Genomic DNA, 144,179 nt, shown 5'->3' on the forward strand with positions numbered 1-144,179 from the left:
GTATACAAAACATTGAACAACGTCTGAGCAAAATCGAAATATCCACGAGTAAACATTTAAAAAAATATCAAAGGAAAATTTTGAAGCAGCGGCAAAAATATATTCGCGATTGCTCGCTATTGCTCGATTTACTTCAACAAAAATCAATTGATGACACTAAAGATAATCCTATAGATCCATGCACGAACCATTTGAAAAAACTAGAGGACAAGTACAAAAACATCGTAGCAAAAGTACAAGCGACCGCGTTGCAGAGAATGATTCAAGATCAGCTGGCCATGGAGACCCTCGTCAAAAAGATAAGCAGAATATCTTTTGTTTGTAACAAAACTTCGCAAATGAATAACGTTCATAACAAAACGAAAAGTAAGATCGAAGACCCCAACACACATGAACCCAACGGCGTAGAAGTCAATGACCAGATGGAGCTAAAGAATAATTCAGAACTTAAAAGTTAAAGAACACTACAATCTTTCAATACACTTTTTGTTGCACATATATTATTTTTAAAGAGCATTTTATTTGTCTATTAATATACTATCAACTAAAGCGTCAGTATATTTTATTTCAGGGTTTTTACATACGTTTTCACCTAGCGAAGTTAAATGTCTAGTTTTAAAAGTTCTAAAGACGAGTCTATCTTTTCATTGGCGCTTTAAATTATTTCAAATAAGTTACCCAATCAGCACCGCTATTCAAAGGATAATCTCAAAACTAAACCAAAAACTATCAGTACGATACCAAACTTGAAGGTCAAGTTTAATCTTTATCGATCCAATGTATTTATTAGGAATTAGTTTCGCATAATAGGACGATAAATCCTGGGTTTAGACCCTTAAAAGTCACATAATCTGTGCTAATTGTACATTTACATAGAAGTGAGATTTAGTTTGTATCACGGTTTGTGTCTTATTCTTGAATTTTAAATTTTAATGTTTCTCCTTGAATATTCAGATCCAGCTCTACCTCAGCTGAATAAAATTAAATGTGTCTTTGTATTTACTATTATATTAAGTAATTTACGAGCAGTTTATGGTTTTATTCTAATATTAAAAAAACCAAAAGTGTTTGTCTCCCTGTATACCTATTACCTTTAAGGACTAAGCAGAAAAATTGAGCTAAACAGATTTTGATGGGATTTGATATAAAGATACGGTACTTTAAGTCCCGGTAACTGACACAATATGATGATCGTTTTTTCCCCTAAAAATGAGAACGACTGAACCGATTTAGCTAATTTTAGGCTTGAAATGTTCATGAATCAGAAATCAGGGAAGGTTTATATTAATAGGATGAATGTGATACGAAATTCACCAAATCATCTAGTTTAGTTGATAAAAATTGTAAATAAAGTATAGAAAGATCTTATTTAAGACAACAATAACATTATTGTCGAAGCAATATCGTGGAAACGAACACCTGAAACAATAAAATAGCAATAGCGCAATCGCTATCAATAGAAGTTTTAATTAACAGCTCGCAATCCGCGAGTATATTGAACGAACACTTACAGTTGAAGTGATACTTATGTCGTTGCCATAAAGGTTACATAAAAGGCAAAATAACTCTGTATGAACTGTAAAAATAGGATACAGTTACTTGTGTTTTAAAATCCTTTGTTAATATAATTGTCTCATTATTGTGCTTATGTCATGAACAAAACTGAACACTTTTATCAAAGATTTTTCTTGCTTCCTACTATAATATTTAAACTGAAAAGCTAACTAATTTACGCAACAATACAAATCTAGCAATTTGCTGTCCTGTTTCGATCGGCTTGATACAATACTACCATACTATTATCCGTAATATCCTACGCAATCTTCCTATAAATTAATTGCTAGTCTTTACTTGGCAGAAAATAATGAACGCCTGTTAAAAATTAATAGCAACGCTGCATTTACAGGAAATTGCTATCTACAAGTAACTAGTGTATCGAACTTAATTTATGCCGATATCCTAATAAATAGCGCATTCACAACGCCCCGTCCACTTGGCCGCAGTCCAAATTAATTAGAAGGTTGCGAACAAAAGACGGATAACGCGATATGAACTATGCTGTCTCGGCTGCGGGCCACATCGTTTATTATAAGGCTTTCACACGAATTAGCAAATTGCTGCTGATTTATTTTTATTTTATTTTTACTTTATTCGAAAGCATACAGTGTTTCATTACATTATGAAAAGTTATATTATAATGATATTTGGCAATGACCAAGAGAAGCTTCTTGGCAAACCCACCTTTGGAAAATAATGAAGTTTCCATATAAAATGTTCAGGGTGATTTCGGTTTGTTACAAATCGCAAACCTTTACTTTGATATCCTTCGATCGCGGATTCTTAGAAATCTATTGTTATTCTATTGTTATCGCAAACGAATTCGACCGCTTGGGGGTTGAAAGATTTTAGTATGAGTACGCGCAAAAGCTATGTTTATTTGTATTGTAGAATTCGGCTATTTATTTGGCTGTACTTCGTTCGTGCCAACGTTCGTTTATCGTGATTAAAACTATTTTTATATCCTTACCTGGGACTCTGAGTAAGTTGAAGTGTAAATCTCTACATCGATTAGTTTTAGATATGTAATATTTAATTTTAAATTATGTTTTTGATATTTAAGTTACCTTAATTTTTTAAGTTTGTAATACTAACCAATGGACCATAGTAGTCTGAAATAAAGATATTTGTATTTTGTTGTATTTGTAAATAGATAGATTGATACATTCACTCACTAAATACGGATCAGTAAAATTTTATTTTACAGTAAACGGAACAATTATGTTGTTTAAAAGATAAATGGAAAAGTACAGTTAAGGCTTTGAATGTGCGTTCCGGGATAAAAAATATCCTAAGTATTTTTCCGGGACACAAACTATTTACATGTTTCATCAAAATCGATTTAGTGGTTTGAACGTACACAAAAGGTAACAGACATGCAGACATACCTTCCCATTTATAATATTAATATAAATCTACCCAAAATAAAATTTGAATCTATCGTGTTGCGAAATCGCACCTTTGTGTGCAAGCCCACTACGCTTGTTATAAATTCCAAACTAATAACAGCTTTATATAGCTTTTATTTTACGACGAGCTCCAGCGATGATTGTAAACAGGGGTAAAGGGTTGACGTAAACTAATGGTACGACATCAAATTGTAATTTTAACAGTAATGTGAAAACAAAACCACTACTCTCATTTTATGTTAAATATTTCCAGGCTTATATTAATTAATTGTTTGTTAAATATCATTATAATATCATACCCAGTTACCCACATTCATGGCTTATAGAAATTAAATTGTTACTTAACTTTTATAAAGAGTTTGACAGAAACTCCACTATATGTAAAATCACTCAAACTGTTTATTGAATTAAAGATAATTTTATTTTGACTCTTACGGTTGCAGTCAAGGCCGCACTTTTATTGATTAATCATTAAAAGTGCGGACTTGACTGCAAATGTAAGAGTATTATTTCTGTTTTGATGTGCAGGAAAAAATAAAAAAATAGCTTGGAAATAGCCAGAAAGTAATTTGCTAATAGTTCGCTTCAGTCGTTTTTCTATAGACATGAAAGGCGAGCAAAAAACGAAGATAATAATAATATCAAAAGCCTGTTTTCCTGTTCCTTACTTCTACCGCTATCACAATGTACTCATCTGAGATTTTGCTCGATTTGTGTTGCAGGCGCTTTTATGAAATAATTTGTCTTCAATAACTACTAATTAATACCTATATTCTATAATTGTTACTATAGTCTATAATTGTTTTAGCGGTTGTACATTATTCCAATCTAGTAATCCAATCTAGTCCTGGATTATTACTGAAGTAATACCAATGGGCACTTCAGTGCGTTCCAGTACATTCCAGTGCATTGCAGTGCATTGCAGTGCGCCAGTGCTTACTCAAATAATGTAAACGGGCATTGGAATGCATTTGAGCGCATTCCAGTACATTTTAGTACCCGTTTACATTATTCCAGCGCTGGATTGGATCACTGTATTGGAATAAAAAGCCGGCCGTTTTGATTAAAAACGTTTTATTAGACAATTTGAAATCGGACCAGTAGTTCTTGAGATTAGCGCGCTTAAACAAACAAACTCTTCAGCTTTATAATATTACGAGCTTTTGCCCGCGACTTCGCTCGCGTTAAGGCTGCAGTCTTGCAAAATTCACTCGCTGCGAATTATTTGCACATTTTTGTATATTTTTTTCTTGATAAACTAACACTAACTAATAAAATAACACTAAATATTAATATTGCGTATAATATAAGTAATAGCTACTTTTTTTTTTTAAGTTCATATATGTGGATAATGTTAGGTAAATCAAGCGTTAAAAACAGCTCTTCGTGTCCAATGTCATTTCAAGTTGTGTTTGTGCGCTTAGTTTATGGCAATAAATAATATAATTTAAAAATCTGTTCAGCGCATAATGAGCTCAACATTCTCATCTTCGCGCGCAGATTAGTTTTTTCTAATTATGTTTCATTTTCTTAATTAAGCGACCACAGTCTGCAATGCAAATGCAATATAGATTTAATACTTTTTTGTTCATTATAAATTATTATTATTTTACCCTGGAAGTCGGTTTAATTTTTGGTTAAAAATAATGTAGTTTCATTACACTGAGATTGCATCGAAACCTAAACAAGAGACGGAAATCAACGAAACAAGCTAGTTATTTAAGCTATATAGTGTCCCAGCTTATGCTGTCACCAGCTTTTTGGGCTGCAGCTGGTATCGGGACGTAATTAGCTCAACATGCTGGATGCTGGCTGCTCTCCAAATCAGAGCTAAGCTCCATAACTCACTTTACACTGACTTAAGGCCTTCACTAGTTCGAGCCGATACGATATACAGGGTGTAACAAATCTCGCCAGCCTTATTGCCGGACCAATACGACTTGCAAACCTTCAAGAAGAAAGCGTATTCTCTCTTAAAAGGCCGGCAATGCACCTGCAACTCTTCTGTTGTTACTTTCCATCAGGTCACCCGTTTGCTTGTTTGCAAGGAGACCAATATACACCCTAAAGTAATTATCACTGAGTTCGCTGTGAAATTAGCTGCAGCGCTGAAAGAGCTTTTTTTTCAACTTTTGTATGGACAAACTTATGACGCTCGACCGCTTGCCCAAACAAAAATAGGAAATTAATAACGTCGAATACTGAAGATTATTGGTGTATTTTTATTATAATATTGTAGCTTTCAAATTATGAGTTATAAAGCTCTAAAAAGCGGTAAATTACGGCATCTCAGAATAAAGCTTGGCATTCAACTCGAAAGATTGGCTTCCCGCGGTATGGCATAAGACATTATTGTATCTAGCCTACCTAGCATACGCCAACGAGATATCTCACTCTCGAGATAATAAAATTTATATGTATAATATCTCGACATTATCTCGACCAAACTCTATAAAAATGTTTTATTTCGATGATAGATCTACGCGAGAAAAAATGTTGGTCATGCTAGGGTGAATAGAGATGAAGAGACAAACCATCAAACATCGAGAAAACATGTAGAGTGTGATACTTCGTTGGCGTATGCTAGGTAGGCTGGTTAAGTCTTGTTTACTTTTCAATTTAAGGTTACGAGAGAAAAAGAAGTGCTTTTATACTGCACACATTTGAGCACTATAAAATAATCTACTATCTGGCTTATTCCTCATGTAGCCAACCGCCGTCGCGTCGCCGAAACCTATATTATGTCATATAATATGTGCATATCTGAATTTATCTGATGCTGATGACATGTAAGTTGTAACCAACCAACGCCACATGCGTAGGTACTATCCTTAAAGTTAATATACCTAGCGGAATAGAGAAACAAAGACCTGAGCAAGCGAGATATCACTATCAGTAACACTGCGTGGTAAAAAGAGACGTGTGATACATGACAGCAGAACTCTTTTATTTTACGCCCAGTCGGCACTTTTCGGCACGTTGACAATTTAATCTCATAGAATTATGTTCAATCATGCATGTGTAAGTATATACGTACACATATTTTTAAAACACAAATGAAAACCAATTTCGGTTTCGTTTGACAGCTCGAGATTGTTGCTCTATTCCGCTAGGTATATTAACTTTATGGTACCATCAGAGAAGTTGACTCATAGGCAGATGGTGGACCTACGTAGTTTGGCCGGGTTATGTCAAACCCAGGCCCCAGCCGACAGATTGTATTAAATATTGAACAACAGGACGCCCGCAATTCCATTGCGCCAAAATTTGTTTAACCCGTCTGAAGCGTACATTCTTCCGGGACTCAAGGTATCTCCATGCCAATTTTCAGCAAAATCGGTTCAGCGGTTTAAGCGTGAAAAGGTAACAGACAGACAGACAGACATACTTTCGCATTTATAAATATTAGTATTAGTACGGCTTGACATAATTCGACCAAACGAAGTAGATCTGTCAATTGCCGATGAATCAATTTCCTCTATGGTACATATCTGTATTTATGGTACAGTTCTGTTGCTGATGGTGTATTTTTAAGTGGAAGATGGTCTGCAATTGGCCCTGGGGGACAGGGGACGGCAGTTAGGACCCTCGCCGACGGACGCCCGCGTTAGCGGACCCCACAGCTATCACGATTCACGATACTTGGATAAGACAAACATTTCTTTCAAGATTGCTTCAAGTGGGAAACTCTGAATACACTCTTAATTAAAATAAGTATCATCTTTATTAACACACTTTTCAGTGTCATTTCTGTACTATACAAACTAACAAATAACAAAAATAAAATTGTTTATTGGTGCTAGGTCAGTCAGGTAGATTCATAACGTTATTGCTATAGCAATTGGGCTAAAATATAATTTAATGTTCAGCTCTTACTGCATTGAAGAGTATTTTAGCTAGCGAGATATTTTCATACTCACCAATAACAGTGTTCCAGTAGAGCCGGGAGTTCTGCTGCCACTCCCTGAGCGATGCTGACATTGGATGTTGACGCTAGCGCATGAGGGTCCCGACGCATCATCTACCGACCTTTGAGAAGGAGTTCTGGCCGATTGGAGTCGTCTACAGGAGGTTCCGACTCCAAGGACGACTTCCGAATACGTCGCGCCCCACGTCGCAGACAATACGTGTTTAGTGTTAGTGTTAGTTTTAGGATAAATATGTATTTTTCTGAGAACTTGTGTCATGATTAGAGAGGGGGGATGGACAACATGGTTTAACCATGTAACCCGCCACGCTTGTCCAGTGCGTGTTGGCAGAGGGGGGGTTATCGCCAGAGCCTCGTCAGTTGATCAGCAGGGTATACCAGGTACAGGTGAGGTTGGCTTGGGCTCCGAAAGATGTTATTTGGGCCCTTTATACCCCGTATGGGGCAGACTCAAGAAAAGGTGGCGCGACGAGCTAGACGCTGTTGATAAATAGTGGCCAAACAGAGCAAAGGATAGAGACGTGTGGAAGGAAAAGGAGAGGCCTTTGCCCAGCAGTGGGACACAAACGGCTAATTAGAATAGAATAGAATATTATGTATGGTTAGTCTATAAGGGTATAGGTATACATATAATATGGGCCAAGATGCTTAATTTAAATAAATAAATCTTATATCTTTAAACGAGCAATTCTTGTATATACAGGGTGTAACAAAAACAAGTGATAATAATTTAGGGTGTGTATGTGTTCCCTGTAGAGAGTTCTCTGTCAAAGTAGCAGCGCTGAAAGACCAAAAATTTTTTTCACTTTTGTATGGGGAAACTCGTGACGCTCGGGCCCTTGCCCATACAAAAGTGAAAAAAAATTTTGGTCTTTCAGCGCTGCTACTTTCACAGTGAAAATGAAATTTAGTATATAGGGGGTTTCGGGGGCAATAAATCGATCTAGCTAGGAATCGTTTTAAGAAAATGACATTTTATTCGTGTTTTATCGAATACCACCGTCAAACAGCTAGTATATATTATGCAGACTGCAGTGTAGCTATTTGCGTTCATGCGTTCGCAATAATTTATATTGTAAAATAAACTTTTCGATCATCTACCACTACATAATTATTTTTTTGTATGTTTTGCCCTCTGCCATTTCTGCTATTGATAGCAGTACAACACTTTGATCCCATCGCAAAAATTCAATCCACCTAACATTAAAAACCTTCTCCATACATCACAGCTCCTGGTCATAACGTAGTTAGGCCGGGACTCGAAGCCGCAACCTTCACGCAACATTAGTGACCTGATGGTTCTGATGGACCTTTGACCTTGACGGTGTACCGCCTTATTACTATACCCATAAGGTCGATATACCGGAAATAAGCCTAGATAGTAAACTATCATTACTCCCAGTCTTGTGATACTTTCATTGTTAGGATGTGACATAATATTATAAAAATCCAGGCAAAAACTCTCTTGGTAGTGCCACTCATAGTTCATACCTTGACTCAGCGATTCCTATATTATAAGTTATACTTTACAGATACATAGATAGATAGCTGTTAATTATACTTAATAGCTATCTAAAATTAAAATATGAGACACATCACATAGGTCCCAAAGAACATAATATGCGAGTCAGAAAATTTCAAACAATTGACATGATGATGATGGCTGACAATGATGTTTGTCTTTCACTGCCATAACCGCTAAATCAATTTTCATTGCACTTGATGTGTGTTATGCAGTATGTTTGAATAATGTAACCTTTTAAAAACTTAAAAACGAGATAACGCACGCAACTCCGTTGCTCCAAAGTTAGTTTATTGCGCGGGAACCGTACATTTTCCGGGTAAAAAAGTATCCAAAGTCCTTACTCCTTTCCCGAGACTCGTATCTCAATACGAAATCAGTTCAACGGTTTATGCGTAAAAAGGTTACAGACAGACAAACGCACTTTCGCATTTATAATATATGTTATAATGGATAAGACGTATTTTGTAAGTGGTTTGGATTGTTACGTTAATTATTATTTTTTTTATGAAATAAGGGGGCAAACGAGCAAACGGGTCACCTGATGGAAAGCATCATCGCAGCATCAGAAGAGCTGCAGGTGCGTTGCCGGCCTTTTAAGAGGGAATAGGTTAATAGGTAAGGGGAGGGTAGAGATGGGAAGGGAAGGGAATAGGGGAGGGTAGGGAAGGGAATAGGGTAGGGGATTGGGCCTCCGGTAAACTCACTCACTCGGCGAAACACAGCGCAAGCGCTGTTTCACGCCGGTTTTCTGCGAGGACGTGGTATTTCTCCGGTCGAGTCGGCCGGCTAATTTTAAGATGTTGGTCCAAAATCGTGATAGAATGGAGTAGTCACGTCAGGGTAAAAAGCAAGATAATATTTAGGAATAGACAAAATCTTTCCTCCTTTTGTTTTTAAACTTGTTTTTTCCTCCGCCGGTACCGAGAACCGACGAACTTTCACAATATTGGCTTTCTCCGAGCTCAGAATACTTGGTAAATAATAATTAATACCTAAAGACTATACTCGGGTACCGTTTTAGCTAAAGATTTCAAAAGTAGGATAAGTTACGTCGAGACATAAAAATCTTCATCGACGAAAAAGTTACGCCATCTACATCTATGTCAAAATGGCCCCAAAGAACAGCAGGTTCAAATAACTTTTTGTCAGATTTCAAACGTAGGATACCGTGTGCATTCGACATAGATATCTTTACCCACGAAAGGTTACGCCATCTACGTCTACGTCAAAACCCCAAAGAAAAGTAGGTACAAATAACTTTTTTTCTGTACATGCCATGACTATTAAGGCGCTCTCGTTTCTATTACAATTTAGGTTTTTTTTAAAGTAACTTCACGAGTAGGTACCAGCAACTTACTGCAAGCTTAGTGCAGTTATAAAGTTTTAAGTTACCCCATTAGACCTGTCCTTCTTTCCCAAAACAACACAATTCACCTATGTTTTCTGTTGACGTGGGAAAGCCATGCTTCGACACGAATGGGCCGTCTCGACCGGGGAAATACCACGGGCTCACAGAAAACTGGTGTGAAACAGCGCTTGCGCTGTGTTTCGCCGAGTGAGTGAGTTTACCGGGGGCCCAATCCCCTATCCTTTTCCCTTCCCTACCCTCTCCTATTTCCTTCGCTTCTCATCCCTACCCTCCCCTATTACCCTATTCCCTCTTAAAAGGCCGGCAACGCACCTGCAGCTCTTCTGATGCTGCGAGTGTCCATGGGCGTAGGAAGTTGCTTTCCATCAGGTGACCCGTTTGCTCGTTTGCCCCCTTATTTCATTAAAAAAAAACACCGTTAACCTTGAAACCATCAAATGAACCCGTCAAAATGAACAACTTTATGCTGGGAACTAAAAAAAACCGGCCAAGTGCGAGTTGTACTCGCCCATGAAGGGTTCCGCAGCAACAATAAGGCTTATGTTTTATGAAATTAAAAGGTTTATGATTTATTTTTATGTTTCAGTTGATTTAATGAAAGTTAATTTAAGGTTTACCATTTATGACGTATAAAAAAATTACTTGCTAGATTTCGTTCAAACCAATTTTCGTTGGTAGTTTTAATAGTAATCATATATTTTTTCTCGACTTATCATGCCCCTACTTTAGAAATTAGAGGGGACCCAAATTTTACCATTTTGGAATAGTCTCTCTCGCAAACTATTCAGGTTAGAAAAAAATTATATTTGAAACTTCAATATGATTTTTGAAGATCTATTCATAGATACCCCACACGCATCGGTTACATGAATTATTTTTTTTTGTTGATTTAAGGTTTACCATTTATGACGTATAAAAAAACTACTTGCTAGATTTCGTTCAAACCAATTTTCCTTGGTAGTTTCTATAGTAATGTACATCATATAATTTTTTTAGACTTATCATACCCCTACTTTAGAAATTAGAGGGGGGGGACACATTTTACCACTTTGGAAGAGTCTCTCTGGCAAGCTATTCAGATTAGAAAAGAAATATATAAGAAACCTCTATACGATTTTTCAAGACCTATCCATAGATACCCCACACGCATAGCTTAGATGAAAAAAAAATATTTTTGTTTCAGTTGTACCCATGGGGACCCCTAAAATTTTTAATAATTTTTCCATTTTTTTATCAAAATCTTAATGCAGTTCACAGACTACATCTACTTATCAAGTTTCAATAGTATAGCTCTTATCGTTTCGGAGAAAAGTGGCTGTGACATACGGACGGACACACAGACAGACAGACAGTCAGACATGACGAATCCATAAGGGTTCCGTTTTTTGCCATTTGGCTACGGAACCCTAAAAATGCCTTCATACGGATGCCCGGATCGGAAATTTGTATGGGTATGAAGACGGATTTTTTTGAGTTCCCAGCATAATTTTTCTCATAGAAAAAGTTGTTCATTTTGACGGGCTCATTTGTTGGTTTCAAGGATAACGGTGTTTACACTAGCTAGAACATCTTGTATTTAATAGGTACTAGTTCATTTTGTAGAGTTTCTTGCATACTGTACCGCCAACAAAAACAAGTTTAAAATTCGAATACGGTTTAAATATAGAAAACAATAAAATTTGTTAAGTACAACTATAGTTTCGTTTGAAATTTGATCAACTATTTTCCTGAAAATTACGTGAGCTGAAATTAATATCTTTTGAAATGGTATATTATAATAGTTTATGGCTTTCTAAAATTTTAAACGTTAAGTAAGTATACGTATTTAGTTTTTTAATTTAACTGAACTGAAAATTATTTAAAACCGTTTTGGACTTTGCATATTTTACAGAAAATATATTTTTACAAGTAAAACTTTCCTATTATAAGGTGCGCCATCTTTATAAGTAGGATATAGGATTAATACGAATAGCGTTAAACTATATTATGTCAAAATGCCATAATGACAAATATCAAACATGAACTATCTCACTCGCCGTCTCCTCCTCTCCTCATCTCACCTCCTCGTCCCAAGTAAAAAAAAACATGAACTATACAACCCCCAAACAAGGGCAGCTTAGATAGGGACACATAGTGCCGAATTTTGCCTCGTCTATACTCGTCATCTTTGCCCATAACTCTACAATTTCTGACGTAGGTCATGAGGGGTCTTTCTGGCCCCACGTGGTTCGTTCTAGACGACCTGTTGCATTTGTTTACGTTCATGGGCCGGTGATCTAAATTCTAGAACGTTCTAATGCCCATTCAAACGGTTTCCAACCTTAACAAACACACATAGAGTACATTTTCTCCAACGCGCTCGCAAGTGTGTTATTGTTTCGACATATTGGCTGAACATTCCATAAAGTACTAAGCCTGCGATCCTGTCGAATGAATTTAAACTTTATAATCAGGGTCATAATTATGGATTTACATTGGAGAAAGTTGATAACTAATTACATCAGGCTAAACACGAAATAAGCCTCTATAAGGAAATCGTGTACGGTCAGAAACAATCTAACACTAAAATTATGGTAAAAAATACTCATATTGTGTACCATCGAAGAAATGGATTTATAGGCAGCTGTCGGACCTACGTCAATAGGTCGGATTATGACAATTCAATGTAATGGTCCGCTTATACGGACAACTACAATTGCTCAACTCCAGTCAATTCTCGTCAACTTTGACGTCACGACTACATCAAGCAATTTGCGGCAACAAGCAGCATCCAATAAATTGCTTCATTTTGCTCCACTAATTGCTCCAGATCGCTCCGTTCGTGTCGCCGAGCAATTATTGCCGTAATTAAGAGGATACACCAAGGGCGAGAGAAATTGAAAATAGGAATTTGAAAATGTATTGCTGTCTCACCAATCTCAAGTCTCCCACCGCAGAGCGCGATAGAGACAACACGACAAAAGTTCTAATAAAAGAACGAAAATCTTAGATTCGTTGTCCGCTGATTCCTTCTCCAAAACTTAACTTATTTAAGTACTTTTTTCATTAAGAATTAAAGCAAGGCTCGAGCTGTGTTCCTATGTTTTTTTTTTTTTGTATATACAAAAAAAAAAAACACCCAGGAAACAAAACTGGCTAGAATATTCTAGCCAGTTTTGTTTCCTGGGTGTTTGAACACAGAGGAAAATCTGGCCATTTTTTTGGGTCTTTGGACGTTCTTATCTTTTCTAATAATAAAATTATGAAAAAAAAGAAAACATAGCGACATGCTAATAGACGCCATAGATATTCAGGAAAAAAATCATAACTCTACCGGCATTATCCAGGGAGGAAACAGGGGACAAAGTTTGTATGGAAAACGGCGGTGTGGACTCCTCTTAATGCACGTGTAAGCGCTTATTTAGCAGCTGTGGTCTGCCGGATGGTTTTGACATAACGCGACGAAATTACGTAGATCCGCCATATTCCTATGAATCAACTTCTCTGCTAGTATAATTACTACCTATAATATAATACCAAATAATAAGTACAATAATATGAGCACAGTTTAAAAACTAAAAAGCCTTTCGAAGTAAGAATCTATATAAATGAAAATGAATCCATATTTCCCTTTGTCACGACATTACTCGTAAACGGCTAGACCGATTTTGCTAAAATTTGGTATAGAAATAGTTTGATTCCCGAAAAAGGACATAGGATACATTTTGTCCCGGAAAAATGTACGGTTCCTACACAATTTACTTTTATGATTTGCGCGTAAACTATTCAATCGATGTACGGGAACAACTTTAAACTAAAGTCCAGGTGGACGAAGTCGCGGGCTGTTAATATAATATTTTAATGTTGCAAAATTTATTTAAGGGCAGATTGTAGCCTTTGAGTATTATTAACAGGCGCTATGCAGAGCTCGTACTTGGCTGGTTTCTTAACGTATTGTAAAATGCTTACAATTTGTACATTGCAATTTTCACCTGTTATTCAAATAGGACAGCAATAGGTCGAAAACCTAAACCATTAGCTCATACTTGCATAACGACATACGGACAGAAATGACGACTGTTATATAATACAGCCTACCGCTATCCTGTTTTGCTAACGGTACCACTAACTGTACAGGACGGGGTAGCCAACCGGCGGTGCACTCACACCCCAGAGGAAGTTTATTCTGTTAGCTTATGCCTTATTACTATAACTGGCTTGATACACTTAGCTGGTACCGGGTAAATGGAAATGGTAGTTGAACCTTGTATGATTACCGTAACAGTTCAATTGTTCAGTTAAATGCTATGTTGTGACTTGTGTTTGAAAGTTAAACTGGTATGTAACCGTAATAATAAAATGTTCTTCCTCGACTTATGATTCCGTCCCTCTTTAATTCTGATCGCTGAAGGCTTTTCGAACGTGAAGTAGGAAAATAAACAAAAACAGTATTGACATCGCATCGGCTTGACCAAAATTCACACGAGGTGAACGCACCGTCACATAAATAACCCAGTTTCGGCGTGAGTCAGCTGCACGCGCCGGCGTTTTCACTTTCCCGCGCGAGTTGGCCACACCTGGCGCGCACGGACCCCGCACCTTCGAGAACGCTCGCTGAGGCTATATAAGCCCCCCGGCCCGGCCGCCCCGGCTCAGAAGTCACGACTCACACGATGCACAAACACGCGCTCCTAGCACTCGCCCTGCTCGCCTGCGCCGCCGGCGACAAGCACAGACGGACGGGGGACCAGCCCGTCGACCCCTTCGCGGTCCTCGACAAGCACATCTCGCACTCCATCGCCTACCAGTACCTCTGGCCGTGGAGCACGCTCATCCGCGCCGCTGCCGCCCTCGATCTCGAGGACAGCCTCGAGGATCCGCAGATCATCTCGGACTCGGAGAAGTACCAAATCAACCTGAAAGTGCGACGTTTCAAGCCCGAGGAGCTGAGGGTGAAGGTCAAGAACAAGTATGTGATCGTCGAGGGCAAGCAGACGTCGACGGACGAGATCCAGAAGCTGATGGCGAACCACTTCGTGCAGCGGTTCGTGCTGCCGGCCGGCACGCGCCAGGAGGAGGTCACCGCTGTGCTCAGCGAGAAGGGGATCCTGTCCATCTACGCGCCGAAACATGAGCTCCCACCGCCGCCACCCGAGAGAGATGTGCCGATCCAGGTGATCCTCCCGGAGGAGAAAACGGAGAAACCGACGGAAGCGACGAAAATTGAGGAGACGAAAGTCGAGGAAGTGAAAGTCGAGGAGACGACGAAGGCGAGGGAGCCCGAGGCGACCTCCTCGCCCGTCGAGGAGGCGACGACGCACGCGGGCAAGATCAGGAAGAAGGAGCTGAAGACGGCGACCAAGACGACGAAGGACAACGAGGTGACGAAGGGCGGCGATGGCAACGGCCTCGACTACGCCCTGATCGAATCCGACGAGTGAAGACGAGTGACAAGACTGATAGCTTTAATGTGATGTGAGCTGTGTTGTTAGTTAATTTTATATTAAATGTTATTTATTACGCGCCGAGTTTCATTTGCGAAGGTTTGTTTACATTAGGAGCTAATTAGTTTTCATTCCCGCTCGTTTTTATTAACACTCGTACTTCGTTATTTATTTTGCGAAAATGTTTTCGCGAATTTCTCACATTTAGCTAAATTAAACAACACTTGACATAATATAGTCCCTTGTGACAAACTCAAGTGCTAAAAAGATTTATCATAAAATTCATCCCCTTTAAATGTTGCAGGTAATCAAAAGCTCTTACATTCCTACTACCAGTAGGCCTACATATTTTAGTACATTTTCTTTAATTCGAAATTCAAATAGACCATGTGTAGAATATTTTATAACAGCATTTAATATTTTTTCGTACATTTTTTTAAATTAAACAACAATATTTATTTTAGGAAACTTCAAAACAAACAAGAGTTACGAGTGTTATTTACTCTATGTTAGAGTCAAAAAAACATACGTGATTTTATTTTCAATATTTCGTTTGTAACTTTATGCAATGGCTATTTAGCCCCCAAAGATCCATACTAATATTATACATGCGAAAGTGTGTCTGTCTGTCTGAATATATGTTACCTCTTGACTCTTCACGTCCATACCGCTGAATCAATTTTACTGAAGTTCGGTATGGAGACTCTTTGAGTCCCGGGAAAGGACATGCGACAGGATACTTTTTATCCCGGAAAATGTACGGTCCCCGCGGTCGCGTCATTAACAAATTGGCGCAACAAAGTTGCGGGCGTCGTTTAGTAAAATTATAAGTTTAAGGAGTCCATGTATTGGCCCACCACACATTCCCACCACTGCAACTCCAGCTGTGTCGCCATGATCAACAGTGGTAACCGACCACGAAAACCCTTTCATATGATCTCAGGGGTGCCCGAGGGACAAGCTAAATCTGTCTTGGGACCCGCAACGAAATTAATCAGAAGAAATGTAGGAGGAGTAGGAGATATCCAGTTTCCCTCCCCAAGCATTGGTTGTTGTTGGCACAGGACTCCTTGTATATCTGTTTATCTGTTACTTAGATGAGATCGATATAGTTATTCAGGGTACTGCTTCTCTAGTTTATTTATTTTAATATTAATCTTTCCCTAATTGTATTATAAATTACTTACAATATAATTTGGAAATAATATCCTACGGGACTAAGGGATGAATAATGTGCTAATTTGAGCTTAAAACTATTAATAATTTGTAAACTTAATTTCCCCTGTGACCAATTTTAAATTTAAATTTTAAATATGTATGATAATAAGTGAAATGACGATGAATATAATTTTTTATACACCATAAACGCAATTATTTTGTTAGCTAATCTATCCTTTATAATGTGATCAATTGATCATGATCTACCTTCACCGGGGCTAAAATGGTAACATTCAGCAATCTCCAGAATCCTCTAATGGCCATTCCCAATATTTGATCTATCTCTGATTTTGCCCTACTAGAGATAGAAATAGCTCACAATTGACATAAAATATATGTATCTAATGTCTAATGTGAGCTATTCCTATCTCTAGTAGGGCAAAACCAGAGATAGATTAAATATTGGGAACGGCCGTTAATCAATTCAGCAAATGAATTGTCAAAACTGTCAAACTGACAAAATATGTCATATTATAACTACGAATTACTAGACATGAATTGCAAGCAGACTTGCATTTCGCGTTTTTAAAAAAATGAATCATATTATGATTTATAATATGATTCTCCAAAGATTCATGTTAGATTTTCGGCTAATGCAAATATTATATTAATTAGCATTCAACACACTTGCAAACTGTAACAACGTACTTGCATCTGATAAATAAACGCTTGCCATCAATTAGCAGTGTGCTCGTAATCACAAACATCAGTATTTAAAGACATACGAAGGAACAAAATTATAATTAAAAATATTAAGAATTTTTAACCCTAAAAGTTATTTCTAGATGAAATTGAAAATCATCAATTTTTCGCTAGTCAAAGTAAAAGTTAATTAAAATAACTAGAAACATTTTGCCGCCGCAAAAATGCAGTCGGCCATCAGTCAACGCTACAAAAAGGATTCCATTTGCCCCAAAGTTTAATCTAATTTTAATTAAAAGTTGAAGTTTTGAAGATAAAAGTTTAACCAATAGAAAACTTGGAATTTGGTTTCGGGTTAACAAAGAAAGGGGTTTGCCAGGAGCGTATATTTAGGGTCAATTCAGGCAGCAAAGCGACGCGTCTATGCCAGAGTTGCAAAAAAACAGAAAATTTAAATAAATAAAAGTTTAATATGATCTTTTTGTTTTAATCAATGTTTTATGTTTAATTCAATGTTTTTTAAATGTTTTATGTAGACGTTTTATTCATGTTTAAAACATTGATTTATTTGTATTAACTTGGCTGTATGGGCATTACATTTACTAAACCTTTTAGCCCAACTGTCTCAAATTCTATTAAAATATAGTGAAATTTTTCAGAAACAATCATTTTGCTGCCGCAAAATACAAACATCTTGGAGGTAAAGCTTTATCGTTACCTATAATTGTCAGATGGAATTCCATGACAAACTGTATAGAAAATTACCTTGAAAATTGGCATCTACCATCAAAAATTTGTTTGGAAAATAGAGCTGCTTGAGGATATTACGTTGAAGGTAAATGCTCAGTATCTGCTAAAAAAGTTAAAAAACATAGCAATGGGGATTGTCCATTTTTTTATTTTTGCTCATTACAAAAATATTTCGAGGAATAAGGTCAGTGATCGTTTTTCTGTATATAAACGAAAAAAACACCCATTAGTTACCTATATTTTCGAACAAATATGTTTAACCTTTGTTTGGCCTTCAATCGCGCTAAATTAGCAATAAATTCGACCAACATTACGTTTCGAACTTTTGGTAAGCTTCTCGTATCAGCTTTCACATAATGAGAACTTGCATTTGACGAACCAGCCATTATAAATAAGATTGAAAGGAAATTTAAAACATACTGCAGAGGTCAATCAGCCGCCGATGATGACGTCAGAGCGAAACTTTAAAAATTTATTGAGAAAAAACTAGCCAATGAATTTCAAAATTATTCAATTAATATTCTTAAAATACCCTATTTTAACGAAAAAAAATATAAAAAGTACATGTGATTTTTTTTTTGGACAATGCCCATTTCATTAGATATTGCTCAACGTGAATGTTGTACAATTAGTGAAGTTACACAGACATGGCTGGATCTAGAGAAAAAATTTGATGATGACCAAGATCAAAACGAATACTCAGTGCGTGACATACAAAAATTTAAGCTCCGATTTGAAAAAGCCATAACGCCAACTCAAAATTTAATTGATCCACGATTCAGAGGGAAGGACTTAAATGAAGATCGACTTAATATTGCAATGAATTATATCAATTCTTTTTATACTTCATCAATGCCCTTTATCATTAAATATAGAGCACAGGTCTTCCACTTTAATAATTATTTGTTTACCAAACATGCATTGGTGGAAGTTCAACCTTTGATATGGTGGCAAGCCCTAAAAGATAATGTTTGCCCAGAAATGATGAATCTAGCACACCAAGTTCACACTGCAATAGCATCCTCAGCTGGTGTAGAAAGGATATTTTCCACATTTGGTATTGTACACTCAAAATTGAGAAACCGTCACTCCAATGAACAAATAGCCAAATTGGTTACAGTTTTTAAATCTCTCAATAAGAAAATGCCAAAACATTATGATTATTTACAATTGCAGGAAAGAGAAGAAATAATTGATAATGATAATTAGATTAAGTTGTATTAAACTATTAACTCAGATTATAAGAAAATTCTAATTAAAAATAATAATATAAAGCTTATTTTCTAAACATGAACCCGTTTTATTTGTTTAAAACATGTTTTTTTCCTAATAAGTTTTAAACATGTTTTAAACACATTGTTTAAAACATATGTTTTTTTCGTAACAACTCTGGTCTATGCATTAATTCTTTTTTACTGAATTGACAGATTTCAACTGCGTAATGCGGCCTCTATACTCGCGGCGCGAAAGCCCGCGAAGGCCGCGAACCGCGAGTGTGGAGGGTTTCGCTGCTTCGTGTTTGCGCTTCGCGGCGCGGCGTACGCATCGTGTTCACGGCGCGTAGCATCCGTGAGTCGCGACTCGCGACCGCATCTCGCGCCGCAAGTGTAGAGCCCGCATGAGACGTCTTGCAAATCTGTGAATTCAATACAAAAGAAATGCATCTACGCGTCGCGTTCCGGTCTGAAACCCTACGTAGACTCTACATGTTGAGGCAAAAAGCGTGTCACCTAGCGAAACCCACTTTCGGGTTTTTGGGACCATTCTGGCATTTAAATAAGATAAACTTAGATTTTTTTGTATGTCCATGCTCGTAACTCGTAACATTTTCATGTATGAAGGTTTTTATTTCAAAGTATAAGTCATAGCCTTCCCAGAGTATTGAATCTTCATCGTTATCAATGGCAAAGTCTGGTTCTTCTTATGAAGTCGGCCTGTTTAATAGACAGAGATTATAGGTTAGTAGTATTAGCCAAAGTCCACTAATAGTAGCTGTATTCGTAGTAGACTTTGAAGATAGAGTTTCTAGTGCCTATGGACTAATTTTTTAGCATCTAATATTAGAAAGTACCTTTTTATTTGTTCATGTTATAGTAATTGTTTTTTAATGTTTTTATTCGCAAACTGTATTGAATTTAAATTGGAAAGTTTTGAGGACGGTGAAAGTACCGGCATGCACCTGCGCTTAAGTTCAAGTCTTGAGAGATTAATAATATTGTGTTAACCTACTTTTGACACAAATCAAATGCATTGATAGACCTTACTATAGTACAGGGGTCACCAAATGGCAGACCGCGGTCCGTATCCGGACCGCCGCGCCCGGCCCGCGCCAACCCATTGTTTGCGGACCAAGCATGTTCGAACTTCGAAGATAAACTTCGTTAAAAATTAATTTCGGTCTCGACATACTGTAGCAAAAAAAATGACATTTTTCCCATTGATACAAATAAATACGTTTGTAATTTCCGTTATTACATTTATGTATGTACGTGTTAGCACGGCGACCAGCGGAAATGCGAAAGTATGGACAAACTGTGGAAATAAACCTAAGGTGCCGTTCCGATCTTTTTTCGTTCCGAAAAATTTAATTAAAATGCCACTTTATGACACACTATAGTATATGTCATAATGTAGGATCACAGACGTAAAAAAAGTATGTAGGATATTATTTGAATTTTTAGAACTATAGTCTGTCATAAAGTGGCTTTTTAATTGAATTATTCGGAACTAAAAAAGATCGAAACGACACCTTAAGTTTATCTCCACAGTTTGTGACTATAGTATGTCATAAAGTGGCATTTTAATTGAATTTTTCGGAACGAAAAAAGATCGGAACGGCACCTTAGGTTTATTTCCACAGTTTGTCCATACTTTCGCATTTCCGCTGGTCGCCGTGCTAGCATTACAGGTATAGTATAATATAATCTAGCTGACCCGGCAAATGTTGTTTTGCCGTTACATTGAGTGAACATGCGTTGGAGGCTAAACGATAGATCTAATGAGTTATCATTAAAGACGTCGTTGTTGATGACTACTTTGAAAATCTTAAACTTGTGGACAAACTTCGATATAGCGCGATTCAGAACGAGTTTGGCGACAAACACCGTCACACGAGAATTTTATACATATTACATGATAAGAAATTATTATAGTTTAGTGTCACTCTAAAAGCTCCATAGTGTCTTGTGTGTTTTTGTTTATATTGAAATTGAATCGGAATCTGACTCAGCTGTCAGCGTTACTGATGGACTGTCCCCATAACTCACGGACAGGCCTACATCAGGCCCTTAATGTTAGCTGTCCGGACTCCGGACGCTTCCGCCAGACAGATTTGCATGCCGTAAATACATGGGGAATGACAGTTGGATCAATTTACTACCGCGGACTTGAGTCATGTTGCGGTAATTTGAAAATTAGCCTCATAAAAAGTGATCCATGTGTTTTAGTTGTTATCTAAAGATACAGAGAGGATATATAATGTGTCCCGACACCAGTGTCCGATCCTTTAATGTCATGATCTATAGCATATTTTATCGACAAATTGGCTCTCAAAATTATTCTGCCTCTCACGGTTGTAAAATGGCAGCCATTTTAGTATTACCCGGGCTTTCACACTAATTTGACCAATACTTCTCATGTAAATATCCTATGAAGATAAAAAAGGTCTCATTTGATAGCTAAACTTGTGGACTACACTTATACAGGCAATATATTATAAGTTTCGTGGAATCAAACATAGAAAAACTAAAGTTCAATTAAGGAAAAAAAGTACTTACATGTATTTTTTAATTAATGGCTTTTTGTGAAAAATCTAACGAATTAAACTGGTTCTTTTTTATTTTAAAAAGATAGAGGAGGTTTTCATCTTAAATAAATTCCTTTACATTTTACTTCTATGCTCTCAGATAGTTTAGAAGTTATAACAATTTTCTTATGAAGTATTGGTCAGATTGGTATGAGAGCCAGACATTTTTTTTCAAAGTTGTAGACAAAAAAATTTTGAAAGCCAATTTGTCAGTAAAATATGCCATACATCATGACATTAAATGGTAGGACACTGGTGGCGGGACACATTGTATATTGTAACAAAACAAAGTAAAAAATATTATAGGGTGTGTTTGTGTCCCTTTTAAAGAGTTCATTGTAAAAGTAGCAGATAGACTAAGCGATAAGTTGAGAATGGCGAAATATAGTGATAAGGGTCATAAAAATACGTGCGATAGCTCATTAGATTCGGGAAGACGTCTAGAAAAATGTATCGGAAGCGTGTATTAGCACACAAAAAATTGCAAAAGTTATAAGCATTATATTATATTGTGTTTTTTGTTAAAAACTCCGAAACTATTAATATTTTAGAAATTTAAAAAAAAGATTCTTAAAGAAGAGGAAATTTCCATAAAAAATCCCAACTCCTGGAATTCTATCTCTATTATTTACAATTTTAATTTAACGCTGAAGGTAAGCCTCCGCGCGGCATATTTAGGTAGCGCGCGCAGCGTCAAAACCGAGCACGTCACACTGATTATTTTTTTAAAGGTATTAAATGTTAATTTAAAATTTTCATAAACTTATGGTGTATTCCGAACACTTCAAAGAATTTGCTCCCGTAGTTAATTTTTCAACAAATTACACAAATGTTAACCAACGAAATTTTTTCGAACTTCCGTCCTCGTTGTACTTTAAAGAAAATGTTTAAATAATTTTCGGAAAATTTTTCACTTCGTGGAGCCCTTGATATAAACATACTTAACAAGATCACGCCATAAAAGTTAAAAAAAAATTAATACTTTGTTTATAATAATTTTTTAACTTGCACAAAAAACTAGAATTCCAAGTAATATTGTCAAAAAAAAATGGTTTCATTTATTATCACGTAATTGATTTAATATCAATGAAGTACATTAACACAACAAAAAAAATACACATATATAAATAATATAAAAATTTTTTTTTGAAAAGGTGCAGTAAAAATCGTAAATTTTTTTTTTCTGCACTTTGTTGTACAACGATGTGTTTGAATTTTTTTATTAGCAAATGGTGGAAAAAAAAAATTTTTTTAGTTACTACATGTCCTTCATTGATATGAAATCAATTACGTGATAATAAATGAAACAACTTTTTTTTTGACAATATTACTTGGATTTCCAGTTTTTTGTTCAAGTTAAAAAATTATTATAAACAAAGTATTAAATTTTCTTAAACTTTTAGGGCGTGATCTTGTTAAGTATGTTTATATCAAGGGCTCAACGAAGTGAAAAATTTTACGAAAATTATTTAAACATCTTCTTTATTAGTACAATGAAGACAGAAGTTCGAAAAAATTTCGTTAGTTGACATTTGTGTAATTTGTTGAAAAATTAACTTTTAGTTAAATTTCCAACGGAAGCAAATTCTTTGAAGTGTTCGGAACACACCATAAGTTTTTGAAAATTTTAAACCTTTAAAAAAATAATCAGTGTGACGTGCTCGGTTTTGAAGCTGCGCGCGCTACCTAAAAATGCCACGCGAAGGCTTACTTTCAGCGTTAAATTAAAATTATAAATAATAGAGATAAAATTCCGGGAGTTGGGATTTTTTTATGGAAATTTCCTCTTCTCTAAGAATCTTTATTTTAAATTTCTTAAATATTAATAGTTTCGGAGTTTTTAACAAAAAACATAATACCTTTTTTTTTGCAACCTAATTTGCTAATAACTTTTGTAATTTTTTGTGTGCTAATACACGCTTCCGATACATTTTTCTAGACGTCTTCCCGAATCTAATGAGCTATCGCACGTATTTTTATGACCCTTATCTCTATATTTTGCCATTCTCAACTTATCGCTTAGACTAAGAGCTTCCCACTCCAAATTATTATTACTTATCACTTAATTTTGTTACACCCTATTAGTTACTTACCCTTTTTTTTTGGTTGATATCATGCGTAAACATCTGAAACATACGGTAGCAATTTTAGGCTTCGTTTTAATAATAAAATAAAGTTTTAAACAGAAGCCTGTAATGGTGGGGTCGTAGCGGCTTACTGAAATAAATAAACCTCTGTTTGTTGCTGCTAAATTACTTATTATACCCCGGCTACATGTTTTGCTGAATTGAAGAAAGAATTTTTCCGTAGATAGACAAAAAGAACAGAGGAAAGGTGTCGTTTGGTTACTAAAATATGTCAGTAGTTCAGTACTCGTATTTATAGCTTTTCCACAGCATAAAGGCTGAGCATGACAGGAGTTTATGTAGAGCAAAAATAAAACTCGATAACAATCTGAAACATAACAATATCATTATGGTGAATAGTAGCTATAAATAACACAGAAATACATTTAATTACATTTTTTTCATTTATTCAAAATAAATTTACATTTTAGAATACAAATTGCCAAACTGCATAACAGTTTGTTGGCGAATTTCACCGGATACATACTTACTATATATTTCTACGCTTTCGAAAGGAAGGTCAAATCTTACTGTGTGTGGTCAATGCAGATACCAAGAATTCATGAAGACGGACACTATCACAATATTATAGTTTTTCCGAAATGCACTCTCGCTCTATCCAGCAAGTCGGATTGCGTAGACGGGGCGTTACGAAGGGTAGATCCAGTGTAATTAAAAATAAAACGTAAGAAGCGTAATTAGGGAGAAGTTTTTTAATTCAATTACACAGAGGGACAATTTATATCCCACGGCTTATAAATTAATCTACAGCAGATAAATGGCGCCGGCACGACGTGACGCCACTGTAAATACAGGCCTATTGCATCCGCGTAAATAAATAATTTGACCAAGGGTTCCCAAAGTGTGGGCAGCGGCGGCCGGCGCCCAGCTTGCCTAGCATACGCCAACGAGATATCTAACTCTGTCAAAATCTTGACATTATCTCGACTAATCTCGACAAAACTCTATAAAATGTGTTATTTAAATTATAAATTTACGCGAATGTTGAAAAAAATGTTTGTGTCAATAGAGATGAAGAGACAAACCATCAAACATCGAGAAAACATTTATTGTAGAGTGAGTCGTGAGATATCTCGTTGGCGTATGCTAGGCAAGCTGGTGGGGCTACAGGCGCCGTAGCCCGTAAGTCGATCCCACGGAGCTAAGTCGATCCTCTATCATTATCAGATTCATTTTGTAGTAAAATATAATATTGTCTACTTATTTGAAATATTATGTATATAATTTTAAGTACTTAGCGAGGATAGGGCGTCGCGTCGTGACAAAATACTGAATTTATAACTGCGCCGTAGGCTCAAAAGATTGGGAACCCCTGAATTAGACAATTCCTATTCGAGAAAGGATAGAACGGGCATACATTTTGCGCCTGTAAATTTTGTTAGAGCAATATTACAAAAACGAGTGAATTGCTAGTTTGTGAAAGTTATACCCTTAATTAGGGTCTTGTGTTTCCTCTCTTAAAATGTAACCTGGCCTTGATGTACGCGATAATTTTGTAAAAATTACAAATCATCAATTAATTATAGTAGAGGTAGGTCTGCGTAAGCGTGAACATAACTCCTGATAAAGCGATACAAACGTTTATGATCGTATACTGTGGCTTTTACGATTGCTTACAATCCACGTCGATTGCGTATAGTACAGACAGACATAATAGCAATCATGATTATCTATAATGGACCAACGTAACGTTACATGTTACAACAATAATTATTAAGCCCACAAATAAAGCCACGGTAAAGAAATAATTCATTCAATAACAATTAAAAATGTGCGCACGGAAAGCGTCAAAATAAGTAATGTTTTGTAACATAAATTCTTGTTCAGGTACCTCGAACATTATGGCGAAATTTTCCAATATTTTACGCCGCGGTCGCCGGAATCAAATTGCAAAAGTTGTAACTGCGTCGTTGCTAATGTTTTAAAACAGGCGTTTTACTTCTATGCTTTCAGGTGCGTACAGACAAAAACACAAAGTAATATTCTGTATGCGTGTGTGTAGACACCTGAAAGCGAAAAAGTAAAACAGGTGGGTTATACCAAAGTTTAGTATTTAAGTAACTATTTTTAGGTATTTTCTTTTTCTCTTGCAGACTTAACTGCATCCTGACTTCCGATTCGGCATTAAGCTACATAGTATTTTGTATAATACTAGCTGACCCGGCAAACGCTGTTTGTAAAATATAAAAAGTAGATAAAACCTATTCTCAGGCCTAACGAATGTATTATCAGAGAAGTTGATTCCTAGGCAGATGGGGGACGTAACCTACGTAGTTTGGTCGCGTTACGCCAAACTCAGCCGACAGACCAAATGACGTTGGTCTGTCAACTGCCTAGGAATCAATTTCAAAATTTCATTAAAATCGGTTTCATGAGCTTTTGGAGGAGTTCGCGCACAAATACTGACAAGAGAATTTTATATTTTATTTTAGCTATAATTCTGTGGTGCTAGTTGGTCCCCCACACGGCAAACCTGTCAATGGTATTGTTACTGGGTTGATGTGCTTGGGTTTGAAGGATTTGGAGAGAAAGACCTGCTGACTCTCTTGAAAACTTTATTCACAAGCACTAGGTCTAACACAACACAAAGCACTAGATCTAAAACACTAAGTACTATCACTGTCCTAGGTCATAGCCAAGTCGTAGGTTCACTGGTTCACTCACTATTGATCACTTGTATTCACTCCGAAGTCGCCTCGAAGATCGCTCAGACTAAACTGAATTGTCGGCCCGTCTCCCTGCGATTATTTATATGGGCCGAGGCGAACCGTAGACTGTACGAAAACATTATTTTCCCGAATGTACAAGATTCGCGTAAACAAGTGTGGAATATTTCTAGAAGCCTAACGCCATCTAACATCGAATAGCGGATTCACACTGTCTGCGTTTCTTTTTAGGTTTGTAGAATATAGATGATGTATATAATGCGTCACCAAATGCGTACAGACTACAACCTCTCCCAAAGTTAGAAAACAATTTGAATCATAATGGAGTTATATTAGGGGAATAAACTGTGGGAAATAGCACCATCAATTTGACACTTCTGCGGCTCTCAGGACCCCGATTCTATTTCGATCTAGCCAGTTTCCTATAAAAAAAATAGATGCTGCAGTTGTTAAGCAATTGACTGCTGTTTAATACGATAATAATGAAGACGTTAGTGGAAGAATCGGGTAAGTAACTGTTAAAATATTGTACATTTTTTTGCATAAATTGAGGCTTTAGGACCGGAAAAAGAATTTGAAATTTAAAAAAACTACGGATTTTATGTGTAGCCCGATAAATATTCTAACCATATCGACAGTGGAAAGGCAAAAGTTACCAAGCGCCATAAAGCTATTTTTACAGGAGAGCTGTTTAAAGATTCATTTATTCTTTAAAAAATCGTAGAAAATTAGCTATTAGAGATATTTTAAAAAATCCAACGGATTTTAAAAGTATTTTAATGCTTTTATTATTTGGTTATTTAAAAAAATGTATTTCTGTATAGTTTGCATAGAAGTGGCGTTTGGTTACAATTTACCTAAATTTAGAAGCAGGTAAAAGTTACCAACCGACAAAAACGTTTTATTTTTCAATCTAGTAAAGATATCTAAATATATAATTTTTTCCAAATGGTTCGAAGCAAAAAGGGATAAGTAGAGAATTATTTTTTTAATTGGACAAGCAAAGGGGCCTAAATTTCATAATATTCCATTATTATAACAAGCAATGTTTACTATACGACAAATAAAATTCTGTTAGTGTAAGTAATTATTTACCTGCCACCAAATAAATTTGACCTAGAACTCAAAAGTTTTTACTTTTAAGACTCAGTGAGGTAATTTGCTCAGTATAGTTATGCTGCAATCGAAAATAACTGAAGTTAAACTGTTGAAGAAAAACCTATCAAGTATATAATATTTGAAATATGCCTTTGAATTAATAATTTTCAAACATACGTGGGAGAGCCATGCTTCGGCACGAATGGGCCGGCTCGACCGGAGAAATACCACGTTCTCACAGAAAACCGGCGTGAAACAGCGCATGCGCTGTGTTTCGCCGACTGAGTGAGTTTACCGGAGGCCCAATCACCTACCCTATTCCCTTCCCTACCCTCCCCTATTCCCTTCCCTTCCTTACCCTCCCCTATTACCCTATTCCCTCTTAAAAGGCCGGCAATGCACTTGCAGCTCTTCTGATGCTGCGAGTGTCCATGGGCGACGGAAGTTGCTTTCCATCAGGTGACCCGTTTGCTCGTTTGCTCCCTTATTTCATAAACAAAAAAAAAGAAAAAAGAAAAAAAATTGAAGCCGAGTTCCTCGCTAAAAACAATATTCAGAATTCAGTATTCCAATGAACCATACTGCGTACCGTACACTGTACAGGTACATACCGACTTTTAAAATGTATGAAGATTAAGTAAGTACAGATAATATAGTTTAGGCTTAGGCCAATCGTAAAAATCGGCCAAGTGTGAGTTTGACTCGTGCACAACTTGAAGGGTTTCGTACAATTATAAAGAAAAAATAGTTGTTTTTTTAAATTTTATTTTATTTTAATTTTATTATTAATTATAAAAGCAAAAACACAATTGCCATTATTGATATATCTAGCAAAAAAAAGCCAAAAAATCAGGTTTGTTGTATGGGAGCCCCCCTTGAAAATTATGTTTTTTTAGAATTTGTTGTTACAGTGGCAACTGAAATACACTATATTCTGCGAAAATTACAGATAGACATCTGTAGCCGTTCTTGAGATACAGCCTGGAGACAGACAGACAGACATCGAGTCCTATTAATAGGGTCCCGTTTTTACCATTTGGGTACGGAACTCTAAAAAGGCCCTTAAGTATATAAAATAAGAATTTTGTACACTTTTTAGTTTATTCATAAGAATATTAATTATGTTTTTGCTGAGGAAGTCAGTTCCAATTTTTTGTTTGAAAATAATGTGTTTTTCTCAATAAGGAACCCTTATATTTTCGGTCTGTCCGTCTGTCTGTCTGTCGATCTGTCTGTCTATCCATCTGTCTGTCCGCGGTTTTTCTCAGAGACTATAAACAAGGCCTACAAAGCTGTAATTCGGCAGAAATGTACATCTTAATCAAGCCGACAAAATGGTACATAAAATCTTTAATTTTTTTTGTGGTACCTCCGAATTCCAATACACATTTTTCACAGCAGGGGTGAATTATTTTTTCCGCGACCACCCCACCGTGTGGAGTGGTCGTTGGATAGGTTTTTTAAGAATATCATGAGTAGTCAAAGACCATTTTCCGATTTAGGGATCCATATTTTGTGAAATATTAAGTTTTAAAGTGGAACAAATCGTTAAAGTCTAGTATCCCCCCCTTCTACCAGCTAAACGGTTGATTCTGTAAATGTGAAAAAATTCACGGTGGTAAGAATTTAAAAGGAAAACTATCACGGCTAAGAAGATATTTATAAGTTATTGATTAAACTACGGTCGGTAGGGAAGGGAAGGGAAGGGAAGGGAATAGGGGAGGGTAGGGAAGGGAATAGGGTAGGGGATTGGGCCTCCGGTAAACTCACTCACTCGGCGAAACACAGCGCAAGCGCTGTTTCACGCCGGTTTTCTGTGAGAACGTGGTATTTCTCCGGTTGAGCCAGCCCATTCGTGCCGAAGCATGGCTCTCCCACGTATAAGTCGTTTAACGATAATGAAGTCATTTAAATGCATTATCAATAACCAGAGGAAACCCGCAACGTGGAAAATAAAATCTCGTCGAAACCGTGCATTTTACGGGAATAATAAAAAGTAGCCTACGTCCTTCCCGGTCTACTCTACATCTGCGCCAAATCCCACGATAACTGTACATTTTTACACAAAAACTGTACGCTTTCATGCAATAAAACGTAGCCAGTATATTGCCCTGTGGTCAACTCTATACCCAGGACGTCCAGTAGCAGCCTGAAGTTGAAGAAGATGAAGTCCGAGTCAGACTCACGCTTGGCCGATATTTACGAGTCGAGGTCCTGTGAAATCGATGGACTTAATCACTGCTACAAGTTCCAACTATTCCATCTGACATTAAACTTGTACAAAATGTTATGATGCTATAATAATGTAGTGAATAGTGATGGCCTGTGATGTTGTCGATATAAAAATTATTCAAGTAATTTAAATGCTCTTTTTAATTATAATACTATTTTAAGTACAGGCCGCTGTGACTTTAATTTGGTACTTATTTAGATTTAATAAAAATTGCCATCTAGTTGAATTAGTCAACCTAAATTGTGCCTTAGCTTGTTGCGAGTTTTATAGAAATGGTAGCAAAACCTAGCACCGCAAGAAATATAATAATAGTTTACTTTATAATGACTTAAACATAAATATGTTATATGCATACACAAATTACTGTATACTAGAATCAATAATAATAACTTTTTTTTTAACATGAAGCGGCCTAAGCATCTATTAACCGGACATTAGACAGCGGATATTTGACCGCGATAATCGACATGTCACCGGCCTACCGTACCATAACTCATCTCGTAAAAGGAAACCGCTCATTACTTGTAGATTTAACGATGATTGTCTGGGCGGCGGGCGAGGGGGGAAGGCAGGGGGGAGTGAAGGGTAGCGAGGGGGGGAGGGGGGTAGCGAGGAGGCGCGGGGGGACCAATCTCCCGATATTGCCCGCGATATTGCGAAAAATCCCGCGACGCGACGTGCTAATTGACATCACTATAACGTGGGCGTTATGGAATGATTTTTCTATCGGAATTTTGCTTCTACAACGTTGAAGTCTAAGGGTTAATTCAGACCCCAATGCGACGCGTAGGTGCATTTCTTAACTCTGTTAGTCTTGCGCATCTGTCAAATCCATACAAATTTAGAAATGCATCTTCGCGTCGCGTTACGGTCTGATTTGCCCCTTAAATGAAAATAAAGAAGCTAACTAGCAGCTGAATGCTGATGGAAGTAATAACATACGATACGTCATATTAATATTAACATTCTGAAAGTATTTTCTTAAAATCTACTCAGAAATAAAACATTTTTTATTTTTTTATTTTATTTTATCTCAGTATTAAATGACAAATGCGTTATGCAAAGACGAATTGATTTACATATTATGTGGATCTCACTTAAAATGTTTTGATACATAATATAATATTTTAAAACTGAACCATAATATAAACTTTAGCTCACTTTCAAGTTATTCTTTGAACCTATACTAAATATAATATTATAGGTAATTTTAAACCATAAGGTTGTTGTTATCTCAATAAAAAAAGATATACAGCCAAATATTACAAACATATATAATATCTCCGTCTTTTCGGAATTGGTTAATGATGTACATAATATGACACAACGTCCAGAAAAATAAGTATCATCAATTTTGTTTCCCGGTCGTTGAACACAGAGACACGATAGATAAGTTTGTGTCCAATGTCTTGTGTCCAGGCTATAAAAGAAAGAAAAGCTCTTAACAGGCTAATATCTATTATTTCTTCTGCCTATTACATTATTTCTTTCAGATAGAAGAAAACCTTTTAGCATCATAATTATTCATTATTAGATGTTGGATGGAACTATGCGCTACATTTCATGAATCGTTATTATTTTGTTTTTCTTTTAATTTCTTGTGGACATCTAGTCATTGTCCTGCTGTGGAACAGCACTCACAGCGTATCTAAGGCTCATGAAATTTTATTCCAAGAATATCTATCCTTTATTCCTTTCCCGGGACAAAAATGATTCAGAAAATATTATACAAATGGTTCAGTTGATCAAACTTAATGTTTGATGACGAGACAGTTTTCACATTTATATCAAAAGTTTCATAGTCCCACAGCTTGTTTCAAAGTACACTATTGTGAAAATATAGTCGAAAGTGTTTATTATTACACCGTATTTGTGAGTATTTATGAAAATCGACTCGCTAACTGCAGTACACACAAACGTAATACGCGTAAGGACTGAAAACGTCTCCAGTAATTTCTAACTTTCACGTTACGAAATATTTGTCGACTAATTATCGAGTACTGAGGAGTTGTGAGGCGCATCCCTAGCTGTCATTGTCATGTCGCACGCTGGAGTGCGCGGATTAAAAAATATAACTTTAATAAAAAATAAGATTATCCGCTTTAATCTTTAAATAACCACCACAAAACGATATTTGATGAGATTTTTTTTAAATATATTCTTACTGACTTGTAAAAGGAGGTTGTATATTTGATTGAATTCAACTTTCAAGATTAAAGATGAAGCTCCGAGTATTGATAGTTGTGATGTTTGTGTGCTCGTGCGCCTGCGCCGAGGAGGCTGTGGAGGCGAGAGGCAAAGGGAAATATGCGCTGTTGAGTGAGTTATCTTCTGTTTTGTTTATTATTAAAAAAATCGAAAAAACTTCGACGGCTACTTTTGGCCAAGCTAAGCAGCCACCTCTAGCTGTAAGTTGTAACATATGTAACCCCTCTCGTGTTGCGTTATTAACTTTGAAACTTAAAAATATACTATCCTGCGTTTATAATTTTTTAAATCGTCATCTTGGCTTTTAAACGGGGATTTTATTGTTGAAGAGGAAATATACACTCAATAAAATTTAGATTCAATGATAACTTTTAGCGTTTGCTTTAAGTGTTCCAAAATAATATAGAAGCTAACTTGTCCAACAACTGGTTCACTGTACACCACGGAGCCAAAACAACTGTACACTGTACCAGTTTGTTAAACTTTAGTTTGGTACAATACTAAATTGTGAGAAACGCTAGAATTACCAACTTCGACTAGTACTTCTGAAGTGGACTAGGAATTATTGTGTGAATTATTTTAACGTGGGACCACTGTGCCGAACAGTCAGGCCCGAGTCTGGAGTACTAACCTTTAATTTACACGGTCAATCTGGCATCAGTTCAGTCCATTAGTCTGATGCTGACGCCAGAATGATGACGGGAAAGTACATAATAAAATGATCAGTCCGTCAATCAAACGAATACACGATCATTCTCCCGTCAGTCTGGACTGTGAATCAGACTGATGGACTAAACTGATGCCATGATGTAGGTTCACCAAAACTGAGAGATTGTTCGTTATTGGTAGGGTTGCCATCCGTCCGGATTTCCCCGGATTTGTCCTAGTTTGAAGGGCGTCCGGGGTGCGTCCGGCCGGTTTTTTGAAAAGCGTCCGGGTGAAATCTAGACACTTTTAATGAGAGAAATTTAAGTTTTAAGTCATGCAGCAATAAACGAAAGATAAAAACTCGCTAAGCATACACACGGTTTCTAGCACGGACTTGAGCTAGTCAGATTTTTACAAATTCTTGTTGGAAAAGCAAAAATTGGCAAGACATTATCGTAAATACTGGGCCAAATGTCCGGGAATTTTGTCGTGCCTGACCGGCGCGGCGCAGGGAATTTGGGTGATGGCAACCCTAGTTATTGGTAAACATTTTAAAGTAATTTTTCCCGCTAAAAATAAGCATTATGATGACTATTTTAACCGGCTTCTAAAAAGAGGCGTGGATTTAATGTTCGTCTCATAGTTTTTAGCCAAACGTTAAAGATGAGCAACGTCAGGCCGAAAATATCAAACAAAAGATAAATAGCCAGATGGGGGACCTACATTTTTAGTCAGGACTTTAGTCTTTAAGGTTATACGAAATCAATGTTAGTCGTGTAACGTGTTGTCTGTCTGTTAGTCGTGTAATTCAGATAACCCAAACAAATTATAAAGGTCTCCGTCCATGAAAATAGTAGTAGTACTAGATAACGCCCAAAATTAAAAATATTAGTATGATCCATCGTAGATCGTAAGTCTCGCTTTGTTCAAAATTAATTTCGAAGCATAAAATACCTCGTAGACTTGCGGAAAACTTTCAAGTCTCGCTCAAATAGTTAATTTTAAACTGTCGCTACAAGCAAATTACATTTTGACAAGTTTCTTAACATGAGAGGCTAAATTTAAAAATGATTGATGGTCTTCATAGTGGGAGAGCAATGCTTTGGCACGAATGGACCGGCTCGACCTGAGAAATACCACGGGCTCACAGAAAACCGGCGTGAAACAGTGCTTGCGCTGTGTTTCGCCGAGTGATTAAGTTCACCGGAGGCCCAATCCCCTACCCTATTCCCTTCCCTACCCTCCCCTATTACCCTATTCCCTCTTAAAAGGCCGGCAACGCACCTGCAGCTCTTCTGATGCTGCGCGTGTCCATGGGCGACGGAAGTTGCTTTCCATCAGGTGACCCGTTTACTCATTTGCCCCCTTATTCAAAAAAAGAAAGGAATATTACGCATTGGTCAGAGCAAAGGCCTACTACCACATACGACATATTGACAAAAACGCGACGTTGCCAAGTGCCGCCTCTAGCGTAAAAACATATTGCAGTACTATATTCTATTGCCGAGGAGGAAACAAGCTAATGATGATTATATTAGCTATCACACTCTCAATCACGTCAATTTTAATTTAAAAATTCGCCAAGTGCGAGTCGGGCTCGCGTACTAAGTGTTCCGTATCGTTATAGAACAAAAACATGCCAAAAATTGTGTTTTTTTTTATATGTGATTCCCCCTTAAATATTTTTTGTATGAAAAATGTATTATTTATTATTAAAGTACACAATATATAAATCGGAATTATGTAAAAATTTCAAGTCCCTACCTCTTGCCACTATTGATATCGAGTAAAAAAGGCAAAAAAAAATATTAGTTGTTTTAGCGGCAACACAAATACACAATCTGTGAAAAATTCAGAAGTCTAGCTATAGCGATTGTTGATTTACAGCCTGGAGAAAGACAGACAGACAAACAGACTGACAGACGGATAGACAGACGGATAGACAGACGGACAGACAGACGGACAGACTGACAGACAGACAGACAACGAAGTCTCAGTAATAGGGCCCTGTTTTTACCCTTTGGGTACGGAACCCTTAAAATTAGTTTGATCAAAAATTCACACCCATTTGTCTCTATATTCGGTTTAGTAAAACAAGGAGAAAAGGACAAAGGGCTCTTTGCTCCCAAAGATATAAATCGTTAGATATCCCCTAACAGAGAAACCTGGGAATGGACTCTACCTGACAAATAATGTTTAATAGTCACAGCTCCAGTGAAAGTCCACTGTGATGCTGATGCTTCAGTATTATTAGTGTCATTATTATTATTAATGAGAACGGTCAAGTTAGAGTTAGAGCCCCTAAATTTTAAGAATCCTTAAGTATCCCTAAAAGGGCATATCTAACGATTTAAATCTTTGTTGCAGCCCACCTGGCCATTATTCTTGCGTCGAAGATTGGCTTATACAAAGTCGTATTGGGCATAGCACTCGTGATTACTGCCATTAAAGCTATGGTGGTGATGGCGTGGGCGCTCGCGATATTCAAATACGTGCCAGACGACTGGCAGTACAAGCAGGACTGGCACAAGCAGAGTCTGCCAGACTGGCACAAGCAAAGCCTGCCAGACTGGCATCAAAGCCTGCCAGACCAAGCCGCGCCTAGCAGCCTGCTCTTGGACATGTTTACGAATTACTATTCTCAAAGTAAATAGGTAGGTAGTAAATAATATTTACTTACTCACCTTTTTTCCGGAAGATTTTGGTAGTTGTTATTATTTAGTATGTTCCTACTTCCAACTTAGGGCCTAACTAGATGACGCCCGCAACTCCGTTACGTCAAAATTCGTTTATCACGCGGGTACCGTACATTTTTCGGGATTAAAAGAGTCCTATGTCCTTTCCCGGGATCAATGTCCATGCCGAATTTCAGCAAAATCGGTAAAGCGGTTTGGGCGTGAAGAGGTAACAGACAGACAGACACACTTTCGAATTTATAATATTAGTATGATAGTCAACTGTAGTAAACAGTTACAATAAAACTTGAGAGGTGTCAAGGGACACCCGAATGGAACGAAGTAATTCATTTATGTTCAAAAAACCTGTATACATATACTTAACACTTAAAAAAATAATTTAAAAAACACCATCTGTTGACGCCCAGGAATACTAACAACGCGACGCTCTTTCAAAAAAAAAACGCCATCTAGTTGACGCACAGGAATACTTACTATCAACGCCATCTGCCTCTAACATGCAGGTACTAACAAAAAAGTGTCGAGGTCAAATCCAGGTCAAATGTCGTTCTGTCTAGCCTTCAGATTTACGCCGAACGCGGGATAAGGAACTTCGTTCCAATAACTCCAGTAAAAATCTTATGCAGAATAATGTTTTCGGATGGAGGAGATTTAGATCCCGCATAATAATAGTGTCAACAAACCGCCAGGGTAAATAAAAGAATCACAAATCCGATAATACCTGGTATCTTTATACCAGCGCGTGCAAAAAGAGATGTGAAACGAAATAAGGTTGAGATCGAAATATTTAAATACTAGACTTTAAATAATATTAGCTGTAACATCGTTACGCTGACGGCTGAAGTAACTTGCACATAGAGGGGAATAAAATCTAATATATAAAAATTAATTGAAATAAGTCGGGTTTTCCTTCCTGACGCTATAGCGTGCTAATGAGCTGTGATCAGTCTCAACTATCAGGTCGGAAAGAATATATAAAACACTAGCCGAACGCACGAACCGCCGTTTGCCGAGACGGCTAGTCTATACTAATATTATAATTCTGCAGAGTTTGTTAGTTAGTTTGTTTGTTTGTTTGAACGCGCTAATCTCAGGAACTGCTGGTCTGATTTGAAAAATTCTTTCAGTGTTAGATAGCCCATTTATCGAGGAAGGCTATAGGCTATATTTGATCACGCTAAGACTAATAAAAACGAAGAAATAGAGGAAAATGTGGAAAAAACGGGGGGAAATTATTTGAAAGGGCTTATTTGAACGCGCTAATCTCAGGAACTACTGGTCCGATTTGAAAAATTCTTTCAGTGTTAGATAGCCCATTGATTGAGGAAGGTTATCGGCTATATTGTACAGAAGTACAGAAGTAACATGTACAGAACTTTGTGTAATGTCCAGATTACTGAATAAACGTTTATTTATTTATTTATTTATTTATATTTTATCACGCTAAAGCTAATAGGACCGAAGAAATAGTGGAAAATGTGTAAAAAAACGGGGGAAATTATATAAAGGGCTTATTTGAACGCGCTAATCTCAGGAACTACTGGTCCGAATTAAAAAAAAATTTCAGTGTTAGATAGCCCATTTGTTGAGGAAGGTTATAGGCTATATTTTATCACGTGAAAACAAATAAGAGCGGAGATATAGAGGAAAGTGTGGAAAAAACAGGGGGAAATTATTTGTAAGGGCTTATTTGAACACGCTAATCTCAGGAACTACTGGTCTGATTTGAAAAATTCTTTCAGCGTTAGATAGTCTATTTATCAAGAAAGGCTATAGGCTATATTTTATTATTCTACGACTAATAAGAGCGAAGAAATAGAGGAAAATGTGGAAAAAACGGGGGACATTATATGAAATTGCTTATTATCTTAAGAACTATTGGAGCAATTTTTATGTTATTTGGCAAACATGAAGAATAGACGACGTGAAGGGACATAGGCTATTTTTTGCGGAAAATGTACGGTTGCGTGAAATTCCTAAATTACGCAAACGAAGCCGCGCGGAACATCTATATAATAATAAAATCGTAGGAAAGTCAATTCTGTACATTGAATATTTTTGTACAATAAATAATACTTGGGATGTGATCCACTTGCTAACGCGGACGAAGTCGCGGGCAACAGCTAGTTTTATATAATTTTCCCCGTTTTTTCCACATTTTTCTCTATTTCTTTGCTCCTATTAGTTTTAGCACTTTTAGCATAAAAAATATAGCCCATAGCCTTTCTCAATAAATGAGCTATCTATTCTATTCTTAGCTTCTATCTTAGCGTGATAAAATAAAGCCTATAGCCTTTCTCGATAAATAGGCTATTTAACACTGAAATAATTTTTCAAATCGGACCAGTAGTTCCTAAGATTAGTGCGTTCAAATAAGCCCTTTCAAATAATTTCCCCCGTTTTTTCCACATTTTCCTATATTTCTTCGCTCTTGTTAATTTTACCGTGATAAAATATAGCCTATAGCCTTCCTCGATAAATGGGCTATCTAACACTGAAATAATTTTTCAAATCGGACCCTTTCATATGATTTCCCACGTTTTTTCCCACATTTTCCTCTATTTCTTAGTTCCTTTTAGTCTTGGCGTGATTAAATATAGCCTATAGCCTTCCTCTATCAATGGGCTATCTAACACTGAAAGAATTTTTCAAATCGGACCAGTAGTTCCTGAGATTAGCGCGTTCAAACAAGCAAGCAAACTCTGCAGAATTATAATATTAAGTATAGAATAGATTTTTCAAATCGGACCATTAGTTCCTGAGATTAGCGCGTTCAAACAAACAAACTCTGCAGAATTATAATATTAGTATAGATTGCTTATTATCTTAAGAACTACTGGAGCAATTTTTATGTTATTTGGCAAACATGAAGAATAGACCACGTGAAGGGACAAAGGCTATTTTTTGCGGAAAAATGTACGGTTGCGTGAAATTCCTAAATTACGCAAGCGAAGCCGCGCGGAACATCTATATATAATAAAATCGTAGGAAAGTCAATTCTGGACATTGAATATTTTTGTACAATAAATAATACTTGGGATGTGATCTACTATGCTAACGCGTACGAAGTCGCGGGCAACAGCTAGTATTATTCTTTCTTATATATTCTTTCCGACCTGATAGTTGAGACCAATGAGTTTCTAAAATACTAGAGTAGCAATGTCTTACAAAAGATTCTCAGAAATGCGTAACCACTTTTTTGTTCAAAAGACAATGTCAAGTCATATATTCGTTATGTCATTATGTATGTGAGATATGCCTGCAGGCATCTTCGAAGTGGCAACGCGTTGCTACCGTAAACTTCCAATCTAGTTACGTTAGTAACATAGAATATCATTGGTTGAGACTGGTCACAGCTCATTGAATAATTGACATAAGCCGACCAAATGACGTAGGTCTGTCAACTGCCTAGGAATAAATTTTCTTCTAAACTATATATCCTAAACGTCGTCTCTACTGACTGCGTACCACCGGCAGTCGCGTTTAAAAGTGAATATAATTATAAATACATGATCAAATCAAATCAAATCATCTCTATCTATATTCGTCATCATTACCTCACTCATTGATTAGCACCAGATAGGCTATGAGCTATCCACAACTTATTTGACACATGCTCCATAATCCATCTGTCAGATAAATTGTGGATAGCCTATCCGGCACTTATCAGGAAGTGGTGAAACAACTAAATCCTTCAACTAGTTGTCAGCTCCTTACTAAATCTATATTTTTTTGTCCCCAGTCCACTTCTTCTACGTGGCCGCGACGAAGATCTTCATCCTGAAGGTGGTATATGGCGTCATCTTCTACATCATCGCGACCAAGGCCTGGCACCTGCTGCTCTGGCTGGTACACTACCTCAAGGAGAAGAAGCATCATGAGCACTACGTGGAAATTGACCACGACCACGATTTCCATGGCCACCACGATTTCCATGGTCACCACGATTTCCATAGTCAACCATACGGCGCCTACGACTACGCGTATGATAAGCCAGAGTATGGCAGACTAGACAAGGACAAGATTTATGATGCTGATGGATCCTACTCCGTTGCGGGATATTGAAAGTCTGAAAAATGAATTCGAATATCATGGTTTCGATGCAGTCTTGTCAAACTAACTTGTTAATTAATAATTGAGATTTACTTCGGCACGGCGTCTGTGTGCGTGCGACTAGACGTATATGCATTATAATAATTGCATAAGTTGATATTATATGCAATAGCTTTACCTGGCAGTCATCGAGTGCCGCACGTATTTTTTTTTTCTGTTTCATAGGATGTGGACTGCATCGAGTTAAAATAGCACAATTGACATACAATATTAAAGACTATAATAATATCAATGTAACTACTAGAAAGTACTTACTAAGTACTTCTTATTACAAACTTAACTTTACTAAGTTAAGGGCCTGTTTCACCACTTCCTGATAAAGTGCTGGATAGGCTATTCATAACTTATTTGACAGATTCTCCATACTCTATCAGTCAAGTTAAGTGAATGATAGCCTATCAGGCACTTATCAGAAAGTGGTGAAACAGCGGGGCTAAAATGATCATTCGTGACTTAGACAGTTTTGACAATTCATTTTGAGAATTGATTGAGAGGAATTGCTATACGACCATTTTAGCCCCGCAGGCCTTTAGCCTTTTTAGTCACGTCTATGTTTATCTAGATTCTAAGAAGGGCAGGCTTTTTAGTGTATTTCATGTTGCCATCAATAATAATTGATTTTTGCCACACATTCAACTGAAGATAGAATAATTTGAACTAGTCATAACTCATAACTCATGTATTTATTCAGTCTAATATCATTGATATTTAGAATAGGATTTCTAGGGAACGTAGCTTAAGATATAATTTATATTGAATATTGTGTGTCTGAAAACCTTGTGTTTTCCTTATTTTTTAAGTGAAAACAGCTTAAGCGACGCCGTTACTTACTTAGGCTACTTTTTAACAATGGGTGAAAATTAATATTACTTATTAAAATCTTGTCAGAACGCGTGACTTGAAATTCGTAAGACAAAGGGAGAGTTATTGAAGAGTTAGGACCTGTTTCACCACTTCCTGATAAGGCTATCCACCACTTAACTTGACAGATGAAGTATGGAGAATCGGTCAAAAAAGTTGTAAATAGCCTATTCGGCACTTTATCAGAAAGTGGTGAAACAAGCCCTAAAAGTAATGTCCCCTTTCTCTTTCTACCGCACGGGAAAATTCATGCCTACTGCTGTTTCCTTTTTACTTCCGCCGGCACTCCCAGAGTGTAACAATTTCTTTATGCAAAGCATTAGAGGCTAGAGCAATTCTGAGAGCTGTTTCACCACTTCCTGATAAGTGCCGGAGAGGCGTTGTTGACAGATACTCCATTACATACTCTATCTGTCAGACAAATTGTGCATAGCCTATACCATAGACTTAAAATATATACTGTCGTATACAGCACTCATCACGAAGAGGTAAAACAGGCCCTAAGTGTAACTCTGAATACTGATAGTGGATATCAAATTATAAAAAAAAAATAAAAAAATACTTTTAACCCAAATTCTGAAAATTAAAGTCCCTAAATGATTTCAATTTTTCTTGTACAGATTTCGACAATTTTCTCGGAACGTCAGCGTAATTTCTCCCAGGAACAATATGAATTAATGAGACAAAAATTAGCGAAAGTCGGCCTGCTCCCCGTGGGCCTCGGCCTGAAATGTTCACGTCAAACTTAATGCAAGCGTAAACAAAGAGATAGAACCAAATTAGTGGCCTCTTTTTGGGTAATCAAGTATATATTTCGGATGTGAAAAAAGTTGTTGGCCGAGTCTTAGACCTACTCGATACGTAAGAGGGCGTACATAAATTACGTGATATGTTTCAGGGGGAGGGGAGGAAGGGGATCGAGTCAAATCTAACCTAATCTTACGTTGGGGTTTCAACAAATATCACGTAATTTTTGTCTGATTGAATTATTTTTTTTATGAAATAAGGGGGCAAACGAGCAAACGGGTCACCTGATGGAAAGCAACTTCCGTCGCCCATGGACACTCGCAGCATCAGAAGAGCTGCAAGTGCGTTGCCGGCCTTTTAAGAGGGAATAGAGTAATAGGGGAGGGTAGGGAAGGGAAGGGAAGGGAATAGTTGAGGGTAGGGAAGGGAATAGGGTAGGGGTTAGGGGATTGGGCCTCCGGTAAACTCACTCACTCGGCGAAACACAGCGCAAGCGCTGTTTCACGCCGGTTTTCTGTGAGAACTTGGTATTTATCCGGTCGAGCCGGCCCATTCGTGCCGAAGCATGGCTCTCCCACGTATAAAAAAAATATCACTATTTGGTACATTTACTCCAGATTGTACATGCTTAAGATATTTTAATCGTGAGCGCACTCATAAGTCATAACCATGGGACGATGTATAGTATAATATGGTAGTGATGAAGATGATGATGATGAATGTAATTTGCATAGTAGCATACGCTTTCCGTTCTTAAAACAACGCCGAAACTCCCAAACTTGTATCTATAAAGAATCAGGAATTCTCTCAGAACCTTCCGAACCACGGTATACCAGGTATACCTCGGTGCAAAGTCTTACTTGTTGGTAGCATATGCTTAGAATACTTCTCACGAAACCGAAGTCACCACATGTTTCCCTATAAGTTTTGAGGAGTTCCCTCGATTACTTATGCATCCTTCATCAGATCACCACTTTTGAGAATATAATATCAAATTGGGATGATACCCTATGTACCAAAAGAAAAATTTTGAAAATCGGTTAACAAACGGCGGAGTAATCGTTGAACATAAGAAAACGAACATAACATCTCCCCCATTTTGAAAGTCGGTTAAAATTGTAGCCTATGTGTTATTCTGATGTATAAGCTATATTTTTGTAAAGTTTCAATAAAATCCGTTCAGTAGTTTTTGCGTGAAAGAGTAACAAACATCCATACATCCACACATCCATACATCCAAACAATTTTTCGCCTTTATAATATTAGTAGGAAGTAGGATATTAGTAGGATAAGTATTTATTGAAAACGTATATTATGTTATAACTTATAAGTGTTCATTAAAAAGTACCAAATTATTGTTGTACCTAACATAGAGTACCTAGTAGGTAGAGTATCTTAACATAGTATTAATTATTATTGTACAAAACTTTTAGTTAGAATTTTAAGTAGTATGAGTGTAAATAGGTATATGAAATTGAATAAAATTGGAGCAAAACTAAAAAATATCCGAATTTTTCGAAAAAAAATTAAATTTGAATTCATAGTTCTTTTTTTTCGATATAGTGGTCATGACGGCGCGTTTCGCCCGGGCCCAGCTGTGTCAGGCCGCAAAAACGAGTCGTTTGTCATCGGGTGCGATCACCCGGGTATCCGGTTACCCTGATGACATGCAAAGTGGTCCCCAATTACGAATACATTACTCACTGGGACACCGTTAATGGGATAATGTTGCCAATTTAAATACTTATTAAAGGGATTTGATTATTTGTTCCCAAATTACCGAGTGAGTATATCTACTATCACAGAAACTGATTCATAGGGCTCACGTAATTTGGTCGTATTATGTGAAACCCAGTCGACAGATCATGACTAATATTGAATTGACATAATTTTATTCATAGACGTAATATAACTTCGATGGTAAATAATATTATGTCAAAGGTACAGCAACGTGATAAGGCAACGTTGTATTTTGAAATATGCCATTCAAATTTTAACAGGTAGACCAACATTGCAAGAGAGTCTGTCAATTCCTTTGGTCAATTCGATATCTTCTTGTGTTGAAAACAAATGTTTTGCATCGCCTCGACACATAGCCATGTGAACTACCTACTACTGACCCTAAGGTTGGGTTGCACCAGAAGCGTGGTTAAATTTAAAGTTAAGGTTAAAGTTATGATAAACTATGAACGGAGAAATTGATAGATGACAGCTGGTCCAACAAGGTTATAAATGAACGTGGGCGGGGGCGCTGCTGGTAAAGGAGAACTGTCAAAAATTGCGTTTTTGTATGATGACAGCGTTAGTTCCTTTTTTCGCCTCGTGCATTTAAAACCTTGTCGAGCACTATGGTTATGGTTAAATATGGCGTCTTGATGGCGTCCATTTTTAACTTTAACCAAAGATTTGACATTTTGCATTGTAGTTAAAGTTAAATTTACAGTTATAGTTAAAGTTATTTGGTGCAACCCAACCTAAGAAGCATAGGCGTATTTTATAATGTTTCGGACACACCCTAGCCATGTCTATGGCTATTAAACAGACTAACTGCAGTTTAAGAGACGATTATCATTTATTTATTCATTTAAATCAGGCTACTTAGGCCCATACAATATATACCTTAATGACTAACATACATAAAAATTATATATCTAAGTATACTTAACAACTACACTTTATCACGAATTAACGGCAACGTGACGCGCGCTTCTTTTCGGAGTCTCCCCAGGAACCTGAACGGTAGACCACATCAATCGGCCAGAATTCCTCCGCTTCAAAGGTCGAGAGCAGATGTGTCGGTATTCTCACCACAAAGGAACTGAAGTTGACTTTATGGCGAGACTGCAGACGCTCGACCCTAAAGTGAAGGGATATCTTCTTATTAATTACTTAACTGCAATTAATAAAGATTTTGACATAAGCCCCGGACATTATCTGTCAAATTGTACATTTAGTCACAGTTAGGTCATTAATGTTTCTTAACTGTGATTAAATTTTCTGAGTGCGGCAGTAAGCCCGGTTTTTGAGGTATTTGTGTTTGACTGAAGTTTATCAATTAGATAGCGCATGGTACTCAAAATATTACGAGTAGCCAGTAAACGACACTGGTCCCTGTTGAATCTTCAGCGGGGCTAAAATGGTCGCTTTGAAGAATCACATTATGAATCATGTTATGATTCATTCTTTTAAAATCGCAAAATGCAAGTCTGCTTGCAATTCATATCTAGTAATTCGTACTAATTTGACATTTGTCAGTTTGACAGTTTTGACAATTCATTTGCTGAATTGATTGAGAGGAATTGCTAAATGTGACCATTTCAGCCCCGCTGATCAAATCAAAAAACTTCGGAAAGTGGATAGTAACGTCAATGATACTAAATGTGACAAGGAAAGTATCTAGACTAAGGCCAGGTTCACACGGCATTGTACTGCACGTTTTATTGGGCATGTATTTAAATCAATATCTGTATATTCCCTTTTCTCGATCAAAATATTTGAAAGTTTCACCAAAAATACTGACTTCCACACTAATTATGAACCCTAAATAATGCGAATTACAGCATACTATTTAAAGTTATTTGCGAAACTGTTTTACTGAACGAATAACTATTAATCAAATAGTATATCTAACAATTCCTTAGTTCAACAAACATACTACAACTTTTTAAAGGAAAACCACCTAAATTACTTTTAGGAACATCATTTAGTCTAAATAAAACACAATTTAATCTCTTATGTTCATATAATTAAGAACACTTAAAAATCATCAAGTGCTAACTTAACATGGACTAAACTTTGGCACAGTGAATAGTAACTCAGTTTATAAACAATAATAATAAACAATCGGCAAAGAGCGAGTCGGATACGCGCACAAAGGGTTCCTTACCGATATATTGCAAAATAATTAAGCCTCCGGCTTAGGAATTGCACTCTAGGGGTTGACAAGCTACTAAAGAAAAAAACAACTGGCTTCAATTATGAGTCGACGGAGTCTTATAACTTCTGGGTGGTTCACAAAAAATAACCACGATGGCTAAGGCGGGAGCTACGCTGCGCTACGCTCCCACCTTAGCCATCTAACCTAACCCAATCAAGTCGTATTGGGCCAACATTGTAATTAATTATTTAAGAATCATTAATAAATTTATTAACCCATACAATTACAATACAGTAGTGAATTTTGATAATTTTTATCAAGAAACCTTGAATTATATAGTTTTGGAATGATAAAATCTTTCACCATATCTCATCATAATTACCAAAAATCTTTGTCGCTAACACAGAAATAGATCAAGATATATCTGTGGTCGCTAAAGAGTAAAGAGCGAGCGCAAAGGAGTGAGTGCGGCGCGGCGTTAGATAAGGAGGCCCCAACATGTTTTTCAGTAAAACAGAGAAACAAAAAGAAAATAAAATTAGGTTAAAAATATTTTAGTTGCACGATTTGTCAATTTGTAGACTTGTTTTGATAATAGAAATTGGTTTTATTGTGGTGCACCTTTCGATATCGTTTTTAGAAATTCCGTTGTAAGATTGTTCAATGTAGAGTGCAAGTTAGTATTTTTGATAAACAATTTAAATTTTAGTTTTACAAATAATATATCCGATGTATGAACCATATTTTTGGTGTGAATTCGGTTATAAAGGTCGTCTCGTTTTGTATGATGTTTAAGTTTTTTTGAAGGACATGTTCAGTTAATCAATTGTTTTTTTTGATCAGCATTAGTTTTTCTGGTGTGCATTCAGTTAATTAGCGGAGTTAAGGTAGTGTGCTGAAAAATTATTCTGATGTGCATTTAATAATATCCCGTTTTATTGTACTCGTTTGGCGATGACCTGTAATGGATTTGTTGGTACACGATTTGTTGCAGGGCAATCGACGTGTGAATGGTTCTATAATATACATTGTATGCGCCACCATTAATTTGTTAAGAGGAGTCCAAACCGCCCTTTTTTCCATACAAAGGTTGTCCCCTGTTTCCTCCCTGGATAATGCTAGTAGAGTTATAATTTTTTTCCTGAATATCTACGGCCACTAATACAATGTCCCTATGTTTTCTTTTTTTTCATAATTTAATTATTAAATAAGATATGAACGTTCAAAAACCCAAAAACTTGGACAGATTTTCCGCTGTGTTCAAACGTCCAAAAAACAGATTTGGCTAGATTATACAAAAAAAGCAAAACATAGGAACACAGCTCAAGCCTTTTTTTAATCTTTAATGAAAAAAGTACTTAAATCGGTTAAGTTTTGGAGAAGGAATCAGGAGACAACGAATCGTTGATTTTCTGGATTTTCTGCAGTTGTCTCTATCGCGTTCTGCGGTATAGGCTTGAGGTAAGAGAGACGGCTATAGATATTACACGTACTTTTTTACATTTCTCTAGCCCCTGGTGTATCCTCTTAAGACGTTTACTGTAAAAAAACGTGCAGGAAACGTGCAGGTTTGTGCCGTGTGAACCAAGCCTAAGTTGTATTCCTTTTGTATCCTTTTATTACGTTAAAGCTACAACATAAACTACTTTATTATGTTAGAAAAAGTTGAACCGTGTAAAGACAGACCTGTAACAAACTTTTAAGTAGGTACTGAGCTTTACCGCGACTTACTCTGACGTTTATTAAATAAAGTGTGCTTTAACTTTCAATTTATTTAATAGCCTCTTTTAAAAGATATGTAAAGTTTAAAATAGTCGACACTTTCCACATTACCGGGGAGGCCGATCGTTTTAGTAGGACTGTTCGCGGGCCAACCTGACTGTCAGTGCCGATTGCCGAATTAATATTTTTTATGAGTGCTGCACTTTATTTCCGCCACCCCGTGTATGAAATCTGCCGCCCCCCTAGGACCCTTCCGCGCGTAGGCCGTGGCCTATACGGCCTATTTATAAATCCGGGGCTACTGACTGCACAAAACTAGTTCGGTCAGGTCGACCTGCGATCAGTCTGACCGGAATGATCGACATACCCACCCGTGTATGGGGGCCCTAACGTGGAAAGTCCAATCAGAGCGGTCTGTCCCGACTACAGATTTTAGAAGTAAGTCCCGACTCCCGACCATCCCGACCAAATCACGTTAGTCCGCCATCATCTACCTATGTATCAACTTCTCTGATAGGAATATCAAAGAAGTTATTATGATAGAGTGTAGACCTACGTTATTTGGTCAGGTAATAGAAATTCAATGTTAATCCTGATCTGCCTAAACTGTAAACTTAACTGACCGAAATAGATTAGATTGGTTCGCTTTAAAGTATATATTTCTCTTATAAATAAATAAATAAGTAATATAAATATTTTAATTTTTTTGTGACGTGGGAGAGCCATGATTCGGCACAAATGGGCCGGCTCGACCCGAGAAATACCACGGGCTCACAGAAAACCGGCGTGAAACGGCGCTTGCGCTGAATTTCGCCAAGTGAGTGAGTTTACTGGAGGCCCAATCCCCTACCCTTTTCCCTTCCCTACCGCGCTCCCCTATTACCCCTCTTAAAAGGCCGGCAACGCACCTGCAGCTCTTCTGATGCTGCGAGTGTCCATGGGCGACGGAAGTTGCTTTCCATCAGGTGACCCGTTTGCTCGTTTGCTCCCCTTTATTTCATAAAAAATATTTAAAAAAATAATATACCTACATGCTTTATGATCCATAAAATAAAAGAAACAATTCTTACTCGGTTCTTACTAAACATTTTTATTAACAAGCCAGTCGAAGTTCGCTACGTCGGACATTCCCGGGTACCCCTGCTGGCTCTGCTCCTGATAGCTGTAGCCCACCGTGTCGTAGCTGGGTGCCCCATAAACAGTGGCAGGTTTATCACTCAGGAAATACTTCAGCAGAACCCCACCCACCATCAGCAGCTTTTGAAAGAACTTCATCGTCAGGAAGATGGAGATGGTCTTGAAGATCGCGATCTTTGATATCGCGAGAAGGAGGAGGATTCCTGTGGACAAAAGTAAATAATGATATTATTAACATTAAATTGTATACGTAATACGTCGCAGTTATCTGTTTGAATCTGCTACTTGATTGAATGACTAGCGTCGAATCCATTGAATGAAAACGTTAAAGACTTGACGAGATGGTTCACTTGGTCTTTAGTTTTGACGTTAAAGGTTACGTTACAATCGACGACTTGAAGAGTTGGCCTTTAGTCATTCAAATAAAATATGGTGTCATTCAATGATCGCGCCAGTCATTCTATCAAATGGCAGATATTATGCAAGTGACTGCGACTCTACAATCTCAATAAATTATTATTGGCAAATGCTGCAAGTATACATGTTTTTTTATTTATTTAACTCAGGCATCTTGGCCCATATTATAAATACCTTATAGACTAACATACATACAATTATACTAAAAACTAACACTAACACCAAAACACTAAACACGTATTGTCTGCGACGTGGGGCGCGACGTGTTCGGAAGTCGTCCTCGGAACCTCCTGCAGACGACTCCAATCGGCCAGAACTCCTCCTTCTCGAAGGTCGGTAGATGGTGCGTCGGGACTCTCAACTCAAAGAAACTAAAATTCACTTTGTGGCGGGACTCCAAGCGCTCGACCCTCAAGACGAAGTAGGTCTTGTTCCTGAATCCTGATGTAGTCCACGACCTGCTCGACCGTCGTGGACCAGTGCAGCCTGGACACGTACAGCGGCGTCGCGGGAGTCTCACGCCGCAACAGCTGCTCGGGTCCTTCGGGTGCGGTGCCGCGATGGTTGCGGACGAGGGGTTTCTTCTTCTTCCTCTCCACTCTTATAATCCCGTCATCATCGCACTTTCGGTCCTCTTCGGAGGGAGGACACTCCTTTGCAGGGGCCTCCTTTTTCCCTTTGTTTTTGGAACGCGGGGCAGGAGGCGGGGGGAAAGCGGTGTATTTCGGCCGCGGCTCCATTGCAGGCGGGGCGCGGGCGGCGGGAGCAGCGGCGGCGGCGGCGATGACGTGCTCGTGCGTTGACCCGTCTGAAAGTGCTGACGGGCTGAACGTGATCGCCTGCGCACCACGTCGGCGAGTGACGAACGCGGCATCAGGTGACCTACATATTGAATTACCACTCTTTAATTGTGATAATTCATTTCGTAGATCGCTGATCGTAGACTCCGATACCTGCAGTCTACCTCGAACTTCGGCCAACTCTTCTTTCAGGAATCTGATGTCCTTTAGGAGGGTGACGACGTCGACGTGGTCCAGCGTCACGGGCGGCAGCTTGTGCAGTTTTTTCGCCATAAAAGCCGGCACCTCATCCGGATCCGTCTGCTTCAGCAGGGAGATGATACCCTGCACGCTTCTTTCTGTTCCATCCCTCCGTCGCGATGGCATATTCGCGCTCTGGCCGAGCGTCTCGTAGAGCAAATGCTTCCCCTGGCAAATCTCCTCGCTGGTGAAGGAGGACTTGCAGATCTGCATTATGCTAACCTCGTCCATTGTGTCGATGGCGTGCTGGATAAACGCCAGCAGCGGCAATCAGCCGCGCAATTCGCGAAAATAATGTTAATTAATAATATTTGCTGCGTGTGCATAACGATAATTTAAAAAAATCTATACCTACCTAATATTATAACCTGAAGAGTATGTTTGCTTGAACGCGTCAATCTCAGGAACTACAGGTCCGATTTAAAAACTTATCTCAGTGTTAGATAGATCATTTATCAAGTAAGACTATAGGCTATATTATATTGTCACGCTACGACTAATACGACCGAAGAAACTCGGGGGAAATATTTTTATTTGAAAATGTACGGTTTCTGTAAAATTCCTAATTTACGCGGGCGAAGCCGCGCAAGACATCTAGTTGGTTTTATAAAACACATTCCTCGCAAGTCGCAACACATCTCCGCTCAGCTCTGTATGGAAACGCAGCCTTACAAACTACACGACCGATTTTGATAAAGTTTAGCACAAAATAGGTATATAGTCTACTCTATATAGGCTTGGGAGGTATTTATAATTCTATCTGTTCTACTATTTTGCATGATAGGGCTTCTATTTTTCTCTGTATGGGTCAGCGCAGACAGAGAGGAATAATCCTCGCACGGCCTCGGGCATTTTCTTTGAAGTACTTGAAACTTAGTTAAATGATTGGTCTCGCGCGCGCGGTCGTTATTTTCTTGTAAGATTCGAGCATTTATGCACTTTAGTTAATTAATTTTAAAGTTTATTTTCAAGTGCATGCCCGAGACTGCGCGAGGATTATTCCTCTCAGACAAGCTGACCCAGACTTCAGCAAAATTTTACTCTACGATTTCGACATTGTCGCGAGCAGTTAACAATGGTGGTTATAGGTTAAATTTGTTGTGTCTGCTTCTTCAAGCATAAATACATAGGTCGATGTGCCCCAAATGCTCAAACTTGAAAAGTGTCTCACGGTTAGTTAAATCGTAATTCTTGTCGCTTTGTATATGACAGTTTTTGTGTCCTGAATTTAGTACACTTTTCATTCTAGTACAGATCATATTATCAAATAGCAGGTTAATACGCATAGTTTCACACCAATACGTAGTAAAAATCAGCCAAGTGCGGGTCGTAGTCGCGCACAACTGGTTCCGTATACCGTTGTACCGAAAATAAGGAAAAATTGCGTTTTTTTTTTTTGTATAGGAGCCCCCTTAATTATTAATAATATTTTAATTTTATTATTTATTATAAAAGTACGCATAACATTATAATTGAGGATTTTGTGACAAGTGTCTTTATGTTGCCATTTTGGATTATGAGCCGAAAAGACCAAAAAATAAGGTTTGTTGTATGGGAGCCCCCTTTAAACATTTATTTTTTTTTGTTTTTAGTATTTGTTGTTATAGCGGCACCAGAAATACATCTGTGAAAATTTCAGTCTGGCTATAGCGATTCTTGAGTTACAGCCTAAAGACAGACAGACAGACGGACAGACATCGAAGTCTCAGTAATAGGGTCCCGTTTTTACCCTTTGGGTACGGAACCCTAAAAATCAGCTAAGCGCGGGTCGGAGTCGCGCACGAAGGGTTCTGTACCGATATAGAGCAAAAATCGGGCAAAAATTGTGGGTTTTGTCCTGGAGACAGACAGACGGGCATTCAACGAAGTCTTAGTAATAGGGTCACGTTTTTACCCTTTGGGCACGGAACCCTAAAAAGGAGTCCTCCCGCTGCCTGTACATAATATAATACTCGTATTACGTATATGCTTAGACTATAGTAGCTTAGATAAAAGTACTCTACGGAACTTGGTAAGGTTTATAATTTAAATAGTTAAAGAGTTATTACTTATTATAGAAGAGGTTGTAGGTACATATAATTTTAGACATATAATAGGCTTGATGACTATTTTTTTTTTCTTATTAGTAATTGAACGACCCTTAAAAAATAGAAACATCGCTGAAAGAATGACTGTGATAGCTCAAAAAATTCACCAAGATATGAGAATTTTAACATCTCATAAAATAGACCTGCCCGAAACGCTCCATACAAAGTGCTACGAAAGACTGACGTCACTCTTTCGTAGTTTGTATGCATCGGGAGAGAACTTTGTTCGATAGGTATATTAAATATTGCGCTTATGAAAGTGGTCTAATAACAAAAGTTGCTTTTAATTGCATAAGTTATCGAATGGTATATAAATATTAAGAAATATAATTGAAAAAAAAATCGACTCGATTATCCAACTTTGAAGGCGCATAACAAAAAAAAATACAAATGCTATCGAGCTGAAATTTTGGGAACACTTATTTTTTACCGTGTTTCTTTATATTATTAACAAAATTCGCTAATCTATGACCTTGTCATCATCCCTATTACATTTTAGTTAGGGAGATCGTTACAACCACACAAGTCCCTCTTTAGAAGCAGTTTAGTTTATAGCACAGTTTATAGTCAACTAGCTGAAATTCAATAGCATTGGAACACCTAGCAATTTGGCCAAATTCAATTTGGTCCATCGACCTGATGCAAGCCGAGACAGAACCAAAAGACGATTGAAACCGAAGGCTTAGTGGCTGTGGCTTTGCGACAGATTGTATCGTATGCAAAGTTATGTTACCTCGAAGCGTATGTGAAAATGATACGTATGTCACTGGTATAAAGGTCAGACTGAAGAAGCTCTAATCTGAACACGATTTACTACTTGCCTATCAATTTAGCCGAGCTCTTCTTCTTCTTCGCCCTCGTTTCCGCTTCCAACACATCGGAATCAGCACACGCGTAACACGAAATCAGCAAGCATATTACGAGGACCCTTTTCAACATCGTAATATTCAATTTTTAAACTTGGAACGTCGAGCGCGGGAATTTCAATTTGTTCTTTTTGTTTTTTTTTTCAGCTGAAAACTTGGCACACAAATCATCTGCGCAGCTCGAGACTCCTTAAATAAATAGCAGCCGTTTAAAGCATACTCGTTATTTGTAGGACTTTGCGTATGAAAGTTCCTTTGTTTTTTAAATGTTCAAACAAACCGTCAACTTTTCCCGCTGTGTGACTAATTTCGTCGTTTGGGAGCGATTAAGTCTCTTTGTGCCCCAACACGGAGTTTTACGTATTCAAATGTAACGCTTTTAAAATTTTCTCCTTCAGTACGAGTTATTAACATAACAATATTGAAAAATTTCTTTTTCATTTCTCCTCAATTTTCACCATTATGCCATTTTCGTTACTTATAATACTTATATATAATGTCAATGATATTCTATGTTACTAACGTATAATGTCTATACATAAATGACTTATTCTTAGACCAAAATCGTTGCATGCGTTAAAATGACCCCCCCCCCCCCCTCAAATTGAAAAAACTCAAAATCTTACCAAATAATAAAAGGAAATTGCTAGCTATCCCACAACTGCATCCTTAGACCTTAGACAGCTATTAGTGTAGTGATTAGTGAGTGACTCCCCCCCCCCCCCCCCCCAAATTTCAGGCTGCGACCGCGCCTGCAGTACCTACCTATACTGTTTGTCTTAACTTAATCATAAAATTTCCACATAAAACTTCTCCTTCAAGTATTTAGTTTACAAAGAAAATATAAAATCACAAACCTTGGGTCCGCTTACCGCTACAATCAGAACTTTCCAGAATTAAAAAAAAAACAAATCTGCTACAATCAGAACTCAGGATAATCAGAGAGCAAATCACACAATCTGCTTTGTAATATTAAGATTTAAGATAGAATTCAGTAATTCCCAAAGTGGTCCTGGACCCCCGAGGGTTCATGCGAGAGTCGACGGGTCTACATTGGGCCTCACCAAAAATGTCCATGAAACTTAATTTAATTTGCAGTGGGAAACTAAAATGTTGTCTTGATTTCTCTTATCAAAAAGCATAATTATTACTAGGTAGAGAATATTTCCGGACCTATACGACCTGCAAACCTTCAAGAAGAGAGCGTATTCCTTCTTATAAGGCCGGCAACGCGCCCGCAGCTCTTCTGATGTTGCGTGTGTCCATGGGCGACGGTAGTTGCTTACCCGTTTGCTCGTTTTCCCCCTTATGTAATAAAAAAAATTGTTCAGAAGCAAAGCGACTGTTACTTGAAATAATATTAAAGTTCATAATATTCATATTATGTATTGTAGGAAGGGGAGGATGCTCTAGGGGGTGCACCAAAATTTTGTAAGTGGTCTACGAAACAAATGAGTTTGGAAACCTCCGAAATAGATAATACAGTTTTATGCGGAGTTCTTTGCATGAAATCCCGCAACCGAGCTCAAAAGCGAGCATTTATCGAATTACTTCATCTACATTATAGACTCGAGAGTCCCAGAATAAGATTCTAGAATTTAATGTAAGTGTGTTACCATTACTCCGTCGTCCATATTAATGTTCGCTTTTCCAGATGTTGAAAATAAAGTTTGTGTCTATAGAATAGTTTATACGGTACTAAGTTATATTTGTATCCGACGAAAAACCTAAAAATTAAAAAGGTTCTTAAGTAACTAGTTAATTACTTATTATATAATATATTATTTAATTTGGCGCCGACTAAGCATAGAGGTTTTTTTTTTTTACTTTTACATAAAATCTTTAATTTTTGAAAAGAAAATTTTGAATTAAGAATTTATTCGAAACAAAAAACAGAAGTGGTCAATGATATTGTACTTATACAGATCTGTTACGTCCATACTATTTACCGGCTTAAATCTCTTCCGAACAATTTTCAAATTCAAAATTGCAAACATTGACAAATTTGACAGATAAGTAAAACAAAAGATACGAAAAACCATTTACATAAAAGAGACAGTTCTATTTTTAAACGTCGAATCGTATCGTATCGCCTCTTTCTTCGCCTGAGCTATGACGAAAATTCGATTTTTTCCAGATTGTTCGAAAAAATAATTGAAAATGTAAATATTCAAGGTATTTATTGCAATCAAGACATGTGGTAAGAGATTCCAAGTGTTTTGTTTTCTTTTGAGTCATAATTGGTACATTTTCGAAACACGCACGACGTCATTTTCAATTTATTTAGGTAAGACAAGACGCGGCACGTTCGTGACTGCGCTCGATGCAGACTAAATACAAATCTTCACAACGCGCGCGGTAGTAACATATCTGCTTTGAGTTTTTCATCATTGGAAGTGGTCAACAGAATAATAATAGTGTACAGAATTAAAAGTGTGAAAAACCGCTGAAACTGTCAGGAGTCAGGAGTCAGGACTCAAGGCAAATTGGCCCGCGCTGAAGAATTCTTAATTTGCACCAATTTCCCGTGCAGCAGACAGCTGCCCAAAACGAATTTAAATCGTCGTGTGTGTTTATTGAACTTTGAATAGAACATTCTACGTGAACATTCTTTGTTCGTTTCGTTTGAAGTAGTGACACACAACGCTATTATAATATGGAAAAAATATCTCTAATTTAAATAAAATTCTCGTGTCGTGTGCCCTGTGCGCGAACTCCTATAAAACGGCTCAACCAATTTTAATGAAATTCTGTACATGTACATTTGTTAGGCCTGAGAATAGGTTTTTAATTTTTATATACTTTTAATACAATATATGATAGTGATACATAGAGTAACTTATATGATATGATACTAGAAATCATTTATATGACAAACAACGTTTACCGGGTCATTATTCTAATATGGAAAAGATATTATTCTATTTAAGTAACGATTTACGAGTGTGTTTAATGTCACTTCTTTTAAAACAACTGAACACACAGTTATTGATCAAATTAGGTATGAGAATGGAGAATCGGTCAAAAAAGTTGTGAAAAGCCTATTCGCCACTTTATCAGAAAGTAGTGAAACAGTTTACTTACATTGTTTACGAAGATAAATGCCTTGTTAGCTGTAGCCTGTATATGAATATACGAGCTTTACGCTCGCGTAAAGAAGTATTATTATATACAAACTTTCATCCCCTATTTGAACCCCTTGGGGTTGGAATTTATCAAAATCCTTTCTTAGCGGATGCCTACGTCATAACATCTACCTGCATGCCAAATTTCAGCCCGATCCGTCCAGTGGTTTGGGCTGTACGTTGATAGATCACTATGTCAATCAGTCAGTCACCTTTGAGTTTTATATATATAGATACTATGGATATATACTATAACTGTATAGTTAGAGCGACTGTAGAGATTGGCTCTACATTAGGGTGATAACTACTTACTCTACTAAGGGCCTGTTTCACCACTTCCTGATAACGTGCCGGATAGACTATCCACAACTTATTGGACAGATTCTCCATACTCTATCTGTCAAGTTAAGTGGTGGATAGCCTATCCGGCATTTATCAGGAAGTGATGTGCCCTAAGTCTGTGAGTCATAATATCATGATGTTGTCAGGCATCATTTTACCTGATTGGCAGGTTTCAATAATCCATAAAATAATAGAATTAGAATGAAAGTAGTAAAGATTTTTGTTCTATAATATTATTTTGAACTTTTCGGGGGTTAGAAGTTTGAATCCCTTGGGGGAAGTTTCAAACCTCTAACCCCCTGAACACGCCCATGATAGGCATAATTTGATGAATATCGAATTACCTTTAAACTCTCACCATTATCTTTATGAAGTTTCTTCAACGTCACGAGTTCGAAACTTCGTCAATTCCAAAAGCATTAATTCGTTGATCTGAGACTCGTGTTATTATCTGAAACACGTGGGAATGTGGCGATGTGACGCATCACCACGTTTAAGCCGGTTGCACTCCGGGAGTGGCGACAGAAGTGAAATCAGTAGAGCTGACATGCGTTTTCGTAGCGAGTTAGACGGGTATATCAGTGTTTTTCAACCTGTAAGTCGTGACCCCCTGGGGGGTCTGAAGCTTCTGTAGCAGGGTCGCCAGAGTTCGTAAGAACTATTTCAGACAGACGGACAGACAGCGAACTCGTAGTAGGGTCCCGCTTTTACCCTTTGGGTACGGAAACCTAAAAATCGCATCAAAATCCGTTGCTTTTTTTTATTATTTTAAGTAAGCAGCAACTTATTTCTTAGCCTACATGTAAACCGACAGCGATAAACGACTTTATTTTATACTATGTAGAGATGATAGTCATTACTTACATGTCAGTAGATTTGAACAGCCTCACTTACACTTAACTCCTTTCCAAAGATCCTATCTCATGTACCAGGAAGGCATGATAGCGGAGATGTAATGAGTTCGATAATAACTTCGTACCTGTGGCCGCAACTTAAATGGCGAAACGCTGATATAGCATCTCATAAGCCCCGACCACACACTCCAACTTGGATAGTTAAGATTTATCGCCAAGATATTATATATGTATAAATTACAATATGTAATACACTTCGACAAATTTGACATGATTTCTACTTTGACAGTAGTTTTAGCAACGGTTCATAATATGCACTTTGAACTTAGAATCCAATTGAACTTTGTTTAAGAGGAGTCCACACCGCCCTTTTTTCCATACAAACGTTGTCCCCTGTTTCCTCCCTGGATAATGTTAGTAGAGTTATAATTTTTTTCCTGAATATTTATTTATTTATTTAAAACACTTTATGCAAATATTTACATAGGCGGGCTTAATGCCGTGTGGCATTCTCTACCAGCCAACCTTAGGGTGATGATGAAAGTGTAGAATAGGCGCATTCTAAGACTGAATTGGTTTAGACATTAAATAAATAGTTATATCTACGGCCACTATGTTTTCTTTTTTTTCATAATTTAATTATTAAATAAGATATGAACGTTCAAAAACCCAAAAACTTGGCCAGACTTTCCGCTGTGTTCAAACGTCCAGAAAACAGATTTGGCTAGATTATACAAAAAAAAGCAAAATATAGGGACACAGCTCAAGCCTTTATTTAATCTTTAATGAAAAAAGTAATTAAATCGGTTAAGTTTTGGAGAAGGAATCAGGAGACAACGAATCGTTGATTTTCTGGATTTTCTGCAGTTGTCTCTATCGCGTTCTGCGGTACGCTTGAGGTAAGGGAGACAGCTATAGATATTACACGTACTTTTTTTACATTTCTCTAGCCCCTGGTGTATCCTCTTAAGCGTACTTTGCAATTTGATTGTGGTTTTAAAAGTTTTTCTTAGCCTCTTCTTCACGTGTGTAGAGTAGAGTAGGTGTAACATATTACACAATATTAAAAGGTTGGGTGTACTGTGTAGTTTGGAATAACTTGCTTTTTTCTTCTCTTCTACTTGATTCTGTAATGTGGACTCATCTATAACGCCTATCATATCGATTAATATGTGTAGGCAGGTATCTTATATCTACAGCCGAAAATAAAAATAAAATACTTAGCTATACGTCTGATTTCAACAACCAAACAGTCACCTATCAAATAACCACTTTATGTACCGTTAATAGTATGATGTTGGGTTGACTATTCGACCGTGTGTGAGCGGCTTAAAACTTACACGGAAGTGCTAAGTCATTAACTTTATTCAAAGTTTCCAGGATCTAGACCGAACTGTGTGTTCATTGAGTTATAATTATATTATTCTAAACAAGAAATAACTCGAGTAATGCCCAGTTTCTGAAATTTTCTGACAGTAGGTAGGTATATCTATTTTAAATCGTTATTGATTTGTTGATGCGTCAGCCTATCAAAAGCAGTAATAAATAGATAAAGTCTTGTTAAAAACAACTTAGAAACCAGGCATTTATATACTTGGTACTTACATGTAATATTTGTTAAATATTGCGTGATGAATAAACATAATATTCATATTGGTACTAGCATTATAGGCGGGTTTTGTTTACATTTGAAACAAAATGAATGAATAAGTATGCAAATATTATGATGAACGCTATTCGCAAATCCATTTCCCGTGCACAAAGTCAAATAATATCGCCCAGGCCGCGGGCTACAGGCCTACAGCGGATATAGTTTCGACCAAACGGGATTGATTGACTAACCATATTTTGTTATGATTCAGGTAAATTATTATCGAATTAATAGAACAACTTTAAACAATGAACTGTAAGTAGGAGCTTCGCATCACATGCTGCATGGAGACAAATTATTTCAAAGACAAAATTTCTTTTTTTGGGGGTCCTTCAAAACTGTCACTTGTTACAAGGCTCTAGCCACCAAAAAAGTTTGAGAACCGTTGCCCTAGACTAAATTAATCGTAGCATTAAAGCAACGTGACAAGACAATGCGTTGTGATTCATTTTTTAGAGTTCCGTACCCAAAGGGTAAAAACGGAACCCTATTACTAAGACTTCGTTGTCTGTCCGTCTGTCAGTCTGTATGTCTCCAGGCTGTAACTCAAGAACGGTAATAGGTAGAGAGTTGAAATTTTCTCAAATTGTTTATATCTGTTGCCGCTATAAGAACAAATACTGAAAACAAAATAAAATTAATATTTAAGGGGGGCACCCATACAACAAACGTGATTTTTTGGCCTTTTTTGCTCTATATCAATAACAGCCACAGGTTATAGGTACTTGAATTTTTACACAATTCTTAGTTTTATGTGTACTTTAATATTTAATAACAACGTTTAAATAAAATAATAATTTAAGGGGGGCTCCCATATAAAAAAAAAACAAATTTTGACCAATTGCTCTATAATGGCACGGAACCCTTCGTGCGCGAGTCCGACTCGCACTTGGCCGATTATTATAATAATAATAATTTACCCCGCGCGCCCGTGGTCAGAGTAGACAGAATGTGGTGGTGGCTGGTGGGCAGCTCTACATTCCAATTTAAAATTTTGAATAGCTTATTTAAAAATTGGAAAATGTGACATTATTGATAAAAAAACCTGTTTTATAATAAGTAAGTAATTTGTTAATTTGTTTATTTTCTTCAACAATCAACTTTATAGAAGGCCCTCCTATTTACTTGGTCATGGGATTTGGCTCGTGAAGTCAAGAGTTTAAGAAACCCTGATTTACGGAGGTGAATAATAAAATTATAACGAGTATTTACTTATTATATTCCTTAAAATAATGTAACTTATATATTTTAATAAATTAATGCTATATAAATGCAGATTATAATAAAGAAGATACAGAAAATACATTAAGAATAATATATAATTACAAACAACACTTATAACCAAATTATTAATTAATATGTTAATATGATTTTCCAGAGAATGTGAATACAATTCGCAAAGGAGAGTAGACTAGTGTAATAAAAATTATAATTTTTAACAACAATTTTTATGTCTCAATTGGACAGAATTGATAACTCAGACAACATCGCACTTGCAACATGACGATTGCTCTTCATCAGGCGATTTACATACGCTTTGTCGTCGATCACTCAATACACTTACTAAAACCAGAGTAGACAGATATAATAGCGGTTTCGGAATCTAGAACTGCCCCGGGGCAGTGCAGGCAGGGCAGGCAGGCCGAATAATAGCCGAACAAAATCGATGATCCACGAAACACTTAGACTTAAACTAGATAGTATTATCTAGTTTAAGTCTAAGTGTTTCGTGGATCATCGATTTAAGTTTAACGTATTATCCATGTATATGGATAATACGTTAAACTTCGGCTATTTTCGTATCCATTCGGCCCACGCTGCCCCGGGGCAGTTATCGAAAGATGCCGAAAACGCTATCAGCTGAAACTTCAACAACCAACATCTCGCATAATATGTACTTCAGAGAAGTTGATTCCTAGGCAGATCGCGGACCTAAGTAATTTGGACGTAGGTCAGTCAACTGCCTAAGAATCAATTTCCTCGATGGTACACATGAACAATCTTGTGTAGGGACGGTGAACATGACTAGTGATTGGACAGTACTAGCCATTAGGAAAGAGCACAAAAACACTATATTCATTAAGGTAACGTTAAAAACTACCAGTTTTTCTTTAAAATCAGGCGTTCTATTACTTTAAAAACAGGTTTTTATGGCAACCTTTATAAATATTATTGTGTTTTTGTGCTTTGTCCAATGACTGGTACTGTCCAATCACTGGTCGTTTTACCCTACATGTGAGATTTAAAATTAGAAAAAAAATTTAAAATACGTTCTATTTTAGGAATAAAACGAATTTTAAACATTTATTCAAGGGGAACTCTTTAATATGTAGAGATTATGATTATATAGATTAAGTAGAGCTTGTCTAACTTAAAATGACGCGCCCCTCCCTCGTATTCACAGTACAAATTTTTTCTTTAATCTTTACACCAACTAGTGAAGTGGTGGGGCTTTTCATTTCAAATTAGACAAGTTCTACCAGAATCCTGGCTTGCGTGATGTCATTAGCCAATCTTATTAATCAAATCTCACTGTCTAATACACTGTTCGAGTTTCGGAACCAACCCAAACAAATCTATTTCAGGCCTTATATCCTCTCCTATGTCTCCCGCCTTGACGCCTGTTATAGGGGCCATAGTCATGATGGGGGCCATACTCGTGATGCCCATACTCATGATGGGGGATATACTCGTGATGGGGCACATGCTCGTGCTTCTGCTGCTTGAGGTAGCTGATGAACCAGGCGAGGAAGTAGCCAGCCTTGTGGACCACTACCCAGAAGATGAAAGCGTATACCAGCTTGAATATGAATACTTTCTTCAATATTAGATCCGCGAAGTAGACTGAAACAGAAGTAGTTAATTATTAGTTTTCCAAAAGTAAGTTATCTTACTATCATAAGTACTAGTATTATCCATCCATACTAATATTATAAATGCGAAAGTGTGTCTGTCTGTCTGTTACCTCTTCACGCTTAAACCGCTGAATCGATTTTGCTGAAATTTGGCATGGAGATACCTCGAGTCCCGGGGAAGGAGATAGGATAGTTTTCATCTCGGGAAATGTACGGTATAAACCATTTTTGGCGCAACGGAGTTGCGGGCGTCATTTAGTAATTTATAAATATGCGAAAGTCTGTTTGTTTCTGTTGAAAGATCAGACGCAGAGCTTTTTACACGCCCATCCACACAAGGATTATTATCTTTCTTGTCAGACAATCAGGACGTGCAGGGGCGTACCCAGGTTCTGGGCCAAGGGGGGGGCAAAATACCCAGGCTCTGGGCCAGGGGCATTTATAATTTTTAGTTGTAAAAATATTGTATTGCAAACAAATGGCAAAAATTCGTTTTCTTAATTTTTGATTTTTATAGATAAAAGTACTAGATAATATACCTAGTAGGGACGTCAACATGATCCGGGGGGGGGGGCAGCTAGTCTAGTGGTTTCTAGACTATGACTCTGACTAGACGATGAAGGCGATTTTGCCACAAAAATGCCAAGTTTTAATAAAATATTTAAAATAGGTAATATTAAACAGGCTTAAACAAAATGTGTCTTCAAATAAAATAACAAGACACTTACCCTTTGTTGTTACAATTAGTATAAAGTAACTTACTGAGGAGAGCAATTTTCTTCTTCTTCCCCCGAGCCTCAACACTGTGCGCCTCAATCGCGACGAAGCAAGAGAGAGCGAGAGCGCAAACGAACAACATTTTCAAACCCATCTTATTTCCTCGAGTTTTTTTTCACAGATGTTTATGTTAAATGTTTTCCGTCTGGTTGTCCGTCACGGACTAGTAACTTCGTCTCAACATTTCGGCGAGTCGGGCGGGTGATAATTGATGAAAGTCCCATCGCTCTCGGCTCAGCACATGATAATTGAGTTACGGCTGTTACGGTGAACTCCGCTGTCGCTTTCGTTCAGAAATTCGAATTTGCAAGGATCCGTTAACTTGCGTAACTATTAGCACACCCTCTTATAATTATTTATTTACCAGATATGCTCCGTGCGGGTTCGCCCGCGTAAACTAGGAATTTCGTTGATACCGTACATTTTCCAGTAAACAAAATATTCTATGTCCCTTCACGTGGTCTATTTTACATCTGTGCTAAATAACATAAAAAGTTTCTACCAGTAGTTCGTGAGATAAGCACTTTCAAATAATTTTCCTGCTTGTTTCCACATTTTCCTCTGTTTTTTCACTCTTATTGGTCTTACCTTAATAATATCGTCGTATCCTACGAATAAGGGCGCTGTTGCAAAAACCCTACTTTACAGGAGAAGGTTTTTTGTGTTTATTTCAAAATATTGTTAGACAACTTTTAGAAATTAATTATGAAGTTATCGCATAACTACGTAGCGGTTGCCATGAAATTTTGAATGAGACGTTTAATTTGATATATTCAGGTAGATTTGTCCCTTATTTCTTTTTTCGGCGGAGTAAAATAAGTCTCATCAGACACAAGTAACGTTATGCCTTTTTTTAAAACAATTATTTTTAAAGTATACCTAAATACAACGGAACATTTCAAAAGCTCACCTGTTGCTATTTTTGACATGGAGCCAAAAATAGCAAAAAATCACGTTTGTTGTATGGGAGCCCACTTAAATATTTAATTTAATTTTTTTTCAGTATTTATTGTTATAGTAGCAGAAGATATACTCAATCTGTGAAAAGTTCTTGAGATAGGGCCTGGAGACAGACGGACGGACAGACAGACATCGAAGTCTTATTAATAGGGTCCCATCTTTACCCTTTGGGTACGTAAACCAAAAAAAAAACAATACAAATAGGCATATGGAAAATAACATACATTAAAATTAATAATATGGAACGTTTCATAATATTAATTCTCAACCCTGAAAAAGCAATCACAATAACTATTGGTTTCTTTCAACTTGTAAAAATAAAATATATAACGTGATAAGACTTCACAGTTTTATGCCAGTTATTTTAAAAATTACCAAATAACATTATAACTAACGACTAGTTACTCTGACTATTATAATATTGGTAAACTTTTATGACAATAAGATTATCCAAGAGCCAGCGATAGACAGATTTTTGTCATTTTATAAAAGCTGAAAGTTTTACTGTATGAACAAACAGCAACTATAGAATTTCGATTGCGTTTAGGAGGTATCCAGTTTTGAAGGTCTACCTAGCCTTCGATACAATGTAAAGCGCTTTTATTTTCTTACTTCTTTCGGAAATGTAGGAATCTCATCTCAGACAGCCTTAAAAATTCCCTAAAATGCTAAAAGTATTAGGTACACTTTAAGGTGGTGTGGCAGTGGGAAGTAACTGGCATAAGTTGTCTAGCAATAGAGAGCAACTGTCATAAGGGTCCGTCAGTAGAAGACGAGATTCGAGAGAGAGAGTGGGAGAGAGGAAAAAAATTGCCTTAAATTTTATCGAAGGTGCGGTAGACTTTCAAAACCTCCTAAAGATGCGCGACCGAAGCTCTATAATAATTGTTTGCCTTTCTTACCTCTATATGAGTTACTAGCTTTTGCCCCCGGCTTCGGTCGCGTGAAATTGAAAAATCGCGTAAAACACGAGTATTTTAGGAACATTATGTTTTTCCAAAACCAAAAGTAACCTTTGTTACTCTTCATTCTTTCGACTTAGTATGTGCTAAAAATCATGTCGATTAATTGCTTCGCTAGGGCGTGAAATAAGGACAAACAAACATACTTTCCCATTTATACTTTAAGTATAGGCTATAATACGAGTATAGCATAATTATTGTAGGTAAAAGAAAACTCTGGCTGTTTCTGGCTTGATTTAGCTTATGATTAGTTACAATATGACGGAGCGGTGCCTATTCTACTTCAACATCAGCTTAGCATGATAACGCTAATATTTTGTATTCTAAATCAAATTCTTTTATGAGACGATATACGTGTCCTTTTGAAAGAGTGTGATGACCGATGATTCATCATCAGCACAGCTCAAGAGATGTACTCAAAATTTTGGGTACATTCAGTTACTCACAGTTCGTCCAATAAACCAAAAAAATTAATAGTAACAAAAAAAAGTTTCGTTACACTCACTCTCGATACATAAAAGCTCTTTTCCTAAATATTTAATAAAAACGAAACTTTTTTTCAATTCTTTCAGGCACCGGGGACTGTTTTCGTTTTCTAGAACCTAAAAATACAAAAAAAAACTCAAATTATATTGTAAAATGTTATTTTATATTTAAATATTATTGTAGCACACTGCTTTTAACTATTTTTCTATACGGCGGAAAAAGCCACAAAGTTCACTGCGGCTTTTTAACAAAATTAAAAAAAAACATTATAAACTTTCAGTTATATACTTTTCGAAATGGTTAGTATATAAAAGGCAAATTCATGTAATAATTTTTCCAATAATAACTGTTCAACTAAAGAAAAATTAAAGAAATAAATTTCGTACATAGAAAAAGGCAACAAAAGCCATTAGGGCAAACGATTCTCTAGTACTAGTACTAAGAGACGATTCCGTGGAAAAGGCCACAGACGCAATAGTGTCTTTGTTACAGGTAATTACTTTTAATAATGTAAAATATTTTTTATACTTACTGTGTGTTCCCTTTTACGGTTAACACAAAGTAATTTAAACAAAAAACAGTGCAATACGCGAGTTCGGGCGTGGTGGCGCGAGCGCCTCGTCCCGGCCCCGCGCGTCCTTTCACGTATTCCAAGAAAACGGTCACTGAAGCCTTTGTTGCTTTTTTCGCCGGGGAATTTAAGAGCTAACAAATGTGGTATTTTTTAAAACTTCATTTACTGGTTATTAAAATTAACTTTTTACTATTTTTTACACTAAAGGTTATAAGATAATGAGCTGCCGATTTCGATTTTGCAATAAAAATAAAATTCCATAGTGACCAGGGCGCCCTTATTCGTAGGATACGATATATAGGCGATTCCATTATCGCCGGTGCAACAGTTTGACACACTTAAAGCTTCCTACAGGCAAAATGAAGCATATTTATTAATAAAATATCCTTGGAAGGGATACATTTTAACTAGTTTAACAATGATTTATCTATATATTAATACGTGAGCCAAAAACTTTGTATCCCTTTTGACGAAAAATGGGGAAACGTAGGTGAATGAAATTTTGCACAGTTTTAGTTTATAAGGTGAAGGAGTGCATCGAGCTAATATTATTTTGAAATTATGCTTTTATCATACATTTTTTTAACAAATAAAACATTACACACACTACAACACACACACTAGGAAAAATGACAGATGTTTGAGTGACAAACCTATACATACGAATTATACTCTTTTTTTATGGTTGAAGTCTGTTGACAACAAGGTGACCAATTTAAAATTGGATTATAGTTTTTTTTTATTGAATCTTAGATACTATAAAGACAATGCTTACACGGCCAGTCTGAGATCAGCTGAGTCCCAGAGACAAGAGTTGACAAAAATATGATAAAGTCAATATTTTTTACAAAATATAGGTAGTAGTACTAATGTCGTTAAAACTAAGGTCGAATTTCGACCATTGGGCGATCTCTAGTAAATAAAAACCTTCATCAAATGTATGAAGGGCCACAAAAAAGGTTTGAAGTGCCATCGCGGGTGCAACCAATTTGACCTTTCATTAACAACTGTGATGAGTTCATGCGCGAATACTGGTTATTGCGAAACTTTTACAAAATAACATGCCTATATTTCAAAATAGCATAAAACAAAGAAACTATGTAATTAGATAAAAGTAATTATTGTAATAAGTACTAGAAATTAACCATTTAAGTACGATCGCGGGTGCAACATCAAAATTCTCAAATCTCTTAAAGGTGAATTAAATCGTAATTCTCTAACAAATTTAAAAATTTTCGATATGGAATATATAATTGGTCGCTATTAAGCATTAGTGTCCTAACCCACAATTTTTTTTTGTTGATAAATTTTGAATGCAGTCTTGTTCTAAATCATTTAAAGAACATAACTGCATTCATAACTCAATACGTAATTTTTATGTAGGTTAGTACACGAATGCTTAACAGCGTCCTATTATACTAGTAAGTTTGTAATAAAACTGCACCAATTTGTAGTTTTTTTTTTTTAATTTTTTAATTTTCAATTGTTTATTGGCCTGACAAAATTAATCGTCTAAATCACTAAAAACGATTGAATGCTGTAATTTATACAAAAGATTTCGAAGTATTTTTGTGTGTAATTTGCCTATTACAAATCACTAAAAAAAATTAATTTTTTAGCGCCGAGTAGGTGCTTTCACAGTGCACTACACTCATACAGACCCTAAAGTATTATCACTTTGTTATTGTTAGACCTGGTACAAGTAAATCAAAGAATTAATTATTAAGCTAACTTGTAGTATTGTCACTCTGAATGTACTGAGATTACGCACGATTACAATAATTGACAGCTGTTAATTATTGTTATAGTAATTCAATCAAGATGTCGAAGCTACGCGGATTGATAACCTAATGTATCCTACATTATTACTATTGGTGAGTGGTGACACATTGTTCTAGACATAGTCTGTACTCTGTTATACAATTATAATCTAGACACACGGTAGCGTGTCAAGCCAAGTTCCAGCATAACAGAACTGGCGAGCAGCACCGTGTGTAGTATAACACGAACCATTTGTTATTGACAAATAATCATATACAGATTATTTGCCACTATTGTAACAGCTGATGGCAATCTAATAAAATTACCTGAGAGAAACTTCATAGTGCATTGTTATGGGCTGGACAGATTTATATAAAATATTGATTTGTTTGGGTGGGTCTAAGAAATGGCCAACATAATATTATTATTAAGGGAAGTCGACTCAATTTTTTTATTTGTCAAAGTTGTTTAATCCTACTATCCTACTAGTCCTACTAATATTATAAAGGCGAAAGTTTGTTTGGATGTATATTGGATGTATAGATGTATGGATGTGTGGATGTATGGATGTTTGTTACTCTTTCACGCAAAAACTACTGAACGGATTTTAATGAAACTTTACAATATTATAGCTTATACATCAGAATAACACATAGGCTACAATTTTAACCGACTTTCAAAATGGGGGAGGTGTTACGTTTGTTTTCTTATGTTCAACGATTACTCCGCCGTTTGTTAACCGATTTACAAAATTTTTCTTTTGGTATATAGGGTATCATCCCAATTTGGTATTATATTCACAAAACTGGTGATCTGATGAAGGATACATAAGTAATCGAGGGAAATCCTCAAAATTTATAGGGAAACATGTGGTGACTTCGGTTTCATGAGAAGTATTCTAAGCATATGCTACCAACAAGTAAGATTTTGCACCTAGGTATACCTGGTATACCGTGGTTCGGAAGGTGCTGAGAGAACTCCTGATTCTTTATTAATACAAGTTTGGGAGTTTCAGCGTTGTTTTAAGAACGAAAAGCATATGCTACTATGCAAATTACATTCATCATCATCATCATGATGATGTAATTTGCATAGTAGCATATGCTTTTCGTTTCGTTCGTGATGAGGATGATTCCTCATCACTACCATATTATACCATGCATCGTCCCATGGTTATGACTTACGAACCTATATAATGACCCTGTTATTGGTAATTTTCATAGTCTTTTAGATCGTGACTCGAGTTTGTCAAGCGATAATTAGAAAAATCTATACCTACCTAATATTATATACCTGAAGAGTATGTTTGCTTGAACGCGTTAATCTCAGGAACTACAGGTCCGATAAAAACTTATTTTAGTGTTAGATAGCTCTTTTATCGAGATTATAGATTAGCTCATTTATCGAGTAACACTTTTTTTAGTTTAGTTAGTTTTAGCGTGATAATATAGGCTATATATTATCACGCTAAAACTAATACGACCGAAGAAACTCAGGAAAATGTAGGAAAAAGGGGGAAATGTTAGAAATTACGAACTACTGGAGCAATTTTTATGGCAATATTTGGCACAGATATAGAGTAGACCAAGTGAAGGGAGTAGGGACATAAGCTATTTTTTATGGAAAAATGTACGGTTTTCGTATAATTCCTAATTTACGCGGGCGAAGCCGCGTGGGACTTCTAGTATAGTATAATAATAATAATATCTATGGACGCTTCACACGGCACACCACGTCAGTCTGGTCCCATGCTAAGTACCTGAAGGACTTGTGTTACGGGTACCAGACAACGGAAATATATTTAATACTTTTATACTATTACATATTACATAATATATTTCAGATTTTTATTATATGATACACATATTTAATACACATCCATGACCCAAGAACTTTGAAAACTTTTTGTCGGCGGGATTCAAACCCGCGACCCCCGGCTTGAGCTACCAACAGCCGACCAACTGAGCCACAGAGGTAAATCGAAAAACAAAGTTTCCCGGGTCAGCTAGTTTAAATAATATTATTATTATGAAGTCAAGGATCTCAAAAATCGAGCCAAAGATTATTTGAAAGGCAGACTTAGCAAATCTTACACGTTTAGCCGTAAAATTATAGATATGCTTACTTAAAATAAAATTCAAACGTCGTTCGAATTTCAAAAACGCGCGAACATTTTCCTGCACAAATTGGCCAAATTTATTTTCCGGTGCAATGTAGTTATCGCAAATCATGAAGTTAAAAGTTATTTTACCTGCGTTTCTATAAAATGGTTCTTAGTTCAATGATATAGGGCTGTCGGCGGTAAATTGAATCCGAACGCATTGTAGTCACCCATATTATGCGAGTCAGGTACACCTTAAATCAGACTTATAATATATCACGCGTTCTGAGCTGGATAATCTCCTAGGTACCTAGTTTTATAAGTTCCTCCTAATCCCGAACGTTGGTTCCCCGTAATCGACTAGTTTTGTCCACCGCATAAGTTGCCTGACGCTAACTCCGCTTAGATTAACTTTTAAATTAAGAATTACAGTGTGAAAATTTTAAGTTCCAGTCTATTTAGCGGTATCGCTATACCGTAAAAGCATTATATAAATAAGGTAAATGACTAGTAGATTGGACAGTACCAGTCATTGGAAAAAGCACAAAAACAATATTTATTAATGTTGCTTTAAAAAAATCCTGTTTTTAAAGTAAAAGAACGCCTGTTATTAAAGAAAAACAGTCAGTTTTTAAAGCAACATTAATAAATATGGTGTTTTTGTGCTTTTTCCAATGACTAGTACTGTCCAATCTACTAGTCATTTACCCTATAAAAAAAATATTTATCAGTTGACAGTCTTGACAGCTGACAGTTCACAGTTGACACATGACGAGTGACAACTGACAAGTGACAACACACAAAAACAAACCTTCGTTATATTTTTGCGTTTTACTTTTTGTTTATTTATAATTTAAAACATGGTTAAAGCCTGGTATATGGATAATGATCCCAGTGATCAGCGACTCGAGCATCATCGTACTCCCCCGGAGTTGATCTCGCTCGAGGATTTGTTCAAGAAAACGGGCGTTGAATATTTCAGTGTAAGTACAGGCTACTCATCACAGAATACCTACAAATTACTCATGCTACTCATCGTTACTTCATTACAATTTATCAGTTACTTATCTTTTACATAAATTAAATTTACGATAAGGCCAAGAACTTGTTAAGAGTTGTACTTGTTATAGCAACTAGTTTTAAAATCATTCGTTTTAAATTGAATTTTTTAATAATAGTTTTCGGAACTAAACCATTCTTTCAGTTGAACGTGAATACATTCAAAACTGACGGTGTACTCGACCAACTAAAGAAAGAGCGTGGATACACATATGAAGATGAGATTACTTGCTCCAAAGAATGTCTCCAGAATTATGAAGAAAAGTTGAAATCATTCTATCAAGAACACCTGCACACTGATGAAGAAATCAGGTACTTTTACACTTCATTTTGAATTATTTAATCTGTCTATCGTGGAAAAACGAGACACAATAGAATTTCCAGTGTGTCTTGATCACCGGTGGTGGTGACCGTATGGAGCTTGATAAAATAATCTGTAAAGCATAACTTATATTGGTGGAATTTGTATAAATTTTGGTATTACTTTAAAATGTAATATAAATAAATGTTTAATGCTTGGCTAAGTGAAAACAAAAGTCTGGAGATTTAAAAATTAGAATAAGTATAATCAATAGGTAAGTAGGTGTATAACTCACTAAGAAAAAAAATAAGCCCAAAGTTCCTAAACTTACAATATGTTGAAAAACTTAACTAGAAAATCAATTTTTCTCTATTTCAGGTTTGTGCTTGATGGATCTGGATATTTTGATGTGCGAGATGGGACAGATCAATGGATCCGCATCGCTGTGACGGCTGGAGACATGATTATCATACCAAGTGGCATTTACCACCGTTTTACACTGGATACAAATGTAAGTCAATAAATATTATCAGATTATAAAACCAAAAACAACAATGTTGTAAAGTTGTTAAGTACTTGTTTTTTATACATACAAAGTATATGAAATAAAATTTCAAGTTTATAGCTTGTTTGGCCTGTCCTTTGATCTATCACACTATTAATAATTATACTTATCTTGACACCAAGGCTATGCTTCTGTTGGTATTTACACAGTAGCTTTGACAAAACAAAATTACATATTACTTTTTCTTTTTTCATACTTACCAGTTACCAGACATTAATCCAAAAACCTTAAGAGCACTCTTGACTCAAAAAATCAAACATCGTCCTTCTCTCTTCACACTTACGCCCGTCTTTCATATGCCAGGTGAAAAAGAATGGTGCGGAATCATTGCCAAGTTAGTTTTACTTAAATAAAAGATGAACTATAATGATTATGAAAAAAGTGTTTTGAGCAAATTTAGGTTTTATCATTCCCTTTTATATATTAAAAACTATTAAAGAAAAGACAGCAAACTTCGAAGATCCAAGCAAAAATGTGTCTAAAACAAGGTTTTTTGTAAAAAAGAAACTATCGAGCATTTTTTCAGTAATTATGTTTTCGTCTTGAGCATTTAATCTTCATGAACTGAAGTTACTTGTGTCAAAAAAACAGTTTTCTGTACCTTACAGATTTTGAGATCTAGGTTTAAGTATGTAATCAAGTTAGGATCAGGTGCGCTCTTAAGGCTTAAAGATATTTTCATACTTAACTATTTTAGTAAAGATTTTGTCAGTAAAGCTGTTGATAAGTTTGAGATATTATTTACACTTAAAATATATACTTTTTTGCTTCAGAACTACATCAAGGCAAAGCGCTTCTTTATCGGTGAACCAGTCTGGCTGCCATACAACAGACCTGCTGATGAAATGGACTGCCGGAAGGAATACCTCGACAAACTGGACAAGGGCTTTGTCTCTGTTTACTAAAATCATATAAATTACTTGCATTCATTGTGATATTTATGTAAAAAGTTTTACACAAGTTATATTACTCAATTCTTTTTTTATAATGTCTATTCCAGTAAAATGGTTATTTTTTTCCAGTAATATTTGGCTTAGTATATGGCCAAAGGTTTTATAAAGTTAAGAGCATTATTTACTATTAGTGTTGGATGTTAAAAATAAATTGTTTTACCGCAAGTCAGTGATTTATTTTAAATTGTATTCAGAGCCATCTACCGGGTGTTTTGTTAAAATAAGACATTTGTAATTAGTTTCCAAAGGTGACAACAGATGGCGTTGATATGGATGAATGACAAAATATTTTAAATTTTTTGGATTATTTTTGTACGCATAGGGAAATTTGCTGAAAATCAAGAAAATATTTATCTAGTAATTTTTATGATTTGTCTTGAATTAATTTTCCTGCTTAATTATATTCTACAGTTGTGTAGGTAAAACAAGAAAAAGTAATTTCGGATACTGTCCTAAATCAAAAAATAATTGGTTTCATGGCCTACTTGATAACTGAATAACTGAAATATAACATTGAGATTATATGCATGTTGAGTTTAACAAATTTATAACAGCAATTTTAACAATGTAAGTCTTGTAAGTTGTATGTTTGTAATTATTTTTTGTCGTAAGATAGTTTGAATATTGTAACTTAACAATTTTATACCTACCACCTCCATTGCGTACTTGTATAATGGAGGTCAGTGCCTAGAACCCACTAGAACCAGAGACCTAGACATCTAGTACATAGCTGAATAATTTTGTAAAGAAAAGTATCTTTCAATTGCTATTAATATCCATACATCAAAATGTGACATATTTATAAAAGACAAAAATCTATTTTATAATAATTTATTCTTGTTTAAATTGTTTAAAATTGTAGTTTTTAAAATTAATAATGAAGTCAACTCAATAAAAAATTAACTGTCGCTGATCCTATTCAGGTATAAAGTATAATATTAAGTTAGTTCTGCTATTATATTTATCATAATTCTTGTATTATGTTTGAGTCACATTTAATTTGTTTAGCAAAAGCAGTACTTAAGTATTATTATGAACATAACTCAACATAACCATGACCTCAAATATTAACATTTATATAGCCTAGGCTCTAGGGGTATTATTCCACACAGAAATTTGCTTGGCAGCTGCTCTTATAAAATTTGCTTAGCAGGAGGTGCCTAGTTAACTTCTGTATGTTATAGGCTTATAACTCAAACTTCGATTATTATCATTAATACATGTATAAAAGTAATTCTTAAATCATAGAGTAAATATACACTTAAATATAATATTTTTATCCTTACAGCTTCAAACTTCATCAAACAGCAATCATGGGAGAAGGAATAATAATATTCGCACTGTGGTACGCGTTCCTTGGCTATATGTATTACAGGTAAGTAAATACTTTTAGTATTATTTCAATATGTATACAATGATATCATCAGGAACATTGGTTCTGCAGATAAACCTGCACAAAATGAAATCTGTCGGCTGTACAGTGTACTGGATGTAAGACGACTAAATTGTGTATCCGTCATTTGCGTAAAAAATATTTTCAATTGTAAATTTCCACCACGGCGCCCGGGTTTGGCGATTTTGGTTCAAAACCTACTCTAAACGCAACGCTCAAGTTTTTAAATATTGCTAGTGTCTTACAAATCTTACAACTAGATGTCGCTAGCAGTTCCATTTTTCAACATTATCGCTGATAAAATATTGTGATTTTTGAACAATAGAAACATAGTACAATCTCAGTACAATATATTCGATTATAATTTCATGTATGTTACCATAATAACTATCACGACGTGGAGACAATAATAATATGTGCTTTAGCATAGTAATTGGTACCTTAGCCATAGTTAAGTTGCCAATATCTTTTGGCACCGTCTATAGATTCTAGAAGACAATGTAATCATGTTTTTAATTACTTTGTGTATTAAATATGACGATAAATCTTTCAAAGAGCTGCGACGATGATGCATGCATAAGATAGGTAAAGATTTGCAATGCCAATGATACACGTGAGAGTTTCTATATTCTAGTTACAATTTAAAAACCAAGTTCCTCTTATAAATAATAATATTATGAAATAAATAGTTGTAGACGGATATCTACGAACAATAAAGTGGTACCGGTTTTTCATTAGGTATGGGTCGATACCGCACGGCTAGTCAACTAATCGTAAGCGCTATGTTGCAACTTCATCATCATCATCATATCAGCCTATAGTCGTCCACTGCTGGACATAGGCCTCTCTCAATGAACGCCAAGATGACCAATCTCCTGCTACTCGCATCCAACATGGGCCTGCAACTAAGCGGAGATCGTCGTCCCACCTAGTTGGAGGTCGATCTACACCCCGATTTCCAGCCTTGGTCTCCATTCCAGAGTAAGTTTACTCCAGCGATTGTCTGTTCTTCGAGCTACGTGACCAACCCAGTTCCACTTCAGCGTACTGATTCTCTGCACTATGTCGGTGACTTTAGTTCTTTGACGAATTGTTTCATTCCGAAGCTTATCCGCCAAAGAAACTCCGAGCATAGCGCACTTGCATAGTATCAAACTACGCTACTAGTTAGTAGTTACTACTAATACTAAAATGTGTACTGCGTAAGTGCGTTAGAAGCCATACACTGCCTTGTCATGTCTATCTGAGGCTTAATAATTAATCTAGCTGTTATTGCGTCGCATGAACTTGACCTACGTGCCTATTGTAGGATGACTAACTCCTAAATCGCCCTTCATCTTAATTTACCATATTAATTAGTAGTTAACTGACGTAGTTTCTACTATGTAGAAACTACGTCAGTTGGTATGAAAATACTTTGAGAGGCAGAAAAGTAAGTAGGCTTACATAGAATAGTTTCATTGTGGAAAACTGTATGCTTCCGGTGCGATATACTATTTCGACGCAAAAGAGTTCCGTGCGTCGACATCTAGTGTAATGAAAGAAAGTACCTAATAGTAGAAAAACTGAAAAGTTTTTAATGATTAGCAAAGCGTTTGTTTGAATTTCTGACGTCACGCGGCTTGTGGGAATGAAAATGTGTTTTCAGCGAAGTCTTCAATAGTTAATTCAGGTCGCCACACTTCACAGCGGTTTCCATTTTCCGATGAGAAAATGAGTGGATAAGTAGGTAGGCGTAATTTTAAGGCTGTGTATTATACGCCCTTGTAAACTATATATTATATAGTTTACAAGGGCGTCGCCAGCTTATGACTAGTGTCTAACCACGAAGCTAAAATAAAGGTTTAAACACACTAGGCCGAAGTTACGCGGCGTAAATTCCGCTTAAATAAATTTTTCATTTATTGCCATAACCGTGCATTGAACTAAGTTAATATTTTAACACATTGTATAAAATTCTATCACTGAGAGATCGATCGAGTGAGCGGATTTTTAAAATGTTGTATATTTATCGAGTTATTGAGAAAAAACTACTTTGGCGATGAATCCGCGTCGTTCTTTTTCACCTGGCATATGAAAGACGGGCGTGAGTGTGAAGAGAGAAGGACGATGTTTGATTTTAAGGGTTAGTCGCCCTCTTAAAATACATTGCGTTTACGCCGGCCTTAATTTAACTTCGGCCTAGTGTGTTTAGACACTAAGGGGCAATATTATGAAGGAAAAAGAACGCCTGGTACAGTCGAGAGGAGGTCGAGAGCATGACGCGTGAAAGTAATTAATCTGAGACACTTAAGCATAGTAAAAGGAGGAGAAGTAATTTATCTTCATACAAAGGCACCGCGCGCGGCTTGTACTATGGCGCACACATACAAGCCGCGCGCGGTGCCTTTGTATGAAGATAACTTACTTCCTCTCTTTTTACTATGACTTAAGTCTTATGTATAAATAGTCAGTACTCAAGATGCATCTCGGTCGCACTCGGACCGGATCGCATCTTAAGTAGGTACTGACTATTTATACCAGCCTAATTAATAAATGAGTAGGTACCTACAACAATCTATGCATACAATAACAATCGTCACTCTCTTGGCAGCGAGCAGTGTTGTGCAGTGTGCTGTGCCTGACCTATATTCTCACGTCTTCGTGGTCAGTCACAAAATCAATATCGGCGACCTAGACAGTATTGATGTTACGTCTGCCAGTTGCATAATGCATTTATATACAAGTCGCCGTCTACACTACGTACACTAAATCTAATTTAGTCCAATAATAAAGCTTATCCAAAGCGTAACCTAAGCGTAGCATCCAAAGAGAGACATTGTTCTACTTAGTTAGGCTGCACACAACTTTAAAATCTCTCGGTGAAACAGCAATCCCGTGACCCGTTTACTCCTCGCTACATCAACCTTAAATCCTTCGAGCCACGGGCCACCTTAAAATTGTACGCGGCCTATACAAGCCGGCTACACTGCAAACAACAATAATATAATTATTATCCCATCCAGACATACTTAATGCGATTTCAATTTAAGCGTATACAAATAGAATAATGCTACCAATTTAAATTGACTTGGAGACAGGAGAGGACCCTATTTTAAAACAATGAAATGTAGGTAAGTAATTAGGTATGTTAATGCATTATGCAACAACACACCCGCATTATGTAAATTAATATTTATCAAGAAAGAGATTAGTTAATTTTTATTTTTTGCTGTGAATTAGGCGATCAAAGTAATTAATTAACAGCAATAGCTAGAATCATTTAGCATCTTAAAAAGAAAATAACTTATGCATATTTTCTTTGTAATCTGTATTGGTATGTAGGACAGTCGTCCCAACGATTGTTATTTATGATTTATTGTATAGTATTTACATAATTAAATTAAAAATAAAACGACCATGAATATTTTACGCCTATTTGTACTTCTTGTATATAATATAATATTCTATTTAGAATAATTATTGAAATTCGTTATTCTCTAGCATTACATTTACTGGTATTCCCTGCTATGGAAGACTATTGGTCGTGATGGTGGCATTTCTCGAAGCCGTGGACGTCGGTGTCCTGAAAAAATATAAAAAAATAATTTATAATCAGCAAACATAGCATGACTACAGTAGAAATGAGAAATAATAGATTTCTTTTGTCCATTTGTCACTCTAGAGCAGCCTTTCCCAAAGTGAGCGATAACGCCCCCTTGTGGGCGCTAAAGATCTGATGGGGAGCAGTGTGGGACCCAGAAAAAAAATGGGGGCGTTGTGTAGAGGCTTGGGGGGTGATTTATTTCATCAGGATGCATTTTAAATTTAAACAGTGGGGGCACTAAAATATAACTTGTTCTTAAAGTGGACGGTAGATAAAATAAGTTTGGGAAACTCTGCTCTAGACTCTAGAGTCTAGAGTAAACTCAAGAGGTATCTCTTTATTCATAGAAAAAAAGTAAAACGCAAATTAAAACCGCCCCGTACACCTTGCACTCCGTTTAAATTAATTTTTATCAAAAATAGAGGGGGCAATCGGCGCATGTGTACCTACAAACTCAAACTCAAAATTTTTTATTCAGAATAAATTTTTTCAAATATTCTCTGAACAGTACAGTATTAACTATTTACGTTATATAATATAATACCTCTACCAATACCGTGAGTAGGCTTCAATAGTTATAGTAAATCTTCATGAGACCTACAACATACTGCAACGCGATACTAGAGCATAGATCTTGATAAGTAAGGAATTAAAGTTTGGCGACTGCGGCGGTACCTACGGAACTATTAGTCTGTGTTAACCCTTATAAAACTACAACATAAAATAAAACAAAAATTAACTTAAAAAAATATATTGATAGGTAATATGATAGTAACAAAATAATTGGAATGTAATAACTTATTTAACATTTCCCTTTTCTAAATGCTCCAAGAATCCTTTTGAACACCTGACTGACTGTTGGTAGCATTTCTCGAAGCCCGACGCGTCACTGTCCTAAAACAAAATAGTCAAGGGTGAGCTCAGAAACATGCTGAGGGTAGCATGGAGAGTACAAAGTTTTTACCATATTGGAAGGTAAAAACCTACACCATACATAAAGTAATAGACAGACTACGAAATAAAAGTGAGGGCAGTCTACTTATTCTTTTGGTGTCATACGAATGGTCGATTAATTATTATTCTTTTGAAAAACTTAGCACTCTCGTAAGATAGATAAGGTGTTGTTTGGCATGTAGTCAGGTTTTTCACCTGATCAGAGAGATGATATTAAAAAATATGATTACTGAATACTTTTAAAAATTCAATAATTTATTTTAAGTAAAAAGCTTACTTTTTATGATTAACTACTTACATAATAAGGATCCCTAATTATTCTGTCACCCTGAGGGTCAAAATCTCCGAACAGTAGCAATTTCGCTTTGGATCCCTTTGGCGCTTTCTTATTCAGGTCTCTCATGTTGGCTTCGTCCATGCCGAATATGAAATCATAATGATTAAAATCTGCTGATGTTATCTGAAAAATAAAATGTTTTTTCTTTGAATGGAACCAGATAAAAATGAATCACTCATTCGGGAGAAAGGTTCAAATTCTACTTAAATAAGCCTGCTTAGATTAAAATCGTAATATTAGGTTTTATAATCTTTAAAGATAGTATAGTTGAATATAGTTATAGTATTACTGTTAAAGTGATAAACAAAATTATTACTTCATTTTATGGCATCACATGCCATTTTACAAATGTTATAAGTACAAAATAAATATTTATAAATTCCTATAATTATAATGAAATATTACAATCATAATTAAATTTATTTTCTGTGTCATGAGTTTCTTAGAAGACATAATAAACAAAGGGCTAATTAAAAATTTATCATTCTGAATATGTAAACATGTACTACAGAAAAGGTTTTATTTTAAAACATATTCTTAAGAGTTTCCTATCAGTCTTCTAGGGTCATGTATTTGAATAATAAATTGTTCCCATCTCTTATATTGTTGTTACTAAATTTTAGGCCCTAAAGGTGTCGTTTGGCAGCGGACGACATGAAGCAACCGCAGACGACGTGTCGTCGCGACACTACTGGTTTCTATTAGAGATGTGCCGACTAGTTTTGTAGTCGGCGCCTAGTCGGCGAATAGTCGGCAAAAAGCGCCGACTAGTCGGCTTTTTACTTTTTTGCTATTATTGAAATTATATTAAAGAGAAACCTTGATTATTATTTATGTGTTCAGATCACACTCAATCAGTGTTTACACATTTTAAATTAAATGAAGTGTTTCTGAAATTACTTGCTAGTAAGGAGATTATTTTTGTAAATATAATTTTAACAACAAATTGAGTATGTATTATTAAATCGACATTTCATGTACCACTACATGAAATATTTACGGACAACCATCAACTGTATCATAGCTAAACAAAATAAAGTACCGTAGGTACGCGAAGTAAACATACTTAACACGATTCGACACATTTGCAGGCGGCGTGTGCGACGCGAAACAGCAGTAAAAAAGCGTTACGGAAACTTCCGAAACCATGATCGGCTTGGCCGATTAGTCGGCTTCTTTGCAGCCGACTAATCAGCTAGTCGGCCAAATTTATGATCGGCACATCTCTAATTTCTATGAAATACATCCAGTAATTTTGTTGCTCTAATATACAGGAACTTTACATTTTTGCAGAAAAACTTTCCGTATTTTCTTTCGCAGGACTCAGAATATATCTCCATACCTACTACCACAATTAAATCAATTAGGAGAAGAATTATCAAAATTGCTATCAATTAGAAGAACTTTGTTGTATGCCCAGAACAAAATATTGCCATATTACATTTGACCTTCAACAAAACATTCCAGACTATTATATTTAAGATCATAAAACTAAATATTTTTAGTGTCAACTTTTGTTGAGAATCATATTTTATGTATTTACTTAATCAAAATACATTGTGTAACTAATCAGCATTTAGAATATTACATTTTACGAGTCTATTATTATTATCAAAGACTGAAATTTTTATGTTTAATTATCTTACATTCTTTTATTGTATTTGTAGGTTGAATAGTACTAATTCATATTATTTTGTGATTCAGTCGCATTTAGAATACATAGCTACAAATCATAGAAATTCTTTGGGTTTTCAGTCTTGATGCTTCACCAATAAATATTGTGCTTAGCAAGTATACTTGTCAGAGTACAAGTATACTTGCTAACTAATATAGTCATCATCAGTCCAAGCATACTAGCAGGCATCTGGTATGGTCAGTGTGGTCAGCTACGACACAATAATAGCACACATTGAAGACAGGACATTGACGGGTGCAAATGAGCTTAGGTACGTCTAGTATAACCCACAACCTTTACATTTTGTGGTACATTTTACGGAAAAACTATCACGCCTATTTATTTGTGCTTTAACATAGTAATTTTTATTCTATGTAGATGTGTTATCATCAGTCAGTCAAGGTGTGACGACGCGAGCCCTCATAAAGCTCGGCTTTTAGCTAGTAATTATGAGGGTGTAATGATCATTCCCCAAAAAATTGATTACGCAATCTCACCTGTCTAGCTGTATTTGTGTAGGGTACTCCGTGTTTCTTCATAGTGTCTAGTGCTCGCCAGTCGGGCGGGTTGCCGACGTGCCAGCCGCCGATAGCCGCACTGTCTATCTCCCACTGATCCCCAATGTTCAAGTCGTTAACTGTCTTCTGGAACACTCCCTCGGCGATGGGAGACCGGCAGATGTTACCTAACGAGTATGCACTGATAAGATCCGTTTCTTAGCTCTAAATGCTCGAATTTTTATGTGCAATACTTACCTAAGCATATGAAGAGGGCTTTCTTTTTCTCAGACATTGGAAAACGTGGTAAATTGTTTGTAAACAAATAATTTTGCAAAGAAGTCAAATTATTTGAAGGTTGTTTTGAATGTCAAGTGCTTCCTGTCAGCAGTCAGCTGTCAAATGTCATTGTCTTTAATAATTGTCTCTGGCTTGGGGTTATTGTCTTTGGTTGATCTGATGGAGTAGGCTCCAAAGTTTTGAATGCATTTCCCAAATAGGCAAATACCCATCTTTTGGAGGCTGGCTGTATTTACTCAGCTGATGTAGAAACTATTACACGCGATAAAGTCGTTATTCTCAAGTAATGGGATGGGAATTACTATCTAATATTATTTATATCAGTAGAAATTTCAAACTATATACCCTCAAAGTTGAGGAAATACTTGCTCAATGTTACTTGCGTTATCATCATTAAAATGGATTAAAACGTTCCGTTTTGTTTAATCCATACCAGATGTCCGATGCTGTAAATATTATGTTTATCTTATGCGAATACATTTTGCTTTCATCTCGTATTCTAATTGCTTATGAAGACGTCATTTTTATACATACCTACTTAATAATATAAACATGACGTCTTCATAAGCAACTATTTAGTATATTAATTTCGATCAGGGCCGTCTCTAGCTCATGTGGCGCCCGTGTGCAAATATTACCCTAGCGCCCCCTAGCAAGCGCGCGGTCAAAATCAAATGGGTACAGAGTATAAGTACAGTTTGTCCGGCCGCTTAAGGGTGACCAGTGCCGATCCTAGCCAAATTTTCAGGTGGTGCAATAACCAAAAGTGGCGCCCTTCTAAATGAAAAATAGAAGGGTGTCACTTTTGGTTCAGCCAATCGGCAATCAGCCAAGTGCGAGTCGGACCCCCGCGGAAGCATCACTGCGCATCGCAGAGAAGTGGAGGAGAGTGTGCCGATCGGCGCTGAAATGCAGTGCTTTATACAGGGGTCCTACAGTCCTGTTTGGGCGGAACAGATAGGCACCCGGATAGACAGCTGCTCAGAAGCCCGCAGCATGCTTAGCGCTGCGTATGCTCACGCTGTGGTGAAGCGGCGTTGGCGCCGACAGGGTCCCCTTCGTGGGATCTGGAGGCTCGCGTGTTGTCGGAGGGTGTATCAACACACAGCCGAGTTTAAAAAGCGAGGAGAGCGGCACATTCAAGGGGCGCCCTTACCTTCGGCCATTACCTGGACCATACGGACAGGAGGAAACCATCACCTAGGTGCCACCACAGCCTGAAAAAGACGACTCAACGCAGCATATGCTTATTGTCTGAGCAACGAGCTGAGTTTTGCGCTGTCATTGGATTGGAGTTTGGACCTTATTACTTATAGGGAGGCATTTGCTTATACCCTCTGCGAAACTGTTTTGTTGCAAACGGAGGCTGCATAAAGAGAGCGGGAAGCAAATTAATACGCAGATCCTATGAGAAAGAGGCACGGAGGCGGTGCGACCGCAAGGGTGCCGTCAAGAGTACATTTGATTGTAATCTTGTGGTTGAGCGGCGAAACCGCGCGTACGCTCGAACGCATATAAGTCCAGTCTGACGTGAGTCACGCGGCTCTCATTTTGACGCCCATCTTGACGACTAATATAATCTTCATTTATGTGTTTTAAGATTCATTTCACGTTGAAAAATGAAGTTTATATTTATATTGCAAAAGCGCTCGGCTCGCGCCTTGCTAGTTGCTTTGCATTCGACAAATATAAGAAGAGCTCCAGATGCTTCACAAAATGTATGCAAACTGGAGTTCTTTTTACGTTGATCATTAAAGCGCGGCGGCCGACCAACGAGGGCGCGCGCCGAGTTCCGAGCGGCGCTCGGCGCCCCTAGGACCGCGGCGCCCGTGCAACGCACACCCTGCACCTAAGGGAAAGACGCCCCTGATTTCGATAGGTGTTATAACTTAATACACGTAGTAACGAGTAGGTACAAAAGAAGAGGGACATATTATAGGGCCATACGGCAGGCCTAGCCACCTGGTAGTCCTGGGTCCAGCCTCCTGGGACTCATGGAACATACCTACAATTTTCATAGCACAGTCAACTTTTGGGATCCGGTGTATCACCCTTTGACCTTTGCCAACACCGCATCTATCTTCGAACATTTTATACGGTCAAAATATAATATGTAGACGATAGACCTGAATAATAATAATTGATGACGCCATTTTCCATTTTCTCAGCTAGTTAGGTACGTTTTAACGCGACCATGTAAACACGAAATACTTACTAGCTGAGTCTACACAGAGTCTGTGGTTGACGGTTGTACAGCTGCTGCTCTCACAAATTCTAATTTCTAAGTTATACAAAATCTTTGCCTACTAACAGTAAACGTTTTTTATAAAAAATCTTTTTTCCTACTTAGATAAACTTTGCCCAGCAGTGGGAGTTGGGACACAAACGGCTAATTAAATAGATAGAATATAAACTTCCTGTAATACGAACGTAGGCCCGTGAGTCGTGGGTTGCCTACCACAACCCACAACCCACAACCACAGCTGACTTTACCGCTCCCACAATATGTTATTTAATGCACTTAATAATGTAACACATTACACAACGCATCTAATTTTACGTCTTACTGTCTACGTTTAGATGTTGCCCATAACTGGGTCCAAATCAAATTTTCGCGTAAAAACCATTTTCTGTGATGAAAACTACTGTAAGATTACAATGTTTAAGCTTAAAGAGGTAACAGACAGAATATGCACTTACTTATCTATAATATTTATGGATTATTATATTACGCGTGTACGCAATTTAGCTGTAACTAATCCTTCGCGGAATCAGACTCGTTTATAGCAACGTTTAAATCCTTAGTTAGTAGTTACTACTTAATATTTTTACTACTAATAATTTAGTTACTACTTAATAACGTCTGTCTGTCTATTACCTCTTCACGCACAAACCGCTGAACCGATTTTCCTGAAATTTGGTATGTAGATACTTTGAGTCCCGGGAAAGGACATAGGATACTTTTTATCCAGGAAAAAATTACGATTTTCGCGCGATAAAGAATTTTGGCGCAACGGAGTTGCGGGCGTCATCTAGTCTAATGTAATAGTCTGTGGGCGGAAATGTCTGCAATCTGCATTACTCCTGATTGTGCAGACTCGTCTGCAGTTCGTCATCCGCCGACATCCGGGGACCAATTTCCTTTCTATTAGGTCTAAATTCTATGTTAATCTAGCGTAGGAGCACTGTAGGAGGACTCGATAATTTGACGTAGGTACTAGGTAGCATGGTTGTGAGGAATATATTGCTAATTGCCATTAAATTTGTTAAAGAAACGTGTGTCGGGAGTCGGGACAGATAAAAATAACATGACAAAATTAATATACACAGCTAAATATACTGTAGACCATAATTATAGAACCTCCGCTTTTTGAAAGTTTGTTAAAACCATAGACTTATTTATATACTGTCGGTTAAAACATGCTAAATGAAATGACATTTAAAACGTGTATTTTATTATTTCTGTGCGGGGTCAGATGCCGAATTTCTACGTGTATTCTCCTCGATTTTAAATCTAGAAAAGCATCTGAACGAAGTATACAAGGTGGTTAGGCCACTGCTTTCAACAATGGTAATGATCAGGAAGCTGGTCTATTTATGATCAATAATTTACATAACTATCGCCAGTGTCCGTTACAGAAGGCGTAGGTTTACTGTCGCTATAAATCTAGACCGGACAGTCTAGGTGTACTAGGGTTGAAACATAAATAATTATACTGTATAACTTTCGACGCTAATTTTCGTAAAGAATTTGCATTTGCAGCAATTTTGTTAGGTTTTCATAGAATGCTGACTTACTTACACTCCAAATATTACGCCTTCATAAGTTCCTACTCACAATGAAATACATACTTGTATCCCTAATCTTTATCATTTACTTTAGTAATTTAAACACACATAGATAGATATAAAACAATATGAAAAAAGTTGCTCATTTTCTGCTCATGGTTTGCATGCTGGCAATAGACACCGCAATCTTTCGCGAATGCTTCTATTTAGATAAGTTGAAGTTGAAGATAAGTTGAAGAAAACTTCAGATGAAATTCACTTTTAATTCTTAACAATAGAACGGAAAATGCATAAAATATTTGTGTACTTACTTAATAGATGTGTAATTAAGTCTTTCATTAGTCTTCTTTTCCACAATTTCGTGTTCAAGCAAGAAAACTAGAGAGAAGATAATGAATAGTTTTGAGTTTTACAAATAAAACCCGTAACGGCCCTAGCAAAGGTTGTCGCCCGGATAGAAATAGATATAGAAATGTAATCGGCTGTCTACGCGGAGAGAGCCGCAATATAATCCGATACAAATAGAAAGTACACCACTAATGGTTTCAGGGTTCCCTACAAGCGAAACGTAGATAAAATACCAATTTGAGTAATCCACGCTTGCCATATGTGTTTGCTTAAACCGCTAAATCATTTTTTATGGGTAGACGTATTGTGTTGTTTTACCTGGAAAGGATATAAAGGATACTTATTCTGCCGCGGAAAATAGCGCGGTTCCCGTGTGATGCATTGCAGGAATAGCTGGTTTCACTATAGTCTATACTCTATAGGTCTATTCTAATTATTCGAATCTTAAATTGATTGTATAATTTAAGGGCGTCCCTAATCCCTATATGCCATGAAATGTGCTGAGCGGAACGAAGACAGATGTTGCTAAGAGAATAGGGTCTCAACAGAAAAATGACTCTCACATCGTATTTCTCTTTAATTCAGGCTTAGAACAGAATCATAATATTAGAATCATCGCACCTAAATCCTGGGTAGTTGGGGCAGCTATTAAAATAGTTATCATTATTGATAGCTAGAGAGCCCAGCGCTGGCGGCGAGCCAGGCCCTTGAGTGCGGCCACTGCCATGAATCAGGTGACGGTGTAGCAAAACAACGCTCATCCACTGAGCAGCGTCTTCAACGGCCTGTTGCTACTTGCTAGTAATATAGTATTGTATCAACTGTTACAGCAACTTCTACGGGCTCTGGGGGCGCTTTGTTTATGAACTTCAAGGCACTACAGTATACGACCAGGGATAAACGTATCAAAACAACACTTTTCTACTGAGCAGTAACTTCAACGTTGTTGCTAGCAATATTGGGTCTTGACTCTTTTTTTATGCGAGCAAATGGCCACACATTCTCACCACTGCAGCTCCTGTGTCGCCAGAATCAACAGTGGTAACCAACCACGAAAACCATTTGATATGATCTCAGGGGTGTCCGAGGGACACGCTAAATCTGTGTTGGGTCCCGCAACGAAATCAATTAGGTATAGAAGACGTCATAACTCTTGTAGCAAGCGTAGAAACTGCTACGGGCTCTGCGCTTTAGAAAGCTAAAATTTATGGCATTGCATCTGCAGAAAGTAAATTTTGACTGTTCCAATCACGACAGGTTTTTCTACATTGTTGCTACTTACTATAGCATCAAAATTCCCTAAACTTTGTATTGTAAAGTAGAGAATAGGACGAACCAGAAAATTGTCTACTGCCTTTATTGGTTCCATGTTGTTGTTATAGAAACAATTGCAAACTTATCTATAAATAAATTTACTTAAATTGATAATAATCGTTATATTATGTACTTATGCTCTGCAAATATGCAGTCTAGTCTATAAACAATTATAGCATTTATACTCTAATATTAGATGTGTTTAACTTACAACTAGGTACATCCATACTTAATATTATAAATGCGAAAGTATGTCTGTCTGTCTGTCTGTCTGTTACCTCTTCACGGTTCCCGCGCGATAAATGAGTTTTGGCGCAACGGAGTTGCGGGCGTCATCTAGTTATTATTAACCTCCTTATCAATAATATTTACACAGCGAAGCAAGGTCTGCTTGTTTTGTCTGGCACATTAGAAAAGTCACATGACAGACAAAAACAGCGAACCCTAAATTGTTAAGCAGTTCTTTATTAGTAAGAGATCTAAAGATATTATAGGCCTCGTTATTTTCTTACAGATGCAGATGGTATTAAAGTCAAAGCTGCTACACAATAATTTACATCCTCAATTTCAATATTACTGGATGCTCTAGGTTTAGAGCGTGGGTGCTAGACTAGTTACTAGTCTGCCTGGAATGTGGTTTGCCCGCTAGACCTAGGTATAAACTATAGGCATAGGTACAGTCACGGCTAGTACCGAATACGCTATTTTTCTGCAGGAAAGTTTTTTGTTAGCACACAGTGACAATTTACTGGGTTCAATATATTATTTTCCAAATACGATTATGTTATGTGGATAGCAAAGTTGGAACTTGAAAATTTTAGGTATCTAACATGATTTATATTCTAGACCTAGTACGTCTACCTTAGGTAGACTAGTTAGGTACAGCTAATGTCAGCAGCTTTTATATCGCTTCAAGCTTTCTAAACTCCGTTTAGTTGCCTTGACCGTCCATTTTACTTCACGTTGATAATAATTTCTAGTGTTATAACTTATAAAACATATTTTAGATTTAAGTTTATAATATACTGCAAATACTTCAATAATATTAACATAACACCTATTTCTATTCGACTTTATTTCAATTTTGTAAGATTTGCGCGCAAAGAAATAGAAGTTTTTTACAATGACACTTTGGCTGGTGTCCAAATCATTATATCAGCTGACTATCGTTTGTATTACGTTGCCAGAACTTCAGTTAAATTGTAAACTCGAAAACAATATCATAAACTATTTTCGGATATCTCTACGTAGAGTCTGTGATGTGATGGTATGTTTTTTTATTTATTTTTATTTGTTTTTTGTTATTCTTTTAGTGTTTCTTATATAACTTCCTATGTAATTAATAAAATTCAAATATTTTCTGCTATGTAATTTTGAACAGACCGCATTCTTAACCAGTTTATACAATTTTTAAAGCAAACTAATATCAACTGTTTAATTTCAGAGAAGAAGAATATTTTTGTACCAAAAATAATCAAAATGACCAGATAGCGAAAGAGAACCAAATTAGAACACAGGAAAAGAAAGAAGCAAAAACGGAGGAGACGGATGGGACAAAACAAGAAATAAATAAAACGGTTTTGGACGTAGAGGAAATAAAACAAGACATCAATGTGGATGTTGCCAAGACCGTCGAGACTATTTTAGATACCGACACAACTGATTCCGAATCCGAGAAAGCTGATGGAATTATCCACTTTTCCTAACAAAATATTATACTATTTTAGTACTATTTTTGGTCCTTAATTCCTTACACGGCACTTTTTTATTGTTTACACGGTGTTTGACATTATTTCTTGTACAGTTTTTGTTTATTAAATTTTTTTGAATATTCTTAAATGGCTACTTAAAAGGAATTAACTATTAAGTGACGCGGCCCCTATCCACTAAAACGTCGTCGGCAAGTTTTTAGTAGGAAGAGGCCGCGTTCACTACCATTTTTCGGGCACAGCAGAGACCCATATTACCACATACTTACTGGTAGGGCCCTCTACCCCCGCAACGAACAACCTCCTTCTTTTTGGAAGTCGGTTAAAAAGCAGCAAGCACACCGCAAAAAATAATTGTCGCGGATCGATCAATATGATCGACATACTTGTCCACTAGCAAAATGAAATTATTAGGTACAACTTGTAATAATATCATTTTGCTACTCTTCCTTCTCCTTCATCCTTTGGACTAGGATACCTTGAAATGTCTAACAATTCCAGTCTCTCTGTATGTCCATCAGAATTTAGTCTGCAAACGTATAGGTATTTCAACTATGTATTGACACCGTAGTATGTGTGCACTTTGAAGACGCTTCTAATTTATTTTCATGGTATGCCTGGTGAGTGGTGACCGGTCAAACTGCAACATTGTCGACAGTACATACTTAGTACAAATATCATCATCATCACACTTCTCGATGTTTCTTCAATCATCACTTTTTCGACCTGACAAGTGACTGAGAATGTCCCTTACGGACCATCACTTACTCCTTAGTACAACAAATAAATCTTATATATAAAATTCTCGTGTCACAATGTTAGGCCGCGTACTCCTCCGAAACGGCTTAACTGATTTTAACCAAATTTTATATGCATATTCAGTAGGTCTGAGAATCGGCTACTGGGTACTTTTTATATTGATAAGTGAATTTGTTGAATGAATAATAGTAAATTATTACAACTCGAGACTGACAGCGACCATTGTTTGTGCGACGGCCGACGGGATAGCGATGGACGTTGCCATGATGATACTTATTTAGTCACTTCAATAAAATAATACGGGCGAAATACTTTATATGGCAAAGAAGCGTTTGCCGGGACAGCTAGTATTTAATATATGTCGGATCGAGACGTGTAGCGCCATCTGCTGGCGGGAGTTTGCACAATTTCAAATATTCACTAAACCGTTAACTACAATCCTTGCTAAGAGAGGGCGCTTTATGTCAAGAAGCGCCATACGGATTTTAATGTAAACTTTCTTTCATTAGTTTTGCCATGTTGGCGAAACTTACACACAGTAGGTGTTTTGATGTTAACATCCTTTTACATTTTGATTTAAACTTGAATACGGTTACTGATTTGATTTATTAATTTGTTATGTAATGTTGGCAGACTATGTTATAACTTGAATACGGTTATTGATTTGATTTATTATTTGTTAAGTTATGTTGGTAGACAACGCTAACTTTCTGATTAGCTTGATCATGATTGGCGAGCTTGTACACAGTTACTAATTTGACTTTCTTTTACTACGTTAGCCATATTGTCAAGTTGCGAATTTGATTATGATCTTTACGTTGATGTGTTGGCAAACTTGTTCACTTTAGCCAATCAGATTTGAAAGATTGTGTAAAGTTAAATTTCGTTAAGTTGGTACACAATGTTAAGTTTGTGATGATTGGTGGAACGCAAGCCGAAAAGGCTTGGACATGCTTCTTGGCTGGCTTGGGTGTTAACATTTTCGAAAAAACTAAAAAAAGGAACACATTCGGTTCGGGAGCCTACCAAAGGATAGCCACCAAGAAACTTGTCTGTTCCCGTGATCAAAATGTCCGAGGATCAAGAATGCCCTGATGTACCTGCTTTGGCCTCTCCTGTTCCGACATCAGAACTGGGATTAAATCGGACTTCCGACGAAGATTCACGGGTGAGCGAAAATCTTCTGCGCACGCTGCTGGAAGCCCAAAACCAGAATATGCTGGCCCTATCAACGCCATGCACCCCGTGAGTAAACGCAAAGTTATTTTACCGGATTTCGATCCCGAAAAACCGGACGCCGACGCACGTGCGTGGTGCACGACCGCAGAGTTGTGCCTATCTGATCAGGTTTTAGAGGGTAGTGCACTTATTCTTGCCCTCAGCGGTGCGCTCAAGGGGAACGCGTCACGGTGGCTATCCCAAATATCATTTGCGGGAATGACTTGGCGCCATTTTAAGGAAATTTTCCTATCCCGATACGGCGCCATAGAAACGCCTGCCGGAAATCTGATTAATCTTCAGAACGACAAACCCAGAGTCGACGAGAATATGGCGTCCTACGCTGCGCGACTCTTCACCACATTGATGGCCCGATTTAAGGACTCCTCGGCGGAGGAGATAATTTTATCCATGGTGTTAGCCCACGTGTCTCAGTTTGATGGAAGACTGAGACGCATCGCGTTTACCACTGAAATCAAGAGCCGGGAGCAAATGCAGCGGGAACTACAAGCATGCTCCTATCCCAAGAGGAAGACTGAAGACCACGTGGCCGACGTATCGAAGCGATCGAGAGCGTCCGTCGCGCCCACCCCTCCTCGATGCTTCCGATGTGGGCGACAGGGACATCGCAGTACCGACTGCCGCTCCATGGACTCCGAAAGATCATGCGATCGTTCCAACACTTCTGCTTCTACTCATACCAAGCAAAGACCAAACCCGCCCGGCGTCAGATGTTACAGGTGTAATGTCTTCGGGCACTATGCATCCAAGTGTCCCCGGTCTCCTCTTCCTACTGCTAGGAAGAATGGTGGTAACAACGGCGGCGAGAGCGAGCCCGGTGACAGCGAAGCCAGTGCGACCTCCAGCATCGACAGCCAGCGTCGGGTGGACCTGTGCTGCACCAGTGACCCTGCTGGATAACTCAGCATTTCTGGTGAGCGTTTTAATGTTCTATACGATTCGGGCACAGAATGTTCTCTCATTAAGAATCTATTGCATCTAAGATTTTGATTTAAGTTTTCGGGAAAGCGACAAAGTAATACTGTGGCTTTGACTGGTATTGGACAAACTTTTCTATACAGTATCAAACAGATTTTATGTAAAGTTGTAATTGATAACTTAAATTTAGAGGTTTTATTCATATAGTGCCTGATAAGAGATATTAGATATTGTGTTTTACTTGTGTTAGTGTTAATTTGGTCAATTCAAAAGTCTCTGTCAATTTTGATGACATTCAAACTGATGCATATTTGGAATACAAACAACAGTCAATTAATGTGCCGCAGGAGTTTAGGGGCTCAGTTTCAACAGGTTTTGCTACTTCGCGCGTCACTTAGGCGAGTCCGCTCTAGTTACTAGTCGGAAAAGTCGCTCAACTCCTCGATTTAATAACTGTTGATGATAATAATGAGACAATTGACATAGATGCAATAAGAGAACAAGCGTCCCGAAATATAGCTTAAAGTGCTAGTTATGATAAAGCTAGATGCTGACAGTAATAAAGCTCTAATCCAGAAATGAGTAGTTAGTGATTTAGTTCTTATTGAAAATGATAAAAAGAAACCTTTTTAAAGTTATAAATTAACCTTTAAGAGAATTTACAAATATGCTCACGATATAGTCAGAAAGAGACCCGATCAACAAGTGCCCTTGTATTAGATATGTGATAATGTGATAATGAGGATGGTGATGAGGATATTGATAGTCATTAATCTAGTCGGCCGAAGGACTGGCCACTGCCGACGTACTGGCGTTACACATCTGCCGAAGGACTGGCACCGCCGACGTACTGGCGTTATACTTCTGCCGAAGGACTGGCACTGCCGACGTACTGGCAACACACACTATCAAAGGACTTACCAATGCCGATGTACTGGCAACACACTACTATCAAGGACTTACCAATGCCGATGTACTGGCGATTTTTGTTTAAAGTGATGCCCAGATTGTTAATGTTCATTATACTAAAAGGAATACTAAGGCTCTTTTATCGTAACAACTGTGTTGATCGTGGTGTCTTGATGATTTGTTACAATAGCCTAAAAGCACTGAGATAAAAATATGTTACATTTGAGGTTTTATGATGTTTTTTTTGTTTCAAGTAAGAGAAATCTTAACTTTCTAATTGATAATATACTGTGGCAGGATAGCCGAACAGATTACTGTCTATGCTTTTGTCTTGTTTACAGATCAGTCACACGCGGACGTGTGAAGGTCTTGATGGCCGTGTCGGATCGAGACGTGTAGCGCCATCTGCTGGCGGGAGTTTGCACAATTTCAAATATTCACTAAACCGTTAACTACAATCCTTGCTAAGAGAGGGCGCTTTATGTCAAGAAGCGCCATACGGATTTTAATGTAAACTTTCTTTCATTAGTTTTGCCATGTTGGCGAAACTTACACACAGTAGGTGTTTTGATGTTAACATCCTTTTACATTTTGATTTAAACTTGAATACGGTTACTGATTTGATTTATTAATTTGTTATGTAATGTTGGCAGACTATGTTATAACTTGAATACGGTTATTGATTTGATTTATTATTTGTTAAGTTATGTTGGTAGACAACGCTAACTTTCTGATTAGCTTGATCATGATTGGCGAGCTTGTACACAGTTACTAATTTGACTTTCTTTTACTACGTTAGCCATATTGTCAAGTTGCGAATTTGATTATGATCTTTACGTTGATGTGTTGGCAAACTTGTTCACTTTAGCCAATCAGATTTGAAAGATTGTGTAAAGTTAAATTTCGTTAAGTTGGTACACAATGTTAAGTTTGTGATGATTGGTGGAACGCAAGCCGAAAAGGCTTGGACATGCTTCTTGGCTGGCTTGGGTGTTAACATTTTCGAAAAAACTAAAAAAAGGAACACATTCGGTTCGGGAGCCTACCAAAGGATAGCCACCAAGAAACTTGTCTGTTCCCGTGATCAAAATGTCCGAGGATCAAGAATGCCCTGATGTACCTGCTCTGGCCTCTCCTGTTCCGACATATATATTTCTTTCTACGGTGAAAAAAAAAAAACAAACGGCCGCACTCAGAAAAGTTTAATGATCATAAAACTTCAATTTAATAAAGGGTTTTAAGTGTAAGTACTCACATACGGTTTTGCTCGATCGAGCGATCACGTAGAGTAAAAACCACGGCTCGGGCTTTCGTCCACACATTCAGTATTGCTCGATAGTTTTACTCCATTTCGAAGGAAATTAGCTACGAGTGCTACGACTAATAAAAACTAAGGAAGAGTAACTTTGTCAAGCCGGCTCGATTCGAGCCTTCAAACTGGCTCGATGCGAGCCATCGAGCTGTGCGTTTTGCGGTCCACACGGTGGTTTTTGCTCGATTTCGAGTAAAACTATCGAGCAAAACCGTATTTGAGTACTGAGCATTAGAAAGCATTTTTCTTTTTTTGTTCTTCTACTGTGGCTTGGTAATTTCCATAGACACCGAGCGACTATGTTGTTAGCAATAATTTAAATATGATCCGTGGCGTGGTGTGTACTCAACGTATTAGCACAAAACATGCTAATGGATTATGCAATGGAACAGCAAATGACGGCTACATGAAAATTGAAGATACTCTTTACTAAACTTTCTGGTATTTTCTGAATTTCATATCATAAGTAGAGTCGATAATCCGATATTATTCGAGAAATGCTTAAAAATTTACATTTTTTGGCGGAAAGAAATGTGAAAAAATGAAAAACGGATAACTAAATCCGTTGTCTATTACCACGTAGATTTGCGACTGCCATGTCACATGGGGGGGTCATGGGAGCCACGACACCCCCTGTACGACTGGATCATAGGTGGCCACTGCAATTTTATTTTATTTCGCTGCAGTGGAGGACCCTTGCAATCTACCCCATGAAATGTTATCTGTCGTCAAAAATTGACAAACACACTTTCACGTTCCTTTATGATATTATATATAGCTGTCTGCGACATGGTGACCCTGGGACAAGATTTTTAAATGTCCGTATCGATGCCCGAGCACATACGACATTCTCGCAAGATGGTCTATCTAGTCCAGAGGAAAGAACTAGTCAATACGTATGGGACCAACTATGTGCGGGTTTCCTCACGATGTTTTCCTTCACCGTACGAGCGTCCGTATTATGTACTTGAGATCAGAAAATGTCTTATAGGTACACGCCTCCACCCGGGTTCGAACCTGCACCCTCTAGGAGTGCGAACCGAAGATCTGCCCATTAGGCCACGGACGCTCTCTTTTTATTAAATGCTTTAATATTAAAGCAAAAAAGGCAGGTGTTCCTAGAACATGGTATGACTGCATCATGTTTGCACGCTGCAATTAGCAATGTTTGTGCGTCACGTCGAGTTACTTCACACGTCTAGCCTGAGGTGATAACTTTGTTATGAATTATTGAGTTATTCCGTGTACAACCTTCACGTTTAATTTAATTGCTCCTCTATTCTGTTCTTCTTTGATGTAAGTGACACACAATAAACTAAATAATGACTAGGCCCAGATTGTGTCTTAATTTGTCCTAGTCTAAGCCCCAGTCGGCTTAAAAATTAGTGTCATAAAGACAAGGACATAACGGATGCACATGTAAATCTTTTTATCAGTAGTGCAGGGGTATAACATTTTCCCCAAGCCTTTAACCACGAAGGTAATGTACCTATACCTCCTATTCACTCCTTCGGTAAGATGTCCTTAAGGGATCCTCAGATCAATCCCTCAGCCAAAACTCAAGTTTTCAAACGTAACATTTAAAGCCTCCATTATAAGAACTAGACCTAAGATTAAATAGTTACACTTTTTATTTCAGACGTCGTCTGCCGTACCAACAAACACAAGTAGAAAGATCTGAGTCGATAACAGCTTCTCGACTGCATGGCATGATTTAGAAGCCCTATTTAGAAAACCTAATAAGGAGACCAACCTGCAAAAACCAAATGTTAAGCATTCTTCGAATGAGGAAAATGGTATTCTAGATGATAACAGAAGATCTTGCGAAATTGTACCTCAGGTGAAATTGTGTACAATAAATTTTGTATTCATAAATAGATCGTGGTTTTAATGGAGATTCTCCGTGCCAAGACAACAAACCATTCATATGGCTTGTATCAGCCGAGAACTCGCATATCCAACGTTTCCAAAGTCCAAACTTCCTAATGTCCTTGGGTACTGTCATCTCAGATATTATGATAATTAGATTTAGGATTTAGTCAGAAAGTCTTACTACTATTCTTGAGACCTAGTATAAGAGACAGTTAACTACGAAAAGTGAAGCTAATCTGTTCCCAAACCCTACAATTTGTTATTTCGTTCCTATCAATTAACTTTCCTATTTTGTTGTTGTTTCAGACGTCAACTGCCATTTCAAGAGAACGCCCCCGAAATCCGGTCTATCCTGCGACCTCCCACCCAGTTGGCTGTAACTTCGGAGCCGTCGCAACCCTGCTCCTGTCGACCCCAGAACAGATGCTACAGAATGGAAACTTCTGGTTAAATCTGGAAAATAAAGAAAATGTATTGAAGACGCTAGACGATTTTGAAAAACAATAAAGCGTCCGTACAACCGTGCCCTGTCACTTCAGCACAGATTCAGAATGGAAACTTCTTGATAAGTCTGGAGAATAATGGAAGAGAAAATATGTTAAAGATAGACCATACTGTTAAAGGAAAGATGCTTAAGAAAATAAAGAGCAAGTAAATCACAAGAATGCGCAAAAAAACAACACAGAAAGTATGGATGCATTGCATCATGAATAATGTTATGTAAAATAAAGTAAAATATTATTTACTTAATACAGAAACTAAAAAATTGTGTAGGATCAAGAAAAAAAGCTTTAAGAGATCATAACTTGAAAGCAGTTGGATACAGCAGATTTGGAATATACGTAAGATTACAACAAATTGAGATAACATTTTTAAAAAACGCCGTTAATAAATTGAATTTTTAAAGGAATCACAGACTGTCATGGAGCTACTTTTGAAAAGTGTTTGAAAAGGAAAAAAGTTCATAAAATAACACCCGTAATAATGCTAAACAACTTTTGTTGGTAGGTAGAGCTTCCGATGCTAGAATAGTGAGAATATAAACATTCACAAATAGATCGTTTTAATGTCGGATTGTGTGTGCCAAGACAATGATATATATGACCGCCGATGATATTCGTTATTTTCAATTTTGCGGCAATTTGAGGAGCTATTTTCATATTTTTGACCTAGGAAATAATATAAATCAGATATCTGAGTAACTACGAGTATATTATCTATTTAAAGCCATTATTATGAAGCTGCTTACCATGACTCTACATTGGTGCCAAAGCTTATAAAACACAATAATACAATAGGATTTACTGTGGTCTAGTTTGCAGTAATCAAGGTTAAGAATCAAGGAATGGAATTGTAGGTCTAAAGGCCGATTTCTTAGACACTTAATCTCTCACGTTTTTTTCGAGTCTACAATAATTCCTACCACCGGTTCGAGAATACCCAGCTAAAGAAATTCGGGCCTCATAAGATTTTAGAGCATTTGAGAATTTCCTCCTAAAGCCAGTACCTACGCAGTGTCTCTGTATGCAGCAGTTGCACAACGTACCGTATTCAAAGACATTCACCCTAATTTACGGAAGTGTTATAGGATTTAGAAGGTAAGGCACTTATTATCCTGCAAGAAGCCACGCCTACCCTAACTACTTTACCCTGAAAAGTGTGGAGTAATATTTTTTTTATAAAATAAGGGGGAAAACAAGCAAACGGGTCACCTGATGGAAAGCAACTACCGTCGCCCATGGACACTCGCAACATCAGAATTTGACGACCTCTGTGGCTCAGTTGGTGGGCTGTTGGTAGCTCAAGCCGGGGGTCGCGGGTTCGAATCCCGCCGACGGAACAAAAACTTTTTCAAAAGTTCCTGGGTCTTGGATGTGTATTAAATATGTGTATCATATAATAAAAATCTTAAATATATGTATAGTATAAAAGTGTTAAATATATTTCCGTTGTCTGGTACCTGTAACACAAGTCCTTCAGGTACTTAGAACGGGGCCAGACTGACGTGGTGTGAAGCGTCCATAGATATTATCAGAAGAGCTGCAGGTGCGTTGCCGGCCTTTTAAGGGGGAATGCGCTCTCTTCTTGAAGTGACAGACTGGTGACAGTTCGTTTCAGAGTTTTACAGTGCGCGGCAGAAAGTTACGCGAAAAACGCACTGTGGAAGACTGCCACTCATCAAGGTGATGAGGATGGTATATTTTTCGCTTGGATCGATGACGAAAAGCTGAAGAGCTATGATTCCAAACAATTCCTAAGAACACTCCCCGTGATGGAACCGATAGAGGATGCAGAGTGAAGCTACATCTCGGCTAATATCAGCTTTGTTTTGCCTATCTGATCAAAATAATCCTCTCGGGCGAATAGGACGAATACTTCTGAACGCGCCCGCGAGTCCCGTGACGCACGCCTCTGCGTGCGCGGCGGCGGGCGCGGCGGATACACACTTGTTATGATTTACTCAGATTCCTCAACGAAAATAACTCGCTTTATGTAATAGTTGGATAACATATTACGTTGGATAGCGTATTACGTTGTTATACAGGTGATCTGTTTTCTATTACTTTTCGCTCTATATTTCCTTCGCTCATCTTTTATAATTTAATAGAAAGCATTACGCTAAAGTTAGATAGAAGAGGGCGCTGCTAGCACATACCAGTACATAAATACGACCAAAATCCGACATGTTACACACGTCATATCAGAATACTGACAGAAACGTTGTCAAACGCCGAACAAAACTTTCTGTCTGTCTGTGCTGGTGCTGCCGCCTAGAGGGAAAACATTGCAGTAAAATATTATCATTTATACTATTTCCATCAATACTTCCATCCATTAATTAAAAACGTTGGTGACTTAGAAAATGTTTCTTTCGATGGCAGAATAGACAATGTGACAGAATGATGATTGTTAGTATGTCTCGAAAGTCTGTGAGGGTTTCTATTCGCATATCTACTGTGGTCAACCTACTACTTATGTAGGTGTAGGTTACTCGTATCATGTAGGTGACAGGTAGGCTGATACCTAGCCTAATGATATTTGGATTATGTCCTAAGTGGACCTTGTATGGTATCACACCAAGTCAACTAAGTGGCACTTACAGTAAGGCGATAATGCAATTACATTACCACAAACCCACTAAGTACATATTTTTGTCTGTGGAAACCTTTAAAGAGCGCTTCGTATGGGAAGAGCATTTGGATACATTGGCTATAGTTTGTGCGTTATAAGATTATATGGGTGACAGTTTTCATGTTCCTTGCTGCGGGTTTTTTTTACAAGAAAACAAAAAAAAACAAAATGTAATAAATTATATTCCATCTACAAAAACAAATGTTTCCTATAATTGTAAATGAATAAAAATGAAAAGATGCTAAATGCTAACTTATTAATAAAAATTATAAATATTAACTGTGAAATAGGAGTATAAAATTATTGTTACGAAAACATTTGAAAAATGTCATATGCATGAAACGGAACTTATGTCAATAGAGATTGACTCTGTTGAATCGAAATCAAATCGATAAAAAAGGGCGGCCATCTTAAATCGCCGGCACCACTGAAATGTCAGTACGAAATCGATAATTTCGATTGCAATTCCTTTACGAAGTGATTCGATATTTTTAAACTATCGATTAATTTTTGTTAGGTAACTTCCCTACTATTGTCAGTTATAATGTGTCACGCATATCATCTTAAAACGCACAAACTATAAAGAACTTGTTTACTTCATCTGTCAAACTTAGAATTACGACTCATAAAATAAAAACTAGCTATTTGACCGAGCTTTGCTCGGTATTCGATAAAACACGAACAAAATGACATTTTCTAAAAAATGATTCCTAGCTAGATCAATTTATCGCCCCCGAAACCCCCTATATACTAAATTTGGAAGTCGGAAAATCTATGTTTATAAAGACCTATCTTAAAGTTAAAATAACCATGAAATAATAAACTGAATAGACTTAAAATATATTCTCTACCTAGCACATAAACTTAAGAGTTAGACCGTACTGTAGAGAATCTCTGACATAGTTTTAAAAGTTTAATATTATCTAGTTCTCTACTGTCTACTAAGACTAGGTACTATCAGAGAAGTTGATTCCTATGCAAATCGGGGACCTAAGTAGTTTGGTTGCGAATTGCGTTACGTCAAACCCAGCCGACAGATCACAATTAACATTGAATTGACATATTCGACCAAACAACGGATTACCATACTTCTTCATCTATACGCCTTCTACTTCACTTCCAGAATCCTCCAGAGTTATTATAGGTTTTCATAAGCACCTATTTCCACTATAGAGTCAACTTTCCTACCAATATTTTGCAACTGCAACAACCTCATCACCTTGATGAGTGGCAGTCTTCCACAGTGCGTTTTTCGCGTAACTTTCTGCCGCGCACTGTAAAACTCTGGAATGAACTGTCACCAGCAGTATTTCCGGACCGATACGACCTGCAAACCTTGAAGAAAAGAGCGTATTCCCTCTTAAAAGGCCGGCAACGCACCTGCAGCTCTTCTGATGTTGCGAGTGTCCATGGGCGACGGTAGTTGCTTACCATCAGGTGACCCGTTTGCTCGTTTGCCCCCTTATTTAATAAAAAAAAACCTATATTATCATCAAAATTTGAAAAAAAAGACTCATCCAAAGAAAATATTCATCAACATTATCATTCAGGACCACGTGGTATCACGTCCGCTGCCATATTCGGACGGTGCAAGTGCAGTGGAGGTCGTTGCACTCCCCCTCCCCATGCCGGCTGACTCACATAGAGAGTGCAAATAGTGTACACTCGCGCACAAACTGCTAGATTTCACTTTTTTACATGATTGTACTGTGAGAGAAGTTAATTCGCTGGCATATGACCTACGTCATTTATTATTTTATTTTTACACCTTCGCGTAATTTGGTTGCGTTATAATACCTAGCTGACAGATGACGACTAATGTTGAATTGATATAGCCCGGCCAAATAACGTAGGTCCGCCATTTGCTTATGAATTGTATTGTCATGAAAGGTAAAAGTGGAAACCTGTCATTTCTATACTAGCGGCTCCCCTCTGAAGAAGCAACGGTTGCCAATGTGAACTAGGTTATCTAAAATACAATTATTATATATTTAACTTAAACAGAGTAGGTTGGAGATGGTCTCTTTTAAGGAACAAGACAAAAATTCTGTGACGCCTTTGGAGTGACCCAAATTAAAATAAGTTCCTACAACGCAACGTGACATTTTAATAGTAGTGGAGTCACTGAAGGTTTTCACCTCCGATTTCGATGAACCTCCATCGATTTTCATGAAAATTGGTGAGTAGGTGGGGGATACCCTAAGAAACAAAAGTGACATAGTGCCAACTTGCGCTTTTGCCCTGGGGGTGGATGCCAACTCTTCTCGGGGGTGAAATATTTTTAAATAAAAAATACCGCAAAAATCAATAAACAGGCAAAGGGGTTTGGGTAATATTGGCGTCATTTTCAAATCTCGCGGCCACTGACCAAACCAGCATATTATGAAAGAACATATCAAGGGGAGTAAACTTTATTATGGGGGACATATAGCTAAACTATATCGGAGCCGAGATAGTAGGCATTTTAAGTTCGTATTTTCAAACAAACGTAAATTCAATCATAACATGAATATTCACTTATAATACCACAAGAGCTTCAAAATTATCGGATATTTCCCGATAGGTTCGTTGCAAACAAATGAAGGATTCAAGTTTTTCAGGTTAAAAAATCACGAGCGCGAAGCGCGAGTGATTTTTCCTGAAAAACTTGACGACTTTATTTGTTTGCAGGGAACCTTGACGGAAATGCCAGATAATTTTGAAGCTCGTGTGGTATTCGGGGGATTATTTTTCCGTCCCAAATGTCGGCCAATATAATTGCACCATGAGACACAATTGAATTCAACCTGTCAGTTTGACGTGTTTGTCTTTTATATATAGCAACTACCAGAGAAAATTTTCAAAAAATTATCAGTATAATACCATGTAGGTTGTACCACGTGACGTCGGATGGTGCAATTCTATTGGTCGATATTTGGGTCGGAAAAATAATCAGGAAAATACAATAAAACGGCGTTATCTATTAGCTTAAAGCCTTCCTCGATAAATGTCCTATCCAACACAAAAATATTTTTTCAAATCGAACAAGCAGTTCCTGAGATTAGCACTTTAAAACACAGAAATACTTTAACTTAATAATATTAGTATACAGGGTATAACAATACTAAGTGATAATACTTTTGGGTGTGTACTGTGTATGAGTCCCGTGTATTAGAGTTTACTGTGAAAGTAGTAGCGCTGAAAGAGATTTTTTTTTTCACTTTTGTATGGGGAAACTCTTTACGCCAGGGCGCGCAAATCACAAAAAATTTTTTTTTGGTCTTTCAGCCCTGCTCTATTCAGAGTGAACTTTACACAAGGGACACATAATGTATACCCTAACTAAAGTATTATCACTTATGTTACAACCTGTAGACTATACAAGATCAATTAATTATTCATCTCATCATTTATTTTTAATTTTAGTTATTCGTACATTTTAGAGAAGACTTAACCATTTAACATACAATCTACGGGCCGCGCCGTCATTTAATGAGTTTTTTAACTATTTATTTTGCTCTAGCAAAAAAAGGCAAATCCATTTTTTCTCGAATTTCTTAAAGAGGGCCGTTTTGATTTTTTCATATTTTTTGTGTAAGTAAATAGTTAATCTTCTCATAAGTACCTATATAAAAAATAAAAATGGATTTTCAAATGTGTTAGTCGCGCTAAAACACGAAAACGGCTGAACGGATTGGGCTGATTTTAGTCTTAAAATATTCGTAGAAGTCCAGGAAGGGTTTTAAAGTGACACGAAGTTCACGGGGACAGCTAGTATTCTATAAAACATTCCTGCAGCTGTACTTCTATAATGAGTCGGGAAGTAGATTAAAAGCTAGACTAAAAATTCTGCCGAAAGGTGGCGTCCGGCGTCATAACTCATACTAAACTATGGCCAAAATTCGCTAAATAGTGTAAATAATCAGCATTATATTATGGGAACAACACCCTAGAGTCATTTTACCCACAACACAACACATTAATACACAAGAACAATAATTATAATTGCCTAATATTGCATCCGGCCCTTTGAAAACCACTGTCTAATGAAATATAGTCTCAAGTCTGGCTATATTTTAGTCGGACGAGAGTTAAACCCAGTGTGAAAATATGTATGAAATTATTCATATTTGACGCGGACGAAGTCGTGGGCAATAGTTAGTGAGAAATATATATCCAACAGATTAATATTATACCCTTTCTACGCCTGTTTGTTAAGGATAGCTCCATAAAGTAACGTTAATTACTATTGATTTTGTGAACATAAGATGCAAAAATAAATATACTAAAATAATCGTAGCTCAGCTCCGATATTACTCAGAACAATTTTTATTACTAATATATGTTTCTCTAATGTATTGCTACAAAATAGTATTGGTTTAATCCCTGGCCGCTGGAAAAAGAAATGACGCCACAGGTCCATACAAAGTTACTCAATGCCCTTTATTAGAATCATAAATCAGGCATAAAAATATTGAAATAACTTTTATTTTATTTAATTAAACACAATTACTAAAGCCAGAATGGTTAGATCTGCATTTTTCCTCCTTTTTGAAAAAGAGGTGAATTTCACCCCTAAAATGCAAAAAGCGCAATACGAGCGTATGTTACTTTTGAAGTAGAGGGTAAAACATACTCAATTCCAAAATTTCATCCAAATCGATGGAGGTTCAACGAAATCGGAGGTTTTGCCTGGTTTTTGCCTTCATTAACTGTACTATAGTGGTTGTTTTCCCGCAGCAGAACGATTTAAGTACCTATATAACCATTGATATAACCTATATTAATACTATCGAATCATGCATGTTATTTTTTTTAAATAAAAAAATATTTTGTATGACGTACAGTAATTTTGGGTAACTTTGCGGTTTAACTTTAACAATACATTATTGTATTGTTCAAAGTTAATCCGCAATTCAAAGTTACCCAAAATGAGCGTACTATGGCAATTTTATTTATGATTTGAATAAAAAAACTTCACAAATCTATTGTACTACTAACTACACTACTAAGAATCATTTTACTGCGGGAAAACAACTATTAAAATTCCACGCAGTATATTTTCTGCTGCTAAAAGTAAGTTTATTTTCAATCTAATTTAAAATGTAAATAACGGATGATTACACAGTTGAACAGATTACTGACATTAGTTAGGTAATACAACAATATTTACTGTACCGTCTGTGTGGCAGTTCGAGGAATGTGTTGTTGAATTAACACATCCGCGATTCCAAATACTGAGTTTGCGAATACAAAAATCATAATCATCACTGTATGCCATAATGCCTCTGACCATGGGCGACTCCTGGATCATGTTGACGTCCCTACTAAGTATCTTATATAGGTAGTACTTTTATCGAAAATCTAGTAAGTACTTTCATAGAAAAGTTATAAAAGATATGAGCGATCCTTTCACAGAAGACTAGTCTTATTCAGACTTTCGAAAAATGTGAATATAATATTATTATGATCAAATTTTTGTATGTTCAACGATTACTCCGCCGCCTGTGGACCGATTGTCAGAATTTTTTCTTTGTTTTAAACTGTTTGTTTTGGAATTGGTCCTTTTGATATTTTTGTGTCGACCTGATCATCATCAGGAGAGAATCTCTCCATTCCTCATGCCACTTCATTAACCTTATTTATTTGTGATTGGCCTCGACATGCCATGACTTTTATACATATAGGTACCGTTGTCTTGAACGCGACTTAAAATGGGCTGTGGCATGGCCCACGAGCGATGAATATCAGGATAGGAATTTGCAAATGGCGCCCGGCGAGCAAACCGCGCTCTTCCGCTGCGCAGGGAATCACTGATCCCCATGCGGGTCAAAATGTGTCTGACACTAGTACTGACATAACAGAGTAGTAAGCAATGCTTTAAAATTTTCAATCCATACTAATATTATGAATGCGTGGGTGTGTCTGTCTGTCTGTCTATCTGTTTGTCTGTGTGTTACATCTTCACGACTAAACCACTGAATCGAATTTGCTGTTTTCTATGGAGATATTTTGAGGACCGTGAAAGGAAATAGGATCCTTTTTATCCCGGAAAAATGTACCCGCGCGATAAACGAATATTGGCGCAAAGGAGTTGCTGGCATAACAGTAGATAAAGCTATAAGTTCCTACTGTGAGCTCAGTACTAGTCTCTGTACTCGCTTTATTCTCACACAATGTAATGACGTAAGTAATCCCATGTCGCAGTAATCGTTTCAGGAAATTGCATGCAGATGTATAGATCACGTGAATGGTCGATTGACAATCGTTTCATGCTTCAATGAAGGCCATCAGCCTGCATAGTGTTTTTGTAAGCATGGAGCAGCGGATTGCAACGGAAGAGTGGTCAAGGTCAGCAAAATCCTGGCGGCTAGCACGTACTTAGTAAAGTAGTGTGTGAGTCAACGATAGCGGCCGCTCTCAGACACATTTAATGATGATGATAGAACTTCAAATGAAGAGTGTGACAGATAATGTGACTTATGACTAAATATTTATGTAATTACAGTTAAGTAATTAATATTTGTCTCTGAGTGCGCCATAATAATAATAGCTCCCACACCGGTTTCGGTGACGGTGGCCGGTTTCATTGAAACCAGGCCAGCTAAGCAGGAGTAATTTTATAGTGCCCAAGTGTGTGCGCAGTACACAAGAGCACAATCATTTACTCTCATAACCCATCAACACCCAACCCATAACTGAGTGCGCCAGTTACCGACAAGACACCAGTGCGCCAATTAGTCCAGCAAATTATAGTTATTAGTTGGTACTCTTATGCACTCTGGTCAGATATACGATCAGTGTGCGTTATCTATATCTAATTAATATTACGAATGATAAAGTGTGTCTGTATGTCATTCTTCGCGCTGCTGAACCAATAGATGGGTAAGCATAAATTTAAAATTTCAGCTGTTTACGTAAAACTTGATGAAATATCCATTATAAAAAGTCTCGAATAAAGTGGGAAGTGCGTTTTCGTCGCGTCTGTCCATACTTTCTTCGCAGATGGTCGGAATCAGTAATTAAATCTATATATGGCGGCCTCCACGGGGTATAAATCTCCTCGGAGACTATTTCCGATGCGAGTCTCATGCCTGTTTTCACCCACCGCCTCCAACTCCAAACGTTAAGAGTTCCCTAGCGGTCTTTTAGGGTCATATATCTCTTAAAATAAACACTTTTTTGCGTTTTATAAAAGTTCTTACTTATACTGTAAATCTTGAAGGATATGAAGGATACATAGGTACCCCAAATGGCCATTTAGCTTTAGGAAGCAGTTGGTGAAAACAGGCATCAGAGTGCAGAAACTGACAAGTGACAACCCTCAGGAATGTTGTGACATTCCTGAGGGTTGTCACTCGTTAGTGACAAACCCACAACTTTGTGAAGTTCTTGATGTGGGAGAGAGCAGTGAACAACTCTATCTGATCTTTTACCCGACCACCAGAAATATTAATTGGGTTTTAAAACCCAAGGCTCCTGTAATGTTCTTAAAAAAAATTAATAATAATGTTCTTAAAAACAATATGACTCGATCATTTAATAAGCGAGTGGTTGGAGAACCTGTCAGACCAAATGCGCCAGCTAGGTTTTATTTTTTCTTTTTATGAAATAAGGGCAAACGAGCAAACGGGTCACCTGATGGAAATCAACTTCCGTCGCCCATGGAGACTCACAGCATCAGAAGAGCTGTAGGTGCGTTGCCGGCCTTTCAAGAGGGAATAGGGGAGGGTAGGGAAGGGATTAGGGGAAGGTAGGGAAGGGAAAAGGGTAGGGGATTGGGCCTCCGGTAAACTCACTCACTCGGCGAAACACAGCGCAAGCGCCGGTTTTCTGTGGATCCATGGTATTTCTCCGGTCGAGCCGGCCCATTCGTGCCGAAGCCATTCTCCCACGTTACAAACGTAACATATTTCTAAACTGCGCCATGAGCGTAAATTGAGTAATGTTCTTCGAATTACGTGTGGAGCGTCGCGTAGATCGTCGCATTGTTTTTTTGTCAGAAATTAATTAATTTCTGAAGAAGTTGGTCACAACTCACAAAATATGAAGAGCGAATCGGTTCAATCGAGTTCATGACGTGCGGACGTGCGGACGGGACGGGGGAGGGGGGGTTTGCAATTTGTTCCAATATGCCGCATCCGGGAGACGCGCTCCACGTCTTGTATTAGATTAGACTAGCACTATCTTAAGATTACTATGTACACTAGCTGATAGTCAGCTAGTCTATACAGTCATCGATTACCTACGAGAGATTAATTTTGACGATTTTTAAAAACTCTCGGATTTCGTCATTTTTATAACAATTACTAGCTGACACGACAAATATCATATCATATTATCTGAATCTTTAGTATCGACAGTTAAAAGTTGTAAAACGTCGAACAAACCTTTTTCTTTACTGTCTATGCTGGTGCTGCCGTCTTGCGTGAAAACATTGCATTAAAAATCCTATTTTTTAAGAGTGCTTTAAATAATTAAATCGAAATTACCGTTGAAAGTTGAGAATGTTGTTTTTGATAATGTAAAACGCAATAACATTTCAGTAATTGCATCGCTGCGCTTGGATGCACTGAACACTAAACAGTAACAGATGGCCGTAAAAACTATTTGCAATTCACAAAAAAACTTAGCCATTCGTCCACGATTCTTAAACATCTTGAGATAAGGAACAAAACATAGGTACAATTACAGCCAATGCCATAATAAGATTAGGAATTAGTATTAATCCATACTAATAATGCAGAAGTCTGTCTGACTACGAGTATGTCGGTTATCTCTTTACGCTTTAAACGCTAAACTACATACTGACAAAGGTTAAAGACATAGTGTAGCTTTTATTGCAGAAAAATGTACGGTTCCCTCCGTGATAAACTTGTAAGTATATGAAACAAAGCGCAAACCAAATTACAGCTTAGTAAATATAATTAGACATTCTACGTTTCAGGGAATCGATAAAATGCTAGATGGACTAGTGTATAACCCGATGGAAATACTCAACGTAAGTATTTAACGTAATCAGAGGTTTTAGTATACATTTTAATGTTAACAATTTTCAACAAAATAACGATTAATATTCTCCAAACTAAACTTCCAAATATATTATGTTCCCTGCTCGTAACTGCCAAAAATTCTTGACCTTGTACAGTGCTACGTTATGCTACAGCGTAGCACTCAGAGACGAATAATATTAATCACACAGTTATGCTTTGTTAGGGGCACAGGTTATAATATTATGTAATTGAATAAAGATTGCTATCTAATCCAATCTCTCTCCGTGGGGCTGCTGGAAGAGATTTCTATTAGAAATAAGCAGATCCTTTGTGTCGTCTTACTTTGTGTAAATATTATTTGTAAATGTTTCTTGTGCACAATAAATGATTAAATAAATAAATAAAAATTTTGATATAATCCCCATACATTGCCTGACAAACTCTTCATTAAATTGAAGTTTAATCATCATTAAATGTCTCTTAGGGTGGAGCACTGGAGCCAAATGAGCGTAATATGTTAGTTGTGAGTCGCAGAATTTTAGCTGGCAGAAAATGCCGAAAACGATATATTATGATTATCCTTAGAGTTTGACAGATAATGTACGGGGCTTATGTCAAAATTTTTGAAATATTATTACACTAGCTGTCCCGGTGAATTTCGTGTCACTTTAAAACCTTCCCTGGACTTCTATGAATATTTTAAGACTAAAATTAGCCCAATCCGTTCAGCCATTTTCGAGTTGTAGCGTTACTAACACAATCGAAAATCCTTTTTATATATATAGATTTAAGTAATTAATGTTTTCTGAGTGCGTCAGTTAGTGCGGCCCTAAAGGCCGCGTACGCAGAGGATTAGTCATTATACTATAAATCCATGAACCTAGGTTTTTCCTTTAAAAGACGCTCAAAAGGCTGTCATCAGATAAGTACACATAATATAGGGAACTAGGTCTCGTTCCCTATGCCCTTTACGTAACATCTGCGGGACTTTAGCGCATGCGTTCAGTAGCTTCAGCTTATAGTAAGTAGCTATAATCATGAGTCATGACGTAATTTGAAAGGTCAACCCAGATTAAGTTCAATCCAACAAGCTTAAATCCAATTACGATCCTACAAGACAGTGAAATAGTATTTATTATAACGTTAAAAGACTAGTTTTACCGTGATCTTTTTTAAGATTTAGTTCGATTACTAGTCAGTAATAGAACAAAGTCTTCAAACAAAATGGTATTTAGATTTCAGGATACTCTCGTAAAAGATAGTAAATTTAATAATCGGCCAAGTGAGAGTCGGACTCGCGCATGAAGGGTTCCGACTTCCGTACCTTATAGAGGAAAAATAGGCGAAAAATTGTGTTTTTGTATGGGAGCCCCCCTTAATTTTTTATTTTATTTTAATATTATTCTTAAATATTGAAGTTGATATAATGTCAAGTGGCCTTTGTGAAAATATCAAGTGCCTACCTGTTGCCTTTATTGATATCGAGCAAAAAAGGCCACAAAAAATCACGTTTCTTGTATGGGAGCCCCCTTTAAATATTTATTTTATTTTGTTTTTAGTATTTGTTGCTATAGCGGCAACAGATATACACAATCTAAGAAAATTTCAGAACTCTAGCTATAGCGGTTCTTGAGATACAGCCTGGAGACAGACAGACGGACAGACAGACATCGAAGTCTCATGAATAGGGTCCCGTTTTCACCCTTTGGGTACGGAACCCTAAAAACTGATATTATTGAAATGATATCGACTTTGGATTTCAGGATTTTAAGAAATCACGAGTGTATCCAGACCTCAGAACAGGAAAATAAGATCCAGACGCTTGTGATTTTTTATAGTCAGCTGGGAGGGATCACGGTACTTTTATGCAATTTATACATGAACATTTGCTTAGGATCTGTTGATATTGATTAATACTGTGATATTATTAAGTTATTAATCTGAATCGGATGGGCATGTAAAAAGTCTCTCACCGGTCGTGTCGGTCTTCCGTCCCACTCGGTTATGAGAGAAAAGGAATAGAGAGTGCTCTTGTGTACTGCGCACACACTTGGGCTCTATAAAATTACTCCTGCGTAGCTGGTCTGGTTTCAGTGAAACCGGCCACCGTCACCGAAACCGGTGTGGGAGCTATTATTATTATTAATCTGAATATATCCTAAGCAAATATTCATGAATAAATAGCATCAAGTACCGTAGAGATAACGTAATCTGATAGTACGCGTGAGTACTTGATGTTGACATCACACTGTGGTCTGTGGTACCTAAAACTATTATAATCCAAACCTATTATATAGATGAATGTATGTACTCGTATTCAGGTATGTAGAATCGCGGTGTTACCTTGAAATAATTATTTGTAAACTAGATACTTTTTTTTTATGAAACAAGGGGGCAAACGAGCAAACGGGTCACCTGATGGAAAGCAACTTCCGTCGCCCATGGACACTCGCAGCATCAGAAGAGCTGCAGGTGCGTTGCCGGCCTTTTAAGAGGGAATAGGGTAATAGGGGAGGGTAGGGATGGGAAGGGAAGGGTAGGGGATTGGGCCTCCGGTAAACTCACTCACTCGGCGAAACACAGCGCAAGCGCTGTTTCACGCCGGTTTTCTGTGAGAACGTGGTATTTCTCCGGTCGAGCCGGCCCATTCGTGCCGAAGCATGGCTCTCCCACGTATAAACTTTTAGACATATTTCGGATTAACAACAGTACTAAGTAAGTACTTTCTCTATTCAGTGTTTTGTAGCACTATTCAACAATATGCAATAGAATATACCTACAATAACAATTTTTTTTTCCGAATTTAATAATTTAGGTGTATTTTGTTTATATTTAAAATGAAACTTAAAGATAATAATTTACTCACTAGTTGTGTAAGATCTACAGTAAGATAGATAAGTATGTAAACTTTAATACGAGACGTACAGAACGACAAGTAAAATTGTAGATTGTTTAATCATACTTAATGGATCTTAAGACCTTGATTCTATTTTCAATTTAATCAATTGGATCGTTAATTACATCGCTCATGGGCTGCTCAATTTCCCGACGAAATTGATTTAACAGAATGAAATTCTTTAAACGGTTCCCAACGTGTATTTAAACAATGTCATTCTTTAAGAATTATTATATAGTCTCACTAGCGACCCGCCCCGGCTTCGCACGGGTATAAAATATAAATAGCCACTGAAAAAATGATTAAAATCGATTCAGCAATTAGCAGTTTTGATTTACATTCATTATAGCGAGCGGTCGCCCGCGGCTCCGCCCGCTGCAAAAAGCATACCCAGGAAAGACTCGGTCAGCAAAATGGTTGCCAGGTCAATTCACAGACTCCGACACTAACATAGACGACGCAGTCATTATTATACGCAGGCTGCACAGTGCACACTGCACAGATTGCCTTCCTCCCGCACGCGCACCCTCGCCTTGGTGACGCCCACTATCCTAATATTTTAATTTCGCCATAACTTCTAAACCAAATGTCCAATTTTAATCATTCAAAGACCAAATATTATCTATATAAAATGTACTTAGTGATGAAATAATTTATTTTGATAAGGATTATTAGCATGAGTAAAATAAATGCGTTTAAATGTAGTCCAACAAAAAATCTAGATTTTTAAATAAAGAAAGGGTTTTTGTGCCTCACTTGACATAGATAGGTATAGTGTGTCGCGGACATTTTTGTAGATACTTTTAAGATCTACATTTACTTAGAACATTGTATGGTTCTATCTTTTATAGTTTAGGCAGCGTACGCAAAATAAGTAAATTTTCTGGTTGTTTCTGAAATACTAAAATATCTTACGGAACCCTATATTTTCCAAAATAAAAAGTAGCCTATGTTACTCGTAAATAATGTAGCTTTCGAATGGTGAAAGAATTTTTAAAATCGGTCCAGTAGTTTTTGAGCCTATTCATTACAATTAAACAAACAAACAAACAAACAAAGTTTACCTCTTTATAATATTAGTAAGTATAGATAACATGATTAATTATTATAATTATTATCATTGGTACAAGCAGCGTCAAGACTCAAGACGGAAATTTAAATGTGCAACTTGCGAGGCAGACCATAGCCTGATATCAATAGATAAATAAAAATCGAAATGTAATTTATAGTACAAAACTTCATTAGCTGCGTTCTGCACTTCTTTGGGATGGGTAAAAAAAGTTAACCGTCTTCCAAAAAGGAGGAGGTAAAATTTTCGTCCGTATATTTTTATTTTTTACTATCTGCTCTTCTATCGTGCACTTCATGGTAATTTCGAAGAGATATCGATAGCATATCGGAGATGTAAAGTTTCCGAAGGCTGAGTCAACGGGTTGACGCAACATTTAGCACACGTGAGTGTTGAGCCTGACTCACTGCTGGAACTAATTGGATCCATCCTCTGCTCTCAATCCTGGAAGACCTTGAATGTATGGTTCTGGCACAAAAGAAAAGATTTTATCATAAACTTCTGAGCTTTTCTGTGAGAAAGGACTAGCATAGACATATCTAACTAAATCCTAGAAGACCTTGGAAGTTGGATGTATGATTCTGACTCAGAAGCGTTTCTGGGCTTGTACCATGAAACTGTTTTGAGACTCAAATAATCGGACGAGAATGCCGCCTCCCACTCTAACAAACGTGAAATGACGTTGTTAGAGCAGGACGCGGCATTCTTGTCCAATTGTTTGAGACTCAAAACAGTTTCGTAGTAGGCCTACTGATTCTTAACTTTTCTGAGAGTAAGGACTAGCAGTGATAAAAGTTTGTTGTATTTTCTGATGTTGGAGTTCAATTTTACGATGTTGAAATTACAAAAATATTGTATAAAGTGCCTTTAACTTAAGCAAAAGTAGGGTTGCCATCCGTCCGGATTTGCCCGTATTTGTCCTAGTTTGAAGGGCGTCCGGAGTGCGTTCGGCCGGGTTTTTGAAAAGTGTCCGGTTGAAATCCGGACACTGTTGCTGAGAGAAATCCAACTTTTTAACCAGGCAGTAATTAAAAAAAGATAAAAACTCGCTAAGCATAGACACGGTTTCTATTTGAGTTAGTTCACGCACTTGAGTTAGTCAGATTTTTACTAATTCTTGTTGGAAAAGCAAAAATTGGCAAAACTTAAACAGTATTTACGAAAATACTGTTTAAGAGGTGTCCGGGGAAATAACCACATTTCGACTAAATGTCCGGGAATTTTATCGTGCCTGACCGGCGAAGGGAATTTGGGTGATGGCAACCCTAAGCAAAAGAGACAAAATTGTGAATAAACTGCTACTAGGCTCTGTATTTTAAAATCCCACAGTATTTTCAGACTGAAGATAACAGAAACCATACCACACCTTTTGCCAAAACTTATCTTCGATAAGAAACTTGATTATTATGTAGGGCATACCGTATAGGGATTCTTGTCACAATCGATTGCATATTTATTAAAATGATCTTCGAGGCTTGCCATTCGGGCCCCAGTACTGATTTTACACATGCTCTTCCGACGCATGGATCATCTCTCTTGACAGACAATCAGGTGATCGCCCTGCATTCCTAATAAAACTTGGAAACCATACATTTTGCAGCGTGGGAATCGAGACTACAAGAGCCGTGCTCTAAACTATTGGAAGTAGGAACACGGAGGCGTTCAACTGATTAAAGTGAGCAATTTATTGATAGTAATAATTAGTAATTAGTAATTAGTAACAACTAACAAGCTTAATGAAGCTAATAATATTATTATGTGAATACAATTCACTTTAATTTCAATATCGTATCAAGTAGGCCCAGTTTTTGAACTCAGCAATTTAAATAAATGCTGCAGCGCATTCCATACCAAAAATGATTAGCCCGCATGCGGGACTCCACTCAATTACAGATAATTTACCTTGAAGTGCCATAATGATTCTTGTGTCCTGGAAATAAAGGTCCCGTGGAAGGTAAATTACGTCTGAACTCTACCGGTTTTCGAGTCGCTCATACGACGAAATTAAGTGGACTCAATGCTTCCTGATTCTCGGGAAATGTTGATATTGCCCGCTTCGAGTATGCGGCATCTTGAGGAAAGTGTAATAAATAACTTACCAGTTACCAGAGAAAAAGAATTTTATCAAGAAGCCTAGCTATATCCTTCTTGCTAAAATTCAAAATCCATGATTCCATACTAATAATATACTTATATCCGAAAGTGTGTGTGTCTCTCTGTATGTTACATTATAAAAGCAAAAGTATTATCCCTGTCTGTCTGTCTGTTACCTCTTCACGCCCAAACCGCTAAACCGATATTCCTGAAATTGGGTTACGTGTAGGGTTGCCACCCGTACTTTATTATAAAGTATTGTACGTTATTTCAGGCAATTGTACTTTTTACTTTACGAAAATAATAAAGTATGCAAAAATACTTTATTTCAAACTAGATGACCCGATGAACCTCGTGTCACCTATCTCTCGAGTTTTAAAGAAACTAACAAAATACAGAATTCATTTTTATTTATACGTGGGAGAGTCATGCTTCGGCACGAATAGGCCGGCTCGACCGGATAAATACCACGTTCTCACAGAAAACCGGCGTGAAACAGCGCTTGCGCTGTGTTTCGCCGAGTGAGTGAGTTTACCGGAGGCCCAATCCCCTAACCCCTATTCTATTCCCTTCCCTACCCTCAACTATTCCCTTCCCTTCCCTACCCTCTCCTATTACCCTATTCCCTCTTAAAAGGTCGGCAACGCACTTGCAGCTCTTCTGATGCTGCGAGTGTCCATGGGCGATGGAAGTTGCTTTCCATCAGGTGACCCGTTTGCTCGTTTGCCCCTTATATCATAAAAAAAAATACAGATAATTTTATAAATTGTACTTTATTTTATACTGTGTACTGTTTTTTTCTCACCTAAAGTAGCCAATGTACTTTATTTGCAAAAAATAAAGGTGGCAACCCTAGTTATGTGGTACCTAAGTTTGAGTCCCGACGAAAACACGTTCGCATTTTTATAATATTAGTAATTTATAGGTAATAAATAGTATGGATATGATCCTTACCACAACATAAACTAACCTGGCGACAAATCTCATACGGCCGTACTCAGAGATGAAGTTTGAGTGTCTAAACACACTACAATAATATGCCGAATTTCCGCGGCGGAAGTTCGGCTTGATTCCGCCTGCAATGTATTTTGACATTTGACCGATGACACACCATGCCGAAATTCCGTCGCGTTATATTGTATGCGTTTGAAATTCCTGACGTAATCATGCGGAATTTCCGCCGCGGAACTTCGGCAAGGTATGTTTAGACACTGATAGGTCACATATTATTATTATAATGTGGCCTGTGGGGCTTAAAAATCTTCCTCTCTGAGTTAGTTATAAATAGGAACGGAACCTTTTGCCAAAATGCCTACTTAGTAGAGTACTGTTATAGAGTCTACTGTATATTTTGTGTCATTTAAATCGGTCCAACCGCATCGTTCAAACAGACTAGATTATACGCTTGGTTAATAACATGCTAGGATGGCATGTCATCGTCGTTTACAATAATCGCGAAAAATTTAATTTCCGTAGGGCCGAACGAGGGAATTTGTTAATCGTTAACCTTGACAACAGTCAAGGTTATGTAAAAGTCAAATAAATGTGGAGTTTTCCCTTTTGCCCCTAATATACTTGATGTTTCAAATTACAATGCGACAAGAATTTGGCGCCATTTTGCAATGCCACCTTTATGTCGTTACGTCATTTACAAGTAGGTAGGTATGCAAATTTGCGGACACACCCTTCCAAAACCAGTTTGAATTTACTTATCCGGTGTTTCGATTCGCCAATTTCATTATTCATCACAGGAAGTATAATATTTATTTATACACATACAATAAGTAAATGTAATTTATATACATACCTATATTTCCTCACACTGGTGTGAGCATGGCCGGTTATTCCAATACAGCGCTGGATAGCTACTAGAATAATGTAAACGGGACTGGAATAATTACTCTGGAATGTAATTCAGTGCATTCCAGTAAACTTGAGTACCTGTTAACATAATTCCAGTAATAACTCGGCGCTGGATTGGATTACTGGATTGGAACAATGTAAATCCGCTATAGCCTTATAACACACCTAAATAATTAAAATTTAAATATATTATGCGGTTTCTGAGGTTTTTAGGATTCCGTACCCAAAGGGTAAAAACGGGACCCTATTACTAAGACTTCGATGTCTGTCCGTTAGTCTGTCAGTCTGTCTGTCTCCAGGCTGTATCTCAATTATCAAAAAACCACTAAGTATAGCTAGACTTCTGAAATTTTCACAGATTGTGTAAGTATATATTATGTTACGTGTTGCTGCTATAACAACAAATAAGTACTAACGAAAAACAAAATAAATTAAATATTTAGGCTCCCGTACAACGAACGTGAATTTGTTGCTATTTTTTGTTCGATATCAATAATGGCTACTTTGGCTTCGATATCCAACTCGCACTTGGCCGATTTTATTAATTTTGGTCAGAATTTCGATTGGCTAACGTCAAATATTAACCGATCTTCAACATTGCTGAATATTAGCTGAGATATATTTTTCAGGTTCTGTCGATTGTCAATACAATATCCTATGAGAAACTGAGTATCGTTTTATCTGTTCACTCATCTCTGTTTTAATGATACTTTAATGATTTTAAAATGTGTAAATCTTTTCAAATGACATCAACTATTAACATTGGAATGTGTGATGACTGATGAATGATGACGTATTTTTCTATAAGTACTTTTAACGTCATCGGACATTCTACAAAAACTTCGATAGTGCGATTCAGAATTCGGGACGCTAAAGGTGATCGCCACATTAATCAGCAATCAGCATGCAGGAGTTGTAAGAAATGATGTGAAACCTCACACATTCATCCGCACGAATGGCAGCGGCGAGGCGGGCATTTTCAGTGTCATATAGACTGTAGTACCTACGCCGGCGGCCGCCATTTCTCAAGCGATACTATCTATGTATTACAATAATGAAGATTTAAAAGTTAAAAATCATATGACACTGAAAGTGCTCGCCTCGCCGCTGCCATTCTGTCAGGAAATGTGCTTGTGGTGTGGTAACAAAACGTTACCACAAGCATATTTCCTACAATTTTTATACATTTTATATGGATTCGGATGCCGGTGGCCGCAAGTGATAGCTTGCGATCGAAATCATCATATTTCGACGCTCGAGAATTATGCCCCAGCACCTGCAAAATGCATGTACATACACGTGTATCTTATTTTTCGGTTGATAAAATCGGCCACTGGGTATTCGGACGTCAAGATTGTATATCAGTTCCACGTAGGACAGTCACACCGCGATAAGCTAACGCAATCGGTTATCGGCTAGAAAGTTCCATGATGCCCTTATCTCTGAGGATTTTCAAGTGCTTCTTGCGAATATATTTGGTATTCGCCCTCTTCTACGTATACTTCTTATATGCTACGTATGAGGGGTAAGTAATAAGTATATCTAGTAAGTAGGTGAGCTTATTTCAATGGGAAACTCAAGCTTGTGTAGGTGTTTAGCCACGTCCGACTCCAAAAAGTCTGGTGATGCCCAGACTCTACAGTCTGGTTGCCCAGAGCCAATTTTTAATTTATGATTTCTTTAGCGCTGTGTTTCGCCGAGAGAGTGAATTTACCGGAGGCCCAATCCCCTACCCTTTTCCCTTCCCTACCCTCCCCTATTTCCTTCCTCACCCTCCCCTGTAATTCTCTTCCCTACCCTCCCCTGTTACCCCTAAAAAGGCCGGCATCGCACCTGCAGCTCTTCTGATGCTGCGAGTGTCCATGGGCAACGGAAGTTGCTTTCCATCAGGTGACCCGTTTGCTCGTTTGCCCTCTTATTTCATATTTAAAAAAAACTCCCGTGTATTTTTTCACATTTCCAGAAGCAACCGTTTAGCTGGTAGAAGGGGGACACTGGACTGGACTCTTAACGATTTTTTTCCGCTTTGAAACTTCATATTTCACAAATGGATCCCTAAATCGGAAAATTATCTATGAATACTCGTAATATTTTTAAAAAACCTATCCAACGACACCCTTCACGATGGGGTGGACGCGACAAAAAAATCTCATCCCCGCTTGATGTGTAATTGTGTAGGGGAGGTACCGTAAAAAATATATTTTTTTAGATTTTAGATACTTACCATTTTATCGACTTTATTAATATGTGCATTCATGCCGAATTACAGCTTTGTAGGTTCTTTAGTCTATGAGTAAAACCGCGGACAGACAGACAGACGGACAGACCGAAACTATAAGGGTTCTATGTTGATTACGGAACCCTAAATATGTGACACGTGACAGCTGGGCACAATATCTTCGCTTATCAGTTAAAACTGTTAAAACTCAGCGAAAACTGCTTCTGCTCTTCCATTTTCCCGCAGCTGTATGTACTATGTAGTATGTACGTGGTTGTATCGTATAATTCCTTAATCATTATCCTGTACTTACTAGTTGTTATGGTTCGGCTTTCAGGGTGTCTACAATTTGCCATGCCTTGATGCACAAGCGATATGAATAATAATAGTAAATAATAATAGCTCCCACACCGGTTTCGGTGACGGTGGCCGGTTTCATTGAAACCAGGCCAGCTACGCAGGAGTAATTTTATAGTGCCCAAGTGTGTGCGCAGTACACAAGAGGACTCTCTATTCCTTTACTCTCATAACCCAGTAGGACGGAAGATCGACACGACCGGCGAGAGATCAGGCGCAGAACCGACTTTTTACATGCCCATCCGACGCATGGATCATCTTACTTGTCAGACAATCAGGTGATCAGCCTGCAATCGTCCTAACCAAACTTGGAAATAACATGTTTCCAACGCGGGAATCGAATCCACGACCTCCGAGTCAAGAGCCGCGCTCTATATCACTAGACTATGAAGTATTTCCATTGAATGTCATCATGGTGCTTACTAGTGTATTGTTAAATAAAGATGGACGCGTACTAGGTAGTGGGAGGTGCTTGGAGTGGTCGCTCGACTTCGGTCTGATGATCACTTCTTCACCAGCCGTCGCCAGAGTAGTACAGTTATAACTTATACAGTAATCTGTTGTTTTTAAATTCACTCGCCCAGCCATTGGACATACTGTACAGTGCATAGAATGGTACAGTGCTTAGACAGATAAATAACTGACTAAAGTCACGTACACATGAGGGTTTTCTCTAACCTGCATTTCTTCCTGGTTGTAGGTATGCATATATTTTATTTCGTGTGGATTTCCCAGGCTTGGTGACACATCACACACACATCACAAGACCACATAATATGACTGCGCAATATGCAAGGGATAGTAGGTATTTAGTATTTACTTACACTGTTTATCAACAAATGACTCAATACGTGGGAGAGCCATGCTTCGGCACGAATGGGCCGGCTCGACCGGAGAAATACCACGTTCTCACAGAAAACCGGCGTGAAACAGCGCTTGCGCTGTGTTTCGCCGGGTGAGTTTACCGGAGGCCCAATCCCCTACCCTATTTCCTTCCCTACCCTCCCCTATTCCCTTCCCATCCCTACCCTCCCCTATTACCCTATTCCCTCTTAAAAGGCCGGCAACACACCTGCAGCTCTTCTGATGCTGCCAGTGTCCATGGGCGACGGAAGTTACTTTCAATCAGGTGACCCGTTTGCTCGTTTATTACATAAAAAAAAAATACTTTACTTCCATCATACATTTCATACGTTGAGATCATAGACTTAATATATATTATACTGTCGTATAGACCACCTGACAACCCAAAAATGCGTGACCATTTTCGATCTGTCAATGTGTGCGTGTGCTAGTGATGTATATTTTACTATCGATAGTATAGTATTTTGCTATCGATAGTATAGTCCGTTCGAGTTATTTTATCTCAGTTTCTATAAGAAATAAATAATATGCAACTTTAACAGATTTGTTTTTCAAATTAGGTATCATAAATTTTTGTGACGATTGAAAAGTAGATACACATTTTCTTTTGGAATGATGTTTCAATCGTCGGATATGTTATGCCATGAGGTTCTTATAGGGGTAAATAATATACACATAACACTTTATAAAGTTACTTATTTATTACTCAGGTAAAATCTATCTGGTAAATGAGCCCTTATATTGAAAGTAAACGTTGAAAGTAAACAACACACATAGTATATTATATTTTATTCTTAAATTAAATACATATCATAAAATATCATAATATTTTTTATTACAATTATTTTTAACCGACTTCCAAACAGTAGGAGTCTAGACGTTCGGCTGTGGATATATTTTTTATGTATGTTCAAATGTTCAACGATTACTCCGCCATTTATGAACCGATTATCAAAATGTTTCTTTTGTTGTACATTGTATTGTTCCGAGTAGGTATCATGTTCACAAAAGTGGTGGTCTGGTGATGGAAACTATGAGAAATCGAGTTGACTCCTTGATATTCAAATGGGAACATATGGTCCCAGAAAACGTTCAAAATCTTTCGATTAATAAATTTAAAAAAGTAGTCAAAGAACGTTTTGTGCCAAAGCCTATTATAAGGTCAATGATTTCATAAACGATGGCACATCTTGGGAGTAGAATGCTGAATGACTGCTTGCAAGGCTACTTCTACATGACTTACAATTATTATGTGTCTATCTATGTTTACATTGTATAATTTTTAGTTACACCATTGAAAATTTTATTTTAAAAGATTTTTTTCTCACTTTTTTTGGTAAAAAGTGGGCCCCGTGCGAGTTTCTTACGCCGGTTCTTCTCGTCGGCTTAGTTCCCGAACCGGTGGTAGGCACCATGTATTCTGAAAATATATTTTATTTCAGATTTGTTCAGAAATAAAGCAATTTTGATTTTGATTTTTTTTAACACCAACTGTAAGTATAGAAAACGTTAAGGACAGCTAAAAGAGTAAAATTATTATTTTTTAAACAAAAAATTAAAAGCGACTTCCAAGGTAATGACAATAGTAATATTATACTTAAATGAACTAAAAAGTATTAAATAATTCTTATTCTGTATTCAGTATTAATTCTGTTCTTAATCTTCATTATTTTTGCAATCGGTACCACTCATACCAGCTAACCTAATCGGCAGTTCTCTGACAGAATAGGTATAACTGCAACTTATATACTTAGGACTGGTACCAACTTCAAAATTATGAAGATTGAGTACAGAATAAGGATTATTTAATACTTTTTAGTTCATTTAAGTATAATCTTAAATCAACTAAAAAGCAATAATTGCTTATAATTGCTTTATTTTTAATAATTGCTTCAGTAACAAATGCAACAGTATGTCAAACTTACTGGTACAAATAAAGTTGGGATAGCTCCTTTAACCAAAATAGTATTTATTCTAATTTTTCTTTAAAAATTTTCAATGAAATGTTTGCTACATATTGTTGAATTTTTCTTGGGATTCCAACCAACACGCCCAATTAATTTCAGCCATTTTCCTCTTATTAGAGGATCTTGAGGATCTGCAAAACAAATGATTATGATAATATATAAATATAAACCTTCCTCTAGATTTAGAGTCACTCTATATTATAGTAGTTATATTATATTAGCTGTTAAATAAATAAATAATAAAAATAAATAAAAATTCGGACGCCCCGCCCCGCTCATACATTTTGACACGTCAGAAATTCTTTTAGTATGATGGGTCTACAACAAAAATATGTATGAACAGAGTGCGTTCCGCCAGGCGTCCGAATTTTGCTGATCAGACATTTCGGATAATGTGCGGCCGGGCTTAAATTGATAAATATAAAGGTAAATGATTTTTATTTTAGTTTTATGTTAATGTAAAATATCGATAAGCATATCGATAAATTTCATTCAAGCACTAGCGTATAATATGTAAAAAATTTTGATGAAAAATTTTTCTTCAAAATTTGTGTAATATAAGAACAATAGTACCTTTAGTTACGCAAAATATGAAAGTAAAAGGGAGGATTCACAATATTTTATTTGAAATAGAGAACTAAAGACAGAATATAGCAAAAATAAACACATCGTAGCAATTAGGACATGAAGATTAATTACCTGTGAAATGTATATTTTTCAGGATTATTCTTATGATTTACACCGCTTACACTTACAGCACAAGTCACCATTTTTAAATATAATAATATATTTTATTAAAAATAACAAACAAATTAAACAATATATTGGAAATACCGAAAGGGCATAAAAACGACTGACGACTTTTGACGACCTGTCAAATAAAAGTGGTTACAATTTTCATTAGACTGCCTCTCTCTTTTCATCTTGTTATAATTCCATAAAGGATTTTCTTCTCTCTCGCACTCTTTGTTGGTCTTTAGCATTATAGGTTTATCTGAGATATTATGTACTATGTACGTAGTACTTTTAATACCTCAATGACTTCTTAAGAAAACGTATAAAAATATTATGCACTATTCATTTGCTGTCAAGTAAGCAGACTAAGCTAAAGTTTCTAACAAATTATCGATCACCTATTTTGTTTTTAACAAGTTAGAATTTAAAAAAAAAACCATAGAGGGACCGAATATTTCGTACGAAACGTTTGCCAACCTTATCAACCTTATAAAACATTGTGGAGGTGCCAAAACCATTATCTTCCAAATTATTGGCAGTCTGTATGTTCTGTATTATTTATAAGCGAATTACTGAAATTTAATGTGTTATATGGCTTTTAACCGAAACCTGATTATTGGAAATTGACTATAGGACCTAGGTGATAATTTCAAAAATTAAACAAAACATCTTGTGTAATATCGTGTACTTTGTACTACATTTTAATTTTTAACACTTCGGGCGAAAAAAAATTTAGTCCCTAGATAAATAATTAATGCACCTAGTAATAGCACCTAGATACCAAAAGTTTATAACCTATAGGTTAGGTATGACCGTGGCATTGAACGGCGTTCCTTGAGGTGAAAAAAAGTCATTCAAACGGCGGATGAGGTAAAAGCAGTAAAAACAATTGCGCAACTAAACGACCGGAAACGACACAGACAATTGGCGGGAACTTTTCATAGTTTATTTTTACCCCTCCGCCGTAGAAGGGTTATATTGTTTGAAGGCCGAGGACCTATCAACCATGAATATTGTAAAATTACTACCCATTCCCCTTGCAAAGATGATGATTATTAATATTGCAACACTGTTAATCAAAACACTATAACAATAATAAGATAATAACAATTATTAATAGTTATTAATTATCATATTGTTACGTGCTAGGGTTCGAGGATTTGGAGAGAAAGACCTGGTGACTCTCTTGAAGACTTTATTAACACTGCACTAAACACTAGGTCACAACACTTAGCACTAGGTCCAATCACTAAGCACTATCACTGTCCTAGGTCGTAGCCAAGTCGCAGGTTTCACTGGTTCACTCACTATTGATCACTTGTGTTCACTCCGAAATCGCCTTGATGAAAGCTCGAAACAAACTGACTTGCCGGACCTGCCTGCGGCTCTTTTTATATGGCGAGACGAATTCCAGAAATTTCCCGATTCACGTAAACAAGTAAACAACCGTGGGAAATTTCTAGGCGGCTCGGGCATGTACCACAATAAAACTGCCGTCCTTGCGATAAGTGCAGTAAGTTGAATTTAATTTAGACCTTATGGACTCAGTCATAAGGTCTAAATTCAAACACGCTAACAAATAAAGGGTAAACACGTAAACAAACATTGGACCTTTTTAGAAGGTTCGAGTATGTACTTGCGCACCACGTGTCCGTATACCATGTACCGTAACACTACTCCCCTCTTAGAGATGCTCGTCCCGAGCATCATTGTTACTGCCATGGTAACGCGCCAGACGGTTCCTCCGACTACTCCTGGTCTGTGGTCCCTTTACAGCAGCGCAAGTAATACATCTGTGGCACCAATCCTGCACATCATCTCTCCAATGCAACCAGAAGAATCGTTCTCGCACTTTCCTTAGCATCCTCTTGACGCCTAGATGACTCCCTGATACGCCCTCATGTATCTCGCGGAGAACATCTGGTACTCTTGCCCTTGAGACAATTATCTGAAAATAGAACTCTCTGCCGTTAGCCTTCTGCCATTTCCGGTAGAGTAGTCCGTCCTGAAGTATCAGACTGTCCCATTGCTCCCAGTACGCCTTAGTGACAGCGCCAGTGGGTGCAACCTCACTCCAGATTGGTTTTATGTCACCCCGTTTCTTCCATGTGATGATGTGCCGAAGGTCGTCATCTTTTTCTTGAGCCTTTCTCATAGCTTCATTCTCCATGTGCCCCAAATTACTTGTTCTCTTTGTTCCGCTCCGTGCCTGGGAGGTAACAGTTACCGGGGCTTTCTCCGCGTCATCCAGTACTCGCCCCTTAGTTCTGGATTCTATTCGTTCCCCATGACTCCGGGTAGGGGACGAAACCGCTTGCTTCTTCAACTCCTCCATTTGTTCCTCAATCCTTTTCATCCTTGCCATCTGGGTCTTCTTTTGCGGGCAGTTTAGCTGAAGATGGCCCCTCTCACCACACCTATAGCACATGGCTTCAAATCTTTTCCTCGTAGGAGCCTTAACTTCCTTGACTTCTTCAGAGACCTTGTAGATCTTATGGGTCTGCCGTATGTCATGGCGCACAGCCTCGACTTCCAAAGCATGCGCTAATGCTTCCTTTAGCGAGGTATGGTGACCAAGTCTTACTGCAGCCCTGACCTCCAAGTCTTTGATTCCGTCGACAAATCCTTGAACAATATTTGTGTCGACCATCTTGGTGTCGGCTCCTGGATATGCCTTCTTGACGAGTTTTTCAATTTCCAACGCCCATTGTTGAAGTCCTTCTCCTGAACGTTGGACTCTGTCACGCAGTTGGGCACGGAACACGTGCTCCAGGTGTCGCTCCCCGTATCTGGATTCCAGTGCCTCCATCAGGTCTTGGAAACCATTTCCCGTATGTGGCAGTGCCTCCAGAACCGACACAGCTTGCCCTCTGAGTGCAACAGTGAGAGCGGTCAAGCATTGCTCCTCCGTCCATCCGTTTGCGGTAGCAACAGTCTGAAATTGCCGACGATAAGCGTTCCAAGAAGTAGTGCCGTCGTACGGTGGCACCTTTACTCTTGGTCCTTGCGCCACACCAGTGACTCCACTAGACACCGCAACTCCCGTAGTTTCTAGGCGCACTACTCTCTTCTGTAGTTCTGTGAATCCGGTTTTCAAATTTTCCACAACCGTCTCTAACCCAGTAACTCGTTCTTTCATTACGTCGACATCTTTACGAAGCTTAGTCACCGTGTCACTGACATCCTTTATAGCTCCAAGCGCTTTTTCTTGGAGGTCTTTTTGTTGCTCTTGTGATTCTCGAATCGCTCTGATTTCAGCACCGAGCTTGCGTTCTTGTGACTCTTGTAAAGCGCCAAGCTTGCGGTCTTGTGCCTCCATCATTGCCTTTTGAGAATCTTTCAACGCCTGACTTTCAGCTTTTTGGGACTCCTGCAAAGCGCCGAACTTGCGGTCTTGTGATTCCTGCAAAGCGCCGAGCTTGCGGTCTTGTGACTCCTGCAAAGCGCCGAGCTTGCGGTCTTGTGACTCCTGCAGAGCCTGAATTAACTCAATTAGGCTTTGTAATTGGGGAGCCACTTGAGGGGCCGCAGAAGCTACGGGCGATGCATGGTGGCTGGAGCCAGTAGGCAGGGGTTGAGCAGACGGAGCTCGGTGGGCGGAGCTAGTGGGCGTGGCCTGAGTGGGCGTGGCCTGGTGGGCGGAGCCAGTGGGCGTGGCCATGCCCAAAGTGGGCGGAGCCTGAGGGGCGTGGTCAGTGGCCGTGTCCCGGTGGGCGGAGCCAGTGGGCGTGGCTTCAGCCAAAGTGGGCGGAGCCTGGTGGGCGTGGCCAGTGGGCGGAGCCATGTGGGCGGGGCCAGTGGGTGGGGCCTGTCCCTCAGTGGGCGGAGCTTGGTCCCCAGTGGGTGTGGCCTCCGCAACTCCTCTCTCGGAGTCAATGGCAGCAGCTCGCTGCGCCCTTGTCCTGACACTCCCCTTGAAGTCCTCTCTCGGAGTCAATGGCATCTCCAAATCGCACTTCTGACACCAGTTATTACGTGCTAGGGTTCGAGGATTTGGAGAGAAAGACCTGGTGACTCTCTTGAAGACTTTATTAACACTGCACTAAACACTAGGTCACAACACTTAGCACTAGGTCCAATCACTAAGCACTATCACTGTCCTAGGTCGTAGCCAAGTCGCAGGTTTCACTGGTTCACTCACTATTGATCACTTGTGTTCACTCCGAAATCGCCTTGATGAAAGCTCGAAACAAACTGACTTGCCGGACCTGCCTGCGGCTCTTTTTATATGGCGAGACGAATTCCAGAAATTTCCCGATTCACGTAAACAAGTAAACAACCGTGGGAAATTTCTAGGCGGCTCGGGCATGTACCACAATAAAACTGCCGTCCTTGCGATAAGTGCAGTAAGTTGAATTTAATTTAGACCTTATGGACTCAGTCATAAGGTCTAAATTCAAACACGCTAACAAATAAAGGGTAAACACGTAAACAAACATTGGACCTTTTTAGAAGGTTCGAGTATGTACTTGCGCACCACGTGTCCGTATACCATGTACCGTAACAATATTATTATGTACAAAATAAGTGTATTTTTTTTAAATGTCTTCCTTCATTAACCATACCAAGTACCAAGTAGTAATATATGTTATAATTTTTTAAAAATTGAAGTTTATAGGGATGTGCCACATCCTTAATTATAAAATATCGATAATAATAATATTATGGATAACTACCGTGTATGTGACTGTGACTAGGGAGGAGAATGTAATGTAAAAGGAATACTCACGGTATCATTAAATAATTTTTTATTTTGAGACGAAGTGATATCTCACAAGTGTAGACAAATTTAATATCAAGTTTTTCCGAATCTATTTTGGCAGAAGCAAATTAGTAAAATGTCGACAGTTCGTACACAAAAATGTTTTTGTAATTGACGTATACGACGTATATGTAATATTTTAGGCCACAGACTAATTGACACCTAAGTCATTTTGACAACAATCTAATAACAATATGGAAATAAATGTAACATTCTGTATAGTTGCTACCGAGCAAAATACATTGTTAACGAAAAACATTTTCTCGTTTTCATCAATTTTTTTCGCTGACATTTGGGAGTCGTGGCTCGCGTGTCACCTCCACCTGCTTCGACAAATGCCAATCAAATTGTCATGAAAATTGTTTTCGTGCTAACCACAAAATGGAAAAGCAGAATATAAACTACCTCATTATAAGAAACTAGTTTTTGCTCCCGGGTTCGCTACCTTTAACTTATGGGGTTCATGAGTTTCATCCCTTACGTAATTGCCTAACGCCTTGCGTAACTTACGTTTCCTATAACAGCATTATAATGTATGTAACTTAAACTTCCCGAGCTGCTAAATTATGCAACTTTTCAGAAAAATATTTCAGATGTCCGCTAAATTTAACCGTAGCGAAGGCCGCGAGTGTCACTGCCAAGGCCCAGAATTTTCTCACATTTAAAAAACGAACGGTCGACGATTTTGTGTGAACTACGAGCATTTTCACACACGTCAACCTACGAAGGGCAACGTACAAACATCATGTGATGCGAATACACAGTTCAAACAATCCTAGTATAACCAGGCACTAGCTAATTAATAAACTACGTTACTAAACAGTATTTAAAATTAAGAACTAGGTACCTAGCTAGACATGTGTAATCAATCAAAGAAGTTAGTAAGTAATGAATAATCAGATGAGATTAGTGTTCAAATCAGTTCAAATGGCAATGCAATATTGACAGTTTTTATAACACTAATCAGCTGAATGAAAAACTAAGCCACCCCATGTACTTATCCCCCAGCTGAAACAGCTGATGGAATTTTACGGCTTCCTTGACTTTGGCACGCGAGGCAAGTGACGTAACAGGTCAAGGGCGGCGTTTCACTGAAGCCCTCGCTTGAAAGCCTCTTGACTAAAGTCGTAGTAGGCTGAAATTCTAGGTATGCATTATCATTCGTATTTTTTTTATTAACGCATTATTTATTTGTTAAGTTTTGCAGATTTTTTTTCAAAAAAAAAGAAATTACTAGGGAAGTGCTAATGCAATTCAATATTATCGATAACTTACAAATTATAATATTCATATTATTTATTTACATATTATTATAGTTATTAATGAATGTTGACTGACAATGAAAAGTGAAAATTAATCTTGACACTGGCACTGTTTACCGTATGCCTATAGCCGATTGGTATGTCGTAACAATTTTGGATGCAGTCCAGCTTTCTGAAGAAGTGCTACGTGCGTCGGCCTATGATTACGAATATAACAAAGCCAAAAACAATGTATGTTATAGATTTTTAAATCAAAGTTACATAATATCAACAAGAAAATATCAGTGTTAATGGTGGAAACAAGTTGCGTAACTGTGATTCCGCTGAAAATAATTTTCTCGCTCAACGTAAATAGACTAGGTACAATATAATCTCAAAGTAACATGCCACCATAAACAAATAGGAATATATACGTGTAAATATATTATGTTTCAGCATAATATTCAATTATAAAAAAAAATATTCTGAAACATCAAATTTTTAAATATAATAGATATTTAAGTAACTATGTGTGTTATGTAATGAGGATGTTCGAAGATTCGAAGTTTCCTGTTGAAAACTTTTGATCATCAGCAAACTGTCTGCAGAGCTAACTGCCTAGACACAGGGCATCCCAGCAAGGCCAAGGTTGGCAGCGGAAGGGCTGTGGTGCGGGCGCGGGACGGACTGAGCATAACGCTCCGCGCGCTCCCGCTTCGACCATTCTGCACCTCGCAGTCGACTCTAACGGTTGTACAAGTGCAAGGTAAGCGGTGGACACTTTATATAACACTCTACCGCCCTAGCTGATCACCAACGTCATTTTGCACTACTTCAAATATTGTGATACAAGTTTATCAGGTGACAATATAAATTGTTTGAGGACCTGACGAGAATGATAAGTTCAAGTGGTGATTTTTATTCGATAACGCAGTGCAGTAAGAAGTTGAGGCATTTTAATTTTTCCCGCGAAAGTAGGAGGTAGCGCAAACGGGGGCTAAATTTCCCTCCGAAAAGTTTTGAAGCAGACCCCGAAGGGCGGGAAGCGTGAGTCGCGTGCGTGCGTGCCGGGAATCGATCGGGCCACCCCTCGCCCTTGCCGCTCCCTACACGGACACATTCACCGGGACAAAATCCATTCCATCATTGCATTTAGTATCCTCCGTTCATTTTATTTAATTTGCAATAGTTTTTAGTGACATAGTGCATGTTTAGCAGCTAGTTATCATTCAGATTTGTGAAAATGGGTGGTTGTGCAACAAAAGAAAATAAGGAAGGTAAACCGGCAGATGAATCCGACGGGTGTGTATCATTAACCGGCATTAGATCTTAGCTTTTCCCTAATATTGTTATTTGTAACTAGACAAAAATTATTCTCGTTATTTCTGATATACATATTTTAATCTTATAAGATTACTGGTATCATGTTTTCATTTGAAGATATTAAATCTAACATTTGCAAAATCAAACTGTTTCTTTAATGGTGTAGTCTATATATATAAAAATGGATTTTCAAATGTGTTAGTCACGCTAAAACTCAAAAACGGCTGAACGGATTGGGCTGATTGTATTCTTAAAATATTCGTAGAAGTCCAGGGATGGTTTTAAAGTGACACGAAGTTCACCGGGACAGCTAGTAAAATAATATTTTTTTATCAGATAGTAATAAAATTGTATTTATTTTTTATTTTTAAATGATTATAAAAATGGGTTTGTAATTACAAGATTATTTTCTAAGCAGAACTTATTAAATTTGTAAGATTTCACAGATGCTATATCCACTTGTCTCTGAGAAAACTTCAGAAAATTAATAAAAGTGAATAGGGTATTGAAATTGAATCATAGCATTGTTCTTGTTGTCAGAGGTTTCATTTTAAAATGGATATTGCATACGACTCGGTAATAGGAAACTCGCGTCATTATATGCATTCATACGCGATATTTAGTCAGAGCTCACGGTTGCGCACCGCTACGTAGCCCTGGTGCGCAGTAAGCGTTTGAATTTACTAGACTTGCGCGCGTTTTCAGCGACCTCTTTATTACGTAATTCTACAAAACTGAAAATTCTCGGGGTGTGTTCTAGTTAGAGCTTCAACGCAGTTCATCTCACGCTCTTCTCCAATCGCTAGACCCCTAGATCCTTGCCATAGAAGTAGCGGTTTCACTATCATGAATTATTATAAAAAAGTAACGATTCCCATTGTGGTTTGCGGTGGTGCTGTTCTAGCATTCTACCTCATAAGACGGTTCGTAATTCGGATATTAATTCTTTAACATAAATTTAATTTAGTTATTAACAGTGATTAAATAGTATAATGCTATTAACGTACAGTATTTAAAATTAAAATAAATTCTCACAATCGATAGTCGATACTTAAAGAGACCCATCACTATTTCCGTTCTTATAATTTTGAAATTCGTGGGGTAGGTAACGTTAAAATATTCTTAAAATTATTATCACCTGTGGCAAATTATCTTGCAAGTTGCAGTTTACCAAATAATTTAAAATATTTGTAATTCGGCGAAAAAAAATGTTACGTCATAATTTTCTTTAGCTTTCTAGATTTTAGCGGCACCTATTTTATTTTGGGTATTTTATTAATTGGGTAAAATCTTTAGTTCAAAATGTGCACGCGCGCTACTTGTCAAGTACTCAAATCGTGAGATATTATATTATTTTCATTACGTATATTTTAATTGCTATGCAGTTTTATCATTCGTTCGATACTTGCTTATTTCAGAAAAGCCGCAGCAATGGTGGACGCCGCAACCCTTGAGAAACTGGAGGCTGGCTTCAGCAAGCTCGCAGCTTCTGACTCCAAGTCGCTGCTGAAGAAATACCTCACCAAGGAGGTTTTCGAGGCCCTGAAAAACAAGAAGACTTCCTTCGGCTCCACTCTCTTGGACTGCATCCAATCGGGTAAGTGCTTTTATTTTAATTTAGAACGATAGGAATTTATAAAACAGTTGGCATGGCCGCACTTGGGCCGCACATTTATTAGGATTTTTAAAAATATAAATTTCGATACAGACGTAAATTTTTCGGTTAGGTACGGTTGGTAAGTAGGTATCTAATTCAAATTTCATACTTATCTGATTAATGATTATGAATTGATTCTAAATTATTGAAGACATGAGTGGATGAATCATGAAACAGATAACTAACAATTTGAAAACTCGTTTTTCTTTAGCATAAAATGAGACTTTTTTATTATTATTACTTATTTAGCCTTTTTTTCCGAATTATCTGTTTTTCAGTGTTATAAGGATTTTCTTGATATATAATGTAGTCTCTTAATTCAGTGTGCCTGTTGGCAAAAACTCCTCCAGCTCTTTCCAGTATTTTCTATCCTGTGCTACTCTTGGCCAGTAGGGTCCAGCAGTAAGTTGAAAAATGAGACTTTAGGACCGGGAAAATTATTTGAAATCAAAGAAATGTGGATTATTATCTACATAGATGATGAAGTGGGTATATTACGAAGTTTGTTCAAACTATAAGGGAAAATTATTTTATATAATTATATATAATTGCTCTTATGTTGTAAAATGTTAGTTATCCGCTTCAACCACTCATTTCTTCAATTACCTATTCAATAATACTTTCAGAATAGTCCTACTATTCATTATGAAGATGATTGATTATTATTATCTTTGGAGTTAGTTTATTGGTTAAATTTTTAGTAATCATCAAGTTGACCAATTTTGAAATTATAATGTGGGTACTTGGGTAGGTAAAATAAAAGCCCAATTTTATTTTATCTCTGTGTCATTACTCATTACAACTGGGAATCGGCACGTCTAGTTGTATCCCAAATGTAACTTTAGAAAATAAAGAAATTGCATATTGATTAGATCTATCAATTTCTCTGCTTTCGATTTTTAATTTTTTTGATTCTGGATGTAAGTCTTAATCCGAGTACATTGATTGATAAATGATAAGTCTTATCAATTGCAGCTGATTAACAATGATAAAGATTGATTATTATGAACACATTACTTTTTTTCCTTTACAGGTATTGAGAACTTGGACTCGGGTGTCGGAATCTATGCCCCTGATGCTGAGGCATACACAGTGTTCGCTGACCTGTTCGACCCCATCATCGAGGACTACCACAATGGCTTCAAGAAGACCGACAAGCACCCCCCCAAGAACTGGGGTGATGTAGACACTCTTGGCAACCTGGACCCTGCCGGTGAATTCATCGTCTCCACCCGCGTCCGATGCGGTCGATCCATGGAAGGCTACCCCTTCAACCCCTGCCTGACAGAGGCCCAGTACAAGGAGATGGAGGACAAAGTCTCCTCCACCCTCTCTGGCCTCGAAGGTGAACTGAAGGGTACGTTCTACCCCCTCACTGGAATGTCCAAGGAGACCCAGCAGCAGCTCATCGACGACCACTTCCTCTTCAAGGAGGGTGACCGTTTCCTCCAGGCTGCAAACGCCTGCCGATTCTGGCCCACCGGCCGCGGCATCTACCACAACGACAACAAGTCCTTCCTGGTGTGGTGCAATGAGGAGGACCACCTCCGCATCATCTCCATGCAGATGGGCGGTGATCTCCAGCAGGTGTACAAGAGGCTCGTGACCGCCGTCAACGACATCGAGAAGAGGATCCCATTCTCACACAACGACCGCCTGGGCTTCCTCACCTTCTGTCCCACCAACCTGGGCACCACAGTGCGCGCGTCCGTGCACATCAAGCTGCCCAAGCTGGCCGCCGACAAGGCCAAGCTGGAGGAGGTGGCGTCCAAGTACCACTTGCAGGTGCGCGGCACCCGCGGCGAGCACACGGAGGCCGAGGGCGGCGTCTACGACATCTCCAACAAGAGGCGCATGGGGCTCACCGAGTACGATGCCGTCAAGGAGATGTACGACGGCATCGCTGAACTGATTAAGATTGAGAAGTCGTTGTAAGCTTGATCTCGCTAACGATATTATTTTTTTTATTTATCGTTTTCACGTAAGCATTGAATGTTGGAGGGCTGCCGGGCTACTACTAGTCAGTGACTCCGTCTGGTGTCCGGGCGCGGGCGGCCCGCTATTACTGTTTTTTCGTAAAAAATATTTTCTATAAGAAAATGGAAAATAAAGACAACTAGCGTTAAGACAAAAAAATTGTTTTATTTTGAAACATTTCTTGTTTTACAATTTGTCTACATCTTTCAAAGAAAAACATTTCATAACTTTGTCTCATTTGTGTACCTATAATACAATAATAATTGAGAATAGTAACAGCTTTTAATATTTTTAAATATTCTTCATTTCAATTTCTTAACTTTTGTAATAGGTACCAATTACCTACATTGTAATTTGTAGCTGCATTGCTTCAATTATTATTGAAGTTTGGATGCCTCTATATATTTTTTTCTCACACATACACTTACCGAGCCAGTGAACATAACGGGCCCCGAAATTTTGAACCAATCGCGTGCTACCGAAATGTTGTAACTTGATTTGCATTGGTCGCGGGCCCGCGGCGCGTGGGAGTGCCTCGCGCGCTATCTTGTATGGCTCTATGTTCTATCATCTATGACCTTGAATTTTAAATTAGTTTTTTAGGCTAGTAGGCGGCAGACAATAGGTTAGCTCCGCCCCTTGAATAATAAAAATATTATATTCTAACATTATGTTTCGTAGCGCCAAAAATAATATAAAATCAACAGCATAAAATATATATTGACTTATTAATAGTGTTAGTTTTAATAATTTTAATCGAAAGTGCTTATTACTTTATTTATCATCAACTGTAATAATTAGACATCGGATTATATGCACGATCAAAGTGCCAAATTAATATGCATGCAAGTATGCACGATTTAAAATGGCCGATATATACACAAAATATGCACAATCAAAAGTCACTTATTATTAAAATTTATTATTTTTTTGAAGAGCTCTCAGGTGGTGCCGTTGATAAAAGCTTCAATTTTTATAATTGCATCAAATCCAAGATTTTTCATTTTTTATACAGCACCAATAATAATTTTCTACCAACATATTCCGATTGCAATCTTAATTCCCATGGAAGTTTAATGACGGTGTTTTACCTGTAAATAAAACACATATTATATACTTACCTTACTTGAAGCTTACTGATATGAGATGGCGCTAGCGTGCTCGTCGCTTGATCTCATACTTGACCTCGTCTTGTCTCTTTCCTTCTCGTACCCCCTCGCTCGCACAGCTATCTTGAGAACCCCACCATGGCGACGCCACATGAAGTGGCCTTATTTTAATTTCAAATCATTGAGTCGAATATCACCAGGCAGTATTAAAAATGTAAGCTCTAAGTAAGGTAAGTATTTAATATGTGTTTTATTTACAGGTAAAACACCGTCATTAAATACTGTACGCATACTTGAAACTTACTGATATGAGACCTGTTTGTTATCGCCTGGTGGGAAAAAGACGCCAATGTGAAGGGCATTATTATTATTATACATTAGAAGAGCTTAGAAAATAGAAATGTAAAATACCTTACTGAGATCAATAGATTTATTGATTTGTATTAATTAATAAGGTGTAAATACAGAATAAATACATTCTGTATTTACACCTGTAAATACAGAATAAAGTATCAGTAACAATAGAATCAATTTGTAGGGCTAAATAATTGAGCCAAACTTGTTTTACCTGTGCGAGACGGATTTACTTTTCTGCGATAATAACGCGAGAAAGTATTACTTGATCGCCAATTTCCTTTGGCCAATATTTGATCAAGAGGTAAATTATCAACCCAGTTTTTTGAAGCTACGGCAGAGCGAATACTTCCTGGAGGGGCAGTAATACCTGCTTCACGAAATACAGTTTTTACCCAACCAGCAATTACTGTTCTGGAGGCTGGCTTATGGTTTCCTCTTAGATTAATGAAAAGATTATTTGAATTACATTATTTCCGTTTTTCTTTTAGTAAATCAATGGTCCGCTTAACCCAGAAAACAGGATCTAAATTTCTGGAACTATTGTTTGAAAATATCTTCCATCCCGACTGTCTGTAGTTCGCACTATCAGTTTTAGATTCGTAAAGAGGCCAAAAACAAATCGAGTTTTCATTTACAGTGAAGTGTCCTGAATCAACCGCTAATAATGTCAAGTCGTGGACTCTTCGGCCTGAGCATAAAAGAAGCAACGTGGCTGTATGTCGACAAGTTTGGAAAACATTGTCTTTATCAATATTTTGCTTTTCCAAATGCTTTAATAAATCATCTATATCCCAGACACTTGTTTTTCTAGAGATTGGTTTATTTACAGCTATCGATTTAAGCATATGATTTACCAGAACATGTGAAGATAGCTTGCCTGCATCTTCAACACTGCACAATGTTGACACGACCGACTTGTGTACTAAAATAGTATTGTAAGCTAGACCATCAATAAGGTGAAGATCAGCTAAATATTTTGCCAGAACAGATCCCGACGGATGAGTGGCATTTTCTTTATGAGCACGGCACCATCTGAGCCAGCGGTTCCACGCCACTTTATAAGTTTTTAGTGTCGATGGACGCCAAGAGTTTTTCAGCAGATTAAGGTGGTTTATATTCCAGTCCTCTAGCTCCTCTGTCCACCCCCACATTTCCACACCTGCAATTCCATGTCTTGGGTTCCTGCTAGGGGGACGACCTGTCGCAATATCTATTAAATTCAGGTGTAGATTCTGTATGGTGAACGGGGCTGCTACTGCTCGGTTTCTTAGGTCCGCCCTCCAAAATACTCGTTCCCATCTCGGGTCTACCAACAGATAGAACCCTGTCGCCTTGTTCAAGTGCATGAGCACCTTAGGAACTAGATAAGGTGGTGGGAATACCCAAGCGAGGGGATAATTCCAGGTTCGGGAGAAGGCATCGTGATATATCGCCTCCTGATCCGTTTGGTCCAGACTCACATTATTGGAAACTACTTTCGACGTTTCGCTGGCAAAGAGATCGATCATCGGAGTTCCGAATTTCTTGAACAGATTCTCTGTGCAATGAGGTAGTAAATGCCATTCCGGAAGACTCAGATGTCGTGATAAGTGATCTGCATGACTGTTGTACCTTCCCGGTAAGTGGTGTACCTGTAGTTCTATGTGGTGTAAGTCTAAAAGGTGAAATATTTCTTTTGTCAACTGGAGCAACGGTAATGATCTGGTCCCCCCCTCGTTTTTTAAATAAGATACAACAGTCCTGTTGTCGCATTGTAGGAGGACTGTGGAATTGTTTATCGTGAGACATAGACTTTGGAGTGCCTTTAACACAGCTAACATTTCTCTTTGGTTGCTGTGCAAATTTTGTTCTGGACCTGTCCACATCCCACTCAAAGATTTTTCCTCCGATTGGGCGCCCCAGGCTACGTCCGAGGCATCCGTTGTTAAGAAATGTGTTGGAGGTGGAAAATGAATTTTTGACTACAGGTCGCAATTGGCCATCCACCACCGCAGTTCCATTTCTACTGTGTTCGGCAATTGATGCGCGGCAGTAAGCGGGCTCTTTATGGCAACGTTCAAGAACAAGAGAGTATCTCGAAACTGTAGTCGTGCCCTCGAAATCACAATCACAAACCGAGCAAAATTGAGGAGTCCGACAAGACTTTGTAACTCTTTTAGGTGTATTTTTTGAGTTTGTAAGATTACAGAAATCTTTTTCTTTAGATTTATCACCTTCTCTAAAGGAAGAGATTTTACATTGCGCCATGGGTCCCATTGAAAACCCAGAAAGGTCAGATATTTGGACGGAGTTAGCATTGACTTTTCGAAATTGATTTAAAGGCCCAGGTACCTATTGAAGTCTGTTCGCTACAATTCGGATATGTGACTTTAGAATGTAGTAATTTTGATTGACCACTAAGAAATCGTCTAGGTATACTAAGACGCGTATACCCTGTTCCCTTAGAATTTGAGCAATCCAGTTGCTTAAACAGGCAAAGACTCTTGGGGCCGTGCTGAGTCCGAAGGGAAGACACGTCATTTGAAGAATTTCCTTGTCGCAAATCAGACGAAGAAATCGTCTGTGAGAATGAGCGATTGATAGATTGAAGTAGGCCTGGGACAAATCCACTTTGCACAACCAATCGTTCGGTTGTAGGAAGTCTGGGACCCTGTTCGCATTTATTAACCTGAATGGTTCGGTTACTACATATTCGTTCAACTTGCGCAAGTTGAACACTGGACGGTGCGAGCGGTCTTGTTTCGGAACGAGAAACATGCTCGAAGTGAAGCTGGGGGAAGATCGAACTACTTCGAGAACTTTCTCGTTACGTTTCTTAATTTTTTGAATTGCCTTTGACATTGCTTCGCACTTTCTTGTCACTAGGCAGGTGCGCGTCATGTCGGGCAGGCGAAGAGGAGGTTTCTTGTAAAAGGGTATGCGATAACCTTTTATTATTTTTAAAAGAAAACGTGGTGCCTTCAACGCCCTCCAATGACTGTGATACGCGCAAAGTCGGCCCGCTTGGAATCTCGAGTCAGAATCTTCTTCTCTTACCTGAGTTGGATTCTCTATTAATAGGCCGTTTTCTATTGTCCTTTGCATACTCAAGCCGTGCCGTTGACTGCCGGTCGACTTGTTGTCGAAAGGAACTACGGTTAGCTTTATTTCCACGCCATGCGTTAGAATTTTCGTGAGAACCCTGCGAGGGATAACTTGTGTACCTTCCCTGCGAGGGTCGGTAATTCTGTAACGGTCGTGTATGTTGAGAGCCACAGCAACCTTGAGTTGTGCCCTGCGAGGGCGCATGACTAGTTCCCTGCGGGGGATGATTAGAGCCACTATTAACTACCTGCGAGGTAGTTCCAAAACTTCTTAGTTTTATCAAAGGCAAAAAGGCTTTCTTAATGCCACCTGCCTTATCAAGAACTCTCGATAGCAATTCGGAATTAAAAAAGTTTTTGTTTGAAGGAGGAATTTTGCGTAAATATGATTTTATTAGTGGATTACGAGCATATTTTATGATTCCATCTCGGCGCATCTGTATCACCTCAGCTCTGTTACCACAAACGAGCTGTAAGAGTTCTGCAGAAACAGACGCATACCTAATCACCGCTTGTAAATAATTCCCTAACCTTCGTATGCAACGAGTCGACATTTAGGTTTACTTCATCTTTAGCCCAAGATAAAATTAAGTTAAGAGTCTGTTGCAGAGCATCGCGCTGTTTTAACAAACAAAAAGTAATACCGGCGTAAGCTTTATCTGCGTAAGCTAAATGGCGTAGACTATTATAAGCTTTAATCTCATCGTTAGCTTCTAAATCAGTGAAATCTGGCGTATGATTATACCGCTTTTGCACTTCTGCATAGCGAACTTCGCTCCATTCATCTTTATCAAAATGTTAAATTTGTTGCAGCAAACTAAGAAATTTTTCAGGTGCCTTTGGTGCCGAAGGCTCCTTTAATTTAACTTCAAGATCAAAATTAAAATCTAACTTGGCATTATTAGTATGTTCTTCATCGTAAAGACTACCACAGCTGACTTGATCGTCAATAATATTATCGCTAAAATATTCCTTATTAGGATCTACGTTATCACTAATCAAAGGCGAATAGCTTTTATCCACGTGGTCGTGGTTGTATCTAAAATGTCTTTTAAGTTCGCCTACTTCCTGTGTCATTTTTTTCAAAATTCTATCCTTGCGTTTACGGTATTTGAAAACCATAGAATGATTTGTGTTTTACTAAAATTACGTACTTAAAACTAAAAAGCACGATCGTAAAAAGCATTACCAATATGCATTATATTATAAATAGTTCTAATTTTATAGAAATCTAAAAAATAAGTACAAAAAAGTCTACTTGAGGGTAGATAAAAATTTCTAGAAAAGTGGTAAAAATTTCTTAATTTTCTTATAAAGTTACAGAATTCCTTTAGAGGGTAGCGTAAAGAACTAAATTATTATCGATTCCATAAAAATAAGAATCTATTTATAGAAATATTTTCAACACGAACGGTAAAACCGTTAGTTAGTTCCAAACACTTTGTAAGGAAAATAAAAATGAGCACTTACATGAATCGCTGCAATAACAGGCTCACACTTATAAAATAGTATAAAAACTAAAGCACTTATCACGATAAGAACTGTTGGTAAGTGCAGACGGGTCGAAAATTCAGACGCCAATGATTTGAAATTAAAATTAGGCCACTTCATGTGGCGTCGCCATGGTGGGGTTCTCAAGATAGCTGTGCGAGCGAGGGGGTACGAGAAGGAAAGAGACAAGATGAGGTCAAGCGACGAGCACGCTAGCGCCATCTCATATCAATAAGCTTCAAGTATGCGTACAGTATTTAATAAATCGGTAACTATAGTCTGTCAAGAAAGTGAAAAAATTCGTAGTGTCAACTGTCATCCCTTTTTTCTTAAAGGGCCCATTCACGGCAAGACTGCCGTGCAGTCCTGACGTGCAATGCTGAGTAGCGAGACTGCGTGGACGGCAGTTGATACCTTCGCCCAGGAGGTTATGGCTGCCAAGGAGGAGGCCGAACGCAGCAGAGAAAGGGAGGCGGTCGACCCCTCGAGACGGCTAAGGCGGAGACGTGCGCGACGCCAGCACAATGATCCACCCTAGCCGGGGTACTCGTGGTGGCGGCGTGGGGACGCCGTCATCAAATTCGAGTCCCAGAGTGGGTCACGATGCACAAAACGCTCCGTGCATCGTGACACCAGAGAGGGCGGGTCCAAGCAAGCCCCAAGTGGGGCCTCTGTCGGCCTGCGTGGCGAGAAGCGCCCCCAAATGAGTGTGGTCTGACAAAAGTCGGACGGCCACTGACAGAGTTGCGGTGGGTGTGTCGTGCCCGCGGCTTCGTCTTGGGTGGCGAGAGGAGCGTCGCAGAGTTTTAGTGGGTAGGGTCACGGCACATACCATCTTCGCCGCGATGAGCCCCACATATCCGCATCGGGAGTCCCCATCCCCTGCGTTGAATGCGTTAATGCATTTCTCTGCGTGAAAAAAAAAAAAAAAGCCAATGATCGCTTAGGTTTAAGATATCAAAGAGAATGTCATATACTACGTAACAAGAGGTCGGACTTAGAAGAAAAAAAATTAACATTTATAATTTTTTTAAATTGAAACTAAAGTTAAAATTTTTAAGTGCAAAACCTTCCACTCTAAACATGCCAAAAATTAAAAAAAAAAAAGAAATGAGCTCAAATAAATGTTTTATTTCAATAAAAACTATTGTACCTACATAGCTAAATTTTTGAAAGAGTTGCTACAAAATAATTTTCACTAACTGAAAATCGAACTTTGAGTTTTAAACTTCTTCTTCGTCTTTTTTATCAACCAATCACTGTCGATCTTGTTTAAAAATTGCACAGATTATCCAACTTAATTTAGTTGCTACGTTTAAATTTGGAACCCAATTTTTTTTTTGTTCGAAAGTTTCACCCACCTGTAGGATATTTTGATTTATGTCACACTTGACAGTACCTACACGGATATTTTTTGGAAACACAATCAAAATTCTTTGGGTACGGTAGGTACCCTGTGATTGTTTGAAAATATAACCTCCAAGCCAAGTTATATGCCGGGATACTTATTCTTGTTTATATTATCTTTTCTTAATCAAGAATCAAGATATTATTATACAAAAGGTAAACTAAGCGTTCCCTTTTGTTTAAACAATTTGGATCTCCCTAAAGGATGACGACGCCGAAAATTGAAAAAGATTTGCACTTACCTTTGTCAAGGGTAAAAACAATTATGAAAAGTTCACCTGAAGTTGATGCCGTTGGTCCGGAGCCGTTGTATGTTGTCACAAAAGTAACTGTAAGTTTGGTTTATTCCTACTTTTTACCAAAACAGCAGTGCATGCTTTCATTCAGGGTTTCTTAACCAGTAGTCAACCAAGTAACTCTTTACTTTTAATACTTTCAAGCTCAAATGTACAGAAGATGTGCTCTAAAATGTACAACTAATATCCTAATATAATCAAGAAAAGAAACCTGTCGGTTAATGTAAATTTACTTTGCAGGAATTATTTGTATTAGATCTCGCCAAACGAGCATTCAAGACAAGTAAAAGTAACAGCTTGGATTATAAACACATAGCTGAAATTGTTCAACAAGATGACACTTTAGACTTTCTGAGAGAGATCATGCCCAGGAAAATTACAGTCAGACAGTACAAAGAGTTGATGGCCAAAAAAGCTGCAAAAGGTGACAACTCGGATGAGTCCAGTGAAGAATCTTGTGAAGAGGAAAGCGAAGAAGAGGTTTCCGATGGCCCGAGTCAAGAGTATTAATTGTTAATTAGCTACTAAGTTATGGTTTTATTTGTACCTGTCTAATGTTTAATATGAACTGTGGGACATCAATGAACTATGGAACATGTTGTGATATTTTTTTTATATTTGCATGAACTGCGTCAAGTGTCTTTATGTCTAAGCTGTTTAGTGACCTGTAAATTGATTTTTTTTGTAGACAAAACATATTAATTATTATGTTTTCAATATCAGTGCATAATGTTGCCCACACAATCAGGTTTAGTGTGGAATGTGGATACAAGAATCCAACTAAAGATTATAAAGTAGGAAAAAAAATAATTAAAAATAAAATTTGTTTATTTCAGATTACTCAGATCCATAAAATTGTTAGTAAAGAAACTTATCGCTATGAATTCTATTCTAAAAAGAGATTTAGTCCTATTTATCAAAAAGTCGAACAGAGGACAATACCTGCTGTCGACTATCTCTCTCAGGACCCAGTGGCTGCTGCCGCGGACCCTGGCCAATAGCGATGCAGTCCTTTTGCAGAGTATAGCTTCAAAACTATCTACACCCATAAAAGCAAACATCGCTGAGGCACTACAGAAACGCGTCAGCCGCAGCAGTGCTCTAAAAGCATTATTATATTGAATGCGTAGAGCACTGTATGTTTTATTGGTGTAGTTGGTCCATAAGCTGCAGGTGTAAAAAGTAATAATTAGATCTGCAGCTGCAGCAGATGAAAAATATTTTTTAAACTCTGCAGCAGATGAAAAAATATTTTTTAAAATATTTTTGAAAACCATCTTTTACAAGTAAGTATATAAACTGAATTAATGTGTGGTTTTTATTTTTATTCAAATGTAGCATGATTGAAATTGATAAAACTCCCAACTTTTAGTTTTTTTTTTTTGCAGTAAGTATATTAATTATCAAACAATCTGAATATTATGATAACTGCCTCTAAAAACTAATAAGTAAAGAACTGCTGGGCTAAAATCACTAAAATGGTCGCTTTGGAGAATGATAATATATTGAATCATAAAATGATTCATTTTTAAACTCCACTTTGCGTGCAATTCATATAGTGATTCGCTTCGATTAATGATTCTCCAAAGCGACCATTTTAGCCCCGCTGGACAAACATTTTTAAATATTTTTCTTTTTGGAAATTGGACAAAGTAAAATCTAAAAAGTAAAAGCAATCTTTTCTCACTAGTGCCATCTTGTGAACATCTTGTTTACTGAATCAAATTGAGCGATGTTATAAAATGTTATGTTCTTGTTTTCTAACAGATGGCGCGTCTACAAACATCTTTGTGTTCAAATAGTTAAGAAAAAACTCGCTAGATGGCAATAGGAGTACAATTATTTTTATTATTAAATAAAAGTGCAGCTTGCTATTGCTTAACTACTATGGAATATAATATTATGGTCCATGGATCATCTTTAACCACAAAAGAAAACTCATCGACAAGTATTTAGTATTTACAGCTTAACGAGGCTAAGAAGACTTCATAATTTATTGAGCAATAGTCGATCAACTAAAAAAAATATTCTAAGGAACTTTTCGTTCAAATTCCTTTGAAAGTAACTGAGATGATGTTGTTAGTATGTACACGTTATAAATGTACGTTCAGTGTTCATTGACAATATGCGGTACTACGGAAACCTATATATTACGATTTGCGCATGGCCCGACACGCACTTGTTGACAGTTCTCCTTTACCAGCAGCGCCACCGCCCACGTTCATTTAAAGCTTTGTCGCACTGTAGGTCGGCAATCTGCCTGTGAATTGTATAATAATAATTATATGAATTATATCATGTGCAGTATGACATAAAATGATCCCCGACTACAGGGTCAGCATAGTTTGCTAGACCCGTGAGGTAGGTACACAAGGCGTGCTTAGGAGTTGCGAAATACACGCTATTGACATTCAAACAAATAATGTTGGCCCTTGGCTGACCCCGATAAATGTTTAACTTATTATATTCAATATTTAATTGACACTAATTGCGAATATAAAGACGTATGTAATCTATCTGTTATCTCAGCACGCCCAAACCGCTGACTCTTCTGACTTCTCTACAACTTTTCTGTAAAGGCTGAAAAGTATGAACATACTGAGTCCCGGGAAAGGACATGAACCGTATTTGATGAAAAGCATGCTGCGTTATATGGGTATGTTAAGACTTGAGTGCCACTGGGTTAAAAGCGTGAAGGAGGAGAGTGCAAGAGAGTTGATTACGCAGGAATTGTATTAAAATTCTACGTGCCATGATAGCCGTCTCGGGTCATCTGTCCCACATCCCAATAAGTAAGTATAAGAAATAAAAATAAAGGAAATGAAGAAAATGGCATCCATGTGTATTTTGCAATCACAAGAGTGCTAAGTATAAAATTTCTTGTAGTCTTTTTAAACCAGCTACCGACACCAAAAGTGGTTTGGAAGCCGGCAGGCATTACAGACATTAAGGGTGGGTTGCACCAGAAGCGTGGTTATAGTTAGATACAGATATGGTCAAAGTTATGGCTATAGTTAAAGCTAACTTAATTTTAACCTTAACTTTGACCACGGAATTTGACAGATGACAGCTGGTCCGACAAGGCTTTATAAGAACGTGGGCGGGGGTGCTGCTGGTAAAGGAGAACTGTCAAAAATGGCGTTTTTGTATGATGACAGCGTTACAGTGCGACAAGGTTAAATATGAACGTGGGCGGTGGCGCTGCTCGTAAAGGAGAACTGTCAAAAATGACGTTTTTGTATGATGGCAGCGTTAGTTCCTTTTTTCGCCACGTTCATTTAAAGACTCGTCGAGTTGTAGTTCCTTTTTTCGCCACGCTCATTTAAAGCCTTGTCGAGCTCAAGGTTATCGTTAAATATGGCGTCCATTATTGACTTTAACCAAAGATTTGAAATTTTGCATTGTAGTTAAAGTTATAGTTACAGTTACTTATAACTAGTAATTAAAGTAAGTTGGTGCAACCCACCCTTAAGAACCAAGAATTATGATGATGCATATGAGATAATATTCGGTAACAGCTTGCGACATTGTGTAACTGGGGTCAGCCGGCAAGGTCTGTTTGCAGCCGTGAGCATTAGGTGACAATGTTTGTGGCCTCACTTACGTTGTTTTTCAATGTCATTGTAATGTCTATCAAGTTGCATGGCACTGGATGTTGCTATGTAAGCGCAAACGGAAATTAACCTTCAGGAAGTTGAATGGCAAAAGGAAATATTACTGCAATGTTTTCACGCTAGAGGGCAGCAGTAAAAAATAAGTTTTGTTCGAAGTTTGACAACATTCCTGTCAATATTCTGATAAATTATGACGTGTGCAACATGTCGGATTTTGCTCAGATTATTGGATGTATGTGTTGGCGACCTTTGCATAGGCAATATTCCCTATTGGAAGAGCTGGTAATTAGCAGACCGAATTCGTTCGGTTGGGTGTGTCACAATCACAAGTCACAACTCACTCTATAAAGGTTCGGGCCGGGGCGGGTCGGGGCGCAGCGCAGCGCAAAATGCGCTATAGCACACTATTGCCGGGTCGGGTCGCATCGCATTGACGGATTTTAACGCTCACTATGCCGGGGCGGGTCGGCGCGCAACGCATTGACGGATTTTGAGCCGAGGCTTGCCGGACCGCATCGCATCACATCCGCGCGCCGCTTGCTATAGCACACTGTTGCCGGGGCGCAGCAGGTCTTGTCAGGCCGTATGGCATTGACGGAAATCTGCCGAGCAAAAATCCGCGCCGATGCGCCCCGGCACAGTGTGCGATACGCGCATCCGCTTCCATACAAATTGAATGGAGGTGGATTTTTGAGATGCGCCACGGCACGCTGAGCCCCGGCACGGCCCGTCTCAGTGTGCTCACTCCTTTACCTACCTACAATTATTTGTTCCAGTCTGTAAAAAATAAAACGGATGAAGACAAAACACTGTGGATACACAATGTGGATCTTTCTATTTGAAAGCTGGTTAGAATATTGTATTCAAATAGTAAAAACTGAAATAAGTAGTCCAACAAACTTGTTGAGTTCACGGCAAACCAGAGTTGACCTTGGCCACTATCAGGTGCATTATATTCTAATTGGTGGAGTGACCTTGATAGTTCATAATACAGCATCTGAGTAAAAATATAGTTACATCTAAGTAGGTACTTATCAATGCATCTAAGTAGATAATAATACAGCATATATGTAAGGATGTAGAATTATAATAGCTGTTGAAGATAGTAGTGACTAGTGGCTTACTGCAGAAACAGCACTCGCATTCTGGGATATCTTTTGAAATAGGTACTGACCATTGACAATAATATTTTGTAAGGGTGGGTTGCACCGACTTACTTTAACTATAACTGTAACTTTCACTATAACTTTAACTACAATGCAAAATGTC

At 37.5% G+C, this 144,179-nt stretch overlaps 10 protein-coding genes across 19 annotated transcripts in view; 7 read left to right on the forward strand and 3 right to left on the reverse strand.

Annotated features, from left to right (window-relative positions):
* Window positions 1-975, forward strand: part of LOC121730723 — a 1,856-nt gene extending 881 nt beyond the window's left edge. The window contains exons 2-4 of the mRNA XM_042119862.1: window positions 1-453; window positions 572-732; window positions 955-975. The exon at window positions 1-453 is cut by the window's left edge and continues 384 nt beyond it. Of these exons, the coding sequence (XP_041975796.1) occupies window positions 1-453; window positions 572-732; window positions 955-975 (635 nt within the window). The remainder of the gene's footprint in view (window positions 454-571; window positions 733-954) is intronic.
* Window positions 976-14,410: 13,435 nt separating this feature from the next.
* Window positions 14,411-15,287, forward strand: LOC121730559 (protein lethal(2)essential for life-like). The gene has a single exon (XM_042119662.1). The coding sequence runs from the start codon at window positions 14,441-14,443 to the stop codon at window positions 15,206-15,208; it is 768 nt and encodes a 255-aa protein (XP_041975596.1). The 5' UTR covers window positions 14,411-14,440; the 3' UTR covers window positions 15,209-15,287.
* A 16,702-nt stretch (window positions 15,288-31,989) lies between these two features.
* Window positions 31,990-39,387, forward strand: LOC121730724. The gene is made up of 2 exons (XM_042119864.1): window positions 31,990-32,089; window positions 39,065-39,387. The coding sequence occupies exons 1-2, from the start codon at window positions 31,990-31,992 to the stop codon at window positions 39,385-39,387; spliced, it is 423 nt and encodes a 140-aa protein (XP_041975798.1).
* Window positions 39,388-47,722: 8,335 nt separating this feature from the next.
* LOC121730569 lies at window positions 47,723-54,701 on the reverse strand. Of its 2 annotated transcripts, none has more exons than XM_042119678.1 (2): window positions 52,145-52,262; window positions 47,723-47,982 (listed from the first exon to the last, which is right to left on the reverse strand). In XM_042119678.1, the coding sequence occupies exons 1-2, from the start codon at window positions 52,260-52,262 to the stop codon at window positions 47,723-47,725; spliced, it is 378 nt and encodes a 125-aa protein (XP_041975612.1). The 2 variants fall into 2 exon arrangements, 1 of the variants encoding a protein (XP_041975612.1); XR_006036128.1 differs by lacking the exon at window positions 52,145-52,262 and adding an exon at window positions 54,613-54,701 and having other exon boundaries at window positions 47,929-47,982.
* Window positions 54,702-60,742: 6,041 nt separating this feature from the next.
* LOC121730725 lies at window positions 60,743-61,875 on the reverse strand. Its single transcript, XM_042119865.1, has 2 exons — window positions 61,779-61,875; window positions 60,743-61,005 (listed from the first exon to the last, which is right to left on the reverse strand). Exons 1-2 carry the CDS (start codon window positions 61,873-61,875, stop codon window positions 60,743-60,745), a joined length of 360 nt encoding a protein of 119 aa, XP_041975799.1.
* A 7,550-nt stretch (window positions 61,876-69,425) lies between these two features.
* LOC121730564 (1,2-dihydroxy-3-keto-5-methylthiopentene dioxygenase) lies at window positions 69,426-71,680 on the forward strand. Its single transcript, XM_042119669.1, has 4 exons — window positions 69,426-69,620; window positions 69,842-70,008; window positions 70,376-70,508; window positions 71,336-71,680. Exons 1-4 carry the CDS (start codon window positions 69,498-69,500, stop codon window positions 71,465-71,467), a joined length of 555 nt encoding a protein of 184 aa, XP_041975603.1. The 5' UTR covers window positions 69,426-69,497; the 3' UTR covers window positions 71,468-71,680.
* Window positions 71,681-71,955: 275 nt separating this feature from the next.
* LOC121730568 lies at window positions 71,956-95,298 on the forward strand. Of its 5 annotated transcripts, none has more exons than XR_006036126.1 (4): window positions 71,956-72,082; window positions 72,804-72,890; window positions 94,194-94,394; window positions 94,733-95,298. XR_006036126.1 is itself a non-coding variant. In XM_042119677.1 (3 exons), the coding sequence occupies exons 1-3, from the start codon at window positions 72,039-72,041 to the stop codon at window positions 94,875-94,877; spliced, it is 276 nt and encodes a 91-aa protein (XP_041975611.1). In that variant the 5' UTR covers window positions 71,956-72,038; the 3' UTR covers window positions 94,878-95,298. The 5 variants fall into 5 exon arrangements, 3 of the variants coding, with proteins under 3 accessions (XP_041975611.1, XP_041975609.1, XP_041975610.1); XR_006036127.1 differs by lacking the exon at window positions 71,956-72,082 and adding an exon at window positions 72,374-72,438; XM_042119677.1 differs by lacking the exon at window positions 94,194-94,394.
* On the reverse strand, window positions 76,311-80,325 carry LOC121730565 (low molecular weight phosphotyrosine protein phosphatase-like). Its single transcript, XM_042119670.1, has 5 exons — window positions 80,216-80,325; window positions 79,958-80,145; window positions 77,747-77,908; window positions 77,308-77,388; window positions 76,311-76,473 (listed from the first exon to the last, which is right to left on the reverse strand). Exons 1-5 carry the CDS (start codon window positions 80,250-80,252, stop codon window positions 76,426-76,428), a joined length of 516 nt encoding a protein of 171 aa, XP_041975604.1. The 5' UTR covers window positions 80,253-80,325; the 3' UTR covers window positions 76,311-76,425.
* Window positions 95,299-127,255: 31,957 nt separating the features above from the next.
* Window positions 127,256-131,712, forward strand: LOC121730556 (arginine kinase). Of its 5 annotated transcripts, none has more exons than XM_042119658.1 (3): window positions 127,256-127,362; window positions 129,338-129,516; window positions 130,610-131,712. In XM_042119658.1, exons 2-3 carry the CDS (start codon window positions 129,351-129,353, stop codon window positions 131,509-131,511), a joined length of 1,068 nt encoding a protein of 355 aa, XP_041975592.1. In that variant the 5' UTR covers window positions 127,256-127,362; window positions 129,338-129,350; the 3' UTR covers window positions 131,512-131,712. The 5 variants fall into 5 exon arrangements, with proteins under 5 accessions (XP_041975592.1, XP_041975591.1, XP_041975589.1 ...); XM_042119657.1 differs by lacking the exon at window positions 127,256-127,362 and adding an exon at window positions 127,391-127,457; XM_042119655.1 differs by lacking the exon at window positions 127,256-127,362 and adding an exon at window positions 127,608-127,898.
* Window positions 131,713-139,013: 7,301 nt separating this feature from the next.
* On the forward strand, window positions 139,014-140,082 carry LOC121730567 (chromatin accessibility complex 16kD protein). Its single transcript, XM_042119674.1, has 2 exons — window positions 139,014-139,331; window positions 139,537-140,082. The coding sequence occupies exons 1-2, from the start codon at window positions 139,206-139,208 to the stop codon at window positions 139,804-139,806; spliced, it is 396 nt and encodes a 131-aa protein (XP_041975608.1). The 5' UTR covers window positions 139,014-139,205; the 3' UTR covers window positions 139,807-140,082.
* Window positions 140,083-144,179: the final 4,097 nt, after the last annotated feature.

The sequence above is a fragment of the Aricia agestis genome, chromosome 9 (genome assembly GCF_905147365.1).
Source record: "Aricia agestis chromosome 9, ilAriAges1.1, whole genome shotgun sequence".
Lineage (NCBI taxonomy): Eukaryota > Metazoa > Arthropoda > Insecta > Lepidoptera > Lycaenidae > Aricia > Aricia agestis.

Bases quoted from the DNA above. Each gene is read 5' to 3' on its own strand.
- LOC121730559 (XM_042119662.1), top strand. From the start codon at position 14,441: ATGCACAAACACGCGCTCCTAGCACTCGCCCTGCTCGCCTGCGCCGCC.
- LOC121730724 (XM_042119864.1), top strand. From the start codon at position 31,990: ATGAAGCTCCGAGTATTGATAGTTGTGATGTTTGTGTGCTCGTGCGCC. The intron at 32,090-39,064 runs GTGAGTTATCTT...TTTTGTCCCCAG, and splicing joins AGGGAAATATGCGCTGTTGA to TCCACTTCTTCTACGTGGCC.
- LOC121730569 (XM_042119678.1), bottom strand. From the start codon at position 52,262: ATGTTGAAAAGGGTCCTCGTAATATGCTTGCTGATTTCGTGTTACGCG. The intron at 47,983-52,144 runs GCAAGTAGTAAA...TTTTGTCCACAG, and splicing joins GAGCTCGGCTAAATTGATAG to GAATCCTCCTCCTTCTCGCG.
- LOC121730725 (XM_042119865.1), bottom strand. From the start codon at position 61,875: ATGTTGTTCGTTTGCGCTCTCGCTCTCTCTTGCTTCGTCGCGATTGAG. The intron at 61,006-61,778 runs GTAAGTTACTTT...CTTCTGTTTCAG, and splicing joins GAAGAAAATTGCTCTCCTCA to TCTACTTCGCGGATCTAATA.
- LOC121730564 (XM_042119669.1), top strand. From the start codon at position 69,498: ATGGTTAAAGCCTGGTATATGGATAATGATCCCAGTGATCAGCGACTC. The intron at 70,009-70,375 runs GTACTTTTACAC...TCTCTATTTCAG, and splicing joins CACACTGATGAAGAAATCAG to GTTTGTGCTTGATGGATCTG. The intron at 70,509-71,335 runs GTAAGTCAATAA...TTTTTGCTTCAG, and splicing joins GTTTTACACTGGATACAAAT to AACTACATCAAGGCAAAGCG.
- LOC121730568 (XM_042119675.1), top strand. From the start codon at position 72,039: ATGCATGTTGAGTTTAACAAATTTATAACAGCAATTTTAACAAT. The intron at 72,083-72,803 runs GTAAGTCTTGTA...TTATCCTTACAG, and splicing joins ATAACAGCAATTTTAACAAT to CTTCAAACTTCATCAAACAG. The intron at 72,891-87,152 runs GTAAGTAAATAC...GTTTAATTTCAG, and splicing joins CTTGGCTATATGTATTACAG to AGAAGAAGAATATTTTTGTA.
- LOC121730565 (XM_042119670.1), bottom strand. From the start codon at position 80,252: ATGTCTGAGAAAAAGAAAGCCCTCTTCATATGCTTAG. The intron at 77,389-77,746 runs GTAAGTAGTTAA...ATTTTGTTTTAG, and splicing joins TAATTAGGGATCCTTATTAT to GACAGTGACGCGTCGGGCTT. The intron at 76,474-77,307 runs GGAAATGTTAAA...ATATTTTTTCAG, and splicing joins TCTTGGAGCATTTAGAAAAG to GACACCGACGTCCACGGCTT.
- LOC121730556 (XM_042119654.1), top strand. From the start codon at position 128,766: ATGAATTATTATAAAAAAGTAACGATTCCCATTGTGGTTTGCGGTGGT. The intron at 128,843-129,337 runs GTTCGTAATTCG...TGCTTATTTCAG, and splicing joins GCATTCTACCTCATAAGACG to AAAAGCCGCAGCAATGGTGG. The intron at 129,517-130,609 runs GTAAGTGCTTTT...TTTCCTTTACAG, and splicing joins CTTGGACTGCATCCAATCGG to GTATTGAGAACTTGGACTCG.
- LOC121730567 (XM_042119674.1), top strand. From the start codon at position 139,206: ATGACGACGCCGAAAATTGAAAAAGATTTGCACTTACCTTTGTCAAGG. The intron at 139,332-139,536 runs GTAAGTTTGGTT...TTTACTTTGCAG, and splicing joins ATGTTGTCACAAAAGTAACT to GAATTATTTGTATTAGATCT.